The sequence below is a fragment of the Mus musculus genome, chromosome 5, assembly GCF_000001635.26.
Source record: "Mus musculus strain C57BL/6J chromosome 5, GRCm38.p6 C57BL/6J".
Lineage (NCBI taxonomy): Eukaryota > Metazoa > Chordata > Mammalia > Rodentia > Muridae > Mus > Mus musculus.
Window position 1 is genome coordinate 17,927,057 of NC_000071.6, and position 144,179 is coordinate 18,071,235.

Here is a 144,179-nt window from a genome sequence, read left to right on the forward strand (position 1 = left end):
GGCTCTCAGGAAAACACCAACTGGCAACATGGCGGTGGCTGTTTTGTGATCATAGCTGGGAACTTGGACTAAGCAGGCATTTTAGAATTTACAAGCAACAGATGATGTCCAACATGGTAGTAAAAAATCCACTACTAATTTAGGATTCTCAGTGATATCCAATAAGGCAATTCTCTGATACATATCCAGTTGGAGCCATGGATCCCCCCACATGTACTCTTCAGTTGGTGGTTTAGTCCCTGGGAGCATTGGGGGGGGGGGGTCTGGTTGGTTGATATTGTTGTTCTTCCTATGGGGTTGCAAAACCCTTCAGCTCTTTCAGTCCTTGCCCTAACTTCTCCATTGGGGTCCCCACGATCAGTCCCATGTTTGGCTGAGTGCATCCACATCTGAATTTGTCAGGCTCTGGCAGAGCCTCTCAGGGGATAGCTATACCAGGCTCCTGTCAGCAATCGCTTCTTGGCATCAGCAATGATGTCTGGGTTTGCGGTCTGCAGATGAGATGGATCCCTAGGTGGGGCAGTCTCTGGACGGTCTTTCCTTCAGTCTCTGTTCCACTCTTTATCCCTGCATTTCCTTTTGACAGAAGAAATTCTGGATTAATATTTTTTAGGCGGGTTGGTGGCCCCAGTCCCTAAACAGGGGTTGTGCCTATCCACTGGATATGGTCTCTACAGGTTCTTCCTCCTCTTTGTTTGTTGGGTATTTTGGCTAATGTCCTCCTTGTTGGGTCCTGGGAACCTCTTGGGTCCCCAGCATCTGGGACTTTCTAGTGGTTAATCCCAGTTCCTCCCTCTCCATTGCTGCATACCTCCTTTCAAACCCTCTGTACTTCTCAGCTCACAGGCTCTGAGCTCTCCTGCTGTGAAAAGAGACAGGATAGTGGCTCTGAGGCAGAGAGCCAAAGTAAAATCAGCCTGCTTCCTCCAAGCAGGCATATCATAAGATACAATGCTAAGTTTGGTTTAGTTGTTTTTAAAGGAAAGAGAGAATATAGATTTTGCCTGAGACAAGTGGGGAATTCTTCCTGTGGTTCAGAACTAACACAAAGAGTTTGGACCCAAAGGTGCTGGGACTCCTGCTGTGCAGAATAAGGTGAGCTAGGGGTAGGTAGAGAGAAAGGGCTGCTGCCTTCAACAAAGAACATTAAGAAGATTGTGTGAAAACAGATATGTTTTGGGGAAGTCTTGATGTCTTGCAGGATAACTCATATTCTTTGAATGTGGTCTCTACAGGAGTTTTGGGTTAAATATCCTGGCATGACAGATTAGAAAAAGCCTATGGATTGCCTCTCTGCAGACAGCATAGGCTGGGCATGGGGCAAAGTGTTTTCCTCTACCATGAAGAGTTTCTAAAACTCTTCTCAAGAGTGACAACAAATGTGTATTTATACAGGCTCATCCCATGCTCTTGCTGACTAGGTCAACTTGCCCTGGGAAGGCACAGACAAGAGTGAGGGTTCAGTGAATGTCCCAATGTCCCTGATCACCCAGCTGCAGTTCTCCTGCTGCTGCTTTTGCACTGCGGTTAGCATGGTGGTTCAGGCGAATCCATGAGAGTCTGAATAGTTACTCAGCACTTTTATTGTCTGTAGCCAAGCTCCACAGAAAAGGTCTTTGGTCCGTGGCTAACACTGCCAGTAGATGGACCTTGGCACAGCAAGTCCAGCCAAGTCTGCAGGGCCACCTAGGGAGAAACGAATGAGCTGTAACATTGTTTAAATCATTGAATTGTCCTTTGACCTCCACATGTGTTCTGTGGTTTCCTCATGCCCACACACAATAAATATTTAAATGATACATAAATAAATGTTAAACATGTAAAAAGAAAAAGAAAGAGCCTATGAATAGGCTCATATAGTATTTGTTTAGTTTATTTCATTTGTTTCAAATTGTTTTAATTATCAAAATTTATGATTTTGAGTTTTGTGGTTATTGTATTATTCCTCTGGGAGAGAGGTCAAGCTAAAGGTTTTTCTCATTACTGGCTAAAGGACATGCTAATTTGGGAGAAAAGCTTTATGTTTGTGATTTTATAAAAGGTAATTAGGCTTTGGATCCCTTCCAGAGCTGAATGGATCGGATATGACAGGGGGAGGTCCCCTGAAGAACTAGAAAATTTCATGAAAATCAAACAGGAAAGGTCAAGAATCTTTGTGCTGTTGTGCCAGGGAAATATTAATGATCTCCCAATACACAGACAGGAGCTGATCTGATGCAACTCAGAGCAGGGCCGTTATTCTAGTCAAGTTAGCTCAGCCGTCCCACCCCACCCCAGTGCACTGCCTGCTGTCATGCAGGACGGTTTTGGTCGTGGGGGAGCCTCCGAATGTCTATGGGGCAAGGTTTTATAGTAAACAGCAAGCAGGGAGTACCTGAGCAAGCATCTAATTGGAAAGCTACTGTGGCTGGTGTTGGAGTCATGTCATAAACTTAACTTCCGCTCCCTTCTGCATTGATGGTCCTTAGGCAGAAGGTGGGCTTGTAACCTGGGGTGCAGGTTTGTTGGGGGAATAACCTGGAGACACTGGTCTTGTTGAGGGTGTAACCTGGAAGCACTGGCCTTGTTGGGGATTAGCCTAGAGACTGGAGCTATGCTCAGGTTTTGTTGGGGGGTAACTTAGAAACTAGTTCTAGGTACTAGCCTGAGTTTTACCTGAGTTCAAACTTAGTTCAGGTTCTCTAAACTGGAGTCTGAACTTAAATGGTTTGGCATCTCAGTGTCATCCTTCACATGGCATGAATGAAGATTTATGATTAGCTATTATTAAAATTGGCTCATAAAAAAAGACTGTCTTTCACATGCTCAAACAAGGAGCAGAATTTCATTCTTAGCTCGTCTGTACACCCTACACAGACTCACACAATCCATACAGATATCTTGACGATACTTAAATTCCCTTTTGAGATTTGTATATTGCAGAGCGTACAGCTTTGGTGAGATTTATCCTCAGACAGGCTGAACTCACCTGCCGGGACTGCTAGTGGAATGGATTCCAAATCATCTTGCCTCATTCCGCCTTTCAGAAGGATCCAGTCAGAACTTAGGCATCAGAGACTAAATAGCAATTGTTGTTGACTTGGCTTTCTTAAGGCCTAGCCAAATCTCCTATTTTTCCTACTTTTTCTTCAGCTTTGAAGAAATGTCATCCACCCTATTCAGCAGGAATAAGTTGTGGAGAATCATTATTCCTTGCTTTTGGATGTCTGCTTATAATTATTTAATAAATTATAATTAGGTTGTCATTTTAAGAGATAATTTGGAAATGGTTTTAATTTTAAACAGGGAGGAAATATATCAGATAAATTACTAAATGCATTGAACTAAGCATTGTGTAGCCATAATCTTAATTGGTTGAAATCTTTATTTTTTAAAGAATTTTATATCTATCTATATCTATATCTATATCTATATCTATATCTATATCTATATCTATATCCAAATATCTATATCTACATCTACATCTACATCTACATCTACATCTACATCTACATCTACATCTATATCTATATCTATATCTACATCTATATCTATATCTACATCTACATCTATATCTATATCCATATATCTATCTCTATCTCTATCTCTATCTCTATCTCTATCTCTATCTCTATCTCTATCTCTATCTATATGAATACACTGCAGCTGTCTTCAGACATAGCAGAATAGTACATCAGATTCCATTGCAGATGGTTGTGAGCCACCATGTGGTTGCTGGGAATTGAACTCAGAGGTACTGCTCTTCTCGTGCTCTTAACTGCTGTGCCATGTCTCCAGCCCTGGTAGAAATCTTTATAATTGATGCAAAGTTGAAGTTATATGTTCTTATGTTAGTACAGAAATTAGCTTAATATAGAATTAAGATTTTCATTGGTATAAATCTGTATATTGATACAAAATTTGAGATTAGTATTGTTATTCTTAGACAGGTATTGTGCCTATGCAAGTCTTTCAAGAATAAGAATTTAGAGACAGATAGCAAACTCATAGTTCTGAGTTAATAATAAAAGGGTGGTTTTGAGATACTTCAATTAGAAATAGCTGAGAGTAGTTAAAGGGCAACAGTTCAGATATACTTTGCATAGATAGATATCTTCAAAAGCATCAGAAGTCCACAGAATGTGAAAGCTAAGACATCTCATTATTAAAAACCATTTGTCTAGAGACAGGTCTGCTCCTGACAGCACCCCCTTCACAGTTTGAAGAGGACGTTGCACATCATTACCTCCAGAAGGTTGCTTTCGTGGCAGGGCAGCCATTAGGAAGAATTGCCCTAATTCTCTACAGGCAAAAAATACTGTCCATAAAAGGACACAAGATGCAGGATAGTTGACAGCTTAGCTCTGCCAATACAGAATAAGCTAGTCCTTCATAATAATTTCGTACTTGGCTTAAGGTCTGTCTAGAAGGTTGAAGACAATTGTGACAACATTTTGTGGAATAGAGGACTGTGAAGGTAGGCAGCTGTCTCTGCAATTTGTTTTAATTTTGCAAACTATGTTTAGTGCTTCCTATATTTTTCAGGTAACATTTAAGTTGTTTCCAGATTTCTGGCAGGGTTGAAGACTGTCCGTAGTCTCTTAGCCAACCCTCGCTATTTAAAATTGAGAGATATGATATAGATTTGAGAGAATGGTTTTTAGATGGTATAAAAGCTAAAGCCAAGACATAACTTGGGTGTAGAATTATAAGCCTTTTAAGGTAAGCCACATGTGCTGTTGCAGGGTGGTGCTGGCTAAACAACCAATGTTGTTTGGGTAAACAACCAATGTGTACATATGCAGTAAAGTTTTTCACCAAGTCACTGCCTGGCCTGGGCATGATAATGAGGCTCAGTAAGGTACTGAGAGAGAATCACCAATCAGATGGGAGACATGAAATGAGGTATGATAATGAGGCTCAGTGAGTTACTGAGAGAGAATAACCAATCAGATGAGAGACATGCAAATGAGGTATGATAATGAGGTTCAGTGAGGTACTGAGAGAGAATAGCCAATCAGATGAGGAACATGCAAATGAGGTGTAAAGCATAACCAATCCAGGTGTGAGACATGCCTCTCCTAGGCCTATGTAAGCAGCACCAGTTCTGGGCTTGGGGTCTTTTCACCTCTGCAATCAAGCTCTCCCAATAAACATGTGCAGAAGGATCCTGTTGTGGCGTCTGCTTTGCTGGTGAGTCGGGCGCTCACAAGAGTAGGATAGATGGTAGAGTACTCTCTTATTCAGGGTTTCTATTCCTGCACAAAACATCGTGACCAAGAATCAAGTTGGGGAGGAAGGGAATATTCAACTTACACTTTCCACATTGCTGTTGATCACCAAAGGATGTCAGGACTGGAACTCAAGTAGGTCAGGAAGCAGGAGTTGATGCAGAGGCCACGGAGGGATGTTACTTACTGGCTTGCTTCCCCTGGCTTGCTCAGTCCGCTCTCTTATAGAACCTTAGACTACCAGCCCAGAGATGGTCCTACCCATAGGGGCCTTTCCCCCTTGATCACTAATTGAGAAAATTCCCCACAGATGGATCTCATGGAGGTACTTCCCCAACTAAAGCTCCTTTCTCTGTGATAACTCCAGCCTGTGTCAAGTTGACACACAAAACCAGCCAGTACAAGTACTTTATCTAAATTTACAAATTGATGGACTGGATGCCATTTGTACCTCATATTGTGTAGTCTACTTATCATGATTTTTTAAAAATTTATATCTGAAAGAAGATATAGATATAGATATGTGTATATATATGTATATATGTATATATGTACATATATACATATATATACAGAAAATGTAAGATGTAAGAGAGAAATTGATAATTAAAATCTGGTTCCCTAATTGTTTTTAATTGTTTCTTTTCATTTTTGTTTTTTTTTTGTTATTATTTTGTTTTTTGTTTGTTTGTTTGTTTTTTGATATCACTTGAGGTACCTTCTTCTTTTTTTATTAGATATTTTCTTTATTTACCTTTCGAAATTTATCTCCTTTTCCATTTTCCCCTCCGAAAATCCCCTATCCACTCCCCCTGCTCCCCAACCCACCCACTCCCACCTCTTGGACCTGGCATTCCCCTAAATTTGGGCATAGAACCTTCACAGGACCAAGGGCCTCTCCTTCCATTGATGACCAACTGGGCCATCCTCTGCTACATACGCAGCTAGAGACACAAGTACCACCATGTGTTTTCTTTGATTGGTGGTTTAGTCCCAGGGAGCTCTGGGGGTACTGGTTAGTTCCTATTGTTGTTCTTCCTATAGGGCTGCAAAACCCTTCAGCTCTTTGGGTACTTTCTCTAGCTCCATCATTGGGGACCTTGTGCTCTGTCCTATGGATGATTGTGAGCATCCACTTCTGAATTTGTTAGTCACTGGCAGAGCCCCTCAGGAAACAACTTTATCAGGCTCCTGTCAGCAGGCTCTTATAGGCATCTGCAATAGTGTTTGGTTTTGGTGGTTGTTTATGAGATGGATCCCCAAGTGGGGCAGTCTCTGGGTGGTCATGCCTTCCTTCAGTCTCTGCTCTGAACTTTGTCTCTGTAACTCCTTCCATGGGTATTTTGTTCCTCCTTCTAAGAAGGATTGAAGTATCCACACTTTGGCCTTCCTTCTTCTTGAGTTTCATGTGTTTTGCAAATTGTATCTTGGGTATTCTGAGCTTCTAGGCTAATATCCACTTATCAGTGAGTGCAAATCTAGTGACTTCTTTTGTGATTGGGTTACCTCACTAAGAATGATATCCTCCAGAACCATCCATTTGTCTAAGAATTTCATAAATTCATTGTTTTAAATAGCTGAGTAGTACTCCATTGCATAAATGTACCACATTTTCTGTATCCATTCCTCTGTTGAGGGACATCTGGATTTTTTCCAGCTTCTGGCTATTATACATAATGTTGCTATGAACATAATGGAGCATGTGTCCATATTACAAGGTGGATCATCTTCTGGGTATATGCCCAGGAGTGGTATTGCTGGGTCTTCTGGTATTATGTTCAATTTTCTGAGGAACCGCCAAACTGATTTCCAGAGTGGTTGTACCAGCTTGCAATCTCACCAGCAATGGAGGAGTGTTCCTCTTTCTCCATATCCTCACTAGCATCTGCTGTCACCTGAGTTTCTGACCTTAGCCATTCTGACTGATGTGAAGTGGAATCTCAGAGCTAAACAAAGAATTCTCAACTGAGGAATACCAAATGGCTGAAAAGCATCTAAAAATTGTCCAACACCCTGTTTCTTGATTGGGTCAATGGAGATTGCAAAAGCCAATCACTGGGCGAAGGATAAGTTGGGATTTCTGGGCCAAAAGGGAAAAGAAGGTGATGCAGAGAGGATTGGAGATTTAGACCAGGCTGTGGAGCAGAGAGGAAGCACAGACATGTAGGTTTTCGGGAGAAATAGTTTGTGGACTACCCATGGCCACAAAAGAGGAGGGGGCAGGATATTCTTCTCTCAGCCATTGAGTTATCTGGTCAGTTTTAAAATAATAAAAGTATCTAGTGTTTTCCTTCCTTGGGGCTAAAGGAGGTAGGTGTAAAAAGCAGGCTGCCTTGGGTGGCCAAGTGGAATGAGAACCATAGCTACAGAGTTCTCAGGAGGGATGTTGTTGGGCAGCTTAGCAAGCCAGCTGGATGAACAGTCAGCACTCTCGGGAAAACAATAGCTGGCAACATGGTGGTGGCTATTCTCTGAACATAGACAGGAACTCAGGAAAGCATTAGCAAGTGAGTGAGCTGTGGGGCTGAGTTGATGGCCAGAGGGCCTGCTGATTACAGAGCCTAGCAAAAGGAGAGAAAGAGTGTAAATTTTAAAACTACACACAACACCAATCATACTAAGTGAGCTTGTGTTCCTGCCTCTGATGTACAGTTTTCTACTTTCCATCTGTTCCTCGAAACTTATTTCTAAGAGATAAATTATTTCTAAGAATTAAGTTGTGCTAACAAATAATGTCATTATTAATAGGTCTATTTCAAGGTAATATTGTGGTTCTTTAATTCATAATTCACTTCTTAATGAATAAGTGAATTCTTACCCTCAACTACTTTTCCACCCTTCCTCCCTTTATTAATACCTAAATCTTTTCAGATTAAAAGGGAGACTAGAATTTTCCACAGTACTTGATTAGAATTAAAGTGTATTATGATGTGAGTTTATGAAGTACCTATTACTACATACACTGCCATTTTGATTGGGTAAGGTTGCATAATCATGTTTCCTCCAAATTTTGCTAGAAAGCATAAAGGGACAACCACCATATCTCAAACCCTTTAAATGTTTCAAACACAAATGAAATCCCTTACTGTGGAGTTATGTCTATCCCCAGGTCTTGTAGCTGCAATCCTACTAGTACATTTTCAAATTCAGCCAAGGACTGTGAGAGTGAGAACACACTGGGAAGGGTGTATAGACTAGCCCTTGATGCCTCTATCTTTCTCTCTTGATTCCAAATCTTTTAAATACTCATTCCTTTTTTCTATTACAACTGATGGGGTTTTTATGCCTACTGGGGGACAGAGAGAATTGTATGATGTATTCATTGGTCTAAAAAAAAAGGCTGACTAATAAAATGCACGCAATATTGTCTGCTCAGATTATGCTACAACATTCTGATATTTATAACTTCTATTGATCTATATCTGGTATGTCAAATATTTCTACTAGGACATGTTTTTTTCTCAACAGATGACAGCATCAGGTTCACATGTGTGCTATATTCTTTTTTATTAGTTATTTTATTTACATTTCAAATGCTATCCCGAAAGTTCCCTATACCCTCCCCCCGCCCTGCTCCCCTATCCACCCACCCCTACTTCTTGGCCCTGGCATTCCCCTGTACTGGGGCATATAAAGTTTGCAAGACCTAGGGTCCTCTCTTCACAATGATGGCTGACTAGGCCATCTTCTGCTACATATGCAGCTAGAGACACGAGCTCTGGGGGGTACTGGTTAGTTCATATTGTTGAACCCTTCAGCTTCTTGGGTACTTTCTCTAGCTCTTCCACTGGGGGCCCTGTGTTCCATTCTATAGATGACTGTGAGCATCCACTTCTGTATTTTCCAGGCACTGGCATAGCCTCATATAAGACAGCTATATCAGGGTCCTTTCAGCAAAATCTTGCTGGCATATACAATAGTATCTGGGTTTGCTGGCTGATTATGGGATGGATCCCCAGATTGGGTAGTCTCTGGATAGCCATCCTTTCGCCTTAGCTCCAAACTTTGTCTCTGTAACTCCTTTCATGGGTATTTTGTTCTCTATTCTAAGGAGGAATGAAGTATCCACATGTTTGTCTTCCTTCTTTTTGATTTTCTTGTGTTTTGCAAATTGTATCTTGGGTATTCTAAGTTTCTCGGCTAATATCCACTTATCAGTGAGTACATATCAAGTGACTTCTTTTGCGATTGGGTTACCTCACTTAGGATGATATCCTCCAGTTCCATCCATTTGCCCAAGAATTTCATACATTCATTGTTTTTAATAGCTGAGTAGTACTCCATTCTGTAACTGTACCACATTTTCTGTATCCATTTCCCTGTTGAGGGACATCTGGGTTCTTACCAGCTTCTGGTGATTATAAGGCTGCTATGAACATAGTGGAGCATGTGTCCTTATTACCGGTTGGAACATCTTCTGGATATATGCCCAGGAGAGGTATTGTGGGATCCTCCAGTAGTACTATGTCCAATTTTCTGAGGAACCGCCAGACTGATTTCCAGAGTGGTTGTACAAGCTTGCACTCCCACCAGCAATGGAGGAGTGTTCCTCTTTCTCCACATCCTCGCCAGTGTGCTGTATTCTTAGGCTTCCTTCCTGGGAATCTTTCACAAGACACTGCCAGGTACTGTGTCTTTTGTGTGTAGACAAAAGAGTCCTTCCATTTCTCTCTCATTTAAGAAGGATCATTTTCTAATTATATATTCCTGACTGTGTTTTATTTTCTTTTCAAAATAGAAAATGTAGGTGCAACATTATGAACTAACCAGTACCCCGGAGCTCTTGACTCTAGCTGAATATGTATCAAAAGATGGCCTAGTCAGCCATCACTGGAAAGAGAGGCCCATTGGACAGGCAAACTTTATATGCCCCAGTACAGGGGAACGCCAGGGCCAAAAAATGGGAATGGGTGGGTAGGGGAGTGGTGGTGGTGGGGGGGGGGGGCTTTTGGGATAGCATTGGAAATGTAATTGAGGAAAATACGTAATAAAAAAAATACAAAATGTAGGATAACATTCCTTCCTGCTCCTGCAGTTCATTTAATGCATGTTTATTCAAATATAGTTGATAGTTCTCTCTTGCAGCTTGTAGTAATTCTGCCCAGTAATTCTGACAGTTCAGTTGTACTAGGCCACTAAGAGGAACTTTTCAGGTAGAGTTTTTGGAGGGTCTTATAAGCCCATGAATCTAGAAGCATATTCATCTCCCAACTTTGTTAGACTTTCCACAAGTCTTTCATCAAGCAGGGTCACATGCTTTCTCATTCCTTTGGCCTTCAGGACATAACAAAATTAGAATATTTGTTTATTTATTCAAACAAATTATTTAGTCTCAACAAGGATTTGTTGATTCATTTTTACTCGTAGATTTTTATATAGCTTGCTGGGATGTTTCAAAATTTATTTTCTTGTAATTGATCTAGATCACATAGAAACAGAAACACACACACACACACACACACACACACACACACATGCTATTCAATGTAGCTTCAGAATTCTCATTCCATTTAGTACCCACATGTTGAGACTACAAATATGATGTACCACTACACATTTCTTTGTTCATATTTTTCTACTTAAATTTATTCCCTAGATTTCTGATTGGTTTATTTCAAGATGTCTCTTTATTAATTCTTTTTAGTATCAGTCATTCCCCTAATTTTATTGAATTATCTTTCTCTACTCTCAGAAGGCTTGTGTCCTAATGTTCATACTTTTGTATTAATTAATAGGTGCAAATCAAAATTTCTTTCTTTGAAGTTTTTTTTGCTATAGCTACCTATATAACAAGAGACCATAGGACCTTGGTTTTCATATGTTTTTACTATCCTACATTACAGTATTGATGTTTATGTCTTGATAGACCACACTGCCTCTATTAATTTTATAAAGTGACTTTCTTAAGAAATATCTTAGTCATGCATGTGTCTGAGGGTGCCAGCCTGTTTGTAGGCTGTGCTGGCTTTATTCTGATTATGTACCACAGTGTACTCTTCTTTAAGCTTATTTGGCTAAACTCAATTTCTCTGCACACAATACATACAGCAGTGGCTCAGAGAGTCCTCATTCTCAGAAGGCCACTTTGGGAAAGGGTGATTTCTATCAGAGCAAGTAGGTGTGGTAAAGACAGCATTGCCAATGGGACACACATGGCTGCTTCAGTGATGTAGAATACAATGGAAGTTTTCTTAGGGATGGAAACTAGGGCAAGAGTCACCATGGGTGTAATTTGGCACCATGGATGCTGAAGTCATATGTGGGTCAGTGGAAGCAGTGAGGGACGAGCAGAGCATAGAGTAGATGTACTGCCTACCTCTTTGTAATTTTGTCTCCTTAAGGCCCTTGGTTTCATAACTCTGTCTACCAGACCCAAGCACTGGGGAAAGGACAACATAAATTCTTTCTCTGATCCAAAACTCTAGTAGCTTCTCCAGCTACTAGGTGTCCAAGCCTTCTGTTTTGTCTGACTTATCAGTTGGACAAAACATCTGACATAAATAACTTACAGGAAGAGACTGCTTATCTCATGATTACAGAGGACACAGTTTATAGTGGCAGGGAGGACATAGCAGTACACAACAAATTACATCATAATGGCCAGGAAGAGGATAAATGTAGGGGAGGCAGGCCAAAGGTAAGGCAGACTCTCCCAAAACATTTCTGGAAAACATTTTTTTCCTTCCCAGTCCTGCTCCTGGAATGATGACTCTGAGACTAACTAGTTATTATTAAATGCCTAGGCCATAAGCTCTGGCTCTTTTCCTGACTAGCTCTTAACTTGTTTATCCATTTAAACTATTTTATGTCTATGATGTAGTCAGTTACCTCTCTTTTAGTCCTGGTGCACTTCTTTCTTTGAGTCTCCTCAGAATCTCCCTGCTGGCTTATGTCCCTCTCCTCCTCACTGTGTTCCTTGAATTTCTCCTCTTCTCCTCTCCTGTCCTCTCCTGTCCTCTCCTGTCCTCTCCTGTCCTCTCCTGTCCTCTCCTGTCCTCTCCTGTCCTCTCCTCCTCTCTCTCTCTCTCTCTCTCTCTCTCTCTCTCTCTCTCTCTCTCTCCTATTTTCTTTATTTACATTTCAAATGTTGATGCCCTCCAAGGGCCCTCTGCTACATATGCAGCTGGAGCCATGGGTCCCTCCATGTGTACTCCTTGGTGGTGGTTTAGTCCCTGGGAGCTCAGGAGGTCAAAGGGAGACAATGGAAAGGAAGAATATCACTATTTGCAGATGAGATGATACTTTACTTCCGCCAGCAAACTCCTAAACCTGATAAACAACCTCAGCAAAGTGACTGGATACAAAATGAACTCAAACAAATCAGTAGCCTTCCTCTACTCAAAGAATAAACAGGCTGAGAAAGAAATTAGGGAAATGATAGCCTTCAAAATAGCTGGATGTCTCTTTTATACTCTTAATATTTCCCACAATCTTCTCTCTTCCTACCAATATCTCTTCCTACCAGTATCTCTTCCTACCTCATATTTTCTGCCTCTGCTCATTGGCCATTGTCTTTTCTATTGACAGATAATGCTTATAAGAGAGGCTCTCTACACAGTTCTCTAGTACCTTCATTTTTATAGGCCACACCAAGCGAAGTACCCAAAACCTACATAAATAGTGTCACCAGCTGGGACCAGTGTTTTAACTTATGACTATTTGTGGGAGACTGTTAATACCTGGGTTTCAACATCCACATGAAGTGTAAAACCCTCCTACAACCTTTTGACAGCAGCCATGGGACTCTCAGCTGTTACCTTCTACCGGGGATTATGAAGTTTGACATCTACCCTTATAGAGTAGATGGAGACAGTCAAAGTTGCCTATGTATTTTATCCATTTGAATGCCAAGAGCCCACATTCCCCTGTCTTAATAGAGTTTGCTGTCTTCCTCATGTGTTGTAATAGTCTCCATCAATCAACTCAAAACTCATTGACTTTGGTTCATTGTGAGGAAAGGAAGCCACACATTAAAAACAAGTCATTAAATTCAGCCAGCATCTGAAATATTGGGCTTTGGAAAATATCCTCCACACCCAAGAATTAAGCTGAGCTTTGTGCTCCGATTTCCTAGTAAATGGGAGCAGAAAGTTGAAATGACTGAAGAACCCTTAGGTCTTTAAAATAGGTCAGCATATGTTCACATTTCTCACCTTTAGTAAAACCTAAAATATGGCAAAAGGGTATTTTATTTTCTCTTTTTGAGGATCATTATTTATTTTGACATGGTGGTTACTGATGCACAATCGTGTTTAGAAATATTTACCATTTACATAGGGTGTGGAAACCCTTTGTAAAAATCTACATTGAAATCCATAGCAAATAATTTAGTCATCAAGCAGGTTGTACTGTGACAAGAATGATTTGACAGGAATAGTATTTATGGAAGCCCAATAAGTTTGGTTTTTGTTTTTCTCAAACATTTTATTGATACTTTGTGAATTTCACATTATAAACTTCAACCTCTCTCACCTCTCCATCCTTCCATATCTGCCCTTTACCCTTTGCAATACATTCACCAAAAGAAAACAAAAAATAAAAAAAAAATCTTTCCATAGATGCTGCAGTGTGTCACATATTATATCCTTTTGCCCAAACAGCTTTACTTGCAAATATTCACTGTAATGAGTCATTGGCTTTGTCCAAGGCCTCTGGCTTCTGCTACACTATGATCGTTGCTTAGACTCCTCTGAGATATCCTGTTGTTGCCTTGTGTCACGGAGAGTCTACAGCTTTCCTTCTGCAGAAATGGCCCCTTAACATGCTCCAACAGTTCATCGGTTGGGTAAATATTGGGGCCTGCTAACTCAAAGCCCTGGATCTGGGCCTGAGTGAGTGGTAGCTGAGTTTATCAGCTTCCCAGTTGTCCTATGCCAGATCTGCAGCACTACCCCCTACCCTCATGAGGGGCAAGGTAAGATCTCCTGAGTGCTGCATCCAATAACAGGTGAGGACAACATGGCCCCAAGCAGTGGTCCAGAGCATGGCTTTTGGTGGTAGCATGGACCATGGACATAGACACAGACCCCCACTGCTGCAGGGCCACAGACTCAGACCTGATCATTGGTAGCAACACAGGACAGAACACCACCATAGCCTGTAGTAGCAGCAGCACAGGTTACTCACATCAGGCCCTCAGATCTCCAGTTCTGCCTCTCTTCACTGTGCACACAATTCTCCTCTTTCTCTCCCTTCTCTCTACCACAAACTATCTCATCTTAGTGCTGCTCTGACTTCAGGCAGATGGGTATTTTCTGGGTGTTCAATGTGTTTTTTAACACCAAGCTTCATATTGCTACCTGATGTTCCACTGCACAAACAGAATTTTATGTTTAAGTTAAGTAAGATTGTATTTTATTTTTAAAAAAGACATAAAAGCAAGCAATCCTAACATTACATGCTTTTACCTTCAATTAGGCAGCAGGATGAAGAAGAAGATCATACATCTTGGACCTGCTTGTGTTACAGAATGAGTTGAAGGACAGCCTAGAATTTTAAGGTGACATTGTTAAATATTAAAAAAAGAAGGAAGGAGAGGGCTGGACATACAGGTGAGTCGTAGAGTACTGCTACTTTGTTTGATTGGGTCCTGAGCTCAATTCCTTATATGAGCAAGTAAGGAAGCAGGGGACGGTAAGGAGATGTCCATGATATAGAACTTATTGGTGGAAGTAAAGGAAGGCATAAGAATTCTTCCATGGTGGGACTGTGTTCCTCATGATCATCTTTATCTTACTAAAATCTTGGAAACACCACATGGTTTGCAGCACCCAGTACTTTAAAAGAAGATTTCTTGTATGTACTATTGAGACCTATACCAAACCAGAGAAGAGTATATACAATGCTTAGAATCTCAGTTGACATTTTATGAACTAGCGGCATACCTTGAAGTCAACAGCACATACCATAGCAACAAGGGAAAGACTCAAAAGGCTTATTGGCTGTTCTGAAAGGAAGAAGATTCATCTATTGAGGAATGAGGCCAGAAGTGCCCTAAGTTTGTTTTAGCGGAGACCACAAGTAGCACTACTAACTGACTGCTAACTCCTACCTGTTAATTTTCCATGTTTTGAGAGAGACATGGAATAGCGAAATGTGTTTCTCTTTCTAGTATATTTATTTTAAAATATATCTCAACTTAACTATCCTGAACTTTCTCTTCAGCAACGGCTTCTTCATCACTTACTGTCAGGTACTTTGGAGTTGGCCCTTTAGTTATATTACAAATGAGAATCACAGAAAACCTTTCAGATATAGATATTTTTCTCCAGATTTTAGATTTATGGTCATTTTATTCAGAAAAAAAATTTACTGTCTGAAATTTTTCTTCTTTCCCTGGTTAAATAAACTTGCTCTGAAGACTCACCTTTACTGGCTACAATTGCTAATGTGCTACAGGTCCTTGCATTGATTTTTGCAAAAATTCATTGACCACGATAAATAGGTCTTTTCCTAACTGATGCTTTACTGGTCTTCCTCCCCTCCCCCCCCCCCAGTGCCACTGAGAAAGCTACATCTGGCTCTTCAGTTTCTTTTATTTCCAGAGTCTCTTTTGCCTCTTTATCAAATGTGTTTCTCTTTTTAGTGTATTTATTTTAAAATATGCCTCAACTTTTCTATCCTGAAACTTCTCTTCAGCAACAGCTCTTTCATTACTTTTTTTGTTATAAAGAACTTTGAAGAGTATAGTTTATTTCATTTTTTTATTATCTATGGTACAAAACTGATAACCTTTCCTTCTGTTTCATAACAGTTTTACAACTCAATTTTCAAATGCTTACTTTTGTCTTAGACAACACTATTTTTACACTGCATTTGGAAGCTTTGTATGGTAATATAAAGAAAGACCCACAAGAATGTGGACTCTAGCCAGGCAGTTGTGGTGCACTCCTTTAATCCCAGCACTTGGGAGGCAGAGGCAGGCAGATATCTGAGTTCGAGGCCAGTCTGGTCTACAGAGTGAGTTCCAGGACAGCCAGAGCTTTACACAGAAACCCTGTCTGGAAAAACAAACAAACAAACAAACAAACAAAACAAAACAATAACAAAAAGCCAAAAGCAAAAGAATGTGGATTCTGTTCCCTTTGAAAATTATGGCCCTGTCCTGAAGACATTGAGCTATTTTCAGACCTAATGTTTTCAAGGTAAAATAAAGTACAAATAATGAAAAAATTGTTTTCACCATTGAGAAGATCACAATGGGTTCATATAATTCAGTCTCAAATTTCAAGAGTCAATATAACATTCTTGATTATAAGCCAATTTTTATTTATTTAAAATATTTAAAAATTCAAAATACAATGAAGAAAAAGCAAAAAGAAAATTACAGATTACTGAAGTAACTTGAACAATAACTGAAGAGAGAAGACAGAATTCTTCCTGCAGCAACAATAGCTGTGGACATGCATTCATTTACTCTTTCATCAGTATGGCTCTATGTTTCATAAGGCAGTCAAAAAGTCAAGTCATATATCCTAGGGACCTTTGTACTTGAGGCACCCTTTGAAAAATAAAATTTATATATATAAGTAAAGTACATTACATGCTCAGGAGAATTTTCTAGGTAAGTTTCCTTTCTTTGCTTTCTTCTTCTTCTTTTTTTTTCATTTTTAAAGTAAGTGTGTGTGTGTGTGTGGGGGGTATCTTCCTCTTCTACCTTGTTTTGAGAGATCTCTTGAAGGTCATCATTGTATAGGGTGTGAGCGTCTGGAGAGTCTCCTGGTTTCTCATCCTATCTTGTCCCACGAATGATGAGATTATTGATATGTGCTGCTGACTTCATTTGACTTGGGTTCTGGGGATATGAACTTAGGTCAGCATGCAAGGCAAGCACATTATCCTCTGAGTCATCCTCACCATCCTTGTTTTGTTTTATGATATGTCATTGTTATGCTACTTCTTGGCATATACCCAAAGAACTTGAACTCTTACTCCACAGACAATGGCTCAGCCATGTCTACTCCTGCTTTATTAACAAGAAGTAAGAAAGAAAATATATATATATATATATATATATAAACGTTCTTCACCAGATGAATGAGTGATTAAAAACATGTTAAATATACATAATGAAATATTGTTCTAATGTAATGAAAAATATAATCATAAAATCTGCAGACCATGAATAGAAGTAGAAAAAAATTACTGAATGAAAATTGAGAACACAAAAACCACATGTTCTCTCTCATCTGTATGTCTCTTCTATGAATTTTTAGATGTGAGTATATAGCCATAACCTGAAGTAAAAACAGAAACCAGGCATATGAAATGGGGCCAGGGTGAGGAGGAATGCAAGAGACAGGTACAGAAGAACAAGGCAGAAATAGAGAAAGTAGGGTAAAGGTCTTATATGCCACTTATAAAGTGGTTAGAGAGGTGAATCCAAAGGAGAAAGAAGGGGAAAGGATAAATAACAATAAACATGCTTGAAAAATTCATAAAGAATTATATCAATTTATATTTAGTTAAAACTATACATATATGCATAGTATATATAGTATGAAATATACTACTTGGAATGATAATGCTCCCTCAGGAACCACAGACTAACAAAAGTCTTGTATCAGGCATGTAAAAAGATCTTCTTGTGTTGTTGGTCAGAGGAGTCTAAGAGAATCTCCAGACAATATAGGCCTTTACTGTTGCCCTTAGTTATCTCCCAGGAACTGAAAGTAAATCACTATTTCTCAAGAGTCCATATACTTTGAACACAGAACTCAGGGGTCAGCCTTGATCTTATCCAAAACCTCTGCCCTGCATGATAACTTTGATAGGACCTTAAGGTGTTATATAAACTGCAACCACAGAAAGCATCCGATACTCCTACCTGTCCTATGAACCACAATGACCAGTATAGTATGCACTCTCAACAGGTATTACGGTGATGTTCATAACTTAGCTGTGACTGACAGCAGTCTAACTAGACATAAATCCTGTTCAGTTGAAGGAAAATAATGATACTGAAAAACTAATCAGTCACCCATGGCTTCTGGGGTCATAAATCTCAAAGGAGAACAATTATTGCCACTTTCATAAACTACTTTAATTCCTAAATACATTCTAAATGTATATCCTTATACATACAAATAAGTGTGTACAAATGGGAGTTTTTGCTTACAGCAGACAGGAACTAGTCAAAATTCCACAAGTGATCGGGGAGCCCCAAACCCACTGAGTATTTTTACAACACAATTTCTACACCTCAGACTGAAAGGACCACGATGAAAGAGGGGACAGAAGTTTTTTTTTAAGAAATGGAGGTCCTAGAAGTCTTTTGAAAGACTGGGTCTTCTTTATATGACAGAGCAGATGGGGAAAAATACACATGCCCTATTACTAAATAAGAGCAATAGGCAACTAAGGAATGTGAAGACAGGGAGAGTTAATCTTCTACAGAGATGAGGACATAGATGACTATCCAATCTCAAATGGTCAGCCTTGAAACGTATACATACAAGCAACACTAAAAATGCATCTGGCGGGTTGCATTTATCCATTATATTCATATAATATATGGAATAATAATAAAGAATAAGAATAGAAATTTGAAAGGGAGAGAGACATTGAAGAAATTGGAAAGAATTGGGAAAGGAAAATGATATAATCTTATTTAAATTTTTTATTTTTACATGAACATGTGGAAACACAGAGATTGATAAGGATTGTTATATCATGTGCAGCCATACATAAATTTTCTCCTTTGTTAAATGTTACCTAGAATTTTACTTTCAGAATTCTATTTTCTTCACCTCACAAACATGAAGACATCTAAATTTACTCAGAGCCACTGAGACAAAATACTAAAATCAGAATATCTTGTTGTAGAGGAATGTTAATACAGCTACATGGTGACTCTGTCAAGAGATCGCATCCAGAGACCTTCAAGGTTCGTGTGATCTAGCTGGAATACAGACATGCCATTGGAATACACCTTTAATCCCAAACAGGGAGGTAAATTTAGTTTGTAGAAAGAAGCAATCATGTTCAAAAATGATATTTTATTGAGAGGCAGAGAAAGTGACAAATCAGAGAAAGATTTGACAGAATGAGTCAGAGATAGGGTATGGCCAACTCTCGTGAGAACAGACAAGAAAGAGAAACTATTTTATAGCAGAACATGGAGGGAAATCCAGTGAGTAGAACTCAGTTGAGTTCAGACAATGCAGTGGAGTTCAGTTGAGTTCAGCTCAGTGCAGTCCATGCAGTTCGGTTGAATGCAGTTGAGCTCACGTAGTTATTTTCTGTTAAGTTCCATTTAGTTTGTTCAATGAGTGCAGTTCAGTTGTGGGATTCTGAGGCAGTTTTTCCAAGAGAACAATTAAGTGAGAAGCCAAGAGAAGCCAGTTTGAATCAGTCAGCTTAGGGAGAAATTCGGAGCCAGAAGATCTAAGTGGAACCAGTCTGCCAAGAGTTGAAAAAGAATCAAAAAGTGTAGGCTTATTCATCAGTAAGCCTCCTAGACAAAAACTATATCTGGCAAATAAAAGTAACATTTAGATCTTATCAATGCAAACATATTTTTTTTTATAGACCAGGAAGATAGAAATCCAAAGATCAGGTTCTAATGCATCTGTGTGTTGCAAGTCCATTTGCTTTTGATCTGGCCTTCTTACAGTACCCTCACATTCTGAAAAGGGCATATGTTACTGTGATTTCTTTAATTAAGAAAACAAGATCATTCAGAGGGCTGTGTCTGAATAACCTTTTCTATTCATCCACCCTCATATCTCACTGCCAAGCTTTGGTTATTACTTGAAATATAATCAGAGAGGAGAGCAACTATAGTAGTGATTAAGCAAAAAGAAAAAAATGTTACTTCAAGTAAGTGAAATTTTGGTATTGCTAGTACAATGTGACTACATATATATACACATATACAAATATATATATATATATATGCATATTCACACACATAGACATATACACATACATATATAAGATATATATGCACATATATGTGTACATATATACACATATACATATACATATATACACATATACATATATACATATACACACATAAGGGGACATGTAAAACACTAAAAATGAATAATGACATTGGAAGCAGTTTGTCAAAATTATGAATTTTTCACATAAAAATGTCATAAATGTGGGGTAAGAGACTGAAGCCTAGATTGAATGTGTGTTGCAGTGATGAGAAATGAAACGAAGGGTCACACAATGTCTCTTATACTTCAGACACACACACACACACACACACACACACAAAATTCTACTGTCACTATTTTCAGGACAAAAAAAATTACACACACACACAAAATAATGACAATAACTCTGAGCTGTGTTTAAGGACATGAAAGCAACAGATTTATCAAATAAATCAAAGGAAAATGTCATGCAGAAACTGTTTATTTTTTCAACAACAACAAAAATTACCTGTTATAAGTCAGACTTGATGTTAAAACTCAAGGACTACAGTGGTAAATAATTCTTCATATTTTTCCCCTGGTATAATTTTCTTGAGCTAGAATTTCAGGATTCGAAAGTACAATAGTTCACCTTCGTGCATTGGTAAGTTGAAGTAAGCCAAGGCACAGAGAGGATATAGGAGAGCATTTACCTTGGTCAGGAACGGTATGAAGAATTTTCCCTTGAACTTTCCTTTAATTTCATTTTAAGAAGATGAAGTGGCAGTACTGGATTATGAAATATTAGGAAGCGTTACCAAAACTGAGGACATGTAAGAGAGTAAAACTGAATCATGACATAGAATGCAGTTTGTAGAAAATCATGAATTTTACACATAAAAATGTCATAACTGTGGGTAAGAGACTGAAGACTGGATAGAAAGTGTGTTGTCGTGATGAGCAATGAAGGCCCACACAAGCTCCATGTACTTCAGTAACAGGTGAAGCACTGTTGATGGATTGCCAGCCAAGCGAACAGTTCGATCTCTAATAGTCTGACTGACAGTGAATGCAAACATCTGGGCTTTTCTCCCTGAGAACTAACCTATGTCTGAACTTGCATAATTCATTTACTATTTATCAATATGAATTCTTTTGGATAACTGCTACCACATGCAAAGTATAGGGAAAAAATCCTTAGACACTCAAGTAGTGCTAGATGAAAGGCAAGGCCACTGTGCCAAAATGACATGTACAGTCATCACTGTGACCTCCTGGTTTTAAATTTTTTTCTGGGTGCCTCCTTTTGGTATCATCCTACCCATGCTCCTGAGTTTTCACACATTTATATTTTCTCTTCTCCATCTGTTTGTGTACAGGCTTATTTAGGCATACATGCATTCAAATTTGTGTGTTCATGAGCATCTGTGCACATGCATGCACATGTGTGCAGAGGCCAAAAGTCAACCTTGAATATTGATCCTCAGGAGCAAGTCTATTCGGCCACCAGTCTCCCCACATATACCTTTCTAGCCTTTCCAGCACCGAAGTTACAAAATTTACTATTATCCCCAATTGTTTTTTACATTACTTCTGCATATTGAATTCAGATATCAATGCATATATGCAAGTAGTGTGCAATCTGACTATGCTCTCAAGCCCTAGCTTTCTACTTTAATTTCTAGCAAAGTCTTTTTTTAACAGATTCTTTGCAGCTCATTCACTTCAAAGGAGAAAGTGAAATAGAACCTCAAACAATTTGTTCTCTCACAATGCCACATGGTAGGAAATTTAAATAGAATAAAAAGTTTATAATTCTGAAAAGTGGAACATTTTTTATAAAGTTGGTAGTGATTTTTCAAACAATGTAACACTCTTCTTCTAGTGATTCTCTTAAGTATGTCTAAATGAGATTTTGTGGGACAGAAAATGCATAGGAATCTAAATAATGCATACATCATTGTACATTTCATAGTTATACATTTTCATTTGTAAAAGAGGGCTAGTGCGGAGGCCTACAGTGATAGAATATTCTGCAGAGAAGGGTGTGGCATTTGATAAGGTACACATTATCAGTAGAAGGAGATTTCTGGAGAAAGCCAGCATTACTTGGCTTGCATTCTAACAAGGGTAGTAACTCTTCGGGGCTAAATGGTTTGCTCAGCAGCCACAGCAGATTTCTTATGAGGTAGCGGAAGAAGGCTATGCTTAGGATGCATTGTATGAGAGAATAATAAATAATAAAATAAAATAAAGAAGAAAAGAGCAAAGTCTAGTGAAAATGTTTATTAAGCTACTCACTGATAAGTGGATATTAGCCCAGAAACTTAGAATACCCAAGATATAAGTTACAATTTGCAAATCACATGAAACTCAAGAAGAACGAAGACCAAAGTGTGGACATTTTGTGCCTTCTTAGAATTGGGAACAAAACACCCATGGAAGGAGTTACAGAGACAAAGTTTGGAGCTGAGACGAAAGGATGGACCATCTAGAGACTGCCATATCCAGGGATCCAACCCATAATCAGCATCCAAACGCTGACACCATTGCAAGATTTTTCTGAAAGGACCCAGATATAGCTGTCTCTTGTGAGACTATGCCGGGGCCTAGCAAACACAGAAGTGGATGCTCACAGTCAGCTATTGGATGGATCACAGGGCCCCCAATGGAGGAGCTAGAGAAAGTACCCAAGGAGCTAAAGGGATCTGCAACCCTATAGGTGGAATAACAATATGAACTAACCAGTACCCCGGAGCTCTTGACTCTAGCTGCATATGTATCAAAAGATGGCCTAGTTGGCCATCACTGGAAAGAGAGGCCCATTGGACTTGGAAACTTTATATGCCCCAGTACAGGGGAACGCCAGGGCCAAAAAGTGGGAGTGGGTGGGTAGGGGGTTGGGGGGGAGGGTATGGAGGACTTTTGGGATAGCATTGGAAATGTAAAAAAAAAAAAAAAAGAAAAAAAGAAAGAAAGAAAGAAAGAAAGAAAGAAAGAAAGAAAGAAAGAAAGAAAGAAAGAAAGAAAGAAAGAAAGAAAGAAAGAAAGGACAACATTTAAATGGGGCTGGCTTATAGATTCAGAGTTTCAGTCTAGTATCATCAAGGTGTGAATACAACAGCATCCAGGCAGTCATGATACTGGAAGAGCTGGTAGTTATACATCTTCATCTGAAAGCTGCTAGCAGAATATTGACTCCCAGGCAGCTTGGACAAGTGTGTTAAAGCCCTCCCACACCCACAGGACTACACCTACTCCAATAAGGTCACACCTCCCAAAAGTCTCACTCCCTGGGCCAAGCACATCACACTGGCCAAGTACTTAGAAGGATAAATCTCACATTTGACACCAAGATTTTAATATCTTCATTTTATGGATGAAAAATTTTAGTACAGTGAGTTCTATTTTATTTTCTGTTTATCAAATGTTGCTTTAAAAAGTGTGATTATTTTGATCTTTAGGAAGAATAGATCTGAATTCTATGTTGTACCTTCCAGTGGGAAGACTTGGGAATAATATGATCTCTAAAAATATGAGATGCTCTTGAAAGTCACTGAACTTTTCAGGAGTAATGGACAAAGAAGGCAGAGACAAATTCTCAAGAGGAAATTAAGATGGGCCAAAATTCAGTTTACTTCTTACCCATTAGGATAGTAATTTTTTTAAAGGGCTAAGTGTCAGTAAAGATAAAATCAAGCCAATGACTGTGCAATAATTTCAATTGCCCATTTGTAGTAAATACTCTTTGAGATAACAAAGACTGCCATAGCTGGCAAAGACTCATTGCTGGTCATAATGTATTTGAAATAATACAAATAATATATTTGTATAGTGAAAATACACTACTGTGGAGAACATTGCATTTGCAATATTTGTTGAAGCTATGACAGAGAGAAGTAAATCTAACACTTAGTTTGCATCTGAGGCAAATAATTCTAGTCAAAATATAACATGATCTGAATCTAAATCCTTGACTTCTAGATTCTTGCTTCCTTTAAAAAAATGTTTTAATTTACATAGCAAACCCTATCCTTTTTTTAAGTGGATATATACTGATATCTGAGAAACTTAGGATATGCAAAGCCATTTTGCTTTTGCAGGAAATGAATGGCTTTTTTCTTACTTCTGTTCAATATTTTTTTTAATTATCTTTAATCTTTTTTACAGTCCAGTCATTTTTCCCTCCAGGTCTGTCCTCTGACAGTTCCTCATCCCATTACTCCTCCCCTGTCTCCAAGAGGATGTCACACACCACCCTACCACACCAGGTCACCACACTCTCTGGGGCCTCAAGTCTCTCCAGGGTTAGATACATCTTCTTTCATCGAGGCCAGACCAGGAAGTTCTCTGCTGCACATGTTTTGGGGGCCTCATATCATCTAGCTCACTGGTTGGTGGCTCAGTGTCTGAGAGATCTCAGGGGTCTAGGTTGGTTAAGACTACTGGTCTTCCTATGGGGTTGTCCTCCTCCTCAGCTTCTTCCAGCTTTTCCCTAATTCAACCACAGGGGTCTCCAGCTTCTGTCCATTGGTTTGGTGTAAATATCTGCGTCTGATTAAGCTGCCTGATGGGCCTCTTAGAGGGCATCCATGTTAGGCTCCTGTCTGTAAGCACACCACAGCATCAGTAACAGTCTCAGGACCCCTGGCTTCCCCTTGAGCTGGTTCCCAATTTGAGCCCATCACTGGAGCTCCTTTCTCTCATGCTCTTCTCCATTTTTGTCCCTGCAGGGTTTTTTTTGGAAAATAACAATTGTGGGTCAGAGTTTTTGACTGTGGGATGCAACCCCATCACTCCAGTTGATGCTCTTTCTTTCTACTGGAGGTAGACTCAACAAGATCCTCTCCCCACTGCTGAGCATTTCATCTAAGGTCCCTCCCTTTGAGTCCTAAAAGTCTCCCTCCTCTCAGGTCTCTGGCCCATCCTAGAGGATCCCCCAATCTCCTACCTCCCACCTCCCGAGGTTGCCTGTTTCCATTCTTTCTGCTGGTCCTCAGAGTTTCACTCCTGTTCCCTACCCCCAAGACCAGATCATAGTCCCCCTTTTCCCCCTCTCTATTCCAATCTCACACCCAGGTCCCTGCCTTCCTCTCCCCATCACCAGGCCCCCGCTGTGATGATTGCGTTCTTCTTCCTCCCAAGTGGGATTGAGGCATCCTTACTTGGGCCCTTCAACTTGATAACCTTGTTAATATGCATTTTGGATATTAGCCCTCTATCTGATGTGGGGTATTTGAAAAAATTTCCCCAATCTTTAGGTTGCCGATTTGTCCTTTTGACTATGTCCTTTGCTCTTTAGTTTTATGAGGTCTCCTTTGAACTTAGAGCCTGAGCCACTGGAGTTCTGTTTAGGAAACCCATCAACTCCACCCTCTGCCAATGAGTTCTAGGCTCTTTCCCAGTTTCTCTTCTGATCAATACTACTTCAGGATTCTGTTTCCAGGAAATTTTAATTAGAAGAACAAAAAACTGATGGAAACATAAGACCAGAAGTTTATATCATCAAACCTTCAATATCTATAATAGCTTCTGAGGGCTTAGGACAATGTATTTAATCCTATTGTAGAAACTGAATGAAGAGCAGACACCAAGCTCTGGCAACCTGTCACTATTACACAGGGCTCATCGCAGTCTGACTTTGGGACAGCCTGCTATATACTGACAAACTTCTCAATGATGTGCCAATGTCCCTTGATTTCCTATTCTTATGGCTAAAGTATCCTCCATTTTTAAATTAAATAATAGCTTCTCTTGTGAGTATGCTTATGACTTTCAACTGTCTACAATTGTTTCTTGAGAAAATCATGCTATTGTTCCAATTTAAACAAGTGAAATGCCTTCTTGTTTTCTTTTCATATTTATTTCCCTTTATTTGTCATGTTGCCATGTATAACATTATAGCCTATACTCAAAATTTTACAGTGCCGCGATACCTATCTAATTTTAGTACCATATCACATTCACTAATACCACTAATCTTATTTTAAGGTCAACTAACACATCTGGAAGATTCATTCTTCAATGGTAATGACATTTCAGTATAATCTTGCTAATTTATAGAACAACCTTGAAGGAACTGCACCAGGTTTCCAACCTGCACTACTCTTTGCATAAACTGCATTTTTGTCACTCTTGCTTGTAGTTCTTGTGAATTGTTTTAGTATAATTTTCCCATAATCAGCATCCTCATTTTCATTCCTATGCTTGAGTGTGTCAGCTGTTACAATAGTATCCTGTGACTCTTCTATTTTCTGACCTTTCCAGCATGGCATGGATGGAACTTTATGCTGAAAACACTGGTTCCCATGACCCACTCTTACTTTCTTCTTATTTAGTTGTTCCAATCTGTGCAATGACACTTGACTTTACATGAAATTTGATGCACCCCCCAAAACTCATTTAAATGTCTCCTTTCTGAACTTGTGTTCACTTGCTTCCTAATTCCACAAAGACTCCTTATGCTGGTGATGTGTAATGGCAGCTCACCAAGCTCCTCCTCCTCTCTGTGTAGGAGGAAGTCCTACCAACAGGCCTCCAGCCACACTATTAGCATCTCTTGGAATGCTAGCCTTTTTACAGACATTATTTCTAGTCTTTAAAAGAAATATTTATGCTTATTGGTTTATAAGAGAAGAAAGTAAGCAGACTAATATAAGACTTGCATAAGATTACATCACTATGAAGAGAATGGTGGCTGCTTGATGTGTAGCCTAAAATTTCTGTAAGATTCTAATTATTTTGAACTATGTTGTAAATGTCTGTGGAGAACTTGAAATGTTACCTACATTTGAATGCCTCGCTAAAACCAGAACTTCATTACCTTCATCTCCATGTAAAGGTTTTCCCTTTGTTCTCTGTTTCTCTCTCTGTCTCTCTGTCTCTCTGTGTGTCTGTCTGTCTGTCTGTCTGTGTGTTTGTGTGGTGGGGGACTGGGGAGTGGGTGACAGATGAGGGAGAGAATTAATTTCATATTTGTCAAAATATATTATGCAACACTCTTTGCTAGTCACATAGACTCATTCTATTGCCTTCCAGGGCAATTTTCAGGAGTATCTCTCTATAATACTGTGTTGGTTCAAAATAGTACATCCATGAGTGAGACTGAATAATTAAAGTGGTCATTAGACAATTTGCTGGAGAAAAGATAATTCAGCTCTGATATGATGGCATTTTTCACCAGAACAATAATGGGGAAAATGCAGCCATGGAAACAGACTATTACGTCTTTCTGCTACTTTTACAGATTTTATAATATCGTTGACCTGTTGTCAGGAAGAACATAGAGCTTCAGTGAGTAAGAAAGCAACACAGGCTGGTGACAGGCTAGCTGTGCCTTTGTGAATGATAAGCTTTTGTTTGGGGCAGTGTGCAGAGAATGGAAAGGATGGGTAGACTAAGGTTCATTTGGTTTGAGCAGTAGACATAGAGCCAAAGTTGGTCTGCATAGTGAAGGTTGCATGTAGATTTTTCAGATGAACTTTATTTATCAAGCTTGCATATAATATCTGAAAGCACTAGTTACATATGGATAAATTTAAATCCTAAGTAAATGTAATAAAACAAGAGTTTTTCTTTTTTTCTTTTTCATTAGCCATGCTTAAAGTTGTTTCCATGGTCACGGGAAGCTCGTGAGTTCTATGGAGGAATGTGCAGAAATGAAGCATCTTCATCACCTCAGAAGTTTCTACTGCACAGTTGTGTCTAAAGCACAAGCACTCTATGGGATTTTCTTTTTGAGTGTTCACCGTATGGGAGGATTTGGAAGGAATAAAGGGAAGGGAAGATGTTATAATCATAATATAATCTAAAATAATTAATAAAGAAATATTAAAAATCGTTTAGCTTGTCTTTGTGATTTGAATTTTACGTAAGCAGCAACCTATGCTGGAAACCTTTAGGATGTTGCTAAGCTAAAATGAAGCCGCTAAGGTGTGCTTACTCCAGTCTGACTGAAAGGCTATGTGAAGATGTGGTGAGAAAGTGGCTGCCTGCAAGCCATAGACAGAAACACGTAAGGCATATAGCCTACCCACACCTTGCTCTTGGGGTTCTACCACATAGGACAAGTTAGATTTTACAAAAGGTCCTATTATGAGTACATGTGAGTCTGTTGAGTCCTCCTAGAGCATCACTGAACTTGGGGCAATCTGGAGAAACGCCTGAAATCAGTCATTATGACATTCATTGTGCCTAGGAAACATAAGTTTATTGCTGATAGTGTACATATATCTCAGACTAATTTTTAATTTAAAAATATTTATTAACTTGATCCAATGTTTTAAATGTGTAGCTAAAATTATTTCACCATCTGAAAAGAATTACAGTTTGGCATTATTACAATATAAGTAATCAAATGTAGTCCATTGAAATAAAATTGCATGTTGTTTAAGCCGTCTATCTTGTAGTTGTTTGCTATAGCAGTCCAATAAACTTAATTCAGATATATACCTTTGTTTTGATACTGTAGGTTATATTGCTGTTAATTAAAATGGGCAGATTAAAAATATACTGAAGATATTTTCTAAATTTAGACTTCTATCAGATATTTAAACAGTACTCATTTTCCAATGTCAACTTCCTTCTTGACAACTGTGTTTTCCCTACAGTGTAAATATCAACATTATAGCTGCTGAACTGGAAATTGCATGTCCTAACAATATTCTTTACCCCTATTTTTAACCTTCGAATGTAAATGAAAGTATAAAACATAAATCTTTTAGAAATGTTGGTACATTTCTGCTGCTGTAAGAAAATCTCAGAGCCTGAGTAGTTAATTGAACAAATTACTTTTGCCACTATTTTAGAAATTCAAACTGCAAGATCAAGGAACTGGTGCTTTCAGGAGTCGGATGAGGGCTGCATCCTTGGAAAAGAAAGACTGCTGTGTTTCCCCATATGCTTTCTGATGCTCAGAGATTAATAATTGGAAGGCCAAGCTAACATATACCATGTTGTTTTTTAGTGAAGGACATAATCTTCTTGATAAGAGTGAAACTCTCATAGCCTAATCACTTAGCAATATCACACAAGGAGTGGACAGGAGGCATGGTCAAATTATAACATTATGTTATGATTCACTGAGTCATGCATAAATAATAATGAAAATAAAATCGTCATTCAGATTTTATCATTCCAAAGTCAATTATCAATTGACTGTGTATCAATTAATATGGATAACAAATTAGAATTCAATTATGTAAATAAATTACAGTAAGTTCTCACAGACATTTGTCATGATGTATTAATGTATACCACAAGAGAGTCTGTGAGCAAGCTGGTCATCCAGGAAAACCAGTGTTTCTTCCTACTCTAAAACCAGAGAGTTTATGTACTTTACAGTATGAGTCTAAAAGTCCAACACCCAAGTTCACTGAGCATAGAAAAAGATTAATGTTTCAGCTCAAGCCAAAGGCATAAAACTTTCTTCTCCTTCCCCTTTAAACTCTGTGATCTGTCATGACTGAACACATGAAGACTGGCTCTACAACCAACAGCTGCTTTGGAAAATGTCACTAGTTGATAGGCACTGATGTCTTGAAGAGTTATAGAAAGCCTCTGACTCATAGCACTGAAAATAGAAAGCAAAGGTGCACCAAGTGTGACAGAAATACCCCGTCTTAAAATGGCTCCTCCATGTTAACAAAGCTCAGTTAAAAACAAAAACAAAAACAAGAAAACATGCTATTTGGTCATGACATTACTATACATGTAGATCCACCTATCATGAAATTGGTTGCATAAGGAACCACTCAGTCACAAATTGGCTTAATGGGAGTCTGTTCTTTAGTGGGAATATTCTGTCTGAAACATGATCAATGCATGAGCAAAGGGCACCAGAGAGCTGCATTATTGACAGCTTAGTCACCAATACTTCTCCCATAGCTGTTGTTTATACTCAGAAAATGAATGAGGAACAGGACCACAGCTAGGTTCACAGCTAGGTCACCTTGATATGTAGGGCTAAACCGAAAGTTGGTTGCTGCTGTCTTACTTTTGAGTGGTGGAATTAAAACTTCTCTGACTGCAAAGCTCTCTTGGCAAAGTATACGATAATGGTAACTATGGGTGATTATCCATTTTGTGTGAAAACCAGAATGGCCTTAGATAAGCTAAAGACTTATAGACATGGGTATTTACAAGGGCATTGTCTCCATACTTTGTGTCTTAGAAATGAAATTACCTTAAGGTCATGGACAAAGTGTTTTAGAGGCAAGAACAAATAAAACTGTTGAAGATTTTAATTTCATGGCAATACTTAATAATGAGCATCCACCATGGAAGTGCCTCTAATTAAACATTAGGTAGAATCATTTGTCCACTTGATATCAATTCATTAGATTCCCCAGTGCTGTACCAGTGAATTAAGGAAAGAACAGCTGTGGTGCTAGGGATAGAAACTGTGCATGTACCTGTCAGCTTGACCTGTTACATTCACTAAGTAATTGCTAATTCTCCTAGATTCACTGCCTCTCCATAAGAAAAATAATGTGAACCCTTCTACAGTGTAATTCCTTTAGGAAATCAATCAACAGTCTCTTAGTGAAGTGATTACACTGAATTATTTCCACAGCCGACAGCAAAGGCTGTGAAATGTGCAAGATGAATGTATGATTTTATGTATTCAGGTTCCCTTTGTCATAAGACCAGTGGATAAGGAAAGAAACCCTCAGAAGGGTGGGAATGAATTGCCATCAGCGGGCATGACCACAGTTATGCAATAAAATGAGAAGGTAATACCTTGGCGCCTAGATGATCTGGCACATTTATTGATGCTTCCTGCTCAATTTTACTAGTAAATAGCAAAGGCAGCAGTCACGGTATAAAAAGGGTGTGGGAACAGGGACTAGTAACTCTCAGTAATAAAAGTCTTCATCATCTCAACAGATAAGATAGGCTAGAACAAGTATTTAAGTGATGCTTCAAACTCATTTTCCATGGATTATCCATGGACTTTGAACCAAAATTCCCTAACCTCATCAAACTTTATGGTCCTATGTGAATTTGGTTAGTTAACTCATCACTGTTCCCATTTCAAAAGTCTCCCAGATGTCTTCACCACTGGATAAATCTGAAAGAAGTCATGACCCAGTGCTGTTCCAGAGAAGGAAAATCTAGAATAAATAGCACAATCAGGATATGATGAACAATGGTTGTAGGCTTGAGAACAACATAGTACGTTTCCCAAGAAATGAAAGCAATCAGTCTTGGGACAAGCACAGATGTGTGCTAAACACTGAAGCCGGTTACTGGTATAGGAGCCGGGGAAGCTGGAATGCAAACACAGGTGCTTGGCTGTACTGGCTGCCTTTGTGTGTCAACCTGACCCAAGGTAGTCATCAGAGAGGAAGGACCCACAGTTGAGAAATGCCTCCGTGAGATCTAGCTGTATAGAATTTTCTCAACTAGTGATCAATAGAGAAGGGCCCAGCCCATTGTGGGTGGTGTGGTGTCACTCCTGGGTTGATGGTCCTGGGTTCTATAAGAAAACAGGCTGAGCAAACCATAAGGAGCAAGCCAGTAAGCAGCACCCCTCCATGGCCTCTGCATCAGCTCCTGCCTCTAAATTTAAGTCCTGCTTAAATTCTCATTCTGACTTCCTATAATGATAGACATGTAAGCCAAATAAACCCCCCTGCCCCGCCCCTGCCAACTTGCTTTTTGGTCATGGCATTTGGTACAGCAATAAAACTCTAAGACAACTGCCATGAGGAAGAAATTACTCCCCTGGCTGACAAATCCTTGTTCTTGCCTACTCTTGTGCAGAAATTATCCTCACCCATAAGAACCTTCTCATACATAATACTTTCTCCTTACTGTAACCCATATTTCAATGTCTGGTTCTTGGAAAGGATAAATGGTCCCATTTTCTATACTTGTTTGAACACAAGCCCAAAGGATCATCTCAGCTTCAGATCTCCCAGGGATTGCCTGACTTTCCATTGCAACTGCGTTGCAACACAATTTCTTCTTCTAACCATATTTCCTCACTAATTTACCTGATTCTTCCAAAGGAAGCATTCTAATTCAGTTCCTGACAGTATTTTTTTTTTACATTGAAGTGAATTGAAATTGCATGTATAGCTCAATATCATAACATTTGTCTGGCATGAATGTGTCTTTGGACTCAATCCACAAGACAGAGGAAAGGAGAAGGCTACATCATCTTGGTGTTACCCACCTACCTAGGAGGATGAGGCAGGTCGTACAGGGAAGCACACGAGAGAGCACATATACTGATCTGCTTTCTTCATTAAAATATGGACACGGTGGGAAAGAGCCATCTCTAGACCACAAAGGCATTCTTATTTAGAAGAAAAGAAACATGAATGAAAACTAGAAATGGATGTTGAGAAATGCAAGTGATTCAGCCAACTAAAATAGAAAATATGCTTTGAGAACCACTGAGCAATATTTTTGATAGATAGGTGGTAGTGACAAAGTTGTTGATGAAATCTGTAATAGAGAGGGAATTAATTATTAATCTTAGGTATGGGATAATTTAAAATTTGCTATAATCAGGCAGACTGAACAGGGATAGAGCAGTCTTTAATATCAGGAAACGTAAGAAGAAACTGCTGTAACAGTCAAAACTAAAAATCCCCAGGAAACCAGGGAGCTAGTAATATAAATGATATAATATGCTTAGAAAGAAACCTACAATAGAACTTGGGGTAGAAAGAAACACTCTCATAAACAATTAAATATAATCATATCTTCATTCATTAACAGTATATAGGCTAAATAAAGATGAATACCAACTACATCACATACATATTTGTATTGCTTATTACTTAATATAAACAGTGTCATCTCACTGTACCACGTGAAGTACTGACACAGAGAACCAAGTTTTAAGATTGCTTTCTGGAAGCACCAAAAGGCTCGAGCTCTCCAGAGGAAATGCCCTGCTCAGCACTCACTCCCTGGAGTGCACATCTGAGTACCATTATCAAAGGAAGAATGCTTTGTCTGGAGTCCCATGGGGATATACAAGTAGAAAGGTCATTGCTAAGGCAGCAGGGACTCCAAATGTCCAGGGACCCCATGTTTGAAATCAACACCTCTTATGAGATATGAACATAAAATAAAGAACCAAACATCCAATAGTTTGCCTAGATAATTTCTAGCAGAAGATGAGCTACTGTATTCAAGCTCATTTAATAGCTCCAAGGAGAGCCAAGTCAATGACTGTAAAAACCCAGGCAATTAATAATGACAGGAGAAAGAAATACATATACATACATACATACATACATACATATATATATATATATATATATATATATATATATATATATAGTTTGAAATTCAGTAGTAAAAGGCAGATCACCATGGACTTTATGTTCAATAAAATATATAAAATAATGATAAATAAGATTTTTAAATCACCAATTATCTCTGCTAGGAGATTATCCAAAGAATGTAGCCTTAAGCAGCCTGAGAATAATTATTTGTACTACTCAGGTTGTGGTAACTCTGTGAATTAAAGTAGTCAACCTTATCTCACTCAGCCTCAAGCTCGGTTTCTTTCTTGAAATGAGAGACGCCAAAGGAAAGATACCATCACACATTTTGAATGATGTAATGCCTGAAAGGTCATGTTCAATGATTATTCTGAGTAACCACACATGCTGTGTGTGTGTGTGTGTGTGTGTGTGTGTGTTTAGTAATATATCCCATTCTAAATGGCCAGTATATACAGTTCTAACAAGATGGGTTTGGGGATTGTTTCATTTTTCTTGCTTCCAAGAACCAACAAAATTTGTGATTATGACATCTCAAAGACCTAGTTGGCTTTCATTAATAATCTGCTGAGGAAGACTTGGAAAACAAAAACACCAAAACTATCAAAACCACGTATATCCCTGTACAAAAGCAAGGGGTGTATTTATAGGGGGCAAATGACATACTATTTCCTGTCAATCCTTTGCTGGAATGGAACATGCAGGAATGTACATGTACATGTGTGCAATTCAGCCTATGACACATGTCAAAGATGATTTAGTGTACTAAGTCTTTCATTCTGAGGTGGAAGCCTGTCTCCTGGGCTGATCATAAGTAATGTAGCAAGACAGATCTCCTTCCTTTGGGACTAGCTCTTTGCATAGTAAAAGCAATGGCAAATGAGTGGCACAAAGCTTTGCATATGTACCTCTCTGAGTCTTTACTCAGGATGCTTTGACTATGTTTAGTCTTTATCTTCAGCTCAACATATTTAATGTGCAAAAGTAAACAAAGCAGGAATGAGTACTTAGTCTGGTGGCCCATTTCCTTGTTGTATGAATATTCAAAATTCCACCTGCTCAAACTTCACACATGATCTCTGCAAAACAGCAGTGACAGCTTGATTAGATAGTTTTATTCAAGTATTTTATAATTAAATGTACTAAGACACACTACAGTGTAAGACACACTTGCTGTTACAGGCAGATAGCTGTGTTTATAAGAAGAATATTGTTTGACAGTCTACTAAATACCTTTTGCTTCAGATAAACAAACAAAAAAATGTGTAAAAATCTTCTCTTCCCTTGAGGCAGCCAATTTTCAAAAATTTTTAGGATGTTAGTAGGGTAGGTAAAAAATTATGGAACATAGTTGGGTATATTTAGTATTTTGATTATCATCTGATTATCTTTGATATTTTTATATGCTTCCAAAACATTGGTCCTTATTCCGTAAGTATCAACTCAGACTGTGTACCCCCAACACAACAGCTGTTGCTTAATGGCCCTAAAATGTTAAGTGCTGTCCACATTGAACACAGATCAGTGTCCATACAAAGTAGGCCTTCAATTACCAGTGATGGATTGACTTTCACACAGGCAGTAAAAGCTCAATTCATAGTGATTAATCCTATGAGAATAAAAATCCATGTTAAGATACTGGACCTAGAATTTTACATTTATAGCTAAAAAAAAAATGTATAAATATGTAAATCATGTCCTTTGTTGCTATTATTTAAATGTTTTCTAATTTATTGATATATTAAGAGATTCTCAATATTTGTACCAACCTTAGAATAGGCAAAATGGAATTTGAATAGCATCATGCATAATCTTTTTGAGGCTAAGGGGTAATTATGAAGAATCTGAAAAACAAAGTATTTAAAGTTAAAAATGCAAGTGTTTTTGATTAATAGTAAATACAATACCAATAATAAATATTTTCTGTTGGTAAGAAACATTTCACTTGAATTGCCCATCACAGATTTTCTTTAATTTCAAGATTTTGAATGCTTTCCATGTGTTTTGTGCTAAACTCTCAGGCAGGTAAGCATGATTTTGAAGGCGGGCCAGATGTGACCACTTAATTTAAAAGCATAATGAGTTTCCTCTTAAGCTTCCATTGGAGTTGCATGGTTTTTCCTCTTGATCAGGTGACAGATGGACTAGATCCCCTTAGTCAAAGCAGAATTGAGAGCGCAGGGGTAGCTGCTGCCTGTTGTAGCGAGCACCGCTCATATGTCCTATATCTAAACTACAGCTGTGCTCCGTGTTTGAAAAGTTTGAGCAAATCAACTGCCCAGCCACTAACATCAAAAGATGGGAAGTGGAATTAGTTCAGAGAGCAAGGAATCAGCCAGAAGGTCCAAAGAACTGGAGAAGAAGCTTCAGGAGGATGCTGAGCGGGATGCAAGAACTGTGAAGTTACTGCTACTAGGTAATGTGCTTCTCTTTTGCTTTCAGCATCTGATTTTTTCCCCCTTATTTATGACAGACACAGTTGCTTTTCTCAAATTTTAAATTTTTCACTTCCTGGAGGATTAATATAAGGATATGTTTGGAATCCTAAGGGTACTGATTTCACATGAACCCTATATGTATTTCATAATTTATTTTATGCTTCACATTTTTTACATTGTTTAAGAGATAAATATTAGATGCCTCGGTTTATGTCTTTCACAGACTACAGAGTATCATCCCTCAAAGAAGACTCATGCATATTTGTTATTTTGTTGCATTCTATTGTTTACCAAATAACAAGTAAAATACTTAATGACAAGTCATTTTTCAGAAACTGCTTGACACACAGTGGTCACTGGCATAAAACAATAGAATTTGTAACTGCTTGTTGGAGGAACAAGCTGGCAGAGTTGGGCATACTAATTGTTTCTAACTCAGCAACATGAGAGATTTAAGGGAAATTTCACTGTGGACTTCTAGAGAAAGCAGAAAATGTATGATTTAGGGTATTAAAACCCATGATATTTTTAGCACAAAGATATGGTAACATGTATTAGATAAATATATTGTGTACTACAGGAGATGACCCAGTAAGATGCATTGGGTGGATTCAGTCTTCCTTTTCTTGTTTGTTTTTCAGTTTCTTCACAGTCAGGCTATAGGCCAACTAATCAGCCAGTTAGCTTTGGTGTTGAAAGATTAACCTTGTGTTAAAATATTATGTAAATGATTCTCAAAATAAAAAAAAAATTTTAAAAAACCCTCTTAATCAATATAAAAACAAATCCAAGCAAGAACTCTAACTTATTGGCAGCTGTGTATTTACCCTGATATAAGTTATATGCAAAGTAATTCATTATTTCAGGATTGTGGATTTATCATTTTCTAAGTGTTCTTTTGCTTTACTCCCACTACTGTTTCAGCAGCTGCCTGTGGGCTCTGTCTCTTGTTTCTCCATGAAAGGGAGTCTCTCTTTCCTTGCTCTAGTTCTTTGACAAGCCATTCTCATTGTCCTACAAACGTCCACTGCAACACCTGCTATTTGTTTCTTGCCTGTGGATACAACTGATCAACTTCTTCAAGGTCCTGCCTCTTTGACTTCCCCACCCTTGCAGGCTGTACCTCTCTCTCTCTCTCTCTCTCTCTCTCTCTCTCTCTCTCTCTCTCTCTCACACACACACACACACACACACACATACACACACATTAAGTTAATAAAGGTAAGTCTACATGCTGAGATAAATTTCAAGAAGAAATGAAAAATATTTTCAACACACCATTTAGAAATATTTTCTCTTACTTTATAAAAGCACAAATCCTAAGCCAAATCCCTGAAATGGATCAATTACCAGTTACAAGGACGATATTGCTAAACCTCCACAGAGGTATCATGCTTGTGGTTGGTGTGCTGGAGTAACTGACCAACTGCACAGGAGACTGTGCTGGGGAAGAACAGGGTAAAAGAATATGGAGAGGTGACTGAAAATGTGTCAATGAAAATGAAGGCCCCCAAATAGAAAGGTGTAATGGAGAAAATTGAGTTTTCCCAAATTATGAATCAAGAGTTGACCGACTATTATATGCATTGACTTCTATATGCAGAAATGCTAAACACTCTAGAGTCATAACTGTCAGGGCACAATTTGCTATATGTAAAGCTCTGAAATGGAAATAAAAGCATTCCAATTGTTCTTGAACAATTAGCAACTTCATGGGCTTCATTAAGTTGAAAGAGTAACTTTTATTAACAGGGATAAGAAAGAATCATCAGAAGTAATATTATATCTTTCATTTATCCAAGATGATAAGCGTTTTATATATTCATTCTCATGCTACTGTAACAATGCTGAGCTGCTAAGACTTAATTTAATAAAATAAATCAGTCTTCAGTTTTCCCTATTTTGATTTATATTTGAAACATTTGACTGCATTTTCCTTTTGAACTTTGAACTCTAAATTTAATTTCGATGTCAAATTCAAATCAATAAAATCTGTTTTGTTTTCATTTTTAACTAAACTCACATTAGCTACACTGTATTTTTTCATCTTAATCTTGGCTTCATTAAGATATCATACAGTGTGTGACATCAAAGCTTAACCATGATCATGGACAATTCGGAATTTAATCTTGTACTTACAAAACAGAGAAGAAATATACAAAACAAAACTAAACAAAACCTGGTGCGTTCCATCTTGCTTTGATCTTCACTGTCTAGTTAATTTCTAGGTGCCAAAGCATAGAACAGGAAGTTTCCTATTTATCATGCACTGAGTAGCAGAGGTAAGCATTGTGCTAATGAAAATAGGAATCAGTGAATAGAGAGGGCTGCTCCCCTCTACAAGTCCTTTGCCTATGTTGTTTTCTTTCTCTCTCTCTCTCTCTCTCTCTCTCTCTCTCTCTCTCTCTCTCTTAGTTGACAACCAGTTTTTAAATTTAAATATGTTCTTTTCTTGTATAAAATATTCTAATTACTGTCACCTTCTCTCTACTCCTCCCAGTGCCTCCCCACTTCCCTTCCCCTCTCTATCCATTCCTCTTTTGTGTCTCATTAGAAAAGAACAGGCTTCCAAGAGATAACAACTAAACACAACAAAGTAAAATATAATGGAATACAGCAAAAAATATCAATTCAAAGTCAGACATGACAACCCAATAGAAGGAAAAGACTCTCAAGAGTAGGTACAAGAGTCAGAGATGCACTCATTCTCACAGTCATGATTGTTATTAAAATATGAAACAAATGACTATAATATGCACACAGAGGACCTGGTACAGACCCATGTAGGCCCTGTGACTTCTGCTGTGGTCTCTGTGAGTCAATATGGACCTTGCTTAGTTGACTCAGAAGAGAGCTTGCTCTCCTGGTATCATCCATACCATCTGGCTCTTGCAAACTTTCCATCTCTTCTTTGAGAAGAGCTATAAGGTGGGATAGGTATCTCTCTTTATGAGTAATATCTAGCTGTAGATATCTGTATTTATTCCATCTGCTACCAGAAGTCTCTCTGATGATGACTGGATAGGACACTGCTCTGTGTGTATAACAGGATATCATTAGGACTCACTTTATTGTCATTTTTTTTATCAGTCATTTTTTATTTTACCCTAGTTCTCTGGGCTATCTAGTCTCTTGTTCTTGGTTACCCAATCAGTGTCAAGTATAGTTCCTTCCCAAGGACTGAGCCTTAAGTCAAATGAGACATTGGTTGGTTACTCCCACAAGTTCTGTGCTACTACTATCCTAGATCTTTTGCAGGCAGGAGAACATGTAGGTCAAAGGTTTTGTGGCTGGGTTGGTGTCCCTGGTTCTTTTTCATTAGCCTTCAGAGGTAAGGGCTTTATGTAGGAAACAGTTCGAATTTTTCTGTTCAATGGATAGTAGTGTTGTCCCCCAATAGGGTCCCACTGTCAGTTTGCAGGGGGCAACCCTCTGTCTTAAAAAAACAAACCAAAATAAAACCTGGAATGTTTGGAAATTCCCAAGGGACCCCCTAGGCCAAAAACTCAGTTGAATGTGATCCATTCCTACCACTGGCAGCATTTCCTGGCTAAAGGAACTGGCCAGTTGTGACTCTATATCCCTCATTACTAGAAGTCCTTCATTACTAGGACCACTTTCATATATTCCAAGACAATTTCACTTTACTGGGTTTCCATATCAGCCCTCAAATGCTCCTCAATTCCAGGCATCTCTCCCTCTATTTTTTTCTTCAACCCATCCTCCACCTAGTCCTCCTACCCCTACACCTGCTTTCTCCCCAATCCCCATATGTCCATAAAATATGTTATACTTTTCCCTTTCAGGGAGATCCATGCAGCCTACACATGACCCTTCCATGTTACCTAACCTCTCTGGGTGTAAAGATTGTAGCTTGGTTATTATTTACGTAACTGCTAATATCCACTTGTATTCATCTTTCTGGGTCTGGGTTACATCCCTTGGGATGTTGTTGTTTTGTTTTGTTTCTTTCTTTTTGTTTGTTTGTTTGTTTGTTTTCTAATTTCATGTGGTCAGTTCTAGACTTTCAAATGGCTGAGAAACAAAGAAATATTTAAAACTCTAGCCATCTGAAAAATGGAAATCAAAACTACTTTAAAATCTCAACTTACACCCTTCAGAATGGTTAGGTTCAATGAAAGAAGTGACAACTCACACTAGCAAGAATGAGGAGAAGGAGAAAGAACGCTGTTTCATCGCTGCTGTGGGTGCAAACTTGTACAAGCAACATGAAAAGCAATATGGTTTCTTAGGAAGCTGGGAATCAATCTCCTTGAAGACTCAGCTATAGAACTCCTGATGTATACTCTAGGAACACTCCATCCTTCCACAAGGACACTGGCTCACCATGTCTACTCCATGGCTTTATTTATAATAACCAGAAACTGAAGTAACCTAGATGTGCTTCAGCCTAAGAATGGATAAAGAAAATGTGGTACACGTACATAATGGTGTAGTGTCATGACCTTTTGGTCATTCTATGGTCATTTTAACCAGGGCCATCTATCTCTAGATCTGCAAGTTTCAAACATTCACTGAAGCCTGGTGGGTTCATTAGTGTACAGATAGATCATCACTTCTCTTCCTTCTTGACATTTCAGTAGCCTATAGTTCAGCAGGGGTAAGGGAAGTACACAGAGCCTCACAAGCACTCACCCCCACATCCACCTGCCTGTTAATAGGCCCAGTTTTGTGCAGGCTTAATGCAAGCAATGTCAGCTGCTGTGAGTTCACAATTGCAATGGCTATGTCAAGCTCAGAGGACAGCATTCTGTAGTTCTTCTCTCTGTCTTTAAACTGTTACATTGCTTTCTTCCTCTTTTCTGAAGAGTTCTCTCAGTCTTAGATGGTATAGACAAGCATTCAAGCACTTTTTACTCTCAGCACTTCCAGTAGCCATGTGTCTATTCTCCACACTTATCAGAGTCCGTAGCTTCTGTGATTGAGGTTGAGAGTAGCCTTATTCATGGTGATAAACATAAATACATAGAAGGGAGTTTGATTCCATATCAATGTAATTAACAATAGTAAGTTCCCCCTAAGATAGACGGTTATACAGCCATGTTTTGTTTTGTTTAAATTGGATTGACAGTAACCAGGCCCAATTCCATACTGTGAATAAGTTCTAAAAACCAAGCATAGAGATTGTATTAGACTTGACTTTTTGACTCTATAGCACTGTACTTTTGAAGTTGCTGTAGAGAAGGATGGTGGCATACCTTACAGTCTTAACAACCCTGGTCCATATATATCCATATGTTTAAAAACCCTTTTATTTAAAACATTGGACTAAAGTTCATAGCCCATCTCTATATTTATTTTTTTCTCCCAATCCTAATGTAGAAATGCATTAATGTAGACTTGGAGCTAAGGAAGGGAACTCAAGGGCTTGATTTAATCAAAATATGACGAAAATATTGGCCCCGATTATTAGCTCCCAAAGCAAATAACACAGAACACATGTTGAATTGTTACCATGGGATTTTATTTTCCAACAGAATAATATTCCTAGTATGAATCATTCCTTCTATAACCCATCTAAATATAGTTTATATTTTGCAGTCCCTCATACTTTCCCACATATTCTAAATTATTTTTTGGAATTAAAATATAAATAACATTCTTTTTGACTAAAACTTATCACTTCCTCTGTGGTTTTCCTAAAATCTAAGAATGTCTCACTAGCTTTATCTTCTATCCTAATTGATATTCAATTCTTTAATCCAACATAATACCTCAAAACTTTTCACTTCCTCTTCTTATACAATACTCTTCCCAAGTAGTTTTGATTAACACCATTTTAGCCCTTATTGATTCTTTGACTTCTCTGTAAACTCCTAATTAACGTCATTACTGGGTATTGTGAAATAAAACAATAAATTTTCAGTTTCTTGGCTGAAAAATATAGTTTTGACTTGAGTGGAACCAATAATCAATCTTCTGCTATAGTATTCTAGAAGTCACATTCCCAGCAACATTGTCAAGGTGAGTCTCCTTCGACCTCATCTCAGCCAGACAACCTTTAGCTTACAGTGAGACAATGGTTAGCCAGATGAACATTAGCTTGTAATTAGGCAATGGCCAATGGGCATCTCCAAATAAAACCAAACATTAACCTATACTATAACATCGAGGTTTGAGGAAGTATAATTTCATTTTTATTTCCTGGCTTCATACTATGATAACATTTTACTGAAGAGTAATTTTCACTGTGATTTACTAAATTTGATGCATTCTATCTCTTCGTAATTTTGTTCAATAAATTGTGGTAAATTTTGCCAGCTTCAAAGTCCTCTGGGTCCTTCCTCCTGAGGAATCAAGCCAATCCTCTCCTTCAGCATAAAACCTTTTCATTTGCCTTATAACCCCCTGGATTCACTTGATATGGCTGTTTATTAAAGGGTTCGAAATGCTTATAATTTAAAAATTAGTCTATGCCCTCTGGTGTCTCTTTTTACTTGCCTGTAATCTGAATGTGTACAAATGAGCACAGAAACACATGCATTATAAAAGCAGAGGAGTGATAGAAGGAGAGCCTGAAGTATTCCTCAGTCGTTCTCAGTGACAAGAACACAAGCTACATGTCACATGAAGAAGCAGAGCTAAAGAAAAGCCCTATGTTTTCAGATGAGTTTATCCCCAGTTTGAAATCATCAGCAAAGTACTGTCTATTTTCAAATAAGTGGATTGTTATGTACTAATTAGTAATATCTATCTATCTATCTATCTATCCCCCAACTACCACATGGGTCAAATGGGACAATGATTTTATGAAAAAAAAAAATAAGATTGGAAGATGTACTAGAAAATTGTTCACTATCGTGAAACTATTTGATTTGCTATGAGTTAAGGCAAAATGTTTGGAGAAAGCATTGAAAGACAAAAGCCACGGAAATGTGGTGTTTGATTTCATGTTATAGTCCGTCAGAAGAAAACATCGTGGATTACTGACAATGTGTGAAATGTGAGGCACATGGGAATCCGAGGAAGAAGAATGAGGAGTAATTACTTATGTGTAACTCTGTGATATCTGCTGGGGGCCAGGCCCAGTGGTGGCCAGGTCCCATGGAGGAGATAAGGAGTCAGAGAGCGAGGGCTCAATCAGGCATGGGGGGCAGGGAGAATCTTGCACCCTGACCGACTGGCAGTCGGAGTGCTTCTTTATTTATGTAGAACTAACTCGGCAGGCAGGAATTGTTCAATCATATTGTTTCAAAACAGACATCATATCATCTTTGTCCCTAGACATGTGTTTTAACTCCCTCTCGGTCATTAGTTTGCTTCATTGTTGATAAACAGTGGCAGAACAGAGTTATCTTTTATAATCACTTTACCTCATCAAGCCCACAATCCACCTTTTCAGAATCTAGAGGCATATGTAGCTCTTGTGGCTTCCCAGGCACTAGACAGAAAGAAAATCTCCAAGCCAGCCTGGGCACATTGCCATGTCCGCGCAGCATATTAGCAACTTTTAATGGCTAGAGTGTTAGTTGTTATTAGACCTAAGGAAAATCTTGAGGCAAACGTTGCTGCAGTTATTATTCATTTTCTGCCATAATACAACGTTTATATCATTGTAAAATTTATTATGTGTCTAGTCTTGGTATTCTTTTGTTGCTTGGTCATAGGCTATACCACAGTGGCTCTGCACAAGCTAACTTTTCTAAGAAGAGGAGGTCTTAATACGTCATTCTTTTATCATTTATCCTCACCATTCTTTGTCCATTAGTATAAGCCTCTTTGTGAGGGAGAGATAACTTCTAACTTTGTTGCTGCATGTTTATCTTGAGGGGCATATTGTATGTGGTCCCAAATCTTATATCACATAATTGCCTCAGTATGTAGTAAGAAGAGGCTTTGAATCTGAGTTGCTGCCAACTGAATCGTGTTTACGTGTTTACTTTTTTTGTTGTTGTTTTTTTGTTTGTTTGTTTGTTTTTTGAGACAGGGTTTTTCTGTGTATCCCTGGTTGTCCTGAAACTCACTCTGTAGACCAGGCTGGCCTCTAACTCAGAAATCAGCCTGCCTCTGCCTCCCAAGTACTGGGATTAAAGGCAGGTGCCACAACTGTCTGGCTTATTTACCTTTTAAAGTTCACTTTATTCTGATTATCTTTCCCCTAATGGGCACATATTCCAAGAGTATCTTGGAGCTAGAGCCTCATCAGGAGATCTCTGGCTTCTTTGTGCACAACCTTCAGGGTTTAAGAAAGATGGCTAAGTAGGGCCAGATAAGGATATCTCCCTAAAAGTAGGAGGGCTTAGTATGTCCAGGACTTTCCTTGGGAAGCAGAGAAGCAGTATTCCTGGAAGGAGGAAGAAACGATTCCCAAGGAAATTCCCATCAGTCTAGTATCCCCAGGTGGTGCAAATACTCAAAGCTTCCCAGCGTGTTCCCATGTAACACGTGAGGATCGGGATGAAGCATAGGAGTCTGCATGAGATCTACGCCATCACTTAACTCCAGTTGGCTGGACCTCTGTCATGCAGTTGTGGTGGCTTTATGACTTTGACAATTCCCTTTAGATATGGCTGAACCAGATTTTGGTTTAGCAAAATATTTATACCTCTCTATTACATCAAATGCTTTCTGACCTGCTTGAGTTCCAGTCCTGACTTCCTTGGTGATGAACAGCAGTACGGGAAGTGTAAGCTGAACAAATCCTTTCCTTCCCAACTTGCCTTTTAGTTATGATTTTTGTGCAGGAATAGAAACTCTGTCTAAGACAAATTGGTACCAGCATAGTGGGGTATTTCTGTGACAACCTGACCATATTTTGGGGAGGACTGTGGAAGGACTTTGAAACTTTAGGCTAGAAGATCTATTCAGTGTTAAGAGCTCTGTCAGATGTTGTATAGGAGCTTGGAAGATAATGTGGAGAACAATGCAGAAGATGGAGGCTTGGCTTGTGAAATTTCAGAGGAAAGATTAAAGACTCTTTTCAGGGCCATTGCTATTTTAATTGTGAAGATTCTGTGGTTCTGGTTAACTGGGGCTGAAGAATCAGCTGTGATTAACAAGATACCAAACTACTAGAGTGAAACCTTTGCATTACTGGGACTATTGATGCTGGTTAACTGGAGCTAAGAAATTAGTGGTGATTAAGAAGAGACCAGCATCACTGAGGTGACATCTTCTGGGAAGTGTTTTCTGAGAGTACAAAGAGGTTGTGTTTCAGAGATAGCCAAAGGTGTACCACATGCAGCAGCAGGACTTGGTAATGTGTAAGAGTCACCCAGGTGGTACTGGTTTTGAAGGCATGAAGGGGTCATGCAGAGCAGCTGAGGCTTGGCACTGTGAGAGGCCATGGAAGGCCATTGGTGAAGGTGCAACCTCAGTTGCAATTGACAGCCCAGGACTTAAGGGGTCATGCATTGTTTTGGAGATACCAGTACCATGAGATGAACAAGTACCAAGAACAGCAGCAACACTGGAGTACAGGCATCTGGAGCCTAGAAGATAACGTGTGTGCTACAAAGGGCATGGCTGGAGAAGTGACCCAAGCCCTTGGAGGAGCCCAGAAGATCATGAGTTGGATCCAGAAATTGGATGGTTGGGGACTGATTTTTGCTTTTGATAGCGGAGCCCACAGTTAAGAGACTTTGGATTTTAAAAGATATTGGGCATTTTAAAGAGATTGAACTTTAATACACAAGACTGTGGGACTTTTAAAATTATTTAGATCTTGGGGATGAATAAGAAAGTAAGGGTTGAGGCTTAATAGTGATGTGTTTATGTGTCAAGTTGACAAGTGGTCAATTGTACTGGCTGGTTTTGTGTGTCAACTTGACACAGGCTGGAGTTATTACAGAGAAAGGAGCTTCCGTTGGGGATGTGCCTCCATGAGATTCAGCTGTAAGGCATTTTCTTAATTAGTGGTCAAGGGGGAGGGCCCCTTGTGGGTAGTACCAACTCTGGGCTGGAAGTCTTGGGTTCTATAAGAAAGCAAGGTGAGCAAGCCAGTGGAAGCAAGCCAGTAAGAAATATCCCTCTATGACCTCTGCATCAGTTCCTGCTTCCTGACCTGCTTGAGTTCCAGTCTTGACTTCCTTCAGTGATGAACAGCAATGTAGTCATTGCTTTCCTCCCCAACTTGTTTCTTGGTCTTGATGTTTGTCAGGAATAGAAACCCTGACTAAGACAGATAGGTCTCAATTTAAACTAGTTATTAGTTGGTCATTCCCCCCATCTCTGCTCTATCTTTGCCCCTGCATATCTAGGACAAGTTTTGTGTCAAAGGTTTTGTGGGTGGTTTGCTGTCCTTATCCCTCCACTGGGAGTTCTACCTGGCTACAGTAAATGGCTACGTCAGGATCCATATCCCTCACTGCCAGGAGTCTCAACTAGAATAACTGCCACAAATAGATACCCTGGGGCCTCCTCACATCCAGGTCTCTGGCTTGTCCTAGAGATTGCCCCCACCCCTACTTCAGATTTCCATTCTCTCTCCCCTGCTCTCCCTATACCTGATCCTTGCCCTGTTCTGCTCCTCTCTAGTCCCTCTCTCACCCAGTTCCTTCCCTCCCTCCACCTCTGATATGTATTTTATTTCCCCTTCTGAGATAGATTCAAAATTCTCTCTTGGGCCCTCCTTTTTATTTGGCTTCTTTAGGTCTGTGGATTATAGCATGGTTATTCTGTACTTTATGGATAATATCTACTTACCATGTACATACCATGCATGTCTTTTGGGGTCTGAGTTACCTCACACAAGATAATATTTTCTAGCTGTTGTTTTTAATAGCTGAATAGTATTCCATTATGTAGCTGAACCATATTTTCTGTATCCATTCTTCAGTTGAGGGACATCTGAGTTATTTCCAGTTTCTGGTTATTTCAAATAAAGCTGCTGTGAGCATAGTTGAGCAATTGTCTTTGTGGTGTGGTGCAGCATCTTTTGGGTATGTGCCTAGACTCCTTTTGTTGTGTCTTGAGGTAAATCTCTTCCCGATTTTCTAAGAAACTGACAAAATGATTTCCAGAGTGTGCTAGTATAAGTTGCTGCTCTCACCAACAATAGAAGCATGTTCTAAGAAGGAATAATTATGATGAGGGCAATATGTCTGATATACTCAATTCTTTAGTTGCCTTATTTACGTATTCCCATTACTATACAAATGCATACAGGAAAGCCTTGTAATTAACAAAAGTTTTCTTTGAGAACATCACTTCATCCTAAAAGGTTGTACATATTGTCAAAATTAAAGAATATTTAGACAAAGAGATGGCTATCTAAAATAGGCTAACACAGAAGAAAAAAATTACATAATTCTCTATTTCAATTTCCTCATTTTCTGACCTAAAAGGTATAATGTTAAGATTAAAAAAATAATAATAATAATAAATAAAGGTATGGTTGCCAGGAAACCACAAAATTGCTTCCACATGTGACAATCAAGTTAGCAAGAGACATTAGAAAGTGACTACTCACCAAACAGACTCAGGAAGAAAGCTAAGCCCTGAAGGCTGCCACTGTGGGCAAAGCAGCTGGTAAGGTGTGCATCCTTTTACTTGCTCCTCAGCTGATGTGGACTCAGGCTGAACCCTGAGCTGGAAACAACTCAAGCAACTGCTGCCCCAGCAAAGAAGAAACCTGAGTGCTGTCCTGGGATTGCTTACACCTGAGTGCTGTCTGAGGATTGCTCATACCTGAGTGCTGTCTGAGGATTACTCACACCTGAGTACTGTTTGAGGATTGTTCACACCTGAGTGCTGTCCTGGGATTGCTCACACCTGAGTGCTGTCTGAGGATTGCTCACACCTGAGTACTGTTTGAGGATTGTTCACACCTTCGTGCTGTCCTGGGATTGCTCACACCTGAGTGCTGTCTGAGGATTGCTCACACCCCTTGCTTTTTACAGAAATGGTGGGAAACGATTGAGGGGAAGGAATGAGGATGAAAAGTCTATCCTACTTCTTGATTATTCTCTACTTGGCTCATTGATCTAAATGCCTTCAATGAAATAGATTAGTTAAATGTCTGCTTCCCACAACAGTATGATTCTGTAAAGTATCACAAGGAAGAGTTATCTTGATCATTCCATTTTTTTATTGTTAGGTGTTTCTGTCATATGATTATCTGTGTTGATTCTCCTTTTACACTCAAATAGAATCTTTCAATCTGGAGCTATTAATCTGGGGTTTTGCTACATCCTATAGACCCTGGGATAGGAGATAGTTTCTGTACAGAGGGAAATGCTGATGTGAGGGGTTCCTTACTTCTTCAGAAAACAATTTATCAGTGACATCAGAAGACTTCTCATGTAAGACTCAGTCACATTATGATTTATTAAAATATTTTGTTGTATAAAAAACCGACATCTTTGAAATGGTTTTCAAAAATCTAATGAAGTGAAATATGATTTTGGAAATACTGTTGAAATATGATTGGCATGCCCATCCTTTGCTCCCCCTTACTTATTAGTATTGCCCCCTGTTGATAAGAATGGATAAGAATAGCCCATGAAACATATAATCACAGCAAACTATAATTTTTAGTTATATACTGTGGTAATTTGAACATCATAAGATATTTTCACAATGAGTATGAAATGGGAAGTTGGAACATTCAAATAAAAGGTTGCTAAAAGGAAAGATATGAGTCAGTATAGTTTCTTCTTGGTGAGACATGTAGAAGTAGTTTATCTGATGAGAAATTTGTGGAATTGAGATGCTTATTTTTAACACATTAATTGGAGAAGTTCTGAGGCAGGACAACTGGCATGGAGTTTTATCTGACACCATGTACTTTCTAATATGATAGACTGAAAAACCACAACATTTTCATGTAAAATTTATATGAATGCATTTACACTTAAAACAAGAATCAAACAAAACAGATTACTCAATTCTACATAATAAAATAATCTTAAAATTTGGGAAAGTGTTACCACCATAAAGACAAATAAAAATATCAACAAGAATACCCAGGAATTATTCTGAACTTTAAAAATTAAGGTAACAACAAAAATATATAAATTATGAGAGGATGTTGAATCTACGAACTATTAAGTGAATAAAAAGACTTTGTGCACCAATAAGATACTTTTGAATATTCAGGGTTCATTGAAGAACACTTTAAGATAAATTTCCTTATGCACATAAATAGTATTACAGTTATCAGAGAGTGAGCTTCTTAGAATATGCACTTGGAAATACTGATTGGCAAGGTGTCTAGTTGCTTTTCAAAGCAAAACCAAACAAAGCAAAAATACTCACACATATCTGGATGGGAACACAAATGTCTGTTAATGTTAGAGATTGTGACGATGTAAGCATTAATAACTGATAAAGGCAAGCGATGTAAATACAGGATTCTGAACCACTATCTTCTCAAGTTTCCATCTTTTTAACTTAGACAGATAAAATGTTTGTGAAAAATATTGTTCAACTCATATTTTTTTGCAAACTAAAAGAGTACTTAATTTTTTATATTACTTTATAGATAAATCCTACAAAAATTCCATGGACAGATAATTTTAGGATTGCATAAACATATATAGGAAAGTTTTGTCAGTTAATTTGAAAAGATTTGATTGACACACACACAAAAAATGTCATTTTGTAAAACATTAAAAGAATATATTGGCAGACTGGCAAAAGAAATATATGAAATCCAAAATCAAAATGGGATGACAGGAATTATATAATTAATCCCAAATATAGTGGCTAAGTTCTATCAGGACATTCATTGACATTTACGACGCCATCATGTAATACTGTTAATAATAGTTATGTCAATAATAGTCATGTTAATAAGTCATGATAATTATATCAAGAGAGGCAAAAAGATAAATCAAAATGTTCATCTGCACCTATACAAAACAAACTAGAAGGATAAAGGAAGTCCCTTATAGATAAATAGTCTGCAGAAATCTTTTTTTATATATTTTTTATTACGTATTTTCTTCAATTACATTTCCAATGCTATTCCAAAAGTCCCCCATCCCCTCCCCCCCCCACTCCCCTACCCCCCCATTCCCATTTTTTGGCCCTGGCGTTCCCCTGTACTGGGGCATATAAAGTTTGCCTGACCAATGGGCCTCTCTTTCCAGTGATGGCCGACTAGGTCATCTTTTGATACATATGCAGCTAGAGTCAAGAGCTCCGGGGTACTGGTTAGTTCATAATGTCGTTCCACCGATAGGGTTGCAAATCTCTTTAGCTCCTTGGATACTTTCTCTAGTTCCTCCATTGGGGGCCCTGTGATCCATCCAATAGTTGACTGTGAGCATCCACTTCTGTGTTTGCTAGGCCCCGGCCTAGTCTCACAAGGGACAGCTATATCACGGTCCTTGCAACAAAGGCTTGCTAGTGTATGCAATGGTGTCATCGTTTGGAGGCTAATTATGGGATGGATCCCTGAATATGGCAGTCTCTAGATGGACCATCCTTTTGTCTCAGCTCCAAACTTTGTCTCTGTAACTCCTTCCATGGGTGATTGTTTCCAATTCTAAGAATGAGCAAAGTGCCCACACTTTGGTCTTCGTTCTTCTTCAGTTTCATATGTTTTGTCTGCAGAAATCTAAATATCACACTTAATGATGAGCAACATTAATATTGTTGTCTATAGACACTAAAGAAGGATTCATGATGATAAATGTGCTTCCTGTTAACAGAATAAACACTAAGGTTTTCCTGCCCTTGACTCATCCCTGACAAGCTCTAGGCAGATACCAGGAATTTGGGTGAAGGTACATAGGTATGAATTTCAATCAAGTAGGTTCTGTTGATAGATAACACACAAAGATAAAACAAATTAAGAATGTGATTGATGGGAAATTGCAGAAAATAAATAAAAGCTCAATGGTTTTTATTCTTTTTCTTGACTTAAATTCAACAGACATTTGAGAAAATTCGACTTTAGAAATATGTTTCAAATAAGCAAAGAGGAGTGTAATACATATTCATAATGCAGTTCAAGAAAATCAAATTTATTATTTGAGGATGACTTCACATTGAGAAACATAGAAAGTTTTGAACAACTGTGGGCAAAATGTATGAAAGGAACATAACAAAACAGTAAGATCAAAAAAGAAAAATGAAGACATACTAATCATAGTATATACTTTGAAAAGTGTTTTATTTAAAACAAAAGGCTGTGGCTGAAGTGGCTTCCTTATGTTGTTATACCTGGATATCAGTGCTCTTAAACACCCACTGCAGCAATAGCAGAAGTCTCAGAACCTTGGCACTGGCATGAGGTGGGCAGAGTGTAGGGAGTCTAGCAAGCATGATCCATAAGAAAGTATTAAGGAATGGAATGGCTGGAGAGAGACTAAGAGGACGAAAAGCTTAAAGCTCTTCCACGGGTCCTGAGTTCAGTTCCCAACACCCACATCAGGTGACTCAGATTCCTGTAATTCCAACTGCAGGGGATTTAGTGTTCTTTTCTAGACGCTCTGAGAGCTTGCCCTTGTGAGTATATACCCATAGACAAATATATGGAAAATATTAAAAAGTAAGAAAATATAAAGTCACAAATAAAAGAGTGGAAGATACTTTACTTGAAGTGTTTTTACTTAAACAGATGAAAGTGAAAGACCCCCATTTCTAGGGAGACTCTCACTCAAGTCCTGGGATGAGCTGACCGTTCTTGATGCAATAGCGCATGAGGTTTAATCAGGTATGAGCATGCTGAGGCCGAGCTCCTAACCCACATAGGGGCAGAGGAGATCAACCCCCAGCAGTTGCAGTTGAGGGTTTTTAAGGAATAAACCGTAAAGTGATGGGAGGATAGAACCACAAAGAAGGGGGATGCTGAGTAAACATCGTAAGAATGGGGATGGTGAATTACAGCTCATCTCTCATGAAAAGGTTATAGGCTATCTTTGGCAAACATTCCTGGTCCCTTATACCATGGGTTAGGTGCCTGGGCGGGTCACCTAGTGGTCATCATTCTCTCAGGCTGAAGGCGAAAGAACAAAGAACTCCATGCTGGGCTTCATTTCTAGGGGTCTAAGAAACACATTGAGTTGGGGTCTTACAAAAGCATATTTGCCACATCGGAGGAAACAGTATTCTCCAAGTCATTTGTATCTGTAATTTGTTCTCCAAAAGCCCTAAGAGGTGCACACCGATAATATGATTTGATAAACAAGGAAACTGATGATCACAGAGATGAAAGTTAGTCACCCTGTCTAGTAAAAATCAGAAATGTATGGAAGCTAGCTTAAATTACATACATAAATACAATATATTTCTTCATCTCCAAAGGTACATGAACAGTGTTTCTTTTCTTTTTTCTTTCATCTTTTGAAAGACCCACAACGTGAGGACTCCCCCACATTCTGACTCAGGAGAGGCAACACCCCAAAATCACCAACGAGAAACGGTCTTGCTGCAAACTGCAAGAGGATTTTTATTCAAGAGCGCTCTCGGGCCCACAGTCATACACCACGCAGGGGTAGAGGACTGTGGTGCCCCGAGTAGCTGGGTCAGGGGGTATTTAAAGGAAGAAACCATAACTCAAGGAAGTGGGGAGGGCGTTGTTGTAAGATACCAAAGATACCAGTTAAGAGTCACAAGGAAGTGCAAAGTCACAAGTGCCACGAGGAATACCTGGTAATTCTGAGGGTTATTTCTCAAGACAGTTTCTAAGAGCCCCTAACAATCTAAGAGCCCCTAACAATAGAACATTTGCATTGCAGGTTCCAGTAATGGTCAGGGTGCCATTCTTTGAATTGAACCCAGGAAGCAGGTGGGTGGAGGAATGTCGCTATCTGTTTTATGACCAGCACACCTTGGAGCACTGGGCCACAGAGGCCACATTCCCAAGCCTGGGCCTAAAGGCCTAAAATTTTGTTTTCACGTTTTACTTCTTTCACTTTCAGTTCAGTAAGTTTGAATGGCTTTCATGCAAATGATGGAGATTTTTAATTTTACTCATGAGAATTATTGTGTGACATGTTATTCCTGAAAAAGACTCAACATGATGAGAAGTCGACACTTCGTGGGTCTCTCTGCTCCTAGATTGTTGGCCAATGCAATCTATGAGGAAAGTGGGTGCAGAAACCTAGAGGGGCGGGGCGGGGTGCGGAGGCGGAAGGAGGAGTGGTTGCACAGCCTTGTGAGTTGCATGGAGAAAGACTGCAATGGGATCTGATGTCAGTAGACAGATCAACATTACTTGGGATGATTGACGATTTATAGTTTTGGGGGACCAAGGGTAGGGACATCCAGTATAGCAAAGGTCGTTGGCTGGGGACTTAGGGTACCTAGAGCCCCTCATTAGCATGGGGAAGCATTTTGGGAATCTCAGGTGCTGGCTGAACACGTTCTGTCAGGAGAAAAGAAATTGGTCCTACAATCTAATTGAAGCTACAAGACTTTCCTCAGATAGAGATGTGTATGGAGGCTTGGATTCCACAGACAAGGTCAGAGAATGAGAAACCTTGCTAATAAAGGGAGTTTCCCATATTTCACCAAGCCCAGAGGCTATCTGGTCAAGGTGTGCTTTGACCTTAATTAGCAAGTAAGTTTCCCACTATACTTGAATACAAAATATGTCTATAAAAGCATAGTTTTCATTTCAACTTAAAATAGTTTAAGTTGCAGGGCTTTGGGGTGTGTGTGTCTTGCTTCTGGTTTATAATAAAGACACAGATATCTGGCCTTTTTTGGCTTGGGCAGTCTCAGCTAGCTCAGCTAACATAAGCCAACTTCACTGCCACTGTGTTCCAACCTCGAGGTGCTCTCTGCTTCTTTCTTGTCCAAGTTTCTGTGTCTTGCCTCTGTCCTTCTGCCCAGTAGTTCTGTCCCAGCTCCTGCCACCAACTCTTTTATTTATCAAAAGTCACACTCTTGTGGGTGGGGGGAGCTATTAACATAGTGGGAGAGGTTCCACAGTTTACATCTGGACTATCTTTAGGTTGCCTTTTGGCCAAGTTGGAGACAATGTGACCTTTTGTGACCTCCCCCACAGCAGCGCTAGCTTTTTATCATGATAATCTCAGAGAACCCTCTTTTAGGGCAGGTAAGGAAGTTATAAACTTTTACTTATCTGGCAGCATCTGGTGCTGTCGACGCAGCAATTAACAAGGAAGATACAAGGACTTACGTAGCCATTAGATACAATAAATGTGGGTGTAGGTCATCCCAACTCTCCCCCATAGTTCAAGAAAGGGCTTTATCTCTAACATCTGTAAAACCTGTATACACTAAGAACAATTGTGAGAACTACCAGGGGAAGAACTATGTTTACAATGTTTATTCCATTTCTATTTGGGAACTTGAGAAATAAAGTACTCCACTGTTTGTCTCATCTTGGTGAGCCCAATGTACTGTAGGTTTGTGTCTAATGAACACAATGAGAAGTCCCCTTTAAGTTTATACTTAGAATACAACGAAAGAAAACTTAAGATGTTGAGCTTGTGAATATGATATTACCAAAACTCCATTGATTAATTTTCAAATTTTAATTATAACAGTAGCAGAGTGAGGAAAAGTCATCTGAAATGTTTTTCATTCTGTTTAATACCTTAAAATCACTTAAATCGCTTTCTTATCACTATTTAAGCTTTCATATTCTCCAGCCTTCATAACTTTCACAGACCAACCTTAAAGCACCATCCTAGATCTTATAGCACTGTCTTAGGTCCTACAACGTAAACTTCAGTATCCTCAGCCCTTATTTAAAAATGGTAACAAGGAAGACTGTATCTAGACTTAGTAGCGGCAGCTTTAGGAGAGTGAGGACCTTTGCCTGAGCTTAGAATTGAGAACACATCTGGAGACTTAGTTTCTGTTGTTAAACTGATCATTCTTTCACTGAACAGATAGTCTGGGTCCCTCTGTGATCAGCAGGGGCATCAGCCTTTGGCTACCAGACCCAGAAGATCTGACAGACTTTCCTGGGAAGCAGAAACTTAAGGAATGACTGTCCTACTTTTCTAGGCCAAGAGAGTCATTCAACTCCCTTGTGTCCTGCTTGCCCACAGTTGGGACCAGCAGTCACTCAATGGCTGTTTTGCCACGTTTGAAGCAAACTTAAGGTGGAGGCTCTTCTTTGGAGGAAAATACGGGTGCTGCCAGGAGCTGGCATGTCTCTCTATAAAGAAAAGCTTTTTTTTTTAATTAAACATTTTAAATGCCATATTCTGCAGGTCTCTGAAGCACTTGAAAATCATCTATCTATCTATCTACAGTATATCTAAATAGTTGAATTTTTTGTTTGTTTGTTTCTAGTTATCTGTGTTAGGCTTAACATAGAAAACATATACAAGAGACTAAATGAGGCTTATTCCTATCATTAATTATGTCCATTCTTAGCATGAATACAAGTAAAATTATGAATTAATGTATTAAAGGATTTTATCATTTATAAGGTGACTGACTACCAACTTGTATTTCTTAATTATCCTTAACAGTTTACAATAGTAGTCTTTATAAGACTAGGACTTAGGTTTAGCCTTTAGCATCATGATTTGGAATTGAAGTTCTTCTAGTATCACAATAAAACTTTCAATCATAAATACAGTTGAAAGAGAGACTGGAAACTTTACTGACCCAGAGGATATGGCTTGAAACCATTTAAACTTTCCACTATTAACGCACACCTGGAAACAAATATGATACAGCATTACCAGGAGAATTGAATTTATGTGAACACATATGTAGAATGTGTGTGAGTGCATTCCTCTCTATAGTCCTCATTTTTCTCGTGCAGAGATCAACACAGCCACAAGACTGGTGCATTCTAACTCCCTCTCTATTATACAGTTATATGATTTCATTAGCCTAGAAAATTATCATATATATCAACACATGTCAAATTATTTAATGTCATGGTGCCCTTTTTAGCCAAAGGAGCAAACAAACTCTGTGTGCTTCAGAAGAGCTCAGTTGCAGTTATGAATATTGTACAGATTTCAGATTCTCTTTTCATATTTCTACATAACAATAGTTTTGTTCATTTGTATTTTATTATTTTCTAATTGTGTGCATTAAAATGCAAATGAAGTACAGTTTTTAATTGTTATTTGAAGCATTATCTTCTTCAAAGAAACAGTACGTGTCTTGCAAAAATTCCTCTGGTGCTCTTTAGCCTAGAAAGTAACGTTAGTTATGCCCACACTTTAGAAGGAAGGAACTATTTTAGGCTGTACTGAGCAGAGGCAAGCATGCTGTCCTGTGTATATTTAGTCCTGTAACATGACCTAATCCTCCAAGAATGGTGTGATGATCGTGAACTAAGACCCACTATCACTGTGAGAATGGGAATGAACAGTTCATTTCTGAGGCGCTTGGAGATGGAGTTTGAAATAATGAAGGAGACTTTTAGATGAGTTGTTTTTTATTTAGAAATTATGCCAGTACAGCAGTTAACTGTTTGAGACTTCACCCAGAACAGTAAACTTACTACAGAGAGCAAAGAAAATCTTTTAAAATTTTTACAAATTTTTAAACGCTGCTTTACAAAATAATTATAACCAAATATAAATTATTAATATGAAGTTCCATAAAAAGTTATCTTCTACTTTATAGCAATTAATTATTTTATATCACTTAAGTACATAATTAATTACTTAATAAGTTACAAAGAATTGTTATATACTTACAACCCTTCTAGTGTCAGAAATAATTTGGGAAATTCCAGTATTAGTGTGATTCCATCTGATTTTGACTTTTGCCCTTAGTATTCATGGATTACACACCAGTGGTTTCAAGCAACTAAAGATGAAAAATGCCTGTAACTTTGACCTGTATTTAATACATTGAGATTTTTTATTCTCATTATCTTATCGACAATAGAAAATAACAATGGTTTACATCATAGTTACAATACAGTTATAATTGTAAATAGTGCAGCAGTTTAAAGCACAGTAGTGAATCTGCATAGGTTATGAACAGATATGATATCCTATTATATAAGAGACCTGAGCATAGGAGCTTTGTGCCTTCAAAGGACTCCTATAATCAACCTAGTTTGTTATTCTAAATGTACATTTACTCTTTGTCATAACCTAAAAGTCACCCTTTTTATCCACCTAATGTGTGACACAGTTTTGAGTATTCTATACCAGAGAAATAAAATGATTTATGTCTGCAATTTTTTTTTTACCTGACCAATAGTGGGTCTTAAGTATTAAAACATTTCTTTAAAATCCATGATGTTATAATCATATAACTTTCAAATTTTACTTCCGTGTGTGTTGTGATACAGATGAAACTATGGCCTCCCACATCTAGACATATATTCTACCTCTAAGTTGTATCCTGCTGCAAAATTCATATACATTTTTCTTGGTTCTTAAGAATGATATTTCACTTGATTGAAAACACTTCAGGAGTAAGTTTGACTTTGTTAAGGGAATCATAGACAATATATAATTATTTTAAAGTTTTAATTGATGGTCAAGAAGAAGCATTCTTTTCCCTGTTTCAAAAATGCTCCAGGCTTTTCCCATCAGTCACTTCACTGAGCAAAATATAGGACAAAGTAAGCCTGAAGAAGTAGGACTGAAGCTTCTTCTATCATCTCATTCCCACCGCTGAAAAACTTTTGGTCAGTAAAACTGAACACGTGTACTTGATTTGGTGGCGTGAGATTGTATGGAACTTGGTTTTCTGACACTTACTTTCCAATATCCACTTCCATTGCTAGTGGCTAAGTATCCAGGGCTGTGCAACTGTTTGCTGGGAGAACGGATCCCTAGAATCCACAGGACCTAGTTTTAAAATCAGCACTGCAAAAAAAAGAGGATTAAAAAAAAATCTATGAAGGAATATTGTCAAATTGCTGTGGCTGATTTTTGCATTCATTAGCTTTGTTTGTAAGTTCTATGACCTATGGCAGAAAGCACCCTGGCATAATAATGGAGGCGAATCGTGGGCAGTTTATCCAGCAGGGAGAATCGGTGCATAACCACCTGTCAGTGAAACATTATTTATTATAGCCTCACCACTCCTTATTTTTCTGTATCACAGGCAGCTGTTTAGACAACTGCAGAAATCAGATACATTAAGATTTGCCAGGGACAATAAAAATGTTCTGCCATAAGGGTTAAATTTAGATACCTCTCTATCTGCTCACCCAGGCTCAGGAAATATGTAGAGCAAGACCATACAGAAGTACTTCAATAGAAAAAAATGTTGTCTCATAAAAGGGACAAAATAAAATAATGTCATACAATGCATTTTGATATTATTTTTCTCCCTCAATTCCTTCTAGACCCTCCCAAGCCCCATCCAGTTTTAGGATCTCTGTCTCTCTGTCTCTCTCTCTTTCTCTTTTCTCAAAAATCAAACAAAGAAAACCAATAAAACAAAAAGAAAGAGAAAGAAAGAAAGAAAGAAAGAAAGAAAGAAAGAAAGAAGGAAGGAAGGAAGGAAGGAAGGAAGGAAGGAAGGAAGGAAGGAAGGAAGGAAGGAAAGACATTTTGTGTTGGCCAGTTGCTCTTGGGCATGGAACGTGCAATGATTCCAGGTTGGTACACTCAGGGACATGCCTTTTAAGAAAACTGATTTTTCCTTTCCTTTTCAAATAGCTTCTTGGTCGGCATAGGTTAGTTTTGAATTACAAGTTCAAAGAATCATTTCTTTCATGTGAAATATATCTCATTCTGATGCATGGGGATGAGATCATAAGCGTGGAGCAGGAAGGAAGCACTAGAGAAAAACTGGAGGTCAAGTAGGTAGAAGTGGGATTAAAATTCATCATTGTGCTCTCAGGGACCTCTAATTCATATTCATCGGTATAATTTTAATAAAAGCTTTAGATTTAGTTATTATTCAAATTACATTTTGCTTATATAAAAATCATAAAACATTAAGTCAAGATAACTGCCTGCCATACACAGATGCAAAAACAAACAGAGGTCATGACTTTTTAGTTTTCATTTCTCAAAACGCTTGTCCTTAACATCAAGAGAGATTCAGGCAGTATCTTCAGAAGGTCCTGACTGACAACCTAAAACAGCCACTAAGTTTTCACCAAGAACTATTATGTCTGTTAAAGATCATGTGAATTTTGGGTTTTTCTATATGATGCTAGTTTTCTATATGATGATAAGTTAATGCCAAAATCTCGTATAGTGTACATCATAAACTGTAATACATGTTGTGGATAAGGGTGAATATAACATCTGTGATACCACTGCTGGTTCCTCATTTTTACCTCAGCATATACTGATCTTACTGCATGAGACATTCCATGTCATCCCATATGCATTAGGGCTCCTGGCAGTTAACTAAAGTTGTTAAGATGCTTCATTCTTCTGAAAAAAGGAAATTATAGCTATGTCTAAGGCTATGATAGGCTTCTGAGGACAAGAACATATTTTAATCAGAATAAATTTCTGTTTGAACAGTTCTCAAATAAAATTATTAATGGTTCTCTTCTTTTGTCATTTATTCAAGCAAAGATGCAAAGACTCATCTCAGGAGGCCAAGAACAATGTACAGTCTGAAATTGTGAATTATGTATGTTATACGGTTGCAAACTAGGAGATATAAACATCTCAAATAATGTTTAAATTTAAAATGTAATTTTCTCTATTAGTATGTATTATTTTCTTTAGAAGTTACATAAAAAGAGGTAAAAAATTTATGCATGATAAAATAGGTTTTAATATACTATCTGTATATCAGTGAATAACATCTGCTTCATTTTGTTTCAGGAGCAGGTGAATCTGGGAAAAGCACTATTGTTAAACAAATGAAGTAGGTACAGAAGTATTTTGAGTGTTTGCCATTTGATATTTCTCTATGCATTGAACAATTCTGTTTTAATTATTTATTTTAGTTTTTATTATAATATAATTTCATTATTTTTCCCTTTACTTTTCTCCCTACAATTCTTCCCACATCCCCCTTCTTGGTCTTTTCCATATTGATTGCCTCTTTTTTCAGTAAATTTTGTTACATATTTATGACTAAGTATGATCTGCTAATGAAGTCTCAGCAATATGACTGATTACTAATCATGAGCTGAAATAGGACTAATAGACATCCTCACGTGGACAGAGGAAGCCCAAGAGACTTCAATCCTACACAGAATTACAGGGACATAATGGAGGCTAGCAGCTGCACAAATAGTCTTCTACAGAGAAGAGACACCAATTAGTTGCCCAATAACAAATGGTAAGCCCGGAATGCACACATACAAGTAACATTATACACACTGAAAAAATCCTAAGAGGAATGCTTTGTGTGCCACTTTTCAGAATTAAGGTAATCGCTTCAGTATTTGTGGGTAGTGGCAAAGTTATCCTGACTTTTAGAGTGTGTATATATTCTTTTTTATTGTTCAATAAAAAGTGTAATTTCTATTTTTCTTTTGAATTTTACCTTTCAACAGTATTAATCCCAGAAGTTATGTCTTAATCATACCAATCCTCAAATGATCTAGATTTGTAACATTGTGACTATAAGGCAAAGACATTTCAAATATGTCAATCAAGGATCCATTTGGAATTTGGCAGAAATTGGCCTTTTTTTTTTCTATAGTACGGGAAATGTTTGTTCACTAATATCACTCCAAAAGATTCTGATGTGCTCTTACATTAATTTTTCTATCCATTCTTTACAATGGGGTAACTGCCTAATTTTCTGAATACAGAAGCATTAAACAAAACTGCAATGATTAAAATCTTCAATTAAAAAAACAAACAAACAAACAAAATGAGGTTAGATAATCAGCGATGAAGCTCTTTGGTTAACCCAGCCCACTTTTTACTTTGATATTATACATCATGACATATTATGACATTAAAATCTCATGTGATTTGCCTATCAATTTACTTATGACTTTTGAAGTTTCATATATAGGTGCCAGAAAATATTTAACCCTTCCATCTGTCTCTAAACCATACTTTATGACTTTTACCCCATCCTAACAGCAAAGTTATTTCTCATTCTTTCAGATAATTATTCTTTTCTACTACCCTCTTATTTAGGACATAATCACACTTTGTTATCTTATTTTTTTATGTCTCTATGTTTTATAATCTTAAATATAGTTTTTTAATGAAGTGTCATTTTGCTATATAAAAAAATCAAATATTAAATCATGTATAAGTAGACAAAAATAGAAAACTGGAAAGCCAATAATAATTATTATAGATATATAACTGGCTAATATATAAAGAAATATAGGCTGATATTTAAAACAATAATGTGCCAAATACATGGATACAAAGAAAAACCAATGAGCAGTTGGAGTTTAACTACCTGTAACAAAGAAGTTAAATAATATAATTCATTCAAACTTTACTATCTGTAAAATAAAAGCTCTAGTCAAAAATTAGGCATTCCATCTTACAATAAATTATAAAAACATAATTGTAGCTTGATGTGGTAGTTTATTCTCATAACCCTCAGAGGCTGAGACAGGAGGATTGCTACAAGAATGAGGCTAATCTGTGCTATAAAGAAGGTATGTTATATCAACCAGAGCTGCTAATAATTTTACTTCTAATTGTAGAAGTACATTTTGCAAAAAAATTAGTAGGAATACTTTTTCTATATTTAATATAGATTTCTGGTGGAGAGATGGTTTGGCTGTTAAGTGTACTTTGTTGACTTTGCGTAAGATGAAAGTTAGTTTCCAAGAACTCCACCCTTTTTCATGCTTCCTGTGGATCCTACACACCATACCCCATGCCCCCACATGTCTTTCCTTCCCCCAGCCTCTAACCCCAGCAAGTCCTTTCAACAAAGATAACAGGCAAGCAGGTCAGTAAAACTTATGGCCACTTAAACCCATCCCTAACTGTAGTTGCAGGGTACGTGGTCCCATTTTCTGGTATCCAAAGGAACCAGGAACACATACAGGTTACTTACATAATCAGGCAAAAGGGGCCACAGAAAAAATAAATCTAAATCATATATACACATATAAATAACTAGGAAATTATAAGTATTTTTTGTCTATACATATTTCTGAGAAACTTCAATGAGATTTTGAAATATGTATAACAGAAGTAATTTAAGTATTCAAAGTATCAAACTATATGTAAAATATGATTTCTGCAATTATTTAAAATGGGAAAGTAGGAGATAAAGACTCCTAAATTAAAACAGAGTATAAGTAATCAATTTACAAAATGCTGAAACTATTAACCATCCATTTGAATTACTAATGCAACCAATGCATATGACTACAACAATCTTTGCCCAACACCGGTGCTTAGCACACGTCCAAACTTGTTAACTGCATATATCTGTTCACTTGTATCTATAAAGTTCCTCTTCCTTTTGACCATTAATGTGGATCTTATTATTCCAAAGTCATCAGATTATTATTTCTGCGACTCCTTGTCTTTTTTTTTTTTTTTTTAGTATATCTACCCGTAAAAGAATGTACTACATTTTCCCTAATGTCTCTTTCCATACACAGATGTGGCTATAAACTTTTATATGGCACAACAATCTTTGAAAATGATAATTCTTTCTATAATTTGTTGCTGCCCATTAGAAATTTTATCATGATGTTAAAATTTGATGGCTATGTTCTCTGAGCTATGTGTGATTTCAATGGCATTTGAAGATCCAAACTGTAAAATTGTTTTATAGCATGGCTGGTGGCTGCGGTGTGCAATAGCTGCTGCTGCATTGACAGAAATTCCACTATGGCTCTAGTGAGAGGAGAGAGAGGAGTGATTCATTCATTATTTCAGTATATAATGAAGAATTAAAATATGCAATAAAATCATATTAGTTTGAACAGAGCCATGAACCAACTTACAGCTAGAGAACTCTTTCTAGAAGAAATTGTATTCTTCTATTGTATGTTTCCCCACAGGCTGAGAAGAATCAGAGGAACTTGATTTACCAAAGGAACTCGGATGCCCCACATTTATTCACAATTACCATTTTAATTTAATAATTAAAATCATTTTTTAAAAATGTTTGATGGAGGACTGGGATTTAGTCAACAATTATGCCTGGATATATTCAGAAATAACACTCTCTGCTTTCTTGTGGTCTAAGTCACCATCGAGCTTTTTCTTTTCTTTTTCTTTTCTCTTTTCTCTTTTCTCTTTTCTCTTTTCTCTTTTCTCTTTTCTCTTTTCTCTTTTCTCTTTTCTCTTTTCTCTTTTCTCTTTCTTTTCTCTTCTCTCTTCTCTCTTCTCTCTTCTCTCTTCTCTCTTCTCTCTTCTCTCTTCTCTTTTTTCTCTTTTCTCTTTTCTCTTCTCTTCTCTTCTCTTCTCTTCTCTTCTCTTCTCTTCTCTTCTCTTCTCTTCTCTTCTCTTCTCTTCTCTTCTTCTCCTCTCCTCTCCTCTCCTCTCTTCTCTTCTTCTCCTCTCCTCTCCTCTCCTCTCCTCTCCTCTCCTCTCCTCTCCTCTCCTCTCCTCTCCTCTCCTCTCCTCTCTCCTCCCCTCTCCTGTCCTCTTCTCTTCTTCCTTCCTTCTTTTTTTTTTTTTGCCTATTCAAGTGATTTAATAGATTAACGCAGATAAGCATGGACCTGTTGAAAATAAACATGAGCATGTGTTGGTAATCAAATGTAAAGGAATAAATTAAACACACACACACATACATTCACTCCTCTCAGTGCCTGGCCCTTCCATTTGCTAGTTTAAGTTCTTCAAAGGCATTGAAGAGGTGTTTGTGCTCTGTTTGCCCCTTATGCTTGAGGTTCCATGTGTATAGGCACAACATGAATCTCGAGAAAAGTGACAGTCAAAAAAAAAAAAAAGGCCCCCAAAAAACCCAAATAAACAAACGAAACAAACCCAAAGCACTGTAAAAACAATATAAAATAAACAAAAGAGCAACAGAAAGAAACAAGAATTTATCTCTTAGTGAAGATGCAAAGATGCAACAATGAGCACTAGCACAGAATTTTAGCTTTAAAGGGAAATCCATTTCAAGGTATTATTCTTAAACCCTAAGTTAAGGTTGACTTCCAAGTGAATGGGTGGAAGGAAGAGAGGAGCCCAGCCAACCCTACGGTCTGGGTAATTCAGTTCTCTAGACCCTGGAGCACGTACGCACATGGAGGAATGGCAAGGGATTCAACAGAGAGCAATTACCTGAACAAAAAAATAAAAAAAGAATGCCTTTGTTAATGCTGTAAATAGAAAGCAGGCACTCCTACTTCCAGTTGTTCCAAGTATGTCTTAAATGATGGGAAAAGCCAGGGCCGTTCCACTAAGTGACTTCACATCCTGCAGAAATCATGGTGTAAACACCGCATCAGAATTCGGGTCAGGAGGCTCATCTCTGACCTGGAGACCAGGGAATTTCCTTCTTGAAAATGGAGTCTAGGTTGTAAAAAGAAAAATCTTTGTGACTTATATATTTGAAAAAGTATTTGATCTAGAACAAGTTTTAAGTTCTTTTTATATTTAACACACATTCCTCCCACATTATGTGGAAAAGACAATGAATGAGAAACATTCTCAAGTGTTAAGTTGTCCAAAGTCAGCACACACCCTCATTAAAAGCCTTTCTTTTTAAAGTTATGTACAGTGCTTTTATTCAACCTATTTATTACTGATGGTCATTTGTGCTACAACAGTTCACCTCACAAAAGCTTTTCACATTTAATTGCAGGATCATCCATAAGAATGGTTACAGCAAACAAGAATGCATGGAGTTTAAAGCAGTGATTTACAGTAACACATTGCAGTCCATCCTAGCTATTGTGAAAGCCATGGCTACACTGGGGATTGATTATGTCAATCCTAGGAGCCGAGTAAGTATGCCCATGTGATTAATTACATGGCTAGGGTGGGATGAGGGCTAAAATAATCTTAAGATTATGCCTGTTGTCCCATTATGTGTCTAGGAATCAAAAATATAATAATTTTGCAAATATTAACTGTCTTCAACTTAAATTTTATGATTTTTCTCTGAATGAAAACATCTCTTTTTACTGTGTACTATAATTTTATTAAAAAGGAACTGTTTTCTAGGAATTAAACTTAGTATTAAATATGGTAGTAGAGAAAAAAAAGAAGCATAGCTGTACTGTGGTTTATAACATAGCATCTATCTACAAGAATTTTTCCTGTATTTAATCAATACTTATTTCATACATCATGATGCATTAAAAATATACTTACTTTTAAAACAGATAATATGTTTAAAACTATTTTATTATAAAAACTATGCATATATTATTGTCTAAAAGCCAATAGGTAACCCCAATCACAAGAAAATCATTAAAAGACCTTCTCCATTTCTATGTGTCCCCTCCCAGAGTAGCTGGTTATCTCCAGAGGGCATCAATTGAACAGTCTCCAATAGGATCAGGGTACAGGAACCACAGGTAGAGGAAAAACCATATGCAAGACTAGCAAAAGACTCCAGTGCTTTCCTACTCTCCTTCCCTTCCCAGGTTTGAGCATGTAAATGAGGCTAGGAAATTATTGGGATAATAGGGAAAATACCCATTTCTATGCTGTTAATTTTTTTTAATTCTTTCATATATTTTATCCTGGCCACAGTTTCCCTCTTCTCCCCTTCTTCAAGTCTTGCCTCCCTCTACCTCTCATCCCACCATGTCCACCTCCCTCCACCTACCCTATTCCCCAGATCCACCCCCTCCCACTCTCCTTTCCAGAGATCCATCTTTCCACCTCCCCTCAGAAAAGAGTATGCCTCCCAGAGACAACCACCAAATAAGGCATAACAAGTTACAATTAAGACCAGGCACATGCCATCACATCAAGGCTGGAAAAGGCAACCAGTAGGAGGAAAAGGGTCCCATAAACAGGCACAGAGTCAGAGACAGTCCCTGCTCCCACTGTTGGGAATCTCACAAGAACACCAAGCTACTGAGCCATAACATATATGCTGAGATCCTAGGTCTGACCTTTACAGGCTTTCTAACTTCTGAGTCCCTAGTCAGTTGACTCATGGGCATTGTTCTCCTGGTATGTCTTTGACCTCTCTCATTCCTCTGATCCCTCCTCCTCCTCCTCTTACTCCTCCTCCCCCTCAGGACTCCTGGAGCTCCACCTAATGTTTGGTTGAGACTATGTCTCTCTTTAGCTACTGGATAAAGTCTCTCTGGTCTATTTGATGAAGATTTTACTAGACTCTGGTTCCAGAATATTATGCAGACAGGACAAGCTGAAGTCCAAATGTTTTGTGGCTGTGTTGTTCCAATTCCTCCAACAGAAGCCTTCTCTGGATACTGAAGATAGCAAGTTCAGGCTCAGGGTCCTCTATTACCAGGAGTCTTTGCTAGGGTTATTCTCATAGACTCCATGGAGTTTCGATAACACGAGTTTCCACTTCACCCATGAAATGTCCTCCAGATCCAGTCCATTCAGGTAATCCAGACCCAGAGACACAAACATGTACTCACTTATAAAGTAAAATAACTTACATGTGGACATTATAAAGTAGAAGACAATCAAGAACTCCAAGACCTCCTATTTTTATTACTCTATGATTTGTTGAACCAATTCTATTTATGGCTGCTCTGTTATCTCTGACTCTGGCTTTTCTTAAGCACACATAATTTTATAATGGTTCTTAAGAAATGGACTACTACTATAATCCTTATTTAAAGGTCAGAAAAAATAGAGCAACAATGGTTAGTTGGTTAGCCTCAGTCAGCTGACTCCTGGGGCTTAGCATACTGCTGCCTGGCTTCCATTACAGTATTTTGCCCTATGTGAAGATGGTTTTAAACGTTTTTCATGGCAACATTTATTTTACTTTTCCCTCCCAGGTAGTAATTAGTTAATAGAATGTGTGTGCCTTCTGTATTCTTTGACAGTGATTTAAAGGTCTTGGAATTTGCATATAAGAAATTACATGTATTTTTTGTCAAGGAAGTGGAAAATCACTAAACTTCCTATTGCTTCTTTTTAAAAATAATGTGAACTAAATACAGCACAAGTTTTATAAATAGTGATGTTGGCTGGTCCTCTTCATTCTTCAGGACATGGTGCTATACAAACGGAGTGCAAATGACAGACTCTAAACAGTACTACTATTAGCTTACTAAAAGCGTTTTTAAAAGTGTAAGTTTTGGCCACTGTACATTCAATGGTGCAATCTTTTTTAAAAAATATTTTTATTACATATTTTCCTCAATTACATTTCCAATGCCAATTCCCAAAAGTCCCCCATACCCTCCCCCCCCCCACTTCCCTACCCACCCATTCCCATTTTTTTGGCCCTGGCGTTCCCCTGTATTGGGGCATATAAAGTTTGCGTGTCCAATGGGCCTCTCTTTCCAGTGATGGCCGACTAGGCCATCTTTTGATACATGTGCAGCTAGAGTCAAGAGCTCCGGGGTACTGGTTAGTTCATAATGTTGTTCCACCTATAGGGTTGCAGATTCAATGGTGCAATCTTAAGCAACCATTTAAGTTGCTATGATGTCTCAGAAGCACCTGTGTCCTATCCTCCAGAATGTCAGGACACCATAGTTTTCTAGTCCTATACAGATCATATTTTTGTTTCAAATGAAGTAAACATTTGCACTTTTACTCATTCATTTAGTATTTTATTGAAAGGTGAAGATATGTTGTACCTGGTTTAAACTGTTTACCCAACAAATTAACTTCTAAGCACTACTTTGTGTGGCTTTCAGACCTATGATTTGGTGGATACTTTTGGTTATACAAGCATAGATACTTTCACATAACCATTCATTTGTACACCATCACAAAGATTTCCAATTAAAGACAGTATGTACAGGAAACCTATGTAAGTTGGTTTAGCCACGAGTATTTAGCTTTAAATAAAGCTACTATACATCTCTGTTTTAATTTCTTCATGCACAAAATGTTAACAGTCTCTTCATCAAATTACAAATAGTACTAAGAGACAAAAATATAAATAACCCATTAAAAATCAGAATACTTTAGAAAATAAGGTCCAGGTAAGTATCTTCTCCTTTTATTTTTCAATAATAGATACAAAGTAATTAAAGTTTTTACACAGAAATTCTCTCATCAGAGATCCTTTAAAATATTCTATGTTTATGTGGCAAACATTTGGGTTGCTTCTGGAGATACAGTAACTAATGTTAGTCATCTGTAGTTGAAATGGAAAAACTGTACTCAGAAAGGGGGGCTGGCTATTGATCTTTATAAAGTGTTTGGCACTTAAGCGGGTTAGCACAGCTGCATGTGAGTTTCTGTAAATCCTTTTCACTGGAAGAGTGGTTAAGACGGCTCACTGTGTCTTAGAAGTCTTGTGCATCCTCATTCTATAAGACGTTTACACATGCAAGCAATTGCAAACATGAATTTAAAGCTAAATGTGGTATTCTGTCTACGGATGTAAACGTAGGTCTTCTGGTCATGTTGTTACAGGCTATTGTGATTTACATAGAGGAACTTAAAGGGGTAGTAGATGAGAAGAAATAATCAAATGCTTAGAGGAAGAAAAAAATGTAGCAGGTAGTTGCATTTTTAATGTGACATTCTCTAGTTGTTACAAAGAAATAGGAAGCCTACTGACGAGAAGCCTAATGGCCCCGGGTGATGTAGTAAATACATATAAAGAGAAAAGAGAACCAGCTCCAAGGAATTATGCTTTGACTTCCACATGTACACCATGGCATACCTGAACACACACACATCATACACATCACACACACAAGTATAATAATCAGGATGGGAGTTATGATGATGATAATTAGAAAAAAATTGCCCAAAATGTTCTGCAATTGAATTCCTGTAAGCAATATATGTGGATCACCTGTGTCCTACAACAGATCAGGAATTCTCAACAGCTGTCAATATTCAAAGACTGAAAGTTTAGTAGCAACAGCATTTGACATTTTTAATTACTTCTCAAACAGACATGCAAGTCTTCTATTCCGGGATCTGATATATCTTTTTCTCTCTTATTTGGAAATGTGATTGCATGGTTCAGAATGAATTCAACAAGATTCTAAGTCTGCCCAAGGCACATAATAACAATGAAGAATCATTGTCTCATTTGTAAAGAAACACTTAGCACTAGGAAGGTTGAGAATCACTGCTTTGGGCTACATGGCGTCGAAAATGACCTGTGACCTTTCAATACCATTCCTCATGCCATGGGGATCCCCCCCAAGCATAAAATTCTTTTCATTGCTACTTCTTCTCTATAATTTTGCTATTGTTATGACTTAGAATGTAAATGCCTGTTTCTGATTGTCTTGGGAACTCCTGTGAACCCTAAAGCGCAGTAATCCTCAGGGTTTATTTAAAATGAAATTATAGAGGAGTAAAAAGCCCTTAGTTTTTCTAGAATTAGCATATTTGTTACTTTGGTTTGCTTGTTCAACAATATTTTAGCAACACGTATTTTGTTGCTCATCAGAGTGTATAAATGAACTAAACCACAAAAGTCTTTGCCATTGTATACCTATACACTAAAAAAACCAATAAAGTAAGAAGGGGAAAGGCACTTGAATAAATTCTATGAGTAACATGAAACAGGGGAAAGTGTACTTTGAGAGTGCTAGAAGAATAAAAAGGTAGAGTAAGATTCCTTAAGAATGGTTCAATCAAAGGGTCCAGGGACACACAAGAACATGACCCACATTGTCAACTGACTAGGGACGCAGACTTGCAGAAATCAGGGAGACTATATGGGTCTGACATAAGTCCTCTACTATGTTGTGACTGAATAGCTAGGAATTCTTGTAAGATTCCTAACAGTGGGAGCAGGGGCTGTCTCTGACCCTTTGGACTACTTCTGAGGACCCTATTCTTCCTACTGGGTTGCCTTGTCCAGCCTTGATGTGACGGTATGTGCCTACTCTTATTGTAGCTTGTTTGATGTCCCTGGGAGATGTACTCCTTTTTGAGGGAAGGCAGAGTGGGGAGTGGATGTGGGGGAGAGGAAAGTGGGGAGACTTCAGGGAGAGCAAGGAGAGGAAACTGCTCAGAATGTAGTATATGAGAGATGAATAAAAAAAGTAAGTAAGCAAATAAATATAGTTCTGCAAATATTTCTGCATAAAATGAGATGCACACAGCAACCCTCAAGATGGGGGTTTAATTTTAAAAATTATTTGTGTTTTTATGACTGTACGAGAGTATCAAGAATTGAAATGACCTACATTCAATGAAATGATGTTATGGTCTAGAAAAAGAAAATACAAATTTCCCTGTTCCTCAGGGTACTGGAGAGCAGCAGCTATGGAGCATGCATCACCTTGGCTGAAGGAATGAGTCCTAAGCTGTCCGGTTCTCTTTACCATGTAAGCAGTGAAGGAAGGAAGGAACCACAGGCTTTGAAGGAAAAGGTGGCATGTGCCTATAGAGCCAAGCCAAATGAATCAGCCCTAGAACAAAACAGTGACACTGGAGGTTACACCCACACCCTGTACCAAAAGACTCTTAACTTTGCCTGTAGAACTGAGCTGTCTGGAAGGTTACACACACACACACACACACACACACACAGAGAGAGAGAGGGGGGGGGCAGGGTTGGGGGGAGGGTTATCTTGGCATTCAAAGATTGTCTCATTTGTTTGGCCTGGTGGTATTTTGGTATGAGTCCATTGACTATCATTCCACAAGCTTCCACTAAATAGCATGAACTAAAAATCAAGAGGGTCTTTACTCAGGTGTGTGTGGGAAATGCAGAAATCAAGACATAATGAACAGAATAAGATGGATCCCCTACAGGAAAATACTAGAATTGAGGATCTGTTTGAAAGGATTTCGGGACATTTAAATGTTTTAGTAAAAATCCAATTAGCAATATAAATAAACTGTAGTTTAGCTTAATGTGGAATAACATGGAGGCATGGAAGAACATATTGGTTTATAAAGAATTGCTGAAAAAGCAGGTGATTTGTTTCTTTAGGAATGGACCCTGGGAAAAGTTTCCTCAATGCACCATTTGCCCCAAAGGCACATTAGCAGTAGAAGAACGTTCCAACTAAATGGTCAACCCTAAAAACATACACATATATGTATATACTCATACATATATTGCCTCCCTGTGTCCACTTCTCCCTCAGGATAGCCAGGCACATTGCACACCTAGCTGGACTGGAGGAAGAAAAGCTTAGCTGGGGCCCAGTGAATGCACTATAGGATCTGTGTCAACGATGAGGGCCCTGGTTGAACACAGCTGGGAACAGCTTTGGAGAACTGGTTCCTTTATTGATGGGGAGAAAGGGGTATTTATGTCCCTGTGGAGGTAGCCAGAGTTTCTGGCCAGGGCAAGGATGCTGGAAGATGCTTTATCTGCATACTCAGAGGCTGAAGGATCCAGAGGGGAAACCATACAAGGTAAAACAATGAGTGAATCATAATAACAGTCAGCGTAATAAATTCTTACACGGGTTAATGTGGGGAAGCCGGCTCTATGGCTTCAGGTTGGGAGGGGGAGGTAGCCAACTCCTGTAGTCTTCCTATTTGAGGTGTCTAGGGTTGAAGCTTCTTCAACCCTCCCTCTGAACCCTGGACCATTATGGCCCCACAATGGATGTAACAAAATAAATGAAAGAAATGGGCATGAATATGAAAGATAACAAACAGGGCCTTATGGGCAGTTTTGGGGAAAGGAGAAATTATTCAATTGTATTATCTCAACATTAATGAAAAATTAAGGGAACAGATCATATTTCACTAGATTTGTAGTTCTCTGTCTAATACGAAGGAAGAATTTTGAAATAGGTCTCCCACGATGCAAAAAAACCAAGGACAAATGCAAGAAAATAAGAAAATAAGACGTGTAGTTTGGTCTATTTAACAATCAATTGGTCATCTGATCTATTACCTGCTTGTAATAATAAAAACTCATCAGAAAGAAAGATGGAAACGTTTTCTTTTAGATTTAACATTCCTTAATAATAAAGATATGCTATTAATATCTTAGGCAAAGAACATACTTTTAATAAAACAGCAGAATAAAACTATAGTTGGCTGAAAATGACTGACTGATATCAGCAAGCACGAGTTCCTCCTGGATCTATTCACTCTTAGCAGTGGCACACTCTACAGACTCTGCTTGCCCTTGCCTCCTCTTCTGCTGCCTGTTGGATTGGTTGCCTTGTCAAGGGGAGCTCTGAGAGTACTTCGCTGTACAGGTGTAAATGCACACACTGTAGCATTTGCTGGTTATTGTAAGGAGGATGAGACAGAAATTATGTGTCCCACATTGTAACTTGTTATAATGATATTCACTAGCATGGTATTATGCAGGCAGAGCCTGAGCTTTGGATATTGACACTGGGGATCTGAGCCCAGACTTCTCTGTTTTCCTAACCAATTACCATGATCTATTTAACTACTCTATGACTCAAATTCTTAATCTTAATTACTTGTCAAAAGTGTTTTGGTTACTAGTATAAATTGTGGCCAGCCATAGATTGTTTATATTGAATTTATTTGTTTTCTAAGCTTCGATCCATCCTCATCACTTTCCACATCTTACTATGTACTGACATAATACTTACTCTGTTTTTTGATTCTTAGCCAATTCTTATGTCTGTCCTATGGCACATTAATGCAAAGGCACTCAGTTCACACCATTTAACGTACAGCGTCAGTACCTCTGTGTGTCTATACGTGTGTGTAATCACTTGCCCAAGTAATTAAAAGAAATACCTCATGCCAAGTAACATTTTATTACAATCTAATTTTTCTTTCACACCAGCATTTTAAACCAGGCCATAACAGACTAGCACTGTTATTCTTTGTGACAACATATTCAGAAATCAATGAAATATACCAAAGCATTCAAATTCTTCATATAGTATTTTGCAATTTTCCAAAGGTCAGCATTTCTAGATATCAGTCAACTACTATAATGAATTTTAGTTTAATTATTCTTCATAGATTTTGAAAAACTCTTCAGTGAAATGATTGACAAAATGAAAGGAACAAAAACCTTTTAGCGTGCTCTATTTAAAACAGTGCCTGTGCCTAAATAGCATACTTTTGTTCTTCCCACCAAAATATTATTCCAGGAGGACCAAGAACAACTTCACTCAATGGCAAATACACTAGAAGATGGTGATATGACTCCACAGCTGGCTGAAATCATTAAACGACTGTGGGGGGATCCAGGAATCCAAGCCTGCTTTGAAAGGGCATCTGAATACCAGCTCAATGACTCTGCAGCTTAGTAAGTCATTTTCTTGGACAAGAATTGCAGATGACACATAGGTTGTAACTTGGCACATTGTGCATGTAAGCACAAATAATGGGAAATGGTTTAGCATTTTATTATAAAAAAAAAAACCTGAGAGCCAGCAGAAAAGACATGAAACAACATACCTGAGAAGAAATATATACTACACATATCTTCTCTTAGTTAAAAAAAAAAATTACCATGATGTTCAATGCTTACTTAGCATGAACACAGACAGATGGCATGCGTGTTGATATTTGGAACTGTATGCATCTGAATCATATATTTCAGTGTTACTGAAATAACCCCTAGAATAAGTTTACTAGTGATATATGTGATAGACCACTAGGTTATTGAGCAAGACACAAAACTCTGGAAGAAAAGTCGATTGGCTTCAGATTTTAGCATATTGTGAAATCTCGTTAGAGTCAGCATAGCAAATATTGGCAAGTAAGTATTTAATGTTAATAAGGAACTTAGGAGAGCATTGCACTGTTTACAATAGAATTGTTGCCACGACTTCAAACTTCCTTGTTTCGAGTGCTTCTTGAATTATTTTCTGTATGAATCAACAAGAACATGTGATTTTGTTTGGCTACAAAAAGTTTGTGCAATTACTCGTTTTCTATTTCTTCCCATGCCTACAAACATAGAAAACATACAACATTGTCCTTGAATGAATCCCGTGACAAACCATGCAAGCCCTGAGGTTTAATTAAACAAGCAACAAAAAGTAATGTGGCTGGGAAGCAAAGCTCTCTTTAAACAGAAAGATGGGTCATGCATGACAATGACAATGCAGATTTGTAATCACTGAGTACCTTTGACCCATAAGTCTGTTTCTTAGGAAAAAACGACAGTGATGGATGGAGAGAGTCTGGAAAAAAAAAACATAAAAAGAAGTCCATGTGTAGTGAGCACATTTCTGTGATGGTGATGAGTGTTCATTTATTGTTAATTTCCACTGGGACCATTTCCTTTAGACAAAAGTATGGATTCCACTTGATGAGAGCAGGGTGTCACTCTATGACTACATAAACTTGGGAACATTTTCTCCAAGGTTCCAGTCTCTACCTCACTGTGATTATCAAAGTGATTTCTGTGGTACTGTAAAACCTTGCTTACCTGTCTGTGCTAATCATTGAGTAAATTAGATGCAAGCTTATACATTACATACAAAATGTTGCTTAGTTACCTCTGGGAAAGGTGAACCGAAAGACAGACATGTAAGTGTGTTCCAGTCAAGATTAATAAATTTCATTTTGAATAAATATTGCCTAGATACCTTCAATTACATTGTTAGTATGCTTGCCTCCTTGTTTGTCCTTTATATTTATAGTAAAAAATTTAACTAATTATAACTCAGATAACTAACCTGAGGCAATAAAATGACACTGTATTTCATATTTTAGATGATTTATTTGTTTAAATGCTTAGAATTTTTGACTAATAGTTTGAGTTGAGAATATTACCATACTGTTAAATATATCAAACATCTATTTCCATTGATTTTCTGAGTTCTGCCCATACTGTAAATAGTTTTTGAACACTCAGTTGATTTGCACAGCAGTATAATTTTATGAAAATTTATTTTCTCTCTATGTACTAGAAATATTTTCTACATAAACTGAATACTTGAGATATTAACTTTGGCAGCTTCAAAGTGTTACTATAGGCATATTAAATAAAAGCCTGCTAAAATGTTGCTAAATTTACATTATTTTCTTCCAAACGTTAAGAACATATTATTTTTTCAATTTTTGAATTAAATTACATACTTCAATTTCCATATCAGAGTGATCCTGCACTGCCTATTTATTTTGTTTATACTATATAAAACATTTTTTTCCAACTTTTTAGTGAAAGGAAGATTTTTTTTTTTTTTTTTTGCACATCTAGACATTCTGCAGATGGACGCTGCCAGAAGAGTAGAGCAGAATTCCCAGTTCCCGGGTTTGGCTGAAGATGCCACAAGCTCTAGGAAAAGCTCGGAGGAAAGGCCTCAGCTACCTAAGTTTCATGGTTTACTAATTAGGGCCACCTAGTGTGCTGTTTAAATTCCACAAGCATTAAGAGCAAATGTGGTTTACAAGGGACAGCACTATCTTTACAGGATTAGAAGTAAATAATCAACGCATTGTATGTGACTTGAGTCATAACAGCTAAAGGTTTAGAAACTACAGGCTTGGGCATCCAAATACCAAATTTACTTATTAAAATCAGCACTTTTGATGAAAATCTGCCAATTTGCTAAAGTCTCTTCTTTGCCTAAAGTGATTTACAAATGCAAAGAAAAATTATTTAAAATCTATTTTTGCTCAAGCTTTCATTAAATGGATTTGATTTCTATTTTGTAAGTATATCATGTTTTTTTTTAAACTTTTTTACTTGGACACAAAATGGCTGACATATCATGCACTTCTCACACATCAGATTTCATCAATAGAAAATGTACAATGCTTCAAGTAATAGTAAAAAAAAAAATTAAAATGTAAAATCTGCCAATTCATTCTTTGACACATTACATCTCAAGTCAATACCCATTTAAAGGTAACCAGACTTTATTAGCATACAACCATTATGTTACCTCTTATACACAGTTTTACTTTTCTCCTTGAGGAAAACTTTAGGTGCTAAATCCACTTTTAAGGGTAAAAGAACTTTGTTTTAAAGTCATTGTGGTAGATCAGTGGTTCTCAGCCTTCCTAGTGCTGTCATCCAGTAATACAGTTCCACATGTGGTGACTCCCAAGTATAAAATTATGTTGTTACTACTTCATAACTGAAATTTTACTGTTTTATGTATTATAATGTAAAAATCTGACATACAGGCTATCTAACATCCAACCCCTATGAAAGGGTTGTTTGACTCCCCCAACTGGGTTGCCACCCACAGACTGAGAACTGCTGTGTTAGATGCTAATACATCTGAACTTCGTAACAGAATCTCTGAGCAAATTTAACTTTGTAGGCAATAACTAACATTTGCTATGACTATACCCTCAAAGTTCTTTGGAAAGACACCAAACTTTAAAATCCGTATGCAGGCATGGCTCACTTTTGCATTTAAATTTGTCACAGAAGTAGCCATATTGCTAAGCCATTTAATCCGTAGTGTCATACACAACACTACAAATGAAGGGAAATACAGTTTTAATTGTAGATCGAGCTTGAAAGGATAAAGATACTAAGAATAGTTTTCATTCTTTAGTCTAACAGACTCAGAGCACAGAGCTGATCAAGCTTACATTTAACCATTGCCAAGCTTTAGATACTGTGATCAATAAAACAAAAACCAAATAAACAGAAGGAACAAACAAGCAAAGAGTTCACTCCAGTAACAGTAGGAATTCTGGAAGTGTTAAGGGCTTCACCATGCACTGATAGACAGTGGTGTGGCTACAGTACATAGATGGCTATAATGTTCTAAACTAAGTAATCCATGTAAAAATCACCCAAACAATTAATAACTCTCAAACAATTCAAATTGTTATACACACCAATCGCTATCTTAGAATGGAAACTGAGTGATTTCCGTAACAGGATCTTTGAGGAGCTTGTAATAACTGTTGCAGCAAACATTCCAAGGCAGCATAATACATAGAAATACATCTATACAGTTCTGCATGGGGAAAGACCATTCCGTATCTCAATCTATATGATAGTGAGTCTGTCCTACAGATTTCATAAGTCTAGGGCTAAAGTGGCTTTGAGGAGTTCTTAGAGAAGAGTTCTCCAGGAGCTCTGTGGATTCCGCACTCTGCAACTGTGACATCTGAGCTCCCAAGGCCTGCCCATCAGATCAGTAGCATGATAACAAACAAGAAATAGAGTTTGTTTTCCAACATACTTTAAAGTCTTAAAATACATTTTCACTGAATTGCAGTGTATCCGATGTAAAGTCAAAAATAAAATATACTCCATTCGATTTTGTTTTTCTTAGCTACCTTAATGACTTAGACAGACTCACAGCCCCTGGGTACGTGCCAAATGAGCAAGATGTTCTACATTCCCGGGTGAAAACCACTGGTATCATTGAAACTCAATTCTCCTTTAAAGACTTGAACTTCAGGTATGTTCTAACCTGCTTTCTAAGTGTGGGTGGAGTATGCTTTCGGCTCAGTATTTCATCATCGAGTCAAGTGCAGTGATTTTGGAATTAGCTGGCTAGACCCCACCCTTCATTCCTGCTGTCCACCCCATCCCACTCTGAGCCTGTCCTTCCTTCTAGGCTGCATTTCTCAAACAAGTGGTAGCCCAATTCTGTTTTCTAATACTTAAGAATGACTTTTTGAGTTTGTTTTTTTAAGAAAATATATTTAAATAGCCTTTTAGCAACTGATGTCAGAGATACTATTTTGTTTGCCTGCTTACTTCTCTATTTGCTTGAAATATTCCTTAAATTTACCTTAGCTTAAAATGGAAATAATTAAAATACTATTATTTGAATGTGATTCTATTTAGAAAGCACATTTCCATCATCCTGGTTTTGGTATGGAAATGAGTGTCCTATTGTTTTTGCCATTGTGTTGAATTCCCATTCAAGTAAACCCTTGAAAGTGTACTATCAAATCCTCTTTAGATTTACTAAGAAATGTAAACCATAATACAGTTAGACAGCATCTCTTGGTTTTTAACAGCTTTCACATATTCCCCCCTGAGGTAGGGCAATATATTTGTTCCTATTTATACAAAGTTTAACACTTTTCTTTTTTTTATGTTATATTTTTTATTAGATATGTTTTTTATTTACATTTCAAATGTTATCTCCTTTCCTAGTTTTCCCTCTGAAAATCCCCTACCCTTTCCCCCCTCCCCCTGCTTCACAACTCACCCACTTTCATTCCTGGTCCTGGCATTCCCCTATACTGGGGCATAGAACCTTCACAGGACTAAGGGCCTCTCCTCCCATTGATGACCGACTGGGCCATCCTCTGCTACATATATAGCTAGAGTCACAAGTTCCACCATGTGTTTTCTTTAATTGGTGGTTTAGTTCTGTGGGGCTGAGGGGTGATGGGGAAGAGGGGAGGGAGGGGAGCACATGTCCTGCCAGAGTTCCTGTGCTCTGGATGCGGGAGGATTGCCAGAGGCTTTCTACTAACCCCAGCCCAGGTGGCCATCTGGCTGTGTGAAGCCACTGGACCCCACTCCACAGGGGGTGGACAAGGGGCAACCCCTAATACCAGGGGCCCCACTTCAACACTCTCAGCCCCAGAGATATGGGAGAGAGGGCAGAGAGAGAAAGGTTCCCACATAGGCAAGAGTCTTAAGTCTGGTCTGTGGCTGGAGCACAGGAAGGCCTTCTGACGGGAGATTAGGCATGGCTCATTAGGAGAAAGCCTATCCTATCATCCAAGCACAGCGGGCCTTGATGAACAGAGACAGTCTATGGTTTTAGAGCTTTATTGTAGAAAGGCAGAAGGAAAGAGAAAAGGTAGAAAGAGAAAGAGAGAGTGGCCATGGCCAAGAGGAGGGGAGGGGGAAAGAGAGAGAAAGAGGAAAGGCTAGAGAGTAAGATGTTAGAGAGAGAGAGAGCTAGTAGAGAGAGTAAGAAAGGGAGGAGGGGCCAAGCAGCCCCTCCTATAGTGGGCTTGTATTATCTTGCTGTTGCTAGGTAACAGAGAGGAGTCTAGCCTGAAGGCCAGAAGCTTGGGACATTATGTACATGACTACTAGCCACAGCTTCTCCTGTGGAGGATGTGGGGGCTGTAATTTCTACACCAGCCAGGAGTCCAGGAGACATGAGGGAATGCCTTCTGTCCCATGTAGGTGAATTATCACCACCAGGTTCCACCGGGGGTCACAACCTCAACTCTGAAGACCAGGATGTCTGTGCATAGCCCATTGCCCCACATAGTTCCAAGGAGCTCTGGGGGTACTGGTTAGTTCAGATTGATTTTCCTCCTATGGGGCTTCAGTCCCCTTCAGCTCTCTGGGTATTTCTCTGGCTCCTTCATTGGGGACCTTATACAAAGTTCAACAATTTTCTATGGATTAAGAATGAGGTGGAATATTAATAATAGCAGGTTCCAACTAAATACGTTAGTAATGAAAACATACTAAAACTACATAAGAAACAAGGTCATGCCCACAATAATGAAAATATACTCAAAGAATTAAAAAATAAAAAAACCTAGAGAACAGCAGACATGATTTTTTAAAAACCCTTATGAGAAAAAAAATGTAAGTAAATGCTAATTAGCCAATATCCTCAACTCAGTTAAAAGGGAATAAAAATTTTGAAAGACTGCAAAGTGTCAAAATTGGTTATTATTAGCTAGCTAGTTAAAACAGCTATTATACAGGATATTTTTAAGTGGTATGGAAGTAATGTCTTCTAAATTCGTACTAAATTTCAGGCCTACATATAGTTAATTTTCTGGAAAACTGGTCAAATATCAAAGCAGGGCAAAGGGCCACAGAGAATGAAGTCAACTCTCCCTTGGCAAACTCCAACAAATTCTCCTAAGTTCTAGCTCAGCCTGGTTGCAGCCAGATGCTCTTTGCCCCAGTTTCTGAAGGTTTCCTTTGGGAGCCAAGTCCACAGCTGCTCCCCCTGTCTCCCTCTGCCATGCCAAGGACCTTTTCACATCCTCCCTTTTCTGTTTGCTCTCTTTTTTCTCTTCTAGTTCCTATGGCACAGGCTAGAATTGCTATGGCCTTGAGGCTAGTCATGCCAAATATCCCTTCTTTGGATCTCTAGGAAACCGCAGCAGCAGCTATGGATCTCTTAGATAGCACACTTAGGATAAAGGTTGGATCAAGTTAGCAGTCAGCACAGAGTTAGTGTCTTGATGCTACATAAGCAACTGGAGTTTCCTCAGACCCAGGTTATATGAACCACACAGCAGTTTTGGTAATTAATGACACCTGCTAGATATCACAAACCTCCCAGTGCTGGCACTACCCACCACACTGACTTTCTGTCTTCACAAGGGACTCCTGAATTAGCTGGTTCTCTGGTTCTAACATTCCAGGCACAAGGACATTTATGCTTGCTGTACTCTTTACTTAACGTGGTTTTGCTCCTTTTTATCATAAAGATTAAAAAAAAATGATACTCACCCCTCAGAGTCTTGACCTTCCATCTGTTTCCTGGCTATATGTATTTTTCACTCTTATAGGCAACAGTGTTTGGGTGCATGTCTAACAAAGGCCTTTCCAATGCAGTAGGGCAAATGAATAATGGGGGAATCAAGCCTAGTTTGTGGTTATTGATTTCTCTGGTGTAAATACTTCCTCCATGTGACAGTTTGAAGCTACTAGTGTTATATTCACATGCAAAGTGAGAAGGACATTCAAACAAACAGCTGTCTCCACAATTCTGGAAGCATGCAAATTAATACACCAAACTTGTCTCCTTTTTTTCTTCTTGTTACCAGTTCATAACTTCCCTGCTACTTTTTCATTTCCCTTTTTTGTTCCCATTTCTAATTTATGAACTCTCAACCTTAGAAAGTCAGGGCCCACATGTGGTTTTTGATCTACTGCCAGTGCCTACCCATAGTGATTAGCCAGAGGAAGCAAATAGTCAGCTTTAATTGACTCTGCAGTAGTATCACATGAAGAAGCATTCATCCAAAATTGGTGCATGTGACATGATAAGCTGGGTGGTGCTATATTTATATATGATAAAGCATCAAGAAACGAACTTTGGGAGCAAATTTCCAAATAGCATACAAAGAAATGAAGTAGTCTTCAAAATGTACATAGTCCCTTTTTAAAAGGAATGTATCTTTGCATGATGTCATTGATGGCTGTTAGATACGTTGGTATGGAAAGCATTCTTTTCTTAAAGTGTAAATATTGTATACAGTTGGTACTCTTTCACAATCCCTCTCAGAGAAAAATGATAGGCGAGAAAAAAACTACAGCTTGGTGAAGAATTTTAATGTCTATTCACATCAATTGATATATCATGGTTGTTTAATACATCCTTAAAGTTTAACCATCTTTCTTTCAAGGACTGAGTAGAATAATTCAAATGTATAGGCTTTCATAGTACATATAACATTCTGAATTCCAAAATTAAATATAAAAACAATGTACCTTCAGGCTTCCCTTCAACACTCACCCAGGTGTTAAAATACATTACCTTACCATTGATTTGTGTTAGCATAGCACAAGTCAGCCTAAGACGATTTAAAACTAAAGAGTTAATTTACATTAGTTAATTTACATACATATAGAGAACTTCAGAATTTGAAATGGGAATGAATACCAAATGAAAAGCTCTCTCTGCCAAAGTGATGGATCAATGGATCGGCTCCATGAATCATATAATTTAATGGAAATTATCCTAGAATTCTTCTCAAGCCAGTGTGCCAACTGTCAAGCTGATAGGACAACGTATCTGAAAGTTCTTCTCAAAGCAGAGCGTGCTAACTGATGATCTGACCACTGATGTCTACTGATGTTCAAGTTCCTACCTCACTGGAAAATAAAATGCAAATCTAAGCCCTTCTGCTGTTGAGTAATTCCCTATACTTAAGTGACTTAGGAACAAATCTAAACTGAGTTATCAATTGTAAAAAAGTCATTTTCTCCGTAAATGCTCTGCAATTAAAGAACTGAAAAGACTCTGTGTAAGAGCCAGAAAGGCTGGAAACCTCGCCATAGAGCTTAACAACTGTAAATCTGGCATAACTACTGTCAGAGAGAGAGAGAGAGAGAGAGAGAGAGAGAGAGAGAGAGAGAGAAAGAGAGAGAGAAAGGGAGAGAGAGAGAGAGAGAGAGAGAGAGAGAGTCTTCCTAAAATATAAAGTAGAATTCTATTCACTGTGTTCATTTCCAAATGTATGAGTAGCCAGACTTAGCAGCAGGGCTTGTTGTTTACCCAGCAGCTAAATCCCAGTTTATATTTGTTATTCTCTATTAGAACTCATATAATGTTAATTTACATATGCTGCATGTTAGTTACATATGTGGGCATGATTAATGATACCAATATAATATATGGTTGAATTTGACTATTGGTTTGCTTTGCAGAGCTGGGCATAAAACTTAGGGACTTCAACATACTAGGCAGCGTCCCCTTGTGCTGAAATGTTCTCTTAACCTTTGATTTTGAGATAAGTAGCATTAGGCTGCCCATGAAATCACAAAGTAGCCTAAGATAGCTTCAAACTTATCAGCCGTCTGCCTCCATCTCGTAAGTGTTGAGATTATATGTATGTACCAACATACATAATCTAGAATTTATTTTAATGACTTCATGATTTTAAATTATAAGGCAGAATTATTTTTTGTTTTTTATTGAAAATGGGTTTTTCATACACTATATTCTAATTATTCATCATTTAAAATGATAGTTCACATGATAAATGGCATTTGTAACTATGACAATTTTTGGACTGGACTCACTTTTGGCTCTAAATCTTTTTGATTATTTTTTTAATGTCAAGACTAATTAAGTGATTTAGACATACCTCTGTGCATGCCTTGGTGTCAGTTAATATCCGTTCTTCTCTGTTTTCAAAACAGGGCTAGAGAAAGAAGTATACAGATCATTTGACTGGTTGCATAATGATGCACACAGTCAGCAATTCACATCCTCACTTGTAACCATCCTAAGACGGTAAACCAATTTTGCCTTAGTCATCATCTTCAACAAATCTCACTTAACAGAATAGTTCAAAACAATTTCCTGTAATAATTAGCACTTGTTTTTTTTTTTTTTAATATGGCTATAGAATAGAAAAGGTTAGATGCAGTACATTTTCAGAGACCCATGCCTACGGAAGCAGTAATGACATCTACCACAAATGAGTTACAGAAGCATTGCCAGTGATTAGCTCTCATTGATTATGTGATTGACTATGTATTACAGAGATTGTAATAGTCAAATTATTCATACTAATTTATTATAATGTGAGGCATAAGTACTTTTGTGTCATCAAATATTTAGCCAACTATTTGATGTAAATTCATAAAATTTAACAGCCTTCCAACTGATTAAGTAGACCCATAAAATTCAACTCTTTAGTCAGCTGTTTAACCCAGTCACAGGACTCTGGTGACTTGCCCTATTTTAATATCATGGACAATTTAAGACATAATCAATATTTGGATATTGCTTAAAAGCCCAGCTTGTTCATTTTTATCTATATCCTAATTAATAATTTATTTTTTTTTTAATTTCCAGAATCCTAATTTTACCAAACAGGAGTTTGAAAATGTTTATAAAACCTTACTAAAAATTAACTAAATAACCTTCCCCCATATCTAAAATTAGTACTTCAAGCTGCACGTAACATTTTGAAAGTCTCATTGTGGAAGCTAAAGCTATCAATGCATGACCATTTCTATCAGTCTGAACCATCAGACAATGACGATAGATGGTTTTTGGTTTTGTTTTTCACAGAATGGTCACAGTGTGTGTGTGTAATCAATTGTATACGTAATCTCTTTTTTCCTAGCTTTAGCTAATTTGAAAAGGTTACATTAATTAATACCTCTGTAAAATAGGTCTCAACTTGAATTTGATAAGAAGCTGAAGTTAAACATATGTATGTGAAATAAACCACTATGATAACAGAGAAAGAAGGCCTAACTTTTCATAAAGCTAATGTGATATGCAGGGGAATCAACATAAAATCAGCTCTCTGGACCTTCATCTCATTTGCTAATGAACATTTCAGTTCAACAACAACAGATGGTCTAGAGAAACGTGCAGTGATCTCTGGCCCCTGCTTTCTGTTTCATTCTGTACAGAAAACATTCTGTGACTCATGTGAGTCATAAACAGCAAGATCGTAAAGATTCGTACGAAGATGGACTTTAGAAAACATTTTGTCACTAGGAACAAAGACTGAATGATCTTTGTTCCCCCTTTCTTGAAAGAAAGCTAAGATCTGAGATCGTTAACCATGTTTATGGGTGCATGTTCAGCTGTTCAAAGCTGAGAACAGAGTTTAGGGCATGTTCTCTAAGTCCCACCATCTTATAGTGAATTTAGTCAAAAAGGAATACTTAAAAATACTTTTAGAAAAATCTTAGCTCAATTCTGCAAAGACTCGGCCTTTAGTGGGCAGAATATTATTTTCCCTCCTGATACAAAAAGAACTGTTTCTTGTTTTGTTTTGTTTTGTTTTGTTTTGTTTTGGTTTGGTTTGGTTTGGTTTGGTTTGGTTTGGTTTGGTTTGGTTTGGTTTGGTTTGGTTTGGTTTGGTTTGGTTTGGTTTTTGAGACAGGGTTTCTCTGTGTAGCCCTGGCTGTCCTAAAATTACTCTGTAGACCAGACTGGCCTCAAACTCAGAAATCCGCCTGCCTCTGCCTCCCAAGTGCTGGGATTACAAGTATGTGCTACCTCTGCCCGGTGAAGAACTGTTTTCATGAACAAAGAAATCTATAGCTATTTATTTGTTTCTCAGAAAGAGAGCACAATTAAAATATGGCATTTATGCAAGTGTAAGGTATTGTCACTGATGTTGTGTATCTCCACTGCTTATATTTATCTGAAGAGAAGGACTCTCTCTTATCTGCCATGAGTTACTAGTCAGCTGCAAGGTTGCCAGATCTCCAGAGAAGGTCAGGACCTAACCAATGAGGTAACTGGGCCTCCATTCACCTTGGTCATCACTTTATACTCTTCACAGGCTTTAGGTTGGAGGTGAACCCCTTGAGATCATTGTACTAATGAATATGAAGGAACGTGTGTAGAAAATAAGTATGCAAGAAGGGTGTGAAGCGCCTTTGTACTAATTCTGGTACATTTACGCCCTCCATAAAATTCCTTTCAGAACTTTCCTATCTTTGTCATTCTTATTAGCATTTCACTTAGAATAGAACCTGTGTGAAACATAAAACAAGTTGAAACTAATTTTCGAGAAATCATATTACTCTCCCTATCATAAAATACTAGGTCATCTGCAATAGATTGGAATAGGGATTTTGTTTATTTGTTTTTTGTTTTTTAGCTACAACTGAAAGATAAAGTTTTATTAAGAATTTACAGATTAGACGGCAACTAGACTGAAAACATAATGTGAGTTAAAGGAGAGTAATTCAGAATAGATAAGAATTGAGCATAAAAGCTTGTTAAAAGAAATTCAAGGCCTGCTAGTGGATAGAATTTAACCATCATGTCCTTGACTCCCAGTCCTGATATTCTTCCTGTAAAAAGACACCCTGTTCTCTCCTCAAAATCCAAATCACCTTTTCACGTGATTACATTGTCCTGGGCCCAAGATCACTTAGTTTTCTACTAAGCAGTCATTGGAGAGATGGTTAGATTCCCAGAATAAACTAGAACTATTGATGTCCCTATCTGTTCAAATCTGGTGGGTGTGAACAAGAATGGCAGCTGGACTGGAAAAGCCCGCTATTAATGCTATCTTCGTGATGTGCTTTCCAGAGCCTGAGTTCATGCACAGCCTCGGGCACAGCATCCCGTTCCTTTGATAAGATCCTAGGATCCAAACAGACTAACAGATAACAAAGTGGAGAACATGTATATCACCCACAATCCAGAAGTTCTACACTATTCCTATTGAAAGGTGGGGAAACATGCCAGAAGAAAACTCAATAATAAAAAAAACTGCTGTATGATCTGGAGAGAGATAACTAGAGATCATTCCAGCTAGCTCCACATGCTAGAATGAGTTAGGGACCTATGATGTAGTATATAAGTGTTTATATAAGTAGAGACTATCACACAAATGAGCCTATTATCTAGCACAGAGACTAAAATATAGCAGACTCAGAACTGTTAAATGAATGACAACCTTGAACAAGTTATCCGAACACCTCTGAAAGGTAAGAAAAACAGCTGTAAATTTCTTATAAGTTCCTCCTTCTGAGGCTCTGAGTCAAAGATTCTTCCCTATGCTCAAGAGTTTGCAGCACAGTAGGGGTTTGGGTTGGAGCATTTGAGGAATTTTTTTCTTTTCCCCAGAGATAGCTTTGTTATTTCTGTTCTTATCTTTTTGCCTGTATTTTCCAACTTGTAGTTAAACTTTAGACTTTTTGAATTTTCCCCTCTTATCAGTGGATAAATTTAAGCTTCACTTATCTGTTCTTTCCTGTGTTAACATGAGAAATATGAAGTACAAAGTAATGTTTTTTTTTTCTTTCCTTTAGCCAGCCTCTGACTATGTAGATTGTGTGTGTGGTCTTGAGTTTGCTCTGATACTCCTATTTCTGCCTCCAGAGTACTGGCATTACATACTTGCTTTTATTACAATATCCAACGCATTATACTTCTGCTATTCTTCATGAAATTAGTTGATTGACATTGGTTTGGCTAAGGTTCATCATCTTCTAGATCTGTACATTCAGACGCTTTCACTAATTATCATCTCCATCTCAGATATTCCTGTAGCTTATAACTTAGTTTCAACCTTATCAAATGTCTTCTGTCCTCAGTTTAAAGTAGCCTCAGTAACATAATAAACAATGTCAATCTTCCATACAAATTATTAATTATCTCCTACTCCACACCTCAATGACTGCAATATAAAAATCTAAGATTCCTACGAGTCAGTTACTCTACAGCTAGTCAACCATAAGCAGCTCGTTGAGACTCCTTCAATCTTTTGTTTTTGCTGTTTCCTCTTTTGCTGATACCCAGATGTTTCCCTAGACACCTGCTAAAACTCAATTCCTCATTTTCTTAGATTTTCACAGTTGGCATTTTTTTTGTAATTACTCATCAGTGCACTGTAGTTTATAACCCTTCTCTACTAGCTACACTTGACTAATGACAGATTAGAAAGCTAAATCTTTCAGTGACTAGTATTACAAACATTCTATAACCTTTGATTAAACAGACAATGAATAGTTGAGGTAACTAAGTCAGTTTTTTTGTTCTGGTTTTTAAAAACTTTACTTGCTTTCTGCAGTCACACTCTGTCACCTCACACCTAGATACTTTCACACGTGCTTGTCATAAAAATTGTCCATCCATTTCATTAGCATGGTGCTAAGCAGAAGAACCATACATAGTTTTTAGTGTCTGGTATGGCTCTCACCAAGTGACAGCGGTTCCATATAAAGTAGTGGAAATGAAGAAAGAGAACGTATGAAGTCTCTCAGAATGCCTCCGCTGTGGACAAGACATTGATGACAAAACGTGAAAGTTGAGAGAGAAGTGGTAATGAACAGTGGGGAAAAAAAGAAGCCTGGTATGAGGCCACATATCTGTATGATGCCATATACCTGTATGATGTCATACAGATGTATGATGCCACATACCTGTGATCCTACATTCTGTAACGTGAAAGCAGAAAGAAAGGACAGCCTCAGCTACGTAGTGGATTCATGTCTACTCTGTGCTACAGGAGACCCCATCTCAAAAAATAATTAACTAATTAAAAGGGAAAGAAAACTACGTGACCCCCCCCAAAGGAGAGAGGTCATGAAAGAGCCCTCTAAAAGTTATATTTATGTTGATTTAAACTAAGAGAACACCATGATTTTATTGGGTTGAGAGGAGATTGATATGAACCATCTTCCGAAGAATAGTGAGGATGAGAATAGTCACCACAGACTGTGAGTCATCACAAGTTTATTTCTTATTCTAAAGCAAAGAGAACCCATGGAAAAGAGGAAGGTGAACTTGAAATGTCCAGTCACCATGAAACATATTTAAACAAAGGGGGAAGTTCGGGGCCAGTCTTTCTGGAGGCTGGAAAAGCAGCAACAGGGCAATGTGTGAGGAGGCTTTTACTGGCCCTGAGTAGACACTGGTGACTTCATTTTAGCTGTTCAGTACCTGGAGAAAGGGGAAAGGGTGGTACAAAGAGGGAGTGCTGGCTACTTATCACTTTTCTCTGACACGACAATTGCTACCAATTCGATAATATAGAACTGAGTCAGCACATTTAAACACCTCTTTTTGAATGATTCCCATGATCCTTCAGAATAACTTGAACCCCATTGTGTACTGACATACTTTTTGAATAATTGAATATTTAATTGCATAATACTATGAGTGCTTGCATATTTATCTCTCTGTCAGCCAGCAAGATCTTTGAAAACAGCAATTATATCTTCTCATCTTCATGTAAACTGATTTAAATCAGTGTTAGCACAGAACACAAACTTATTGGATAAAAAAGAAATGCAGGTAGAGATAGAGAGAATCATGTTATCAGATTGACACATCCAATCTTCCAGTCTATTTATTCTTGAAAATATGTATAAACTTTATCAAATTCTTCTAAAACTGATATTTTAAACTGCTTTAAAATTTTCAGTCGTTCAAGTTACCATGAGAATAATTTCACGCAGTCTTATGTGAAGAGGAAAGAATGAGATTTCTCTTTTATTCCCCCTGTAGTGCTTCATCAACTTAGGTTATCCAACAGAAATGGAAAAAAATGAATTTTAAGTTTATTGAAATATGTGTTCAGTGTCAAGCACTGGCCAAAATTTGGAGGAGTAATTTTTTATTTTATTTTATTTTTTAAGAATGTTTGATGTAGGTGGCCAGAGATCAGAGAGAAAAAAATGGATCCACTGCTTTGAAGGAGTCACCTGCATTATATTTTGCGCAGCGCTAAGTGCCTATGACATGGTGCTTGTAGAAGATGAGGAGGTGGTAAGTAAATGAGACGCAGCAGGTGGAGGCTGGGGAGAGAGCAGTGCTATCCAGTGATAGTACTGCACTCACTTCCCAACCCAACGTCCACCTTACAAATGTGCGTGTTATGTCTAGGACTTGCTTGTGATGCCCATGCTCAAACCCTGCAGATGATAATCCTACACGATCTCTTTCTTTACACCACAGAACAGAATGCATGAAAGTCTTCACCTGTTTAACAGCATATGTAATCATAAGTACTTCGCAACCACCTCCATTGTTCTGTTTCTTAACAAGAAAGATCTCTTCCAGGAGAAAGTGGCTAAGGTGCACCTCAGCATTTGCTTTCCAGAATATACTGGTAAGATTGTTCCCCTCGATTCTAGATAGTACACTCTGTAAGACACCCCCTATCTTTCTCTCTCTCTCTCTCTCTCTCTCTCTCTCTCTCTCTCTCTCTCTTTCTCTCTCTCTCTCTCTCTCTCTCTCTCTCTCTCTCTCTCTCTCTCTCTCTGTGTGTGTGTGTGTGTGTGTGTGTGTGTGTGTGTGATGTACTTGTTACTGTTGGGTATATATAAATGCGTTTATGGCTGTCCATGCAAGCTTGTGTGCATACTTATATACTTTCGGGAGTGGTATTCGATATCTTTCTTAATCATTCTCCACCCTTTAAAAATTACTGAGTTTTAACCTAAATATGTGTGATCTTAGAAGAATTTATGTGCACCATATGTGGTAGTACCCTTGGAGGGTAGAGCAGGGCTCTGGATACCCTGAATCTGGAATTACAGACAATAGTGAATCACCTTGTAGGTTCTGTGAACCAAATTTAGGTCCTTGTGAGAGTAGTATATGCTTTTTAACCTCTGAGAAATATGTCCACCCGCCTCTGTCCTAACCTTTATTTTTTGAGACATGGTTCCTCCCAGAACTTGAAATTCATCTATGCAAGTTAACCAGCTGATCAACGAGCTTAATGAATCCTCTTGTTCCCATCCTCTTTCTCACTCCTTCCTGGGGTTTACAGAAACCCACTGCCACACCCTGGTGTATTCATACATTCTGGGAATCCAAACCCAGGTCCTCACACTTGTGTGGTGGGCTCTTTAGCAACTGAGACATCTCCCCCGCCCTCCTGTTGGATCTGAACATGACTATGATTCCCATTGAAAACACTCTCTCAAAGAGGACCGTTTGCCATACTGTGGAAATTAAAGCAAACACCAATGGAACAAACTGGAAAATGTGCAATTGGTGAGAGTAGCTGCTCTGCAGACACATCAAATGATGCCGTAGGCTGTATTAAATTCTGTATAATAATGTCACTGTAGTCACATTATCTAGAGCTCACAGTACCACACTGGAGCTCAGTAGCTCTTCAGAGTCTACAGTGTTGTAGTCTATTGAACAACTGGAATGGATGTGGCAACAGTGTCCCTTCTCTTTCAATTCCTAATGTCCCACCATTTCATTGCTAATCCTATCAGTCAGTTGCTACTGAGACCATGTAACATGAAACAGTTGGTTTACTTTTAGGGACTACGTTGAGAAACTTAGCTGCACTGATATTAATGAAATTATCTAAGACTGAAATGGTTGAGATTTAAACATAAATGTATGTCTAATTTGACTCTCTGGGTATTAGATGTCCTAAGATCATGGTAGTCTGTCAAAGTAGGTATTTATGCTGACTAATCTTTACTTAGAATGTGTCATTCTATAGTTGCAAACATCATCTATAATGCCTGTACATCTACCATGTGATAAGTACAATCATGAATCTATATTTAATAATGTACTTTAAATATAGACACAGTTAAGGGACATATTTATAATTAATACAGTCTCTTAGAGCAGGTTTTATTCAGATATATGAATACTTTGAGAGTGCAGAGATTTTATGTATTTACTCTGTCCCCCCTCCCATAGGATCCAATTAGTCACATCTTGTATTGATGCAGTGTGCTTGTTGTAATTGATGGAATGATGTTGACACAAAATTAACTGAAGTCCACAGTTTAATTAGGCCTTGTTCTCTGTGTGTTTTGCTAAATGCATGAAATGTTGGCACCTGTTATTAGTCTTCTGTTAAGATAACAAATACCCAAGGTAAATCAGACGGTAACAAGAATGGCATTTTTCTTAATCTCATAATTTGTGAAGTTCCAATCTATAGTCAGTTAGCCCTGTTCCTTCTCAGTCTGTGGCAAGGGATTGTGGCAAAGGGAGCCTGTTAGCTCTCTATCAAATAGAAGCAAGAGAGAAAGAGAGAGAGTTGAGAATCCTACAGTCCCCTTTGAAGGCACACAAAAGACCTCCCCCGAGATCCCACCCCTTAAGAGTTTCTATGATACCCCCTGGTGCCAAGGACCACATCTACAATAAAATATGAAATAGTTCTATTGTTCTCAAATAACCAAGGTTTCACCTATATATGTAGCTGTGCAGTGGCTATGGGTGAACTGGGTTACTTGAAAGGGGGGCTGGAAGTAAGAAAGAGGTGAGTTTGAGAGAAGAATGAAGCCAAGACAAAGGTTCTGATCCAGGCTCAAAGTTTCATATTCAGCACTGCATATTCAGTTTATATAGGGAGAGCCCACTGACCATCCTTTGTTTCAGCTGGATTATGGCGTAAAGCAAGCTCAGCAGGCAGTCTGCTCCTCTAAATTCCTGTAAAAAAATTGCAGGTGCAGATAACTTAGGTTGTAAAACCCATTGTGGCAGGCAAGCATTCAAGGTCTGCTTAGCCTGCTCAAGGCTGGGGGGAAGGACACAGTCCCCAAACTCCAGAAACTATAAATGTTTCTAATATTACTGTTTCACATTTTCCAGAATTTCAAACTGCTGGAATTGTGCAGTGTAGAGCCTTCCCCAGTGACTGGAACAGTTTGCATTCCCACTAGCCTAAGTATAGTTCCTATGATTATGAATTCTTGTTAATATTTACTATCCCAAGCTTTTCATCTTTGTCTTATTTTATTGTCTTTTAATTCATTTGTTTATTTACTAGCACTGGGTATTGACCCCATGGTCTTTTACTAGGCACGTTAAACTCAGCTCTGTCACTGAGCCACCTCTAATCATTGTTGTATTATACGATGCAAATGCTTTTTTTCTCCTATTATTTTTCTTCTAGGAGCAATAAAGTATGAAAGTGAAAATTTTATCTCTAACTCATTAGGAAATCTTCAGGGTCCTTTCTATGGTGTCCTCAGTATATATATATTTTTTGGTGTGAAGCCAATCAGTTAGCTAGTTAGCAGCTCCATGTCTGTCAGCTTTCCTATTTTATGTCTACCCTTCCCCATTTGATCTGCGTGTCATTCCACTAGAGTTTTCTCACACATGGAGTTAAGGGCCACTCTCTATAGCTGTCCACATTTCAGCTCAGCTCCTCAGTCTACCCAGCAGTCAAGCCAAAGAGCTGCCTTACCATTTATCCCATTTCATTTGTATACTGCCTCTACTAAAACTCATGCATTTGCCTGACCAGATCTTCCCAATTCCAGTCTATTTCCCCACTCCAGTCAGAAGGACCAGGCGAGGAGTGTCACCGACCATGATCAGTTGCACTTTCTTGCTTTCCTTCATACATTTTCTCTTCTCTCTTAGTAAGTCCTTGCTCAACACTCTTTCTGCATCCTAGCCATCTGTCATAGTCTTATTTATTTTAGCTTGTATTGAAGCATATCCATAAGTACATGAGCATAACATGAGGTATGTGTTTGAGTGTGTGTTATTTGCCTTGTTATGCCAGTTTTAAATTTTTTTAAAACTAAAATTATATCATTTCTCTCTGCACCCCCTCATTCTTACCCCATCCATATCTGACCATCATCTTCCTGCCTCCCAAATTCACAGCTTCCTCTTATTTAATGTGGTTACATATGCATCTAAATGAAATAACATATAACTCAGAAATTCCAGAAAAGCTGGCATAGTATATGATACCATGTGGGTGCTACACAAATTTCTAAAATCCGACCTTGGACACATTGACTTTGAAATTGAGAGATGATGTGCATAAAGATTCCATATATAAATAGTAATATACAACTTGTTGGTGCTATTTATAGCCACATGATTTTTAAGATGAGATTAATGTTTACTTCTTTCACTTCTTTCTTCACTTAGGACCAAACACATTTGAAGATGCAGGGAACTACATCAAGAACCAGTTTCTAGACCTGAACTTAAAAAAAGAAGATAAGGAAATCTATTCTCACATGACCTGTGCTACTGACACACAAAATGTCAAATTTGTGTTTGATGCAGTGACAGATATAATAATAAAAGAGAACCTCAAAGACTGTGGGCTCTTCTGAGCAACATCACCTGTGATAGCTATAGTCCTTTTAATACAAAAAGGTGCTGTGTATTAGCTTGTATAAATATTAACTGATTTAGAAATGTAACTAGTATTATAAAACAAAAAAAATCACACAAAAATGTTACTGTGGTGTCACATATATCAGGATTCGGTTTTCTTGGGGAACGGAGGGTAGAGTTGCTATGTTCTACTGCTAGAATCTCATGTATCTTGGTAATGATCTCAATATACATTCATGCTATTAACGTTTCTTGGAAATGACCTATAGGGGACCAATTTTTAATCATAGAGTAAGCAATAGAATGTGCTATAATATTTTCCAGGTAGATTTTGATAAGCATACAAAGCCATGTCTATACTACAGAAACTGTACAAAATGATACAAGATATATTTTTAGTCATCAGCTCTTCAATTAGGGTGCCCCACAGTATACACAGTACATGCTTTTGCTGATGGGAAATTGCATGTATTATATATATATATATATATATATATATATATATATATATTTTTTTTTTTTTTCTGATTGGAATTGGATATTATTATAAGTGATATCCTGGGCTTTAGAATTACAATGCTAGTGCTTAAGACTAAAAGGTTTCCTTAATAGAGTTGTTTTTGCTTTGTGGATTTCTGTAATAGTAGCAAGGACATGAGGAAATTTTATATGTTAGCTCTTGAGCTTCTCTATTGAAACTGATCTTAAATTCTGACTCTTTAAATTGATGCCTTTCAAACTGAAAGCTTGTACAAAATGTCTTACTTACCTGAAGATAAAGATGATCATTTCTTTTCCTTTTTAAAACGTGTCTGTCCTTTTAACTTGAAGCATTTCCGATAACACTCATTGCTTCTGCATTTGAGAAAACATATATGGTATATATCTATTTTATACAGACTTTTATACTAGTGCATGAAATTGATAATGATTCATAAAAGATTAAACTAGATTTTTTAACAATGAAAGAGTAATGCAAAGAAGAAGAAATTAAGCATTTACCAGTTTGCAGCTCAGGTTGACCTTGATTGTATGTCAGTAGATCTATTTCACTGCCACAAAACAGAAAACTACACTAAATAAGAGATCCTTACTACATTATCTGTATCTTATTCCTCCCCTGATCAAAAACCACAAAAAAGAAAGAGGTTAAAATATCTCTTAAAAATGTGGTTTTTAATTTTAAATTTTTTAGTAGAAGTTGTAAATTACTGAAGTGTATAAGACATCAATGACAAAAGCATCCTGAAGAATTATTCAGCTCTGACATTGGATAAAGTTTTCTGGCTGAAAAATCAACAAGTATATAACAGACAGCATTTTGATGGAGATAGACAATGCTATAAGATTTCAAGTTCAGAAAGCAAATATGTTAATTATGTCTGATGCTTTATTACTACTCTCATGTAATCTATCTTTCTCTGGTAGTTCATGGAGAATATTTGAGAAAAGAGAGAAAACTGTATTATTTGGAATATTAATACTATTGCTGGTTTGTGTTTACTTTGACTCAACTTTAGTTTTCACTTTCTAATGGAGTAGTCAACATTATCCAATTTGTCTTTCCAAAACACATAATTATTTTGAGCTCATGTATCCTGGGCTTGTCATGGCTTCACCATTTATCCCTCTCTTGCTAGAACTTCTGTTACCCTGACTCAGCCTCTATTCATGGTGTTATTACAACAATAACATGCATAACCATGCCCAGATAGTTTGGGCTCTAGAAAAGAAAGAAAGAAAGAAAGAAAGAAAGAGAGAGAGAGAGAGAGAGAGAGAGAGAGAGAGAGAGAGAGAAAGAAGGAAAGAGAGAAAGAAAGAAAGAAAGAAAGAAAGAGAGAGAGAGAGAGAGAGAAAGAAGGAAAGAGAGAAAGAAAGAAAGAAAGAAAGAAAGAAAGAAAGAAAGAAAGAAAGAGAGAGAGAGAGAGAGAAAGAGAGAAGAATGGAAGGAAGGAAGGAAGGAAGGAAGGAAGGAAGGAAGGAAGGAAGGAAGGAAGGGAGGAAGGAAGGAGGGAAGGAAGGAAGGAAGGAAGGAAGGAAGGAAGGAAGGAAGGAAGGAGGGAGGGAGGGAGGGAGGGAGGGAGGGAGGGAGGGAGGGAGGGAGGGAGGGAGGAAGGGAAGGAAGGAAGCAAGGAAGGAAGGAAGGAAGGAAGGAAGGAAGGAAGGAAGGAAGGAAGGAAGGAAGGAAGGAAGGAGCAAATTGATACTGATTCTTTCCTGCAATTCTATGATTAAACATAAGAAAGATCTTACACAATATAAAAATAGGTATTAAAGTATCAATTTTTACTAAGGAGCAGAACTTTTAGTAGGGAGAAAACAAAGTCTAGTGTTGTTTATTGTTTTAATTTTAAAATAAAATCTATATTTATAGATGTACACTATTTGTGGTTAAAGAAAGAAATTATCTGAAACCTGGAAGACTGACTAATGCCTGAGAAATTCCCACCAAGAAAGGTTATGTTAAATTGGCTAAAGTGAACACACCTGCTTCAAAAGGGCACCCCATCTTGTAATTGGACAATCAGTTACTTTAAAGCATCTCAAAGAAGTGTCCTGTGCTTTACCGTCTCATATTCAAACACATAAAGGACAGTCAAACACACCGAAATGAATGCCACACAGATACACATATACATGATCCATCATAGCGATGATGGATCCATCCTCTGTTATCTGAGGCTTCTCTTCTTGCATGAGCACATTTCTCACCTTTTTCTTGCACTAGATATTTGTCCGCAAGGTTTGGCCAACGCAGACACACTGTACTACCAGAGAAATCTGCTATGCCCTTAACTCATGGATCCCTGTCAGCCACCACAGAGCTTTTCCAGAAGCATGGACTGCTCAGTGGATTAGACTTTGCTTGCTGGTCCCAAGACTAGAGTGATAAGGAAAAGACTTAATGTACCTCATCTCACAATATTGTGAGAGTTGTTGACTGTGAGAGAGTACTTTCTGGAAAGGGAGTTTCAAACTCTGTCAAATGGAAAACTTTTATTCTAAATGTCAGCAATCCAACTGGTGAACAAAATATATAGATTAGTGGCAGTCTGCACATGTCTCATAAAGGGTCAGCCAAGTGTTTCAGACCTTGAACCTAGTACCCTCCCTAGTGCACATGTTCCTACCTTGTCCATCTCCCACTTAGCCACAAAATGTCCTTTGAAACACTAGCTGAGAATTATTTAAACTTGACTTCACCCAGCAATATAAACACAAGAAACTTTTTATTTGTGTGGCTTTATCACTTCTGAATCATAAGGAGACACAGGCTAAAGTGTTATGATTGCTGAACAGAAACCATTTGTAAGATTCATGGGAGAACTTATGTGTTCTATCTCATAGACTAATTCTATTTTGAGTGGAATTCATTAAAAAGCACCTTGGGTCCCCAGTGGAGGAGCTAGAGAAAGAACCCAAGGAGCTGAAGGGGTTTGCAGCTCCGTAGGAGGAACAACAATATGAATGAACCAGTACTCCCAGAACTCTCAGGGATTAAACCACCAACCAAAGATTACATATGAAGGGACCCATGGCTCCAGTCACATATATAGCAGAGGATGGCCTTATTGATCATCAATGGGAGGAGAGGCTCTTGGTCCTGTAAGGCTTGATGCCCCAATGTAGGGGAATGCCAGGACCAGGAAGAGGGAGTGGGTGGGTTGGTGAGCAGGGGTAATAATGAGGGGATAGGATTTTTGGTTTTTGGTTTTTTTTTTTTTTAGGGAAAACTAGGAAAGGGGATAACATTTGAAATGTAAATAAAGAAAATATATAATAAAAAATAAAATAAAAAAATATAAAGCCCTTTGCACTGATGCCTTTCTGAAGACATTCTTACAAGTGATTCTGTTGCCACATGGGGGCACACTTACATTATGTGTTTTCAAACCAAGTGTTGCAGCTCTACTTTGGACTAGCAATAATGTTGATGAAACAGATATCACAAGTACACAAAAAAATCATACTTCATCCTGTCCTTCTAGCTCAATAGTGTGTGCTTGTCTCCTGATAATCACCATAATTTGCAGAAGTCCATAAGTAACAAACTATTGAAGCACCTCTGTCTCTGTAGAATGTGCAGACCATTCTTTGCATGGTCTTGTTATATTCGGTGGCTTTTAATTGTTTAAATCTGAATGGTGATTACGTTTTAAATCTCCCATTATCCTGTGTTATGTTTCAAATGCTGTTTAGTTCATAGTGTCGAGTATAAAAAAAAAATCATCTGAGGGTTCACAACTACAGTGTTTCGCATTGTAATCAACTGTCTGCTTATTAATGAATGCTCTTTCATAAACCATAAGTCACAGTAAAATTTCATTCTGCTAAAAATGAGAGTAATTCTCCTACTCTGTTTATTACAGTGCTTTTTCAGTCACCGATCTACCACATTAGAGGAAACATTCCCTGCGACACTTTTTCTTCCTGACACTGCTGGGATGACACATTTTTCATTAGTAATGGCATAAGTTTTCCTTCCAGCCACATTTGTCACACCAGATAATAATAAAAGAGTCACATAAAAGAACAAGAGACCCTGATTTACATCAAGGGGACATTAATGGCCCTCTAATTACTATGAGCCCTTTCAGATAAAGAATAATGTATGAGACTCACAGCAAAAACATTGTTTTATTTGAAAGACTTATTTTCTAAAGTCAATTCAAATTGTCACAAAACTAAGCAACATATGTAATTGAAAATTGTCAAATTTTGCTTCAATGTATATTGCTTAGTTTTCTCTTCTGACAAAGAAAGAGTGTCAAACATTGAAAGTTTTCTATTATGACCAATGGAGAATATTTAAATTTTAACACATTAAGAATCTTAAACTGGAAAAAAGATCTGGACGGCTGTTCCTAGCCTCAGCATAGATTTGCTATGCAGAGCATCCTGTCCAGAAGAAAAAGTAATGCCTGCTATAAATCTATTTACAAAATTAATAATTGGCATATCAGGCTGGTGAGATGGCTCTCAAATAAAAGGCACTTTCCCCCAAACCTGATAACCTGAGCTTGAAGAAAGAGCTAGTTCTCGGGGGCTGTCTCACATTTGCACAGTCCTTACATATCTTCCACATACAAACAAAGTAAATAAATGTAAAAAAATCAGAATATTTATCCCACTTAAATATATGAATGGGAGCGTGTATATTTTTATACATAGAATATAAGATAATTCACAAGCAAAGAAAAACTCTGTTCCTTGCAGAGTTAAGCAATGAGAGCAATCCTTTAGAGACCCAACCCAGCCATTCTTCAAACTATCAGTAACTGTGAAGCAAATAACGGGCTTGCCTGTAGATGGATACTTTCTCTGACATATTAGAAAACTAAAACCATACACCAGAACATAGTTCTACTGTGAAACATGGCGAAATGAAATGCGTACAGCACAAGACTGGCCTGGATGGCGCATGCTCAGGTTAATTACCCTTCCTTTTCTCTTCCTCTTGCTGGGGACTGAGCAAGGCTTAGTGTACGCATTGCAAGCACCCTATACGGGGTTGCAACCCAGTCTCAATGACACTTTAATATTAACACATTTAAGTGGACAATAAGCCAACAATGATTCATAGTCTACTTAATAATACATTAGTTTTTAAAAAAAAAACTCTTATATTTTAAAATGTTGCCATGTAATAATTTTACTCTAATATACAAGAATGTTTCATGCTTATGAAAGTTTAAATGAAAATCAAAGCTCTTGAAACATTTTAGTGAATTTTTCAATATTAAAATTCTGAATGAATATCCAGGCTGCCCTAAAAAGAGAATAGAGAAGTCAGGTACTATTTTATGCATTTATTTTCATGCTTTGATATCTGAAAATTATTATCATTTACGTTAATCATAAATTATAGGTATATATATGTTTTTCTTGTGTGTATGTATGTTAATATGTAACAAAAACTCATCTCAAAAATTTTGCTTTCTCCTGTTAACTTTCTTGAAACATAACCTCACCAGGCCTAACAAAATGGTTTTACTTTCTCCCTATGAATAGCAAGTTCTGTTACTGACCAAGGGCAGGACATTATCTCATACTTCATAAAAAAAACAAAAACAAAAACAAACAAACAAACAAAAAAACCCTAAGCCACCCAAAACCCATATAGGTAAAGAAGTCTTGTATATTCTTTAAATGAGTGAAATCTACAATTTTATTAGTCCTTTTTAAAAAGATTTATTTATTTATTATATCTAAGTACACTGCAGCTGTCTTCTGAAACTCCAGAAGAAGGCATCAGATCTCATTACGGATGGTTGTGAGCCATCATGTGGTTACTGAGATTTGAACTCAGGACCTTCGGAAGAGTAGTCAGTGCTCTTAACCGCTGAGCCATCTCTCCAGCCCTTATTAGTTCTTCATAAACTCACAAATTCCAGTTAAATTAATTAGGAGTTGCACTTTGTTGTGCACTATTTCCAGGATTTCACGAATAAATTCTGCATTAGGATTATTCTAAGACAGATTCAATGACTTCCACCACTCAGGCTTTCCGTTTGCGCTGAATTACAACCAGTTTGCAATCTATTAAACTCACAGAGAATAAAAATAATGGAAGTACACAGCTTGACTTTCTGATAATCATGTAACTGTCTACAGGATGTAGCAGGGAGATTAACCTATTAAAAGCAGCATTTTTACTTCAACGATTTCTTTTCTTTTCTTTCTTTTCTTCTTTGCTTTGTTTTGCTTTGCTTTGCTTTTTAGCCTAGAGTTTTATTTCAGAAGAGGTCTGTCCTCAAACTCCAACTACACAGAGGCTCAGCAAGTGTCTGTATTTCCTTTGTGATCAATGACTACAACATGCCCTCTGAGCCCCCTACATTTTAAAAGTATTCCAAGCAGAGGAGGCTGGAATATTTAATATCCATTGCTGTTGGTGACATTAATCTCCCATTGTACAACAAGTGGGGACGTTAGAGCTGTATTGGAAACATGCTATAGTTTAAACTAAATCATCAAGTAACTCATGTAAGTCCCCATTACTAGTCCAACAAGACTGCCAATAAACAAGGGAGATGCAGCTGAGCAAGAACTGTGCCATTCCGGAGTGCTTGTTTTCATGTACAGTTGTATGACTACAATATGAGATGCCATACCAACTAGGACTCAATGAGCATTATTTATTTCTGGCTACATGTGAGATTTGTTATTTAAAGGGAGTATTTTCAGACTAGAAAAGTGATTTCTTCCTTTCAAATACTGCTGTTTGAAGCCATAACAGACAACTGAATAGACTAATTGCCTTGACCTTGACTTATCAGCTGACTACAGAGGTTTGGCAGTGAGGTCTTAAATTCTGTTATAGCACACCCCACACCTTTGACACAAGGACAACAGTAATAGTGCAGTTGGAATACTGAGAAGAATGTCTACATATATTAGATGAGCAGTTACCAAGAGAAGCTGCATAACACTTAGCATGTCCTTGTGCTGCTTGCTGTATAATAGAAGTTTAGACTGTTCTACCATCGTGGCAGGGGACCTAGGCAAAGGGCAGAGTCGAACAAAGTGCAGGGAAATCACCCCTGGGCTGGAAACCTAACCAACTCTCTGAGGCCGGAATATTCATGGATTTTGAATAGAAGAACATATACCTGCCACTTTACCAGCATGACCCCTATCTACCCAGGCAGCAATTGTCCTTCTACCCACAGGTGAGCATAGTCCTCACTATGAAACAAGGAACTTTTGTTTGCAACAGAGACCATTGTAAAAGCCACAGCCAATTAAAATCACAGTTGTGACACCTAGTCCTAACTGTTATATTTCTTTCTTTTTTTTCTGTTTTGCACAAACAATGGTAACGCAATCGCTGGGTGCAACAACTAAAATCCTAACTTGTAAGCCTTGTTACATCTAATTTCTCGGGAGACAAATTCTAGCAGATTCACCATAAGCTGGGAGACACTAGTAGCTACATCTTGTCCTCACGCTATCCCCCACCAAAAGGCTCTAACTTTCCCCTCCTCCTTCTCTTCCTTTGTCCAACATGGATGTCCTGACTATTTGCCCAGGGATTGTGGGTGGATCCTTATTCATTAGGGGACTGGTTCACAAGAAGTCACCTTGGTATGTTACTTACTCCTTCTCCGCAGCTCCTCCCAGGAGAGTGGAATTAGCATCAAAATACAAACAGCACCAGGTCCATCCACAATACATCCCCTCTTCTGTTCCAATAAAAAACAAAACCTTTCTCTCAAATATAAACAGGGCACAACTATTACCTTTTTATAATTTATAAAGTATAAGATAGACCTAACACCCAGTCCATCATTTATGTCATCAAGACAGAACATTGTCATCCATCCTAAGTTAAGAGATTTATGATTCTACCTTGACTTATGTCTTGGTTTTCAGAGTGTATGCTATCTGAAAACCATCCTCTCAAATCCATTCTCTCAAAGTAATTAGCCTGGGTTGGTTATAAGACTATAAGTAGTTTTTCAACCCCATCAGAAATTTGAAAATGACCACCATTAACTGAAAATACAAAGGAAGCCTAACACAGCTTCCAGAATTGAAACAAATTGTAGAGACAGCTGCCTACCTGTACAGCCCCAGTAAGTCAGTAAGTTAGAGTATCCATCTCTCTTCAGCCTTCTGGCCCAGGATCATCTGACAGACTTAGAGAAACAGAAAATGAAGGACTAGCTTATTCTGCCTCAGCACAACTAAGCTGTCCTAACCTGTAAATTGTGTCTGTAGATGAAATGAGGCAAATCTTGCCTAGTGGCTATCTCGTCACAACTGGAGAAACTCCATTGATGCTCAATTTCTTCTCTGAATCCAAGAAAGGGAATGCTGTCAGGAGTAGACTTGTCTCAACCACAAGTGAATAAATAACATTAAATGTCACATTCTGTGGATTTCTGACATTTTTGAAAACCAACTATCTATATAAAGTAATCTGGACTGTTTTCTGTTAACTACTCTCAGCTATTTCTAATTAAAATATCTGAAAATACCCTAACAATAAACTCGGAGCCATGCATTTGCTATTTGGCCCTTAATTCACAGACGTAAGCATCTCAGATCAGTTTATAATAACAGCAAAAGAAGGACTGGGTCTAAGCCCTATACTTTAAAATTTTTAGTATCAATAGAGGAAATTTATACCAATGAAAACTTGGTTTTGCATCAAAATAAATTCTGTTACAAAATAAGAAATTATGACTCCAGTTTACTAACAATTAAAAAGGTTTCTACCAAATGAGATTATGGCTATGCAATCAATTCTAGCTATTCCTCCCTGTTCCAATAAAGACCATTTCTACATTCCCTAGAAAGACAACCTATAATAACCCCCTTCAGCCCCAAAGCCCAGGGAACTGGGTCAACAATTCTTCATAACTTCTTCAAGCTGAATATGGGCATTGAGATATTTTGAAGGGAGGAGAGAATAGAGAAAATAGGAGATCTGGTTGTCCTAAGAAGGCCACACCAACGATTGATTTAGTCTCTGATGTCTGTATCTTGACTGGATCCGGCTGAAAGTCCAGGACATCAGGAGTTCAAGCAAGTCAGTTCAGCATGTTTTACAATGAGTCTCACCAAGGCTGTATATTGTGTAATATGCAAATCTGAAAACAAAATTTTAGTATCATCAAGATATATTTTCGTTTGATCCTCTTGAGTCTAGTCTTCTGGGGGTCTCCCTTCATCATATCTGATCCATACCACTCTGGAAAGTGTAAAGACCCTAATCACCTTTTCTAAACATGCAAAGACAAAACCTTTTCTCCAAAACAGCATATCTTTCCGTTGGCAACCAGGAAAGTTGTAGCCTGCTCTCTCTTCCAGAGGAATAGTAAAACCACAAAGCTCAAAATCGAACCCATTTTGAAAGTTAAAACAAATGAAGTAAACTAAAATACTGTGTGTGCCTATTCTTAGGCCTTGTCTATTTTGATAAACAGGATTAAAAAACCCAAGATTTCCATGGAGCCCTCGTTAGACAGAATGTGAACATCCTATGAGGCATATAAAGCAATCTTAAACCTTATTACTGTTCATCTCTCTACCTGGAGCCACAGACATTAATAATTAATACTTGACCAAAGCAGGCAACGATTATCACTGCACTCTACTCTGAAGTCAGTGACTAATTTCCCCTATCCTAGTTCTGAACCGTGAGCAAAATTCCCACGTGATTCAGACAGAATTTGTATAAAAGTCTATCATAAAAGTAAATAATCTCAATGTTAAAGTCAAAGTTCAATCCTTCTGCCTAAAACTTCATTCTTCTCCTAACTCAAAGAAGCCTGAAATTCCCCACAGCAGGGGACCTCAAGGCCTACCTTGTTTCAGTTCCCATGCTTGAGTCAAGTGACTGATTCTTACACGCTTTCACGACCGGCCAGGAAGAACGCAGCAAACCGGAATCTTCTGCGGCAAAGCTTTATTGCTTACATCTTCAGGAGCAAGAGTGCAAGAGCCAGAGCAAGAATGCAAGAGAGCAAGAGCTTTATTGCTTACATCTTTAGGAGCCAGAGCGCAAGAGTGCAAGAGAGCAAGAGCAAGAGAGAGAATGGCGAAACCCCGTCCCTTTTAAGGAGAATTATCCTCCGCCTAGGACGTGTCACTCCCTGATTGGCTGCAGACCATCGGCCGAGTTGTCGTCATGGGGAAGGCAGAGCACATGGAGTGGAGAACTACCCTTGGCACATGCGCAGATTATTTGTTTACCACTTAGAACACAGGATGTCAGTGCCATCTTGCAACGGCAGCTCCCTACAACTGATCACTTAGAAACTTTTAACTCTCGGGCTACTAATCTTAAATTTCTAGTGGATTTGGACTCCACATTGGGTTGCAGGAAATATAATAAAAAAGGAACCGAAGCATTCCCGCACTTCTGCCAGCAACTCTGCCCGAGAGGACTGGCCCACCATGCACTGGAGGGCAATGCTCAACCTGTAAGCTATCAAGTCAGCCTCATGCTTCAAAACTCCCATGACTTTTGTGGTGCACCTCAGGCAAACCCATGCTTTGCCCCCATACCTTTCTCTTTTGAAAGACCAGCCGCTGCATGAAGGAAAGCACAGCACAAACTTAGTTCAGAAACAACAGTAACTCATTTGCTGGGCTCAACAACTAAAATCCTAACTTGTAAGCTTTACTAAATTTAATTTCTCTGGTGGTGAATACGCCAGGATTCGCCATAATCCAGGAGACACTAGAAGCTACATCTTGTCCTCACACTATCCCCATGCAAAAGCAACTGTTACATTTCCAACATAGCTCCTGCACTTAAGGCTCGGGGATCATTACAGAAAAGATGGCAGAAAGATTGTCAGAGCCAAAGGAACATGTGGTTTGCTATGAAATGTTTGTCTGCTTGAAATGTCAGAAGTTTGAAGCCTCACCAATATGGTTTTCTAAACTGAATATGAATAAGGATGGTAACAGTATACACAGTAATGTAAATAGAGAGACGCTCATGAGGCCTCAATACTACACAAAGACCTATAGGCAAGCAAGGATTGCAGAGTAGGAGAAATAGTTTTCTCTAGAGAAGAGCATACCACCTGGTTATCCAACACCAAAATGATCAGCCCTGAAAACATACCTTCAAGTAATAGTACATAAACTGAAATGTTTTATTTAGAAATACACAGACATACACACACACACACACACACACATACTCAGAGAGAGAGAGAGAGAGAGAGAGAGAAGCATAAAGAAAATGCAAAAACAAAGGAAAAAAGTCTATTAATTTGAAAGAGAGCAAAGTATGTATATGTGTGTGGTGATACATGGGATGGCTTGGAAGGAGAAAAGGGACATGAGAAATTATATAATTATAATCTCAAAGTTTTAAACAAATACATTCTAAAGGGGGAGAGACTTTGTGAGTGAAATGCTTTGTGTGGATCTAGCAGTTTAAAAGAGTTAGAGTAGTGGAGAGGGATTGGGTGAGAGCAGCCGGAGGTGTGGGAAGAGAAGAGGTTGTGTGGTGAAGGACAGAGGTGCAGAGAGGGAGTAAAGAAGAAGGGAGGAGGAGAGATGGAGATGATGTGGGAGAAGGGAAGAGACATAAGCGGAGAGGAAAGGAAGGAAGGAGAGGGGAAGAAATGGGGGAAGGGGAGGGGAAGAAATGGGGGAAGGGGAGGGGAGGTACAGCAAGGAAGGGGATTAGTCCTGAGGAGTCTCTTGTCTTCTGCCATGTGAAGAAGGCAAAGATGATCCTTTACCAACTAGCATCACTCTCAGCATGTCGTAAATCTTCTAGTGCCTTGGCCTTGGAAAAGTCCAAGCAAAAGTGCTTCATAAATGGCAAGATGTAAACTTCAATTTTTATCAGCCACGCAGCTTATAATATTCTATTATATAATCTTGAATTATCTAAGACAGGGATATAGTTTCATTAAACAAGATATTAGTATACAAGATAAAATGCCATTAAATTTGTTCCTATGATTCTAGGTGTCTTTGAGAAGGAAACACAGTATACAGTTTTAGCAGAACGTGTAATTATTCAGTTAACATTTTATAAAACACACCCTTGGAAAATTGGAAGATACATTGACCACAGCAATGTCATTGAATAGATTCTGAAGTAGCTTTTTATTTGGGGTGCAGGAGTTAAAAATATTTTTCTTCTTTATTATTTTTCAGTTCTGTTCAGTACAAAGTGATGATTTCATAAGCCAAATTTCAGTGAAACAAAAGCATTACTTGCACTATGTTAAGGAGACCACATTCATGGAAATATAACGTCTCACAGCGGGAGGCAGTTTTGATGATTCACAAGGTCCAGTCCTCAGCAGAGGGAGCACTATTCAGGCCTCACAGCTTCTCTGTGTATCATGGTTTGCAGCTGTAACCAACACCAAACTGAGCATTGCTGCTATAGAAAACGATTTTAAGAAGCACTTTCCTGATAACAAGTAAAATCCATAACTTAGGAGAATGTGTTGGCATTACCAGGGATGGAGTATTCATCCTGAGTCTACGTGATAAGTTAAGCATGAAATAAAGATGACACTTTGAGTTATAAAGCAGAAGATGGCTGTGTTTAATACACAAAATTGTCATGGTTAAGCACAAACTTTCTTCTGGCAGAAATCTTACTTGTTCCAAAGTTGGAACCATTAGAATTCTATTAGTCTGATTTATTATCATTTAAAAATATTGAACAAAAGAAAAGATTCCCCTGATCCAGGAAAAGTCTTGCCACTTTGTATAGAAAGGCAGTGCAGTGCGAGCTTCCTCATGCAAGCTGATTTCTTCCCTGACACTCTAATCTTTCACTAAAATGGTGTTGTAATAATCTTAACATGGTTTCTAGGCCTAGATATTTTCCAGACAATTAACTCATTCCATTGAATGAAAAAACTTTTAGTATTTAGCCTGGTACTTCCCAAAGGCAATGCTATACTGCAGACATACAAACAGCATTCAACCTTAACTAATATATTTTTTCTACTTGAAGGTCTAAATGACAATTTTATTATTATGAGGAAAAATGTGTTTCTGCCTTTAGCAAAACATGGGTCAGATGAAACTCAAAGTGTATTTAAGAATCAGGAAAAACAGGACAAGGTTTCTAAGTCTATTAGAGATTAAACTGATTTTTATTTCAGGCTGTATGACTAAAAATAGACACATATGGGAAGGAAGAAATACTGGAAGAAGACAGAAGGCTTCATTTCTTAAATCATGGATAGACAATGCCATCCATTTGATCTTCCCTCCGTTGCAGATATAAAGTTATTAAGTCATTAAGCTGGCGCTGGTGAACTTTACCTTTCTAGCACTAAGACAAGGGTTAAAAATGAAAGCTCATGGCTTCCAATTTGAATTTTTTGCTCTAAAAACCACAAGATTTTTTTTTGTGATTCCATAATAAAGGGGTGCCTTTTTAACATCTAAATAATACAATGATTTGTGCAGTTTTATTGATATTTACTTATATATCCTTACAGGTTACTCATATATAAACCAGAGAGTAAGTATATTTACATTTTGGTCCTTGAGAAATCAGGAATGAATAAATGTGAGTATGTATTTCAAAATACTAATTGTTTAGTGCAGGCAGGATGGGACATTATTACAAGGTGCATATTTCATGAGGAATTATAAAATAAAATTTTATTTTGAATTTCAGCACATTTTATCATTCATTTGTGTATTTATTTGTTCAATGTGTATACTTCATCTGCCACCAGGTAAATACTGTGTTCAATGAGGAGGATAAAAAGTCCAGAGAAAAGTAAGTCACAAATTATACCTTGCTAAAACTCCCAGGATATGGAGAAGAAAGCAATTATAAAAAAATGTTAGAAATAAATACAAAATGCAGATGTTATAAGCACAATAATAGATTCAATAAAAATGTATACTGTAGTTCATTATTTAGTGTGAGGCATCCGACAGGCTTCCTCTAGAAAACTAAGCTTGAACTGTGATTGAAGATGTAATGATGAGAGGAAGGGAGTAAGACATAGTTACATGTTCAAATCCTCTGAGGTGAAAAAACCATTGAGGTATAGAAAAACCAGAAGTCACCAGGGAAGGGAACTGTGAATTCAGATCAAAAGGATCGGATGAGATGATGCACAGTATTTTAAGATGCAGACAAGGTTTTACATTTTATTTTATAAACAAATGTTTCGTCATAGTCTGGGATGATTTGGTTTGAAATTTTAGAAGATCTCCTTTAACCACCCACTTGGTTGTGTAGAAAAATGAGCAAAAGGAAAGAGACTATATTGTACACGTGAGTGGAAAGCTAATGAAAATGGGCCATAGTTATTGTAATTACTTGAGTCAGGTCATTAAAGATAGATAAAAGGCACAGAAAGTGTGACACAGTCCTGATGACAGTCCCACGTACATGATGGTTAGCTCATCTATAAGATACTGAGAGGACTGGGTAGTGAAGAGATGTCAGAGAAGCTTGTTAAGTGCTAAGACTGGGAGTGACAGACGAGGCCCAAGTTTGAGAAGAAGAGGTTACAGGATGGCATTTTGAACATGCTCCATTTGAGGGGCCTTGGGTCACCTCAGTAAAGCCAGGTAGACAATGTAAATTTCTGGAATGCAGAGATGTCTAAACCAAAGATAGGCAGTTGAAATAACAAACAAAGACTAGAAAGGAAAAGTGTGGGCTAAAAGAATTGCCCAAGGTCGTAAACTAATACTATAGCGCAGATAAAACAGAACTTACTTGGAGACACATCCCTGAAGAACACTTAATCTTCCTTTCGTAGCAGCCCAGCCATCAGTTGCTAATATTTACTTAGCTGTGGAGTCTATTCTAATCCTCACTGGAATTTGGGCTAGCTTGTTCTTGTTTCGGTCTTGTGTGTGCAAGTGGGAAACAGTTTCACAACAGCTCTCCACTATTCCCGGGCCTTAGAACCTCTCTGTCCCCTTCTTCAGCAATGATCCTCAGTCCATGAAGAGGTGGAATGTGATGCAGATGTACCATTTAGGGCTAAGCACTCCATAGTTCCTTATACTCTATTCATTGACTAGTTGTGCTCATGTTCCAGTGGATGGTCCTGTACCCATCACAGACTGGCAGTACTAAGTGGACTTGGTGGGCTCAAAATGAGCACATGATACTGGATGGGGGTACAGTAAGAGTCAGAGGAGAGTCAGTAAGAAGTAGATTTAATCAACATGATAAGCTCACATATGGAAGTATTTCTGAAGTGTTCAGTCACAAATGAGAGAATTAGACAAATACAAAGAATCTCATTTGTCACAGCGAAGGGTGAGGGAGAAGCCTTAGGCAGAAAGCAGCCCTAGGCATGAAACCCCTAGCTAAGCTGACTAAAGTCTGACGGCTCCAGGAGACACATCTGACACTCAAGCACTCCAGGAGTCCTCGTCACAAGGGAATCTCCACAATTCTGTGTGCTTTCATTGTGAATATTGGGGAGACACCTTCTGTCCTTCTGTAACATAGGAGGGAAAAGAATGATTTTGAAAATTCACTTGAGCCTCTTCTTATCAAGACATGTTCCTGAAAACTAACCACTGGAGCTTTGTGTTGTGTTGTTTTGTGTTTTGTTTTGTTTTGTGTGTGTTTTTTTTTTTTCAGATTCTCCTTGGGAAAAGAAAACAAGCATTCCTAACATTCTCTCCCCTACTCTCTGCTCACGTCTTACTAGCACATTACTAAAGGCTTCGCCTTTTAGCCAGTAGTACATCATGTCCAGCCATGAAGAGCACATTAGAAAGAATATTGAAAAGTGGACAAAACAAAGAAGCCAACAAAAAAACCATAGTCAAAGGGTTTGACGAATGAGCCAGAGAAACAGGTTTAAGCACTGCAGAGGTATCCCAATCATCAGGCTAGGACAGGAAAAAAAAAAGCCCTATGAGTCACACGCTGTAAAAAGTAGACAGGATGTAAAAACAGATGGGCAGCGTAAGCAGAAACATGGAAATTCTAGAAACAAGTAAAAAAAAAAAAGAACCCACTGCAGATAAAAACTAGATCTAGTAGATTAGATACGCCTGAAGAAGGACTCTGAGCTAGAGGATATGCTGATAACAACTAACGATGTGAAAGAACAAACAGAAAATAAAAGCTAAAAATAAAAACAAAATGTGCATGAATTGTGGAGAGACTGCAAAGGGAGCCACACACCCATGAGAACCAGACGGAGAAGGGAGGTGGGAAGGAAGCGAGCACGTCATCACGAAGCTCTGAGACAAGCATACAGGATAGCAGAAATCCACACTGGGGCATGTCAGCCTTGAACTTGAGGAAGTAAGATAAAAAGGAGGCCTTGAAAGAAGGCAAAGAAAGCACAGCTAAAGTAGAGTAAATAGTTGACGTGCGTGAGCAACTGGAGTCAGAGGACACGAACTCAGTGGCAACTAGAGACAGAGTCCTCTCCAAAACCGCTGAGTCAGTGCGGTGCTCTGTGCCTCTAATTCCAGCACCAGGAAGTCTGAGGGAGGACCAAAGGCCTACACAGTAAGCTTGTCCTTGTAACAAAAAAAGAAGGAAAAACCAAAAACCTAAAAAACCAAAAACCAAAAAGACAAAATAACAAAAAACAAACAACAAAAAAACTAGTAGCTATTTGAAAGGTGACACTAAGCCTTGAATAACAATGATGCGTGGTTTGCAGCCTTGATTTCAGACCTGTGAGACACAGAACATATAATAGCCAATACTTCAGTCACTGAGCTTAGAAACGGTAAGGCACCATTCTTATTTCAGTTATGGTTCCTTTTTATTATATCAAGGGAAAGCTAATAGAGCCAGGAGTGGGGCACAGCTAGTGAAAGAGAGATTTAGATGCCTCTAAAGCCCACGGGATATTATTTCCTTATTTATTTTCTTTATTTTATGTTCCTGTGAATAACTCTTTTAATATGTTTTTCTTAAATTAAGTAAATCTGCACATACACATACACACACACTCACACATGTGCACACACACATACACACATTCACATACACACAGACACATAGATACAGACACACACACACACACACACACACACACACACACACATACACACAAAAGTTCCTGAGGCTGGGGAAAGGCTCAAAGGGTAAAAGGAATGGGTCCACAAAGATTATGACCTAATTTGCTCCTCAGAACCCACTTGAAAAGCCAGACACAAGGACAGGTATTTGTAATGCTGGTGGGTCACTAGAAGAATGGGAGGCAGAGGAGACTCAGGCAGGAGTTGGCAGGCCACATGGCCTGACAGAACCACAACTGCAAAAACAACAAGAGGTCCTGCCTCAACAAGACAGGAAGGAACAAACAATTCCTGCAACGTGTCCTGTGACCTCTACATATGCACTGTGGCACATGTGTGCAAAAACATACAAACTAACAACAAGAAGAACAGTAACTACAACAACAAGAACAGTAAATCTAAACCTTTGACCTTTTATGCCTCCAGTTACCCCTTAGTCATTGAAGATGCTAGTCCAGGACAGAGCTCTAAGGCCTTCTTGTCTATGAGCTGCCTGTGGTTGTATGCTGATGCATATATTCATTTAGGTTGAGAACTGTGAACTGGGACCATATGCTAACAGTCCCACTTGACATGGTGGGTGTTCTCCATTGCAAGCTATTCGACAGCCTTCTTACCTTTAACATTGCTGAGTGCCTCGCTTTCTATCATTCAAAAGTAAACTGCTTCTGACAGGTTGAATGTGCTGGTGGTGATAATAAAGGTGGCTGAACCTGGCAGAATTATTACACTTGGAAGTATTTTTTAGGTTTTGTTTGTGTTTTTTCTTCTTCTTTTGCAAAAAGGATGTGCCTTCCAGCCAACTTTCTCTAAAACTCCTCTAAATGTTCTCTGCTTTCTCTTCTTTTGAGAATGTTGTTGCTTTTTCTTTCTCTTTTCTTTGCCTTACCTCCTGTACAAATGCTTAGCTCTGTCTTGAATTATCTAAACATTAGCAACAGCCTCAGCATCACCTGAATTAGCCTGTACACCCCCCCCCATGTTCACAGGTCTATAACCTGCCCTCCTAAAGTCTCAGCGACAGAGTCTAGTATATATTTTCATGGTACATCCCAGATACAATCCTTGGATTTCTAACATCTGCCCCTTTTAGACATAGAAGCTTGCTGCCACTGTCACTTGTCTGGAAGATGATTCTCCACACACTTGCAACTTTTTGTGCATCCAAGTATTTAGATTCACCCTGTCCCCAAACCACCCTTGTCTTGAAAGTGTTTGGAAATATAATATCAGGAGTGATAAAAATCAAAACTTTCTCTGAGAAAGAAAGAATTTACTTTTCTTTTTACCCCTCTATGGACAGAGACATCTTTTAAGGAAGTTACGGTATGATGGGGGCACTTCCCTCCAGTCCTGGGAAATTACCGTGCCCTCAATTCATTGTGCCCATGCTCTCAGTGGCCCTGAGCTGAATTTGTGTCTTCTCTCTCTCTCTCTCTCTCTCTCTCTCTCTCTCTCTCTCTCTCTCTCTCTGTCTCTCTCTCTCTCTCTCTCTCTCTCTCTCTCTCTCTCTCTTCCTTCCTTCCTTCCTTCCTTCCTTCCTTATTTTAAAAAGATTTATTTACTTATATGTAAGTACACTGTAGCTATCTTCAGACACACCAAAATAGGACATCCGATCTCATCACAGATAGTTGTGAGCCACCATGTGGTTGCTGGGATTTGAACTCAGGACCTTCAGAAGAGCAGTCAGTGCTCTTAACTGCTGAGCCATCTCTCCAGCCCTTGTGTCTATTTTCTAATTTATTTTATCACCCCCAAGCTTCAGCTTCTTAGTTGTAGAGTTATAACAATATTACAAATCATACTCATGGATGCTGTGAGAGGCTGAGGTATGATGGCTGCTAATGGTAACGAGTTAATAGTAAGTTTATGACACATTAAAATCGTTGCCTTCTTAGGGTGCTTCATTTCCATTTGATTACAAATTCACAAAATGTGTTTAAATGATAGTGTGTCTTCAAGAAATAAATACTTGTCGTGTTAGTTTTTTCTTTACTTAGAATGTTTTAAATAGAATGATTTCCCTGTTTGTTGCAAAGTCTGAGGAGCCTGGTGTTCATTTTCTCTCTTTCTCATCTTCCAAGTTAGTCTTCTATTACTATGATAAACACCATAATCCAGAGCAAAGTTTGGATGGGAGGGTTTACTTTACCTTATACGTTCTTGTCATCATTCACCATTGTGGAAAATCAAGGCAAAGAGGTGGAGATGAAAACTGAAGCAGAGGCAATAGAGGCTGCTTACTGACTTGCTCCCCAGGACTTGACCAGCCTGCTTTCTTACAGAAATCACCTCTTGCTGGGCAATATTGGCGCACCCCTTTAATCCCAGTACTTGGGAGGCAGAAGCAAGTGGATTTTGAGTTCGAGGCCAGCCTGGTCTATGGAGTGAGCTCCAGGACAGCCACGGCTACACAGAGAAACCCTGTCTCCAAAAAACAAAACAAAACAAAACAAAACAAACAAAACAACAAAAAAGAAAATCCCTCTCAAGGGATAGCAGTGTCCTAAGTGGCTGGACCCTCCCATATCAAGCAATTGTCAAGGAAATGTCCCCACAGAGTTGCCCACAGGTCAATTTGATGGAGACATTTTCTCAATTAAAATTTTCTCCTCCCAGATATATCTTGGTTGTATCACGTTGACGAAAATCAACCAACACAGTCATCAAACCGTCACACCTACTTGCATGTCAATATAGGCATTTGTGGTGATGTAAGCCAATCATTTCTTTCTCAAGAATCTGTCTCTCTGCATTTGCAGAAAGACTCTGGTTCTACTTTTTTCTGAAGTTTTCCTTTGTCATACACTATTCCAGATGATTCAAGCAAAAGATTGTTTCTAATTAATATCACAAGTGCTTTTTTTATGTAAGAGAGACAATGTGGCTAATTGTAAAACATCTGGAGCAAACAAAAATACAGAGACAAGAAGTGAAAGATGCATGCAGATGGGGAGGGTTGACTGAGGGCAGGAGCCTAGGTCACTTGTGATGCACAATTCACTAAAGTATGACTTATTTTCAGTTTGATCAAAAAATGTTTAGTGTGTCAGTCAGATTTCTCCAGATAGAATGACTCTCTCTTTTTCTCTCTCCATATATATGGAGAGAGAGAAAGAGAAAAAGAGAGAGAGAAAGAGAGAGAGGAGAGATTGACATAGACATCTGGGAAGAGAAAATCTCAAATATATATATATATGTGTGTGTGTGTGTGTGTGTGTGTGTGTGTGTGTGTGTGTTTATAGAATGACTTTTAGTTGATCCAATCATGGCTGCCTATGAATGGAAAATTTATGAATCCAGTACTTGTTAAGTTCATGAGGCTCTATATCTAAGGTTGTCCTCAGTATTTGGAATCCTCAAGAAGTAGTCTCTAATTCCAGTAAAGGAATGGACTTGCTTATAAGGGTAAGAGCAAGCAGGAAAAGGGAGAGGGTTTTCTTCTTCCAAGTCCTTGATACAGGATGCCAGCAGAAGGTGTGATTCAGATTAGAGGTGGATCTGCCAACCTCGGAAGACCTAAATTGAAGATTTTCCTCCCCACCTCAAAGATCTATATTATAAGTGAGTTTTCCCTGCAAAGCTTCTGCAAGGCAAAAGACACCGTCAATAAGACAAAAAGACCACCAACAGATTGGGAAAGGATCTTTACCTATCCTAAATCAGATGGGGGGGGACTAATATCCAATATATATATAAAGAACTCAAGAGGGTGGACTCCAGAAAATCAAATAACCCCATTAAGAAATGGGGCTCAGAGCTAAACAAAGAATTCTCACCTGAGGAATACCAAATGACTGAGAAACACCTGAAAAAATGTTCAACATCCTTAATCATCAGAGAAATGCAAATCAAAACAACCCTGAGATTCCAATTCACACCAGTCAGAATGGCTAAGATCAAAAATTCAGGTGACAGCAGATGCTGGTGAGGATGTGGAGAAAGAAGAACACTCCTCCATTGTTGGTGAGATTGCTAGCTTGTACAACCACTCTGGAAATCAGTCTGGCGGTTTCTCAGAAAATTGGAGATAGTACTACTAGAGGATCCCACAATACCTCTCCTGGGCATATATCCAGTAGATGTCCCAACCGGTAAAAAGGACACATGCTCCACTATGTTCATAGCAGCCTTATTTATAATAACCAGAAGCTGGAAAGAACCCAGATGTCCCTCAACAGAGGAATGGATACAAAAAATGTGGTACATTTACACAATGGAGTACTACTCAGCTATTAAAAAGAATGAATTTATGAAATTCCTAGGCAAATGGATGGACCTGGAGGGCATCATCTTGAGTGAGGTAACACAATCACAAAAGAACTCAAATGATATGTACTCACTGATAAATGGATATTAGCCCAGAAACTTAGTATACCCGAGATATAAGATACAATTTGCAAAACACATGAAACTGAAGAAGAACGAAGACCAAAGTGTGAACACTATGCCCCTTCTTAGAATTGGAAACAATCACCCATGGAAGGAGTTACAGAGACAAAGTTTGGAGCTGAGACAAAAGGATGGACCATCTAGAGACTGCCATATCCAGGGATCCATTCCATAATTAGCCTCCAAACGATGACACCATTGCATACACTAGCAAGATTTTGCTGAAAGGACCCTGATATAGCTGTCTCTTGTGAGACTATGCCGGGGCCTAGCAAACACAGAAGTGGATGCTCACAGTCAGCTATTGGATGGATCACAGGGCCCCCAATGGAGGATCTAGAGAAAGTATCCGAGGAGCTAAAGAGATCTGCAACCCTGTAGGTGCAACAACATTATGAACTAACCAGTACCCCGGAGCTCTTGACTCTAGCTGCATATGTATCAAAAGATGGCCTAGTCGGCCATCACTGGAAAGAGAGGCCCATTGAACACACAAATTTTATATGCCCCAGTACAGGGGAACGCCAGGGCCAAAAAATGGGAATGGGTGGGTAGGGAAGTGGTTGTGGGGGGGGGGGAAGAGTATGGGGGACTTTTGGGATAGCATTGGAAATGTAATTGAGAAAAATACGTAATAAAAAAATATTTTAAAAAAAGTGAGTTTTCCTATGTCAAATGATTTAATAAAGAAACAATTCCTCAAAGATGTTCCCAGTCATTCGGGTCTTAGTTAATTCCAGGTGTAATCAAGTTGACAACAAAGAATCTAAGAATCAGTACAGAATTTTTAATTGAAACAAAACAAGATGGAATTCAAATGGGGAGAAGAGGGAAGGTAGAGAGGCAAGAGAAACAGTTTGTAAGCCTGAGAAGAGTAGACAGTTGTGATTCATAAACATTGATAAAGGTCATGGGATTCGTGAACTTGTTGGAAACCATCTGAGAATAGCCAATCAGAATCTTTTCATAACAACAAGGAAAACATTTTACCCAGAATGAACAACAAAGAGAGTTCATGAGTGAATATACAGTAGATATCTGAGATTAGCAAACCCTATTAAAAATTAAAATCATTAAAGAAATTGGGCTGTAGCGACATAAGAACTGTAAACAGCATGATTTATACCATCCCTTGTCTATTGAATTGTGTGTGTTTGAGGGGACAGTGTGTATGGTGAGATTCTCTCTTGATAGCTGGTAGGACCTAGGGATCAAACTTAGGCCCTTTATGTTTGTCAGCATGCAAACATCTCTACTCACTAAGCAACAGCCTCCCAGAACATTTCTCTTTTTCCACATAAAACATTTTTCTTTCCTTCTCCCCCTCTTCTCTATCTTCTCCCACAGACCTCCTCCTCCATCTCTTCTCCCTCTTCCTCCTCCTCCTCCTCCTCCTCCATCAAGCACATAAGGCTAATTCCCTAACACTGAGGTATGGCCTCAGTACTCCCTTTTTACTTTTTATAGTTTTAATTTTTGAAATTATAATATAATTACATTATTCCCATTTCCTCTTCCTCCTTCTAAACCCTCCATATTGACACACTTGCTTCATTAAAGTCCATGGCCCCTTATTTCTTTAATCATTGTTACTCACATATTGCTAGCTCCTATTTTTCAGCGACTTAGTGGGAAAGTTCCTTTCATGAATGGAAGGCGCCCCCTGGTGGTCAGGTTCTCTGGGCCTGTCTATAGCACTTGAAATTGAAATGAGTCTGTATCTCAAGAAGGTATCCATATCTGTTACTCATGAGAGTCCAGCATTTGGAAAGAACATACTTGTAGATAATGGATATTGTCATGCTGCCAATATGTATAGTAAACACCTAGTAGGAGCTGAGAACTACAGTTAGAAAAACAAGATGCTGTGAAATACAATGTAAATCACATGTACAGTGGCTTCCAGTACTATTCCTTTCTCCTTTGCTCCTTCATAATACACTGCATATATACATATATATATTTACACAATTAGTAGGTAAGCTAAGTCTTCCCTCTTCCCCCTGCTACACTAAGAACTCCTGACTTAAAGAGCAGCTTTAACTGTATAAACTTGCTTAGATAGAGAATCAAAGCTATGTGTATTCTTATAAGTGTCAAAAGTTTATTTTTTTGTATCATTGTGAAATACTGGTTTATTGCAATGCATTATCATTTCTCTTATCTGTGCAAATACTATTGAGTTAATATCTTTCCTTCTGCCTGTTGATATTTGCACAGTTTCTAAATTCTGCATGCACAGATTCTCTCTTTCTTTCCTTTTTTTTTCTTTATTCCTTTTTTTACAGTACAGACTTGATCCCCCTTCCCCACCTCTCCCCACATAATACCTCACAACCCCCAACCCTGATTTCCACCCCCCTACCCACACCTCATCATTCCTCCCCACTCCCTGGGGCCTCAAGTCTCTCAAAGATTAGGTGCATCTTCTCTCACTGAGGCCAGATCTGGCAGGAAGTCCTCTGCTGTATGTAGGTTGGAGGCCTCATATCAGCTGGAGTATGCTGTCTCTTTGGTGGCTCAGTGTCTGAGAGATCTCGGAGGTCCAGGTCAGTTGAAACCACTGGTGTTCCCACCAGGCTGCCCTCCTCCTCAGCTTTTTCTAGCTTTTCCTCAATTCAACCATAATGGTCCCTTGCTTCAGTCCATTAGGTGGGTGCTAGTATCTGCATCTGACTCTTTCAGCTGCTTGTTGGGCCTCTTAGAGGACAGTCATGCTAGGCTCCTGTCTGTAAGCATACCACAGCATCAGTAATGGTCTCAGGGCTCCTGGCTTCCCCTTGAGCTGGTTCCCAATTTGAGCCTGTCACTGGAGCTCCTTTCTCTCATGCTCTTCTCCATTTTTGTTCTTGTAGTTCCTTCAGACAAGAACAATTCTGGATCAGAGCTTTTGACTGTGGGATGGCAACCCCATCCCTCCACTGGAGGTGGACTCTACAAGTTCCCCCTCCCCACATGCACACATTTTTAAATTCTCTGAATTGCAGAGTAATAACAGAGAGCAAGACAGTAGTTGCCTTGGGACAGGACGTAGGGGTAGGGAACAGAGTACAAAAGCCACAAGTAAATCTCTGAGTTGTATGTGATCCTAAAGTGATGGTCTCAAAGGTTGATATAAAAATGGCAAAAATAAATCAAACAATGCACTTTAGATAGGGACAATTTTCACATTACACTTCAATTATATCTTAATTAAATAGTTAACATGTCCAAAGCTCTATTAGAAAGTACAAACACTATTAAACGGACTTCACCGAGTGGTTAGAGCTCCCTGTGCAGAATCTTATATTTGAAAATATGCATCTCATCTGAAAGATTGGGACAGGACACTGATCAGAGAAGTCAGCCTGGGTACGAAGCCAAGACAAAGAAGATACAGAGGAGGAAAAGGAAGGGGAGGGGGAGGAGGAAGGGGGAGAGGAAAAGGAGGAGGAGGAGAAGGAGGAGAGGGAGAAAGAGGACAATGATGAGGACTGCACAGAGTCAGGAATAGCAGGAGGTGGAGTTCTTTCAGGATGTCATTCTCTGTCAGTTTGGGCAGTGTACTGTCTACCTGTGAGCCTCGCCTCCTACACAATCACCAATGTGGGATTTAGAGATTTTCTCCTGAAGGAGATGTATGCACAAAAAGTTTAAAAGTTATTTATGGTCTGTTCAGGAATGTTGCTCTCCATCATTCTCGAGAATCTTAACTCTGAAGAAAACAATCTACATGGTACACTCGAATAGTTGAGTACTGAGTCAGGACAGTGAGGTGGTGTGGTATTTTGGTTCTGACAGAGTTTTTTAAGGCAAAATTTGAATGGTAGTTTCAATAGCTGTGTGACACAATCAATTAAAGTCTCTCTTTTTTCAACAGTAATGTAATAGGCATTAATTTAAGGAAGGGAGGCAAGTGAGTTACTGAGGACTTACCTTCTATACCCAATGCTCCTGGCCCTACATCTAGATCCAAAATAAAATAAATTATGAAAAATGGAGCATTTAATGTCATATCAGCAATGTGAACCCAAATGATAAGAAAGTAAACCTAAAATGTTTCCTATAAACACTATACTACATACAGACATCACACACGTACACACACACTCCTACCCCAATAGCTCTTTAAAATAGAACAGGTATTGTAGTGATGTCATCATTTTTCTCTTTCTCACATAAATAATGATGAATATTACTTTCTTATCAATCTTCAGGTTTTTAGATACTAGAAAACCTTTAATGCCTATTCCCAAGAATTGACTAAGAAAAATTCTTATGATTCTCAATTTTAAGGATTGTGGGTTTTTTTTTATATTAAAACATCTTAAGATCTTCAGATGAACATAATTAGTTCAGTTTCTCAGGAGTTCCTTGTAACTCTCAAATAGACACAACTCATTGAACTAGGGAAGATATAATAAGGAATAAAATTTGTGAGTTTTGCCAAATATTCCATACTTCTTTCTTCTCAATTTGTGTGCAATGTGGCTTATCTTTTCCATTCTCTCTGTCTCTCTGTCTCTGTCTCCTCTCTGTCGTCTCTCTCTCTCTCTTCCTTCCTGTCAGTTTCTTTCTCCCCCCACCCCCGCCAGTATTTACAAGTACACTTTATGTTTGCATGTGGCAGCATGCATTGCTAATAACTACAGGAAATCAAAGACATGCACATGTGTACTACTTTAGCAAGCATTCAGTTCATGTCATGGTTTCCCCAGTTCTACTGAAGACAGAAATTGAGGACACAACAATGCAAAGCTTACGATTTCATATTCTATTTTCAACCTTTATTTGTTCCTTTCTGAGTTTCTAGACAGAAACATGTCACAAATCTAGCCTATCAATAAACGCTGTACCCATTCAAACTGTTACTTACATTATATCTTCTTTCCATGTCTGAAAAAAATTAAGGAAACACAAGGGAAAAACTAGTCTAATGATTAAGCAGAGTTAAAGATATGTGGTCATAAACTCTTAATTTACTGTTATCTTCGGTAATTTATCTATATGTCTTGCCTCTTGTTTTATCATCCATAAAAACAAAGGAATGTTACATATAGTTTAGGATTAAAAAATAATTAAATTCTTTGCAGAAAGCCCATACAATTGTTCTTGAAATAAAAGACATGCTGAATAATTGTCAAAGAAATAATTATAATTTAAGGAGTTGCTTAATATTTCCTGGAGCCAAAATAAAATTTCCCCAGCCGATTTCTCTCTCCCTTGAACATAAGTCTTTGAGAAAGATGGGTAGTTGTTCAACCTTTCATTTCTCCGCTTGTGGTCATCATTTGTTTGTTCTATAGTTAATTTCTTAACCACTGTGATAAAACACACTGTAGAAACAGGTAAAGGGGGGGGGAGGGTATGGGGGACTGTTGGGATAGCATTGGAAATTTAATTGAGGAAAATATGTAATAAAAAAATATTAAAAAGAAAGAAAGAAAGAAAGAGAGAGAGAGAGAGAGAGAGAGAAAGAAAGAAAGAAAGAAAGAAAGAAAGAAAGAAAGAAAGAAAGAAAGAAAGAAAGAAAGAAAGAAAGAAAGAAGTAGAGGGAAGAAGTGTTTATCCTGACTCTTGGTTCAGGGGATCTAATCCAGTATAGCAGGAAGGTATAAGGTGAGAGTATCCTATCCAGTCCTGCAGGAGGGAGAGTCAAGCTTGTCATTTTTCTCTGACTAGGAAGCAGAGAGGTCAAGTAGGAAGCAGAACCAGGCTATATGTAAACCGTACGATCTTGATGTCTCTGGCTCCCAGGAATCTACTTCTTGCAACCAAGTGCAACCTCCTAAAAGTTCTCCATTTCCCATGATAGTGCCAACAGTTTTTCTATGCTGTACATCAATTCAGTGTTGTCCATCATAAAAATTATAAAAAAATGTTGGATAGTTATGAATTGGTGGAAGGATCAAGGGCTCCCAAAGAGGACAGGGACTCCCCAGGAAGATCAACAGAGAAAAGTAACAAGTTTCTTTTGGGGGCTTCAAGTGACTAAACTACCAACCAAAGAGAGAGCACAGGATGGACTTAGGATCTCTGCACACATGTAGAAGATGTGCAGCTTTGTCTTCATGTGGATCACCCGATGGCTGGAAATGGGGCTATCCCTGAATCTGTTGGCTGTTTGCCTGTGGATCCCATTCCCTTGACTGGACCACGAACTCTGGCCTCTGGTGGGAGGAAGTGAAACTCATCCTGTGGTGACTTGATGAGCTGGGGCTGGGGTAGGGGGTGAAGGGAATGGGAGGGTAGGGCGTGGGGTATGTGGGGAGATGATACATGGGGGCTTCAGAGGAGAAGGGATGGAAGAATAGGGGCAGGATCTTCATGGGGAGTGCTGGAAGGATGCTGCCATGTGGAGTGAATAAATGAAATTCTAAAATAGTGTGGATAATTATATTACAGTTTGTATGTATTTATATTATATAAATTAATATTAATAAATTAATATTCTTATCATACTTCCATATTCCTTGGTATTTCCTAGACATTAGAACAGGTTCCCCTGTTCTAGAATATCATTGGGCAAATACATGTGAATAAGCGTGTAATTATGTCCAAAATGTTTTAGTAAAAAAATTTCTAGCAATGTTTTAGAAAATAAACCTAACAGCTAACAAATTGCAATCCTGAAAAATGTTTGGAAACCTCTACCAGCATAAAATTTACTTACAAAAACAAGGAGAAGCTTTATCAGGTTAATGTTAGAGATAGAGCTTGGGTGTACTTTGAAGACGTTTTGCTCTGCATGATATATAGACAGTGGAATTGTGCTAAATAATATCATGTGTTTCTTCTTCAAAACCAAGGAAAGTAAGTCATTAAAAGGTACTAATGTTTTAACAGGAAGTAAAGAGCGGACAACACCCCTCAGGAGTTTTCTTCTGCCTTAAACAATCCTTGTGATATTTAAGTACATTGCCTTGTGTGTCAACATAAAGTGGTGTTTAAAGTAAAATATTCAGAATAAATTTGGTATTAAAACCAGATACTGAAAATTTTTTCAGATATATAGATACTGATTTTATCATCAGCATGTATTTCATCGCTCTTCTTTATATTGTAGCCCTAATATTTTACCTAAAATACCTCTCTCAATTTCAACCACATGCTATAGCTGTAGGGTTTTGAAAATCCACCAATCCCGGGGTTTGACCCCAGATTAGGTCACAAAATTCCACCAATCCCACGCCACTGTGGAAAGCCACCCCTCCACACACATACACACAAGAAATGTATATAAAATCAGTCTCCTCTCAAGTTCTTTTCTGCTTCTCATCTGAGTAGAGGCAACCACCCTCTTGAGTTTTTACCAATTAATCTGTGTGAGGTTTGTTGTCCAGATTGAATTTGTGATATTCCTTGGCTCTCAACTTCTAGGGTACCTTTCCTTTCAGAGCTACAATACTTATACTGGGAAAACCTTTTCCCCCAGAGCTGTAACACTTACAATAGTAGGAGGGATTCTCCAAAGACACAGAACAAGATGTGTATCTATATACAGAGATTTATTTTAGGGAAATGGTGGGGGCTGGCAATTCTGAAATCCACAGAGCAGACTAGTAGGCTGAAAATTCTGAGAACTGATATAGTCAGAAGCCCAAAGACTGAAAACTAATTTAGATTGTATATGTTATAATCTGGAAGTAAGTTTTTTCCCTATTTGGTGCGCTCCATCTCTTCTCTTATGACCTCCAGCTGGTCATATAGGACCTATATATGTCATAAAGGACAATCTGCTTTACTGGCGACTCTACTCATATAATATAATGCACACTTAGAATAATATCTCATAGAAATGTACAAACATATATATATGACTAGACAACTTGGCATTATGACCCCACCATATTAACAGTTAAAATCAATCAGCAAGGAATAGACTCTAAGGACTATGGGCATTGTTCGATGGCAGAATATTCTAGAATGGACTAAACTTGGCTACAAAATCAGCTTGTGACTTTACACTATCCATAAATATGACCACATCCTTCTATCTATAGAAATTGATGCAGGGCTATATATAGAAGGCAACTCACTGTCAAGCGTAGGAATTTTGTTTAAGATATTAAAGAAAGCTTACTTGTCAAATAGCTTAGAAACATTGAAGCTTAGCTTAAAGCTAAATCTGTCAGTGGCTTTGCCAGATGAAAATTCACCCAAAACTAAGAATATAACTGAAACGAGAAGAAATTCTGGCTAGGTGACTTTTAGGAACAAAAGAAATTATGTGTAGAATATTGGAAAAGCTTTCACATGTTTATTTAGAATACTATGCCATAAGTAAATATCCACATGCAAAAAAATTAAGGTGCACCTTGGTTTCAGCCCATACACAAAAAGAAGATCAGGAGCCCAAGTTCAAGAGCTATAGAACCACTAAAGGAACACACAGATGTAAATGTTATGGCTTTGGGTAAGGCAATGGTTCTTAGATATGATCCCAAAGCAAATAAAAACCAACTAAAAATGGATAAACCTAACCATATAAATTTCTCTGTTCTTGTTTTTACTTTGCATATTTTAATATGTACTAACAAGAAAGCAAAAGAAAATTTACAATGTGGATGAAAAGATTTACAAGTCGCTGATCTAATAAAAGACACCTAGAATTGATTAGTAACAGTTAAAATTCATTAATAAAAAAGATAACCTCAGTAAAAATAAGAAAAGGATTTGGATAGATATTTCTAAAAATACCCAATAAGCAAATAAAAAACTATTGAACATTATACCTTATTACTCCAACAAAAAGCGGAATCACTATCAAATTATGTTATTAGAATGGCTCTAGTCAATATCACAAACAGCAATGAGTGTCAATGAAGAAGTGGAGTCAATGGAACCTCATTCACTTCTGGCATAAATACACAGTCTGGTAAAGTCTTTACTGAAGAACTTTTTGACTGTTTTTTATCAATAAATGTAGAGTCACCATGTGACCTAATAATTCCAGTCAGACATGTGTCTCCTAGAAGAAAAATGTCTTTTAAAATCCAAAATCCTGTGTAAAACTACACACAGCAGTAATATTTAAGGTGATAAAAAAGGAGAAGTAATATAATACAATTGTTTATTGACAGATGAATGGACAAATAATATTGTAAATTCAGTGGAAATTTGATATTAATAGTGTGGTTGTTTCAATATGCTTGGCCCAGGGAGTGGCACTATTAGGAGGTGTGGCCTTATTGGAGTAGGTGTGACCTTGTTACAGGAAGTGGGTCACTTTGGGGGTAGGCTTTGAAACCCATACCAGTTTTCTTCTGTCTGAATTCAAATCAAGATGTAGAACTCTTAGCTCCTACAGTACCATGTCTGCCGGGGTGCTGTCATGCTTCCTGCCATGATGACAGTGGACTGAACATCTGAAATTATAAGCCTAGCCTCAAATAAATGTCACCCTTTATATGCATTGCCTTGTCATGGTGTCTATTCACAGCAGTGGAAACCCTAATTAAGACAATTAGGAAGTTATTGGTACATGAAAAACATGGATAATCCTTAAAAATTTAGACTAAGCAAAGGCACCAGTCATAAAGAGCATATGTTATATAATTGCACATACATAAATTATGCAGAATGGAAAAAAAATCTCTTCTAGAGTCTCAAATAATAACTACTCTGAAATATAGTGGGGTACTGATACTACTGGACTACTACTAAGTAAAGGATTTCTTTCAGAAGAAAATAAGATGAAAACAGACTATGATGATGGTCACATAAGCATGAATAAACTAAAAAGGATTGAATTCTATACTTTGTGTGAACAATAAAATTATGAAAGTAGAATTAAAATATTAAATAGCTATATAAAATTTGACAAAATTGTTTTTCTTCAAACAATTTCAAAAATTGTTTTTCTTAAAACAATTTCATTTTGAAAAACTGTAAATTCTATTAATAGCTCTATTTTCATCTCTAAACCCTTAACTCTGTAACTTCCAAATATTTATGTATAATATATTTCATTTCTCATCTCTCACACTCTGAGGTTCTGAAACTAGGGAGAGAATTCTACCAACAGCATCTTTTCCTAGACCATGGATTAGAGAAATTTCATAAAACACTAGAATTGTTTTATAATTAACATGGCAACCAGACACATTGCATTTTTTCTTTAAAATTTCATTATGACACAAAGCTTGTAATCTTGCATTTCCTTTATCTGAAAAATCTCTACTTTCCTAGTTCACAAATGGAAAATACGATAATTTGAATGTTTATAATTACCTATACACAACCAAGGTGTCCACACATCTTCTAACAATGAAGTGATATATCTATTTGTGGAGGAAAAGATGGCAAACTTACTTCTGAATGTAGGTGACAGTTATTGCCTCTAATGAGAAAATAATGTCAGTTATTTTTATTTAATGTCATAAATGACCTTCATTCACTGAACTTTCTACACCTCCCAGAAAATGAAGGCATGTGACAGGAGTAGAACTATTTTGCTTAAGGATTAAATGATCAGTCAAACACACAGAGAAAGGCTCAGTAAATTTCTCTTGTTTGTTATACCTAACTGTAGACTTTGCTAAAGCTAATTTTGCTTTGATAATGGTTGCAGGCATTTTCTGCTATTGTTTATTTGTAAACAGCATGTATTGTTTTTCAGAGAAAAACTCTGTACTGTTTTCTACCACTTGTTCTTGTCAAACTAGTAAAAGAGACAAGGACTCATAGATACTGTCTACAACAATCTGATCAGAAATGAGGCTGATATCTCTCTCCATTTTCTGGAATACACATTCAGATATAACAATATCTGAATGCAGGGAAATTGTAAAGATAGGCCTAACGAAGAGAGAATAGCAAAATAATGCTTTGTGAGGTGAGATAAGAAATATATCATTTGAAGTATTTGGCACTAAAGAAGAATAGGAAAACACTCCTTGTCATCAAATGTGCACTTTCAATTTTCACTCCCTTCTATGTAGCTAATAGGAATTCTTAAAGTATCTTTATGTATTACCACATAAATCTTAGAATTAACATATCTAAATATTTTCTTTTTCTTATTTTAAAATATTTTCTAAGCATGTTTAATGACTTGTTTACAATGTAAAGCATGAATGGTAAGGAAAGCTTTATGGTCTTTGGGAGTCATTATGTGCCTTATCTCATTCCTCCTCCCAAATTTCCAGGCTTTGGGGAAGATAAATATTACTCTATGTAATTTATAAATAAAGAGATTGAGGTAAAGGAAGCTTGAGTGACTGGCCTACAACTTATGCTTTATAATTGAAGTGATCAAAAATAATATCACCGTTTAACCCTAAACTTGAAATGTTGTCTGTAAACTTATTATTTTATCACCCTTTAAAATTGGAGAATGTAATGATTAATCTTAATCAACTAGTCTTAATCAACTTAACTAGTCAATTTAATCTGGTCGTGAGTATAATTAGAATCACCATGGAAAAACACTTCTGGGTGTGCCTATTGGGGTGTTTCCAAAAAGGTTTAGCTGGGATGGCAAACACACCCTCAATATCGGCAGCACCATCCCATGGGTTCAACAGTGTATGAAAGAAGAATCTGAGCTGACCACCAGTTCACATTCATCTCACCATACTTCCTGACTGTGGATGCCATGAGTCCTGTCACCAGACACTACTGTGGCCATGTGTTCCCCAGTGTGATGAACTACTTTCCTTCAAACATTATCCCTTCTTCACTGAAAATATTTCTTGTTAAACTTTTGGTCACAACAGGATTATGAGTAACTGAGATTTAAGAGGTATGTGTGTGTGTGGCATGAGTAATGTTCTTTCTTTACACTGATGGACTCATGAAAATTCTGGAGCCTGGGTGGCTTTTGAACACACAGCATTGCTTAGCTTAAGCTGAAGCTATTTGCTCGTAGGTTCCTTTTCTTATTACTTCTGCATGTGCTTGCCTATAGGATTCAATACATGCATAGTGAATTTACTTCTGGTTAGAGTCAAAAGCAAGAGTTTTCTAAGAAATGCTCAAATTCAAGTGGTGAAGTCACCATGAATGAAAGAACTTTTCTAAGTAAAATATTTTTCTTCTACATAAAGTACAAAATTTGTTGAGTTTAAAAATGTAGCCAAACTCTATCTTCTAAAGGAGCCACACAAGGAAAAAGTGGTAGAGTATCTCAGACATTACTCAAACAAGCCTGTCTTGTGCAATCAGCGTATTTTACCTCCTATGTCTATTTCTATGGTAGTATAATAGCCCTGGGCATGTGGATTAATAAACCATTGAGACCATCTCTACATATCCCTGTGTTCTCTTTATTTGCATGCATGGCTGTGGTAAATTCCATCATTTGGGGAAGTGGAAAAATTGACAATGTCTGACTTACCATGTCAGATTTAAAAAGTAACACTGGAATCAGAACAACTGCTCAATAAATATGAAGTGTATAGTTATAACTGTTATGAGATTTATAATCATTGTGTTTATTTTTCAAACACAAATATAGTAAGCAATTATATGTTTGTAAGAATAAACACAGATATAATAAGCATATTATTATATTTCATAACTTTGTGAAATACAGCAATGATAGAATTATAGAGTGAAAGATTATTTTTCACTCTATAATTCTAAGTATGGGGGTTGACATTTCTTTGTGGCTACTTTCCAATTAATTACAATTAGTAATTATCTAGTTTGTTTTGGAATATATGAGGTGAATTTTTACAAGGTGGACTGAAGACCTGTGCCAGAACACACTAATTACAAGCTGCTTCAGTAACTAGCTCAGGCTGCCAAAACAAGATACCACGGGGGTGGCTTGAACAATACAAATGTTTTCTATTTCATTTCTTGAAGCTAGAAATCAAGGTCCTGCAATTGAAATTGTCAATGGGACTCTCGATATTTGCAGTTTATGAGTCTACACAAGCAAGCAAGCAAGCAAGCAAGCAAGCAAACAAACAAGAAAAGAAGAGAGAGAGAGAGAGAGAGAGAGAGAGAAGAAAGGAAGGATATTTTTCTCTCTGTGTCTCTCTTGCTGTCTTTTTCTCTGTCTCTCTGTCTCTCTCTGTCTCTTTGTCTGTCTGTCTCTGTCTCTTTCTCTCTGTCTCTCTCTGTCTCTCTGTCTCTCTCTCTGTCTCTCTCTCTGTCTCTCTCTCTGTCTCTCTCTGTCTCTCTGTCTCTCTCTCTCTCCTTTCTTTCTCCCTCTCCCCCTCCCTTCCCCCCTTTCAGGTTTTACTATGTATCGTCAACTGGCTGGAACTACTTTTGTAGACCAGACTGTTCTCAAACTCAGAGATCCACCTTTGTCTGCTTCCTAAATTCAGGGATTAAAATCATGTGCCCCAATACCAATAAATCTGTCACGGTATCATGGCTTTTCCCTTCCCATTATGACTTTCTTTAATTTTCACAACTTCTAGAAAACTGTCCAGATACAAACACACTCAACATTATGGTTTCAATATATCTATTTCTGAATGTATTGCAATTCAGTCTATAGCAGCTGTGAAGTCTAATTAGAATTATCATGTCTGTTTGAAAGACTGGTCTTAAGCGTTCAGAGTACTCCATATGCAGTCTTTAAGGAAAGGTGCCGCCACATGTTTCTTCCTTAATACAAACAGTCACATCCTTATACGGCCATGAGAAAACATCTACTTACATAGGGGAAGGTGTTCATCTACTCTACAAGAAAGATCCACCTTGTCTTTCTAAAGCACAGTATCAATTATAAGTAGAAAATTAGAAGAAACTGACAATATGCTTGAGTTAAAAGTACATCTGGAGACTTAAAAATTAATTTATGAAGCTAGAGATGTCTATTAGAATTAGTTCTTTACATATTAAAAGTACACAGAACCATTTGCCATCTGTTTCTGTAAGTAGGCAGAACCCTGACTCAGCCCTGTGGCACAACTGATAATGGACACATAGGACTCTGTGACTCAGAAACTCATCAGGGATTGAAACAAGCAAGCTCTTCCGAATTCAAGTCTCCTGGGCCATCATTCAAATGCATTATTCAAGTAACTAATGAGACAAGAAGAGCTTGAACCATAATTGACTTATATTCTCTCGGGATGTCAGCTTTGAGAATAGATCTGAATAAATTCCCCAAGTGTATTGTAGACAGAAAGTATTATAATTAATTTACCAGTCAGGCTGAAAGCATTATGAGTGATAGAATGAGCCTACCTTCCTTTACCAACTCCTATATCAAACTCTCTGGGGGCAAAATCCCCTGACACATATCCTGAAATAGAGGCAAAAAACTTGAAAGATAAAATGTAGTATGTTTATAATTTTACATATATCTGTATATGTTTTCCTGCCATTCCAAAATTATGTCTCAAGAAATAAATAGAAAAGCACCATAGCATAGAAATTCTGAATTCCACAGCAATTAAGTTATATTAAATACTGTGACACTATTATTTATACAAACATAATTATATTATTCACATCCATTTGTACATCATGTCCTAAAGAGTAAGTCAGTAAAAACTCTTAAAATAGAAATAATTTTAATTAAGATACATTTATTGTATATAGCAGTATATTTATAAAGACATTTTTATATAAATACATAATATGGTCTGAGCATACCCCACATCTAACTCCCCCAACCCTTCCCCATGCCCTGTCCTCTTTGTTCATTTAGGAAGTCTAGCATCATATATAAACACAAAACTTATATTTCTATATAATACAAATGAGAGAAAGCATCATATTTATTATTCTGAGACTGACTTAATATGCTACTAATTGCCACTAATTGCATAATTATTAAAATGTAATTCATTTTGCTTCATCAAAATACACACACATACACATGATATGTTAATATTGAATCTTTCAAGTAAAATAAATACTGGCTCTTGTAGTAGCTTCAGGCTTTCGTGTTTTGAGGCCTCCATGCTGACTGACATATTGACTAGGTTTTGGTTTTTTTTTAATTTGGTATTTGCTTTTTGGCTCTTCAGAACTGTCTATTTAATGAATATATTGGATTGTCTAGTTCTTACTTACTTTTTGACTTGGTTATATTTTTTAGAGACTAGGCATCTCTCAGAAGAGCAGTGAACAAAGATGTCCTGTTCTGTAGACAGCTTTGTTCTTAATTAATTGCATCTTTTTCTGTGCAAAGCATTTTAATTTTATGAAGCCCCCTTTGTTTTTTCCTGGACTCTTATGATTGAGCAGTCCTCATGCTTTACAGAAACCACTTGGCCATGCCTCTGTTTTGCTGTGTTCTCCCCACTTCTGCCTCTAACAGTTTCAGTGTTTCAGGTCTTACACTGTGCTTGATCCATTTGGAGTTGGCTTTTCATACATTGTAAGAGAGAAGAACCTGGCATCTTTATTCCAAATATGGAGTTCAAAGTTCCTTGATATCATTTGCTAAAGAGATTTGTCTTTCTCTGCTGGTGATGGACATAAGTCGGGTCCTCGATCCGCAGGAAAACTCAGGGTTCTGGTTACAGGTGAGCAAGGAGTTGGTGTGGATGACAAACAGACACGGACACAGAGAGAGTGTGTATCTGAATGTATTTTTTCCAAGCAACACAGAAGAAAAACAAGAAAGCTAGGTGAATACATCCACTAAGGTAAGACTAGGTTTTTACAACTTACTCATTTGTCTTTTATTCAATATTTGAGAACATTTATATTTAAATTTGTTATATAAAGTTCTGTATTAATTCCTGTCACTTTGTTGATTTTGTGGTCTTTTATGCTTTCTTATTCCTTCTCTTGGTTAACTGTTGTTTATATGTAGTTCATTTCCCCCAATGGTTCATGGATGTTTATCATGTATGACCACTCTACCTTACTTTTGAGTGGGATTTTAACTGTGGAAGGAAGCCTACAACATCAAGATAGGTCTACTATGTACATTTTGAAATATATAGTTAAAAATAACCATTCAAAATGGATTAGAAGCTCTTATCATCAAGCTTGACAGCTAAATTCAATCACTGGAACCCACACGCAGAACGCAGAGAGCCTTGAACATGTCCTCTGATTCAGCCACAGCATACAGGCATTCAAACACACACATGCACATAAATGAATATAGAAATATGATTTTAAAATTAACATGATTAGAAAAGTGTACAGACAAGAGAGAAGGCAGGGAGTGTTAGTAGGTATAATATTTGAGGGGAGATGAGGAATAGTTGAGGCTGTCCATGATACAAATGTCCTAAAAATTGCTAGTGCAGTGGCTAAACCCTGTAAATGCCAATACTCTGAACTGTACTCTAAATTATATTACAGTAAAAATGCTTCCATGTGTATTTTATGATAAAAGTAAATGTTCAGTGCTATAACTTTGTTGGTTATCTTGTCCAATGGCACAAGGGGATGTTATTCTGCATTACAAGTCTATCAGTAATATGAATTTTAAGACTGCATGCATATTTGTTAGTTAAATGTGATTAGATATTTTTAATTATAAAAACATGTACTATGGTTTGGTGCTATGATTCTAAAACTATATGGGTACTTGAGGGTTCTTTTTTATAAATAGCTTTTATACATTGTACATAATATTATTCATTATTTAAAGTGCTCAATTTTACTTAATAAGCTCAATTAAGGATCAATTTCCTGTTTGCGGTAATCAACACTTTTCAGGGACTATGAGATTTAATTATAAATTATTTTCCAAACCACATACTTATTGGCACCAAGACAAAGCAAAAGCAATAGTTATTGACCTCCATAAACCAAAGTATATAGTTCAATATTTTTTTCACTCATGATGATTTACATTGTTTCCGTGGCCGTAATCAAAAGCAGGATCTGGATACAAAGAGCCCTTAGACACGTGGAAGCAGTTCCTCCATCATAGGAAGCAGTTCCTCCATCATAGGAAGCAGTTCCTCCATCATAGGAAGCAGTTCCTCCATCATAGGAAGCAGTTCCTCCATCATAGGAGCTAATCTTGTCTTTGATGATCATGATATAGTGAAGCTGTCAGAGCAGATATCTGAAGCATGTGGACATGACCAAGGATTTCTTGGCAACAGAATAAAGCAACTAGGCATACAATCACACAAATCCAATTGTGAATCACAAATTAACTACCTTGTAGTTAACACATGTGACTATAAGAGGCCCATTGCACACAGTGGAAGACAACAGCTTTGTTTCTCTCTCTCTTTCTCTCTCTCTCTCTCTCTCTCTCCCTCTCCCTCTCCCTCTCCCTCTCCCTCTCCCTCTCTCTCTCTCTCTCTCTCTCTCCCTCTCCCTCTCTCTCTCTCTCTCTCTCTCTCTCTCTCTCTCTCTCTCTCACACACACACACACACACACACGTGTGTGTGTGTGTGTATGTATGTATATCCTTCTGTTAGTCCAATTTTATGACCTTTCAGGGAGTTTAGAATCTCATGCTTTCTTTAAATCATCTTTGGTTCTGCTGTAGCTAAAGGCCAGTTACGTCAGATGCAATACCTGAGAGTGTGGCTGAAACTTTAGTCCAGACACTATTTCCTTCTGATGAAACTAGATTTTCATGGTGGAAATGGATTATGTCTGTTGCCCAATTTCATCACATCACCTATATGATTTCAGGAACTGAGCTCTCCAAGGGAGGATGGTACGTATCTAAAAAGGAATCAGTAGCTTTAAAACTCAGTGAGGTTAGCCTCCTCCCTCTTAATTGGCTTTGCACCCCTATACCATGCCCATTTCTCTGGGAACACTAGAAAAGTAAACATCTCCTTTGCCATGGCTGAGGTTGCCATATCAACCCCAACTCTGCTGTGTGAAAACATGACATTATGATAGGCTCCAAAGATTAGAACCTTATATGTAGTATATATAATTATAACTAGAGTATAATAGTATATAGCTAGAGTTAAACCATTTGGGCCTGTCAAACATCTAACCACAAGTCCACTCCCTGAGAAAGATGGCTCTCATGTAGTCTGAAGGCATCCTAAGCAGTCAAAAGCAATATGTCTGTTTAACGAGATAGTGTTTCCATTCCCAGTAGCTTCTCCTCCATCCACTTATAGAATTTCCTTGAGGTGGTACGAGGGAGAATTTCTACTCCTCTGAGTCCTAAAACACACAAAACATGCCCTTCTTAGCACTTGAAATGTTTCTATATTTCTCTGAGCACACTACTACACACACACTTCTGCCATGAGGTTGCCTGTCAGCCATGCAGGCTCTTTGCTACTTACTGACCGTTGTTGCTACTCTTACCTTTCTTCTCAGACCATTACTTAAAAGAATCTCTCTCTCTCTCTCTCTCTCTCTCTCTCTCTCTCTCTCTCTTCCCTCCCTCCTTTTTCTCCTCTCTCTTTCCTCCTTTCCTTCCTTCCTTCTTTCTCTAACTCTCTTTTCTCTTCTCTCCCTTTTCTTTTCCTCCTCTGCTCTGTTCTCCTGACAGATATGGAGACTTAGAGTTTGCTTACCATTGTATTTTTCTTTAAAATTCCAACAAAATTGTCATTAAGTATCTGTCTGAATTCATTTTTTGAGTGAATTTCTTGACCAATCTAAGGCCCTAAAATGTTTGAACCTCAAGATACCTTGATGAAGCAAGAGAGGAAGGTGGGGACAATTGGGGGAACATGAGAAGGAAACGGATCTCCTTTCCTCAAATACAATTGAATCCTTTTGCTGATAAAGAAGCAAGAATTCCAGAAAGTTCTCTAGTCCCTATATCTTTCTCCTTTCTAAGCTACAAACTTCCAGTTTCTAGGACTCTAACCATAAGCCCAATTTTCAGGAAAAGAACAGGCACTAAACCCCTCTTGAGACAATAGTGGATCCTGGCTTTAGTGTATAAAATAATCCCACCTGTAGCCTCACTTATCAGAACAATGAGATAAGAAAAGAAACATTTCTAAACAATGTTTTGAGATGTAACTTGAGACCCACCAAATCAGTTTCTGTGTATAGTGCTCAGACACTCTATTGCTTAGTCCTCTAGAGAGAACCAAGTCCCACACTTGGGTAAGCCTAACTTTCTGCAACTCTTTTCAGTGTCTCTCATACTGGTATCTCACCTTCCTCGCAGCATCTTTCCTCTTAGCCCTCTGGACTTTATGCTTACTTTAATTAATCTTTATTCAAATAGCCTACTCTACTTTATTATATCTGGTAGTCTCATTTTTTTTTCAGCATCAGACCTATACATCCAGTTTGACCTGAAGTGAGGCCCCCTCAAAGTCTAGGAAAACTCCCAAGGATGCTGAGAAGTAGGGAGCTATAACTATCATCACCACTTAGAGTAACTCATTAATGACTATCATGAACATATATAGGGATGCTTTAGTTAGGAAACAATTGTCAGTTCGGTTTGAGTATAATGTGGGGAAAATAAGACTCACAGAATGTTATTTTGTATTCTTAATCAAGAGTTTCCTAAGATCCTTTAAAATTTTTTGAAATTATAAAGATTTGTATTTAGATGTTGTGCTGTCTAGTTTTATGTAAACATAACACAAGATAGAGTTAACTGAAAGGAGAGAGCTTCAAGTGAGAAAATGTATGCCTTCATAAGATCTCGTGTAGGGATTTTCTTAACTAGTAACTGATGAGCTAGGACTCAGCCCAATATAGATGATACTATCCATAGACTGGTGGTCCTGAGTTATATAAGAGAGCACACTGAACAAGCCATGGGTAGTAAGCCAGAGTAAGCAGTACCCCTCCATTGTCTCTGCATTAGCTCCTGTCTCCAGGTTTTTGCCCAGTTTGAGTCCCTGTCTTTGTTTAGTGACAATGGTAAAGTATACGCCAAATCAACCCTTTCCTCTCTAACTTGCTTTTTGGTCATGATGCTTCCCCAGCAATAGAAACCCTAACTAAGACAAGTTAGTACCAACATAGTATGATATTGCTCTGATAGAATTAAACATGTTGTTTGGGGGTAGATTGTAGAAGGATTTTTGAAACATTTTACAAGAAAATTCATTGAATGTTCATGCGTGGGTGAGCTGTTCTATAGGAGTTTGAAAGTTAAGAATTTTGAGTGCTGCAGTTGGCAACTGCTTCCAAGAGTGGAGCCAGTTCTCTGACCCACTCCCAACCTGCCCATACACAGACAGAGTTTGACTCCCAGAAGTTCTGACACCCTCAGGATCACAGGTGAGTCCTCAAACACTGCCCCAATTTCCGGCCCAACTGGGACTCCCAGGGGATGCAGATACACACATTGCTTCCAGTGCACACTTGGGTCTGGGAGCAGATCTTATGCTCCAGACCTCCCTCCACCCTGGAAACACCCAGAGACAGCTAGACCCCAAGGAGCCATAACATAGCCAGGCTTATCGAATAGGCTCTGAAGATCCCCTTCCATAATAAAGACAGTTTGACCCAAGGAGGACCAACATAACCAGGCTCATAGGAGGGATAGGCTCCAGTCAGAGACAGCAAGGTCAGGTAGCACCAGAGATGACCACAGGGCAAGAGGCAAGAGCATAAGCAACAGAAACCAATGTTACTTGGCAACATCAGAACCTAGTTCTCCCACCATAGCAAGTCCTGAATACCCCAACACACCTGAAAAGCAAGACTCAGATATAAAATCCCATCTCATGAAGATGATAAAGGACTTAAAGAAGGACATAAATAACTCCCTTATACAAATTCAGGAGAACATAGGTAAACAAGTAGAAACCCTGAAAGAGGAAACACATAAATCTTTTAAAGAAATAGAGGAAAATGCAATCAAACAAGTGAAGGAATTGAACAAAACCATCCAGGATCTAAAAGTGGAAAGAGAAACATTAAAGAAATCACAAAGGGGGATGACCCTGAAGATCAAAAACCTAGGAAAGAGATCAGGAGTCACAGATGCAATCAGATAGAAGAGACAGAATGCAAGAGATAGAAGATCAAATCTCTGAAGGGTTAATGCGGTCCCTGTCTGCTCTGCCACAGGGATCAGCGGGCTGCTAGATGAGTCAAAACAGAGGAAGTTTGACTGTACTTACCCGAGTCAGGCAGGTGTGAGGCCATTTCTCTGGGGATGGGGGAGGGCAGTCTGAGGCTCAGGGAACAGCCAGAGCTGGCCTGGGCGTCCCTGGGTCTGCAAGGAGGCCAGGGCCATCTGGTTCTCAGGCTCTTGGGCACCCAGGCACCACGGGATGCTGAGGAAGAGCTGAGCACTGACTGGGGGCTCACAGTCTGGGGCCAAGAGGGAAAAGTCAGGGTGAGGTGTTCTGACTGGTCCCACAGAGTAGGGGTAGAGTACTTGGCTTGTCTGCAGCGGCTGGCTTGGACTTGGCTTGATCACAGCCTTGTATGGGGGTGCAGAGAGGCCTTCTACATAAAATTAGATTGTGGCTCTTTAGGCAAAACTCTTCTCCATTGCTCCCCATGGAGGATCCTGATGAAAAGAGACAGTCCATGGTTTTAAGCCATTTATTGTCATGGTGGAAAATGGAGTAGTAAAACTCTATCCCACTTTTCAGGGCAGACCAGAAGTTAAATACTTATTACAGGGGGGGAGTGTCTGGAAAGAAGAGTTTATTGGCTATGTCTTCCAGGCCTTTAGGTACCTTATTAAAATGGAGATCTGTCTTGAGCACAGGTCACATCTTCTACCTGTGGAGGGGATTGGGTCATTGCAATTATGTAACTGATGGCCACAAATCTACCGAGGGCTGGGGGGGGGGGGGGCGGGGGGGGCTGTAGCTATGTGACAGAAGCTGGCTGCCCAGGAGCAGGGTGAAATGCCTCCTGTCCCTTCAGAGTCACTGGAGTTTCTAGCCTTTGCTCAACCAGGAACCAGGCTGCCTTTCACAGTCCTACAAATCTCAGGCATAAAAGATACCATAGTAGACATTGACACACACTCAAAGAAAATACAAGAAGCAAAAAGCTCCTAACTCAAAACATTCAAGAAATCCAAGACACCTGGAAAAAAACAAACCTAAGGATAATAGGTATTAAAGAGAGCAAAGATTCCCAACTCAATGGGCCAGTAAATACCTTCAACAAAATTATAGAAGAAAATTTTCCTAACCTAAAGAGAAAGATGCTTACAGAACACAAGATAAATTGAACCAGAAAAGAAATTTCTCCTGTTGAGCAGGACAGGAAAGTCAGATCGAGTCTAGATGGGTAGCTGAGGGTACCCCCCAGCAAGCAAACAAGCTAATAGCCTTATATTATACAGGTACCTGTGTCTTTATCATTGAACCCCAAGTGGGACCACTAGAAGCCCCCACAATAGTATCCGGTGTTGTTAACTGCGGAATCATCTCTCCAGCCCCTCAACTCAAATACTTATTTAGTGATAGAAGAGTAAAGTAAGTGGGGCAGGTGAGATGATTCAGCAGGTTAAGATGCCTGCTGCTAAACCTGAAGACCTGAGTCTGATCCCCAGGACCCACATGATCAGAGGAGAGAACCAACTCCTGCAGGTTGTCCTCTGACATGCATGTGGTGTAGGTGTGCACAGGCATACAAACACAAAAACACAAATGTAATGTTTAAAACCTTTTAAGGAATAATATGTTTATTCCCACCATAATGTAATGCCTGCCGCATTTGACAAACAAACACAAACCTTTCTCAAAACAGGCCAACTGTTCAGTTCCTCACACTCCCTTTGCTAAATCCTCCAGTTTGTCCACAAGTGGATAAAATAAAGTTAGTGAGAGCTCTACTTACTAAATTCTGACCATATTCCAGAACTATCTCCCTGAGTTTCTCCCAAACACATGGATTAGCGATTTAGACAGCCCCCAAATCTTCATATAATGCTTACTTAAAAAAAAAAAAAAAAAGACTGTATGCCAACAAGTGCTTGCTGACAGGAGCCTGATATAGCTGTCCTCTGAGGGGCTTTGCCAGTGGCTGACAAATAGAAGTGGATGCTGATATTCATCCATTGGACTGAGCACAGGGTCCCCAGTGAAGGAGCTAGAGAAAGTACCCAAGTAGCTGAAGGGATTTGCAGCCCCATAGGAGGAACAACAATATGAACCAACCAGTACCCCAGAGCTCCCAGGGACTAAACCACCAACCGAAGAGTACACAAGGAGGGACTCAAGGCTTCAGCTGCACATGTAGCAGAGGATGGACTTGTGGAACATAAATGAGAAGAGAGGCCCTTGGTCCTGTTAAGACTCGATGACCCAGTGTAGGGGAATGCCAGGACAGAGAAGCAGGAGTGGGTGGGTTGGTGAGCAGGGGGAGGGGGGATAGGATGGGGAGGGTTGGAGGGGAAATGAGGAAAGGCAATAAAATTTGAAATGTAAAGAAAGAAAATATCTCATAAAAAATAGACTTTAACAAAAAAAAAAAGAAATTTCTGTTAAATAATAGCCAAAACACAAAATTCACAAAGAGACAAATAAACAAAACAAAACAAAAAAGAATATTAAAAGTGGCAAGGGTAAAAGGTCAAGTAGCATATAAAGGCAGACCTATCAGAATTAAATCATACGGTTCAACAGAGACTCTAAAAACAAGAAAATCTTCAGAAAATGTCATACAGACCCTAAGACAACAAAAATGCCAGCCTAGGCTACTATACCCAGCAAAAAATCTCAATTACCATAGATTGGGGAACCAAGATATTCCACGACAAAACAAAATTTAAACAATATCTTTCCACTAATCCTGAAGATAATAGAAGGAAAACTCCAATGCAAGAAGGGGAACTGCACCTAAGATAAAGAAAAAAATAATAATCTTCTCACAACAAACCTAAAAGAAGAGAACCACACAAATATATTCCAACTCTAACAATAAAAATAACATGAAGCAACAATCAAAGATCCTTAAATTCTCTCAACATGAATTCCCCAGTAAAAAGACATAAGCTAACAGATATGTAAACAGGAACCAGCATTTTTATGCATACAGGAAACACACCTCAGTGACAAAGACAGATACTACCTCAGAGTAAAAGGCTGGAAATTTTTTTCCAAGCAAATGGTCTCAAAACCAAGCTTGAGTAGCCATTCTAATATCCAATAAATCAGATTTAACTAAAAGTTATTTAAAAAAAGATAAGGAAGGACACTTCATACTCATCACAAGAAAAATTTACCATGATGAACGCTCAATTCTGAACATCTATGCCCCAAATGCAAGGGTACCTACAGTTGTAAAAGAAATGTTACTAAAGTGCAGACCACACACTGAGCCTCACACACTAATAGTGGGAGACTTCAACACCACACTCTCACCAATGGACAGATAATGGAAGCAGAAACTGAACAGTGACACAGTCTACCAGGGAGTATGAATGATCTTCAATAACCACAGAAACAACAGAAAGCTCATATACACCTGGAAGTTGAACAGCTCTCTACTTAATGATAACATGGTCAGAGAATAAAGATAGAAATTAAACACTTTTTACAATTTAACAAAAATAAACTTCATTTTTCAACATCCCCAAACTTATGGGACACAATGAAAGCAGGGCTAAGAGAAAAACTCAGAGCTATGAGTGCCTTCATAAAGAAATTGGAGAAATTATGCACTAGCACCTTAACAGCACATCTGAAAGGTCTAGAACAAAATAAAGCAAATACACCAAAGAGGAGTAGATGGCAGGACATAATTAAACTAAAGGTTGAAATCAACCAAGCAGAAACAAAGAGAACTATAAAAAGAATCAATAAAGTTAGGAGCTGGTTCTTTGAGAAAAATCAACAAGAAAGATAAACCCTTAGTTATCCTAACTAGAGGGCACAGAGACAGTATCCAAATTAACAACAAAATCAGAAATGAAAAGGGAGACAATACAACAGAAACTGAGGAAATTCAAAAAAAAAAAAAAAAAAACAAAAAAAAAACATCAGATCCTATAACAAAAGCCTATGCTCAACAAAACTGGCAAATCTAGATGAAATGTGTGATTTTCTAGAATGATCCCAGGTACCAACATTAAATCAGGACCTGATAAATGATCTAAACATTTCCATAATCCCTAAGGAAATAGAAGGATTTATTAAAAATCTCCCTACGAAAAGAAGCCTAGGGCCAGATGGTTTTAGTGCAGAATTCTATCACACCTTCAAAGAAGACCTAATACCAATTCTTCTTAAACTGTTCCATAAAATAGAAAGAACCCTACCCAATATGGTCTATGAAGCCATAATTGTGGTGATACCAAAAGCACATAAAGACCCAACCAAAAAGGAGAACTTCAGACCAATTTACCTTATAAATATTGATGTAAAAGTACTCAATAAAATTCTCACAAGCCAAAACCCAGGAACACATTGAAATGATCATTTACCATGATCAAGTAGGGAAGGACTGAACGATCTGAAGGGGATTGCAACTCCATAGGAAGAACAATATCAACTACCCAGACCACTCAGAGTTCGCAGAAACTAAACCACCAACCAGAGCATACATGGAGGGATCCATAGCTCCAGCCACATATGTAGCAGAGGATGGGTGGCCTTATTTTGCATCAATGGGAGGGAAGGCTCTTGGTCCTGGTTTTGAAGACACCACGGGGTAATGGAGAGTAACTGAGTCTTGGCACTGCTGAGAGGCCAGGAGGCCATTGGTGAAAATCCAGCATCAGTCAGTGGCAGCTGTACGTCAAAATTGAAGAGAATCAATTCAGAGAAATTGAGGCTTGACACCATGAAGATAGTTTATGAGAGGCTATTGGTGAAAGTGCAGACTAGTTCAGGGAAAGACCACAGCACTTTGGAAAAGCTGGTACAGCTAGGTGACCAACACTACCACCAGCGGCAGTGGATGGGGCCAGCACTAACCTGGAAGACAAACTATGTTCTGCAGATGAAAGTGCAGGCCCAGAGAAGTGACTCGAGCCCCTTGTGGGAGTCCAGAAGACGGTGAATGAATCCCAGACAGTGGATATTGAATTATTTACATGTTTGGAGTTTGTGTCTTCTTTGTTCAGATTGTGAATGTATCATGTTTCTTTCGTCTTGAAGTGAGAAAGTATTCAATTTGATTTTGATTTTATAAGATCCTAAAGTTGAGACCCTGATCTTAAAAAGAAAAAAATGTGGGATTTTACAGAGGACTGGTGAAATTTTGCTTTATTTATTTTGCTCACTTGCTATTACAAATGGGGAAACTTTTAATCAGAAACTGAATCTTAGTAAAGATTTAAGTCAACACCAAATCAATTCTGTTTGTTGCAACATGCCTGAACTTGAATCTGGGAACATACGAAACTAGCCAGAGAACAAAAATAAATAGGTTATTTAATATTTTTTGTTTAGTGAAAGAATATTTCTGGAATCTTTACCAGAGGGCATACAACATTCCTTAAGATTCTAAAATTTTTCCTTAAGATTAAGTCAAACTAATAAGTCCCCTTAAGTATTTACTGTCACCACCCCACATTCTCCATCACACTTTCTGTGATCTATTGCTCCATCTGATGTGTCATTTTGTACTGAGAGAAGATAAAATATATTTACTAAATGCCTGCCATCAGAAGTCAAATTCAACATGTTGAGAGTAAAAATTATTTGTCTTTAAAAATTAGAACAGATGAGAAAGCTGTTACAAAATTCAAGAACTATTGGTAAATGCATATTATATACAATGGACAACTTTCCTGGACCATCTAGATACTGCCATACCCGGGGATCCATCCCATAATCAGCCTCCAAACGCTGACACTATTGCATACACTAGCAAGATTTTGCTGAAAGGACCCAGATATAGCTGTCTCTTGTGAGGCTATTCTTGGGCCTAGCAAACACAGAAGTGGATGCTCACAGTCAGCTATTGGATGGATCACAGGGCCCCCAATGGAGGAGCTAGAGAAAATACCCAAGGAGCTGGGGGGATCTACAACCCTATAGGTGGAACAACAATATGAACTAACCAGTACCCCACAGAGCTCGTGTCTCTAGCTGCATATGTATCAGAAGATGGCCTAGCTGGCCATCAGTGGAAAGAGAAGCCCATTGGTCATGCAAACTTTATATGCTTCAGTACAGGGGAACACCAGGGCCAAGAAGTGGGAGTGGGTGGGTGGGGGAGTGGGTGGGGGAGGGTGCGGGGGACTTTTGGGATAGCATTTAAATGTAAATGAAATAAATACCTAATTAAAAAAAAGAAAAAAAAACTTTTTTATTTTCCAAGTAACCCATTTTCCTTTGGCGATTTCTATCTAATGGTCTTAAGCTCTTATTTAGCTAGAGGATTTTATGTATATGTAGTTTCATATAATCTTTTCTTTGAGCACATTAAAGCACATGTGCTTATTCTCAGAGAGGCTTCTTATGAATTTAGTTGGCATAGCAATGGACAATAGAGATTGTCACAACATTGTACTATATTAAAATGATGCAAAGCAATACAAATTTCCAAAGAGCTACTTTTTTAACTAGTGAATGATTTTGCATTTCGATTTATGACATCTTCATTAGAAGACTGAAAGTAAATTACTAAGATATTTTCAAACAAATGTAAAAAACTCAGAATAATTGGAGGTAGTGTCATGGAGCAGTGTTTATATTGGCATCATAGTTAACTATAAATAGGATCTAAGTTTTACAGATGCCTGACCAGACTAGTTGTTCATATTAGCCTTGGTGTTTTCATGTACATATATGATTAACTGTTACATTACATCACATATCAGGTATTGCAGCTATTCCCAAACTTGCCCCCAGTCTTCTCATTCTCTTCATGGGTTAATAATCACCATACACGCAAGCTGAATGTGGAGATAAAAAAAGTCCAAATGTGAAGATGCATAAGGGATCTGCTAAGGATGTAACCTTAGGGAGTAGCTGAACAGACCAGCCTTGAGGTGAGCGGCCTGCTATGTCCCTACTCAAAGCAAAGCTTGCTCCGAAGTCCTACTTTGCTATTGCCTGCAAAATAAACATTATGGCAACTTTCAAAACTGACTAATTCACTTATTATAGTTCATATTTAACTCTGAAGTTACAAGTTATTGTTTAACATTAGCATTTTAGCTGCCATAGTAATTCAAATTAATGGACTGACTGTAATTGAGTTTTGAATTCTATTACTATTGAGTATTTTTTATTTAACGTTTTATTTATTAATTTATTTTTTTACACTCCAGATGTTATTCCCCTCTTGGTCCACACTGCGACTGTTCCACATCCCATACCTCCTCCCTGACCCTTGTCTCCACTGTGATGTCTTCACCCTGACCCCCCACCCTACCAGACCTCTAAACTCCTATGGGCCTCCAGTTTCTGAGGGTTAGGTGCATCTTCTCTAACTGAACCCAGAGCTGGGCAGTCCTCTGCTGTATATGTGTTGGGGACCTCATATCAGCTGGTGTATGCTGCCTGTTTGGTGGTTCCGTATTTGAGAGATCTCTGGGGTCCAGGTAAATTGAAACTGAAGGTCATCCTTAAGGGTCACCCTCCTCTTCAGCTTTTTCCAGCTTTTTCCTATTTCAACAACAGGGGTCAGCAGCTTCTGTTCATTGGCTGTGTGCAAATATCAGCATCTGACTCTTTCAGCTGCTTGTTGGGTGCAGTCATGATAGGTCCCTTTTTGTGAGCTTTTCATAGCCTCAGTAATAGCATCAGGCCTTGGGGCCTCACCTTGAGCTGGATCCCACTTTGGAACTGTTGCTGGACCTTCTTTTCCTCAGGTTCCCTCCATTTCCATCCCTGCAGTTTTTTCAGACAGGAACAATTCTGGGTTATTGTTTTGACTGTGGGATGGCAGCCCCATCCCTCACTTGACCCCCTGTCTTTCTGCTGGAGGTAGGCTCTGTAATTTCTCTCTCTTTAATGTTGGGCATTTCACCTAACTCCCTCTCTTTGAATCCTGAGAATCTCTCATCTCCCAGGTCTCTGGTGCATTCTGGAGGGGCCCCCCAACCTCCTATCTCCTGAGATTGCCTGTTTCCATTCTTTCTGCTGGCTTCAGACCTATTCACTCACCCAATACCAGATCAGGCTTCCCTTTTCCCCTCAACCCTCATCCACTTTCCCTCCAAGATCCCTTCCTTTCTACACCTTGTGATTGCTTTATTCTCCTTCCCAAGTTGGACTGAGACATCCTCACTTGGGTCTTTCAGCTTGTTGACCTTTTTGAGTTCTGTGGACTGTATGCTGGGTATTCTGCACAATTTGTTTTCACTAATATCTACTTATTAGTGAGTATATACCATGCATGCCCTTTTGGACCTGAGTCTCCTCATTCAGGATGACATTTTCTATTTCTATCCATTTGCCTGCAAAACTCAGGATGTTCTCATTCTTAATAGCTGTGTAGTACTTCATTGTGTAAATTTACTTCATTTACACATTTTCTGTATCCACTAGTCTGTCATGGGACATCTGGGTTGTTTCCAGCTTCTGGGTAGCACTAACAAGGTTGCTATGAACATAGTGGAACATGTGCCCCAGTGGCATGGTGGGGCATCTTTCAGGTATATTCCCAAGAGTGGTATTGCTGGGTCTTCAGGTAGATCTATTTCCAATTTTCTGAGGAACCTACAAATTGATTTCCAGAGCGGTTTTACCAGCTTGCAATCCCACCAGCAATGGATGAGTGTTCCTCTTCCTCCAAATCCTCTTCAACATGTGCTGTCACATGAGGTTTTGATCTTAGCCATTCTTATTGGTGTAAGGTGGAATCTCAGGGTCATTTTGATTTGCATTTCTCTGACCACTGAGGACTTTGAACATTTCTTTAGTTGCTTCTCAGCCATTTGTGATTCCTCTCTTGGGTATTCTCAGTTTAGTTCTATACCCCATATTTTTACTGTGTTGCTTGCTTTTTTTGGTGGTTAGCTTCTTGAGTTCTTTATATATTTTGGATA

General features: G+C 38.2%; 1 protein-coding gene and 1 long non-coding RNA gene across 2 annotated transcripts; both read left to right on the forward strand.

Moving 5' to 3' along the window:
- Positions 1-5,133: 5,133 nt before the first annotated feature.
- On the forward strand, positions 5,134-27,843 carry Gm31612. The gene is made up of 3 exons (XR_389766.2): positions 5,134-5,172; positions 14,628-14,761; positions 27,672-27,843. It is a non-coding gene; the product is annotated as a predicted gene, 31612 (long non-coding RNA).
- A 7,670-nt stretch (positions 27,844-35,513) lies between these two features.
- Positions 35,514-92,612, forward strand: Gnat3 (guanine nucleotide binding protein, alpha transducing 3). Its single transcript, NM_001081143.1, has 8 exons — positions 35,514-35,740; positions 59,381-59,423; positions 64,263-64,404; positions 72,598-72,755; positions 76,705-76,833; positions 88,176-88,305; positions 88,495-88,648; positions 92,422-92,612. The coding sequence occupies exons 1-8, from the start codon at positions 35,623-35,625 to the stop codon at positions 92,610-92,612; spliced, it is 1,065 nt and encodes a 354-aa protein (NP_001074612.1). The 5' UTR covers positions 35,514-35,622.
- The last annotated feature ends 51,567 nt before the right edge of the window (positions 92,613-144,179 follow it).

What these genes read in the sequence shown, in the direction of transcription:
- Gnat3 (NM_001081143.1), top strand. Translation starts at nt 35,623, where the DNA reads ATGGGAAGTGGAATTAGTTCAGAGAGCAAGGAATCAGCCAGAAGGTCC. An exon ending in TTGTAGAAGATGAGGAGGTG is followed by an intron (nt 88,306 to 88,494) that starts GTAAGTAAATGA and finishes TTTACACCACAG; the next exon opens with AACAGAATGCATGAAAGTCT. An exon ending in TTGCTTTCCAGAATATACTG is followed by an intron (nt 88,649 to 92,421) that starts GTAAGATTGTTC and finishes TTCTTCACTTAG; the next exon opens with GACCAAACACATTTGAAGAT.